The sequence below is a fragment of the Gigantopelta aegis genome, chromosome 6 (assembly GCF_016097555.1).
Source record: "Gigantopelta aegis isolate Gae_Host chromosome 6, Gae_host_genome, whole genome shotgun sequence".
Classification (NCBI taxonomy): Eukaryota; Metazoa; Mollusca; class Gastropoda; order Neomphalida; family Peltospiridae; genus Gigantopelta; species Gigantopelta aegis.
The window spans coordinates 50,166,832-50,311,010 of record NC_054704.1 but is presented as its reverse complement, the minus strand read 5'-3'; the positions used below and the strand labels follow the sequence as shown (position 1 = coordinate 50,311,010).

Below are 144,179 nucleotides of genomic sequence, written 5' to 3'. Positions count from 1 at the left end.
GCGACAGCGGGTTTCTCTCTCATTATCTGTGTGGTCCTTAACTATATGTATAACCGTAAATAAAATGTGTTGAGTACGTCGTTAAATAATTATTTCCTTCTTTCCAATCCTTATAGGCTGTACATTTTGAGTTACTGCATCCAATTCTTATAGGCTGTACATTTTGAGTTACTGTAACCAATTCTTATAGGGTGTACAGTTTCAGTTACTGCATCCAATTCTTATAGGCTGTACATTTTGAGTTACTGCATCCAATTCTTATAGGCTGTACATTTTGAGTTACTGTAACCAATTCTTATAGACTGTACAGTTTCAGTTACTGCATCCAATTCTTATAGACTGTACATTTTCAGTTACTGCATCCAATTCTTATAGGCTGTACATTTTGAGTTACTGTAACCAATTCTTATAGGGTGTACAGTTTCAGTTACTGCATCCAATTCTTATAGGCTGTACATTTTCAGTTACTGCATCCAATTCTTATAGGCTGTACATTTTGAGTTACTGTAACCAATTCTTATAGGGTGTACAGTTTCAGTTACTGCAACCAATTCTTATAGGGTGTACAGTTTCAGTTACTGCATCCAATTCTTATAGGCTGTACATTTTCAGTTACTGTAACCTAGTCCTGTAGGCCGTACATTTTCAGTTACTGCAACCAATTCTTATAGGGTGTACATTTTCAGTTACTGCATCCAGTTCTTATAGGCTGTACATTTTCAGTTACTATAACCCTGTCTTATACATGTAGGTTATAACTTTTATCTTCCTGAAAACATCTTATAGATGGTATATATTGAGATAGTGTAACAAAGTTTAATAAGTGCTGTGTTTTGACATTTTAGGCAACTATGACTTATGTTTAGCCTAAATAAGTTATTAAAGCAAAGCTATAAATTTATAATTTGAGATTATTTTACTGTTAAAAGGTGTTTGTTTTATTTTTAGGTAAACTTATTCTCTACTCTGTATATGCTGTCAATCCATACAGATATTTTTAACATTTATAAATCTTTCTATATTTTTCAGATTCTTGATTATGCAGCAAAACAGTGGTCTGGATTAATTAATGAGTACGTATTACACGCAGTCCTTCATTTCATTTATGTGAGATTGACTCGAAGATGTTTTAGTTTTTAGTTGTTTTTTATTATTTATTTATTTTTAAATAAATATTTATTGTCCCAGATCATATAGCAGTGTCGGGATTGGAAGCCCCAAATGATGCTTAACATACATGTCCATGTTCTAAACAACAACAAAACTTTTAAAAAATAACAAAACTAACAGAAACTGATTCACACTCAAGTTCAACATACGCATTTGCATACATAGGGCCAGGATATACAGGCAGAACACACCGACTTACACAAATGCACAGATTGAAACAAATTATATTGAGATGTCCATAAAAAGGACAAACATAAGATGTTTTATTTTGTTATTGTTGTTGTTCATGATCAATTGTACATTATTAACTGACATCTTTTGTAATAATGTGTGATGTTACATGGTAGAGGATTCTCGACTCTCAAATGTTTTATTTTGTTGGTTACTGTTCTTGATCAATTGTACATTATTAACTGACATCTCTCATTAATTAACATCTTGTAATAATGTGTGGTTTCACTTCGATGGGAGTTTGTCATTAATTGACATCTTGTAATAATGTGTGGTTTCACTTGGTAGGGAGTTTGTCATTAACTGACATCTTGTAATAATGTGTGGTTTCACTTGGTAGGGAGTTTGTCATTAATTGACATCTTGTAATAATGTGTGGTTTCACTTGGTAGGGAGTTTATCATTAACTGACATCTTTTGTAATAATGTGTGGTTTCACTTGGATGGGAGTTTGTCATTAATTGACATCTTGTAATAATGTGTGGTTTCACTTGGTAGGGAGTTTGTCATTAACTGACATCTTGTAATAATGTGTGATTAACTGACATCTTGTAATAATGTGTGGTTTCACTTGGTAGGGAGTTTGTCATTAACTGACATCTTGTAATAATGTGTGGTTTCACTTGGATGGGAGTTTGTCATTAACTGACATCTTGTAATAATGTGTGGTTTCACTTGGTAGGGAGTTTATCATTAACTGACATCTTTTGTAATAATGTGTGGTTTCACTTGGATGGGAGTTTGTCATTAATTGACATCTTGTAATAATGTGTGGTTTCACTTGGTAGGGAGTTTGTCATTAACTGACATCTTGTAATAATGTGTGGTTTCACTTGGTAGGGAGTTTGTCATTAACTGACATCTTGTAATAATGTGTGGTTTCACTTGGATGGGAGTTTGTCATTAACTGACATCTTGTAATAATGTGTGGTTTCACTTGGATGGGAGTTTGTCATTAACTGACATCTTGTAATAATGTGTGGTTTCACTTGGTAGGGAGTTTGTCATTAACTGACATCTTGTAATAATGTGTGGTTTCACTTGGTAGGGAGTTTGTCATTAACTGACATCTTGTAATAATGTGTGGTTTCACTTGTTAGGGAGTTTGTCATTAATTGACATCTTGTAATAATGTGTGGTTTCACTTGGATGGGAATTTGTCATTAACTGACATCTTGTAATAATGTGTGGTTTCACTTGGTAGGGAGTTTGTCATTAATTGACATCTTGTAATAATGTGTGGTTTCACTTGGATGGGAGTTTGTCATTAATTGACATCTTGTAATAATGTGTGGTTTCACTTGGTAGGGAGTTTGTCATTAATTGACATCTTGTAATAATGTGTGGTTTCACTTGGTAGGGAGTTTGTCATTAATTGACATCTTGTAATAATATGTGGTTTCACTTGGTAGGGAGTTTGTCATTAACTGACATCTTGTAATAATGTGTGGTTTCACTTGGATGGGAGTTTACCATTAATTGACATCTTGTAATAATGTGTGGTTTCACTTGGTAGGGAGTTTGTCATTAATTGACATCTTGTAATAATGTGTGGTTTCACTTCGATGGGAGTTTGTCATTAATTGACATCTTGTAATAATGTGTGGTTTCACTTGGATGGGAGTTTGTCATTAATTGACATCTTGTAATAATGTGTGGTTTCACTTGGTAGGGAGTTTGTCATTAATTGACATCTTGTAATAATGTGTGGTTTCACTTCGATGGGAGTTTGTCATTAATTGACATCTTGTAATAATGTGTGGTTTCACTTCGATGGGAGTTTACCATTAATTGACATCTTGTAATAATGTGTGGTTTCACTTGGTAGGGAGTTTGTCATTAATTGACATCTTGTAATAATGTGTGGTTTCACTTCGATGGGAGTTTGTCATTAATTGACATCTTGTAATAATGTGTGGTTTCACTTGGTAGGGAGTTTGTCATTAATTGACATCTTGTAATAATGTGTGGTTTCACTTGGATGGGAGTTTGTCATTAATTGACATCTTGTAATAATGTGTGGTTTCACTTGGTAGGGAGTTTGTCATTAATTGACATCTTGTAATAATGTGTGGTTTCACTTGGTAGGGAGTTTGTCATTAATTGACATCTTGTAATAATATGTGGTTTCACTTGGTAGGGAGTTTGTCATTAACTGACATCTTGTAATAATGTGTGGTTTCACTTGGATGGGAGTTTACCATTAATTGACATCTTGTAATAATGTGTGGTTTCACTTGGTAGGGAGTTTGTCATTAATTGACATCTTGTAATAATGTGTGGTTTCACTTCGATGGGAGTTTGTCATTAATTGACATCTTGTAATAATGTGTGGTTTCACTTGGATGGGAGTTTGTCATTAATTGACATCTTGTAATAATGTGTGGTTTCACTTGGTAGGGAGTTTGTCATTAATTGACATCTTGTAATAATGTGTGGTTTCACTTCGATGGGAGTTTGTCATTAATTGACATCTTGTAATAATGTGTGGTTTCACTTCGATGGGAGTTTACCATTAATTGACATCTTGTAATAATGTGTGGTTTCACTTCGATGGGAGTTTACCATTAATTGACATCTTGTAATAATGTGTGGTTTCACTTGGTAGGGAGTTTGTCATTAATTGACATCTTGTAATAATGTGTGGTTTCACTTCGATGGGAGTTTGTCATTAATTGACATCTTGTAATAATGTGTGGTTTCACTTCGATGGGAGTTTGTCATTAATTGACATCTTGTAATAATGTGTGGTTTCACTTGGATGGGAGTTTGTCATTAATTGACATCTTGTAATAATGTGTGGTTTCACTTGGATGGGAGTTTGTCATTAATTGACATCTTGTAATAATGTGTGGTTTCACTTGGTAGGGAGTTTGTCATTAATTGACATCTTGTAATAATGTGTGGTTTCACTTCGATGGGAGTTTGTCATTAATTGACATCTTGTAATAATGTGTGGTTTCACTTCGATGGGAGTTTGTCATTAATTGACATCTTGTAATAATGTGTGGTTTCACTTGGATGGGAGTTTGTCATTAACTGACATTTTGTAATAATGTGTGGTTTCACTTGGTAGGGAGTTTGTCATTAACTGACATCTTGTAATAATGTGTGGTTTCACTTGGTAGGGAGTTTGTCATTAACTGACATCTTGTAATAATGTGTGGTTTCACTTGGTAGGGAGTTTACCATTAATTGACATCTTGTAATAATGTGTGGTTTCACTTGGTAGGGAGTTTGTCATTAACTGACATTTTGTAATAATGTGTGGTTTCACTTGGTAGGGAGTTTGTCATTAACTGACATCATGTAATAATGTGTGGTTTCACTTGGTAGGGAGTTTGTCATTAACTGACATCTTGTAATAATGTGTGGTTTCACTTGGTAGGGAGTTTGTCATTAACTGACATCTTGTAATAATGTGTGGTTTCACTTGGTAGGGAGTTTACCATTAATTGACATCTTGTAATAATGTGTGGTTTCACTTGGTAGGGAGTTTGTCATTAACTGACATCTTGTAATAATGTGTGGTTTCACTTGGTAGGGAGTTTGTCATTAATTGACATCTTGTAATAATGTGTGGTTTCACTTGGATGGGAGTTTGTCATTAACTGACATCTTGTAATAATGTGTGGTTTCACTTGGTAGGGAGTTTGTCATTAACCGACATCTTGTAATAATGTGTGGTTTCACTTGGATGGGAGTTTATCATTAATTGACATCTTGTAATAATGTGTGGTTTTACTTGGTAGGGAGTTTACCATTAATTGACATCTTGTAATAATGTGTGGTTTCACTTGGTAGGGAGTTTGTCATTAACTGACATCTTTTATCTAATAATGTGTGGTTTCACTTGGTAGGGAGTTTACCATTAATTGACATCTTTTATCTAATAATGTGTGGTTTCACTTGGTAGGGAGTTTACCATTAATTGACATCTTTTATCTAATAATGTGTGGTTTCACTTGGTAGGGAGTTTGTCATTAAATGACATCTTGTAATAATGTGTGGTTTCACTTGGATGGGAGTTTACCATTAATTGACATCTTGTAATAATGTGTGGTTTCACTTGGTAGGGAGTTTGTCATTAATTGACATCTTGTAATAATGTGTGGTTTCACTTGGTAGGGAGTTTGTCATTAACTGACATCTTGTAATAATGTGTGGTTTCACTTGGATGGGAGTTTATCATTAATTGACATCTTGTAATAATGTGTGGTTTTACTTGGTAGGGAGTTTACCATTAATTGACATCTTGTAATAATGTGTGGTTTCACTTGGTAGGGAGTTTGTCATTAACTGACATCTTTTATCTAATAATGTGTGGTTTCACTTGGTAGGGAGTTTACCATTAATTGACATCTTTTATCTAATAATGTGTGGTTTCACTTGGTAGGGAGTTTACCATTAATTGACATCTTTTATCTAATAATGTGTGGTTTCACTTGGTAGGGAGTTTGTCATTAAATGACATCTTTTATCTAATAATGTGTGGTTTCACTTGGTAGGGAGTTTACCATTAATTGACATCTTTTATCTAATAATGTGTGGTTTCACTTGGTAGGGAGTTTGTCATTAAATGACATCTTGTAATAATGTGTGGTTTCACTTGGATGGGAGTTTACCATTAATTGACATCTTGTAATAATGTGTGTTTTCACTTGGATGGGAGTTTGTCATTAATTGACATCTTGTAATAATGTGTGGTTTCACTTGGTAGGAAGTTTGTCATCAATTGTCATCTTTATTGCAGTTACTACAAAGGACGGTGGCAGTTGTTTATTACAACACTGGTGGATTGCCTTAAAGGTGTAAGTATATAAAAGCATACTGCGCCACAGTGATGTATTGTTCCAGATAAGCATTCTTGTTAGGAAAGCAGTAATATGTTCATTATCATTTGTTTTCCGTTTTGGTTCGCCATATTGTTGTCGTCTAGTGTTAGTCAATAAATTGACTATTGGAATTATTTGTGTTACGTGACGATTTGGTTCTGTGCCTTAATATTGATGCTGATTATTAGGAAAAAAACCTAAACTATTTCACAAATAAGGATTCAGTGAACAAATATGTTTAAGTTAATATGTATTTGATTTCCAGTACCTATGTTTTTAATCACAGAACTGATGGATGGATGAATGAATAAATGAATGAATGAGTACGACACCTCAGCATGAAACCCCCCCAGCATAGTGGTATTGTTAAACAAAGCAAACCTTAACTTTAAAAAAAACCCACCCTGTTGAATCACTGTCTGTAGCAGTTGTTCGTGTGCTTGTAAGAATTGCTTTTTATTTCCTTCCAGGGAAAGAAGTTTAATCAGGCTATGTATGATAAAGATGTCTTCACGAAAGTGGAACAGCCGTTCGCAGTATCATCTATAGATTACCCAACCACAACGAAAGGTGAGATCATTTGCTTGTGGCTGTATATTCTTCAGATGTAGGTGTTGTGTTCAATTTTTGTATTTAGCATAGGTTTACTTTGTAGGGTATATATAAAGATTATTGAACAAGCTTTTGTAAATTCTGACACAAGTTCGTAAAATCAGTACGACACACGCACGAGTGTAATAATATCTTTATATTATCCATATTATTAGAATTCTTTTTTTTTTATGAATAAATGTTTGAATCACAACTTGAAGGAGGCTATGAATGACGTCATATTTCACATGAAAAGTCTGAGCTAGGACGGGGAAGCAGCATCATGTTATGACATCACTTCCCTAAATTACGTCATGACACCAAGTCTTGTTATTACACATGTGCTTTGTATGATTTTTATTAACTCTGGTGTGTTGAACCATGTGGATAATAAACCAGGAAATGAAATTTTACAGACCACAATTCTAGTAACATAAGGGTAAAGCTGCTACATGTAACCACATGGTCATAGCAGACCGTGCCATGTATGGGGAGCTGTCACTATGGCTTCCAATCACTCCCCGGAAAGTAGTTCAGGGAGAGTAATTTTTAGCTCTCCATAGCGTGTGAATTTTAAACGAAATAGTACTACAAAAGAATTAGATATCAGTGTTCACAATGGCACTATCTTAAATGGCTTCCCATGATCTAAGTTAGAGGAGAAATTAATGACTCCCTCATTTTGTTTTCACAGTGATGACAATCATAGATATATACATTCTAAAGTACGACACTAATCAAAATCAATTCAACTGCTTGCTTTGGATAATTCAACACAAACATTGTCATATTTTCAGTTTCAAATCACATTACTGGTACATGAATTTACTGCCAGATGAAACAGTATATTATAACAAGTCCTATAGCATTTTTCATCAGTGGCTTGATATTTATTCAGTACTCTGTTTTATTTTAAGGGCTCTTCAAAATTCGACCCATAGATAAGCTATCTGGCATTGTGTGGTGTTTTTAGAAAATGTGACAAAACATTGACTTGGTTTGTTTTGTTGTTTTACATCATAAATATTTTGGTATCACTGAATACAGTGCCATGATCCTATTATTTCTATCAAAATATTAAACATCTTTTAAAAACCTAATATTTATAGCTAATAATACTTTATTTTCAATTTTTTTTTTAATATATATTTTTTGTTAATGACACTAGTTTACATTGATTGATTAATCATCGGCTTTTATAGTTTCTTCATACTGAAGTCAAGATACTTCCTCCGCCTGAAACAAAACAACCAGTTAACTAATTTACCAACACATTTGACTTAGACTTAGAGTATTTTTACATGCCCCTGTACCACTAAAGTTTCGGGCATGTCCATACCGGGTCCAGTCTCTGGATAGCTAGTGATCCGACCCAGGACTAACACGTTTGAACACAACAACCAGTTAACTAACATTTGAACAGAGGCTCGCATAATACAATCTGTATTCCTAATAAACTGACGATCAAAAGAAAGTATACCAATTATTTTTTCAAAGTATTAAAAACAACACAAAACACAAGTTGATGCAAATGTTATATTTTGAAAGTATAATAATTTGGCTATAAATAAACACGAGTATACTCAATAAAACCCATAAAATAATAATATCACAGTTCACAACAGCACTAGGGGTGAAATGTGCGATTTCATAAAGGACCACTCATAACGAAGGTGAATAAATTTGACCACAAAGAACATGTTTCAATAGCGTGTATGTCCACCATGTGCAAGTATGCAAGCATGGACCCGACGTCGGACAGATTTCCGTCAATGACAATAAGGTCTGTCCACTGTTGGCCACAGATATCACCCCAAACCATCACAGATCCACCACCAAACGGTTCAGTCTACTGAACACAGTTCTGCCATCAGCTCTCAATAACTGGAACCTGCTCTCATAGAAAAAAGTACACGTTGCCAGTTCCGATGTTGCCAACGTTGAAACTGACGTGCCCAACGTAAACGTCGAAGTCGATGTTGCCTCGTCAATGTCATCTCTCTGAATGGTCGATAGGCCCTGATACCATGCTGTCATTGTCGATGACGTACAGTGTGACGACTGATGACATGTCCAAGGCCAGTCGCTGCAGATGACGTCAGTGAGGAATCTGTTACGTTTAAGTGTAAGATGCGGAGATGGCGGTCCTCGTTGGCTGTTGTGACGCGGGGTCTTCCACTTCATGGTCTGTCTCGCACCCACCTGCACCATACCAATAGCACTCTCTCTTTCTTCAGCAGTTAGCCTTGCCATGTTCTCTGGTGTTTTACTGTTGACTGAGTCATGTTCTAAGCACGAGTATCATGTTTCTCATGCAGTATAAATTTGATGAACAAACTCATTTTGCATGTGTGGCATCGCCCAAATGCAGCAATGTGCGAGTATTCGTCATTGATTGCATTATAACGAACAATACTGGAACCTGTCTAACCTTCCATGAACGTGTATTGTGTTTATTTATAATAAAAATAATTGGTATACTTTCTTTTGATCGTCAGTTTATATAATATTGACAATACTCAAACACACTCTGGCAGTAACCTCTGTTTACAAAATAACACATTTAAAATGATGTCTATGCATGAAAAATTTATATTTATATATATAAAAGGATCCTGCTTGTTCAGGTGCACTATAAACTTGTTAATGGTTATACAAATGTGCATGCATTAACCGATTAGTTAATTAATGTGAAACATTTAATAATTCTTACAAAGTACTGCCATTTTGTTTTAACCATCATTTTGTTTTAACCATTTTATTTGTAGTTTGCATTCTTTCTTTTTTCAGGGGATTCTGTAGAAATTGCCACATCCCTTCATAACAAATGGCGTCCCAAAACTCTGTCACCTTTTTTCAAGGATTTTGAGAGATGGTCGGCAAATCAGAAAATTCAGCGTGATTACCAGTGGAAATCCCCAATGTCTAGATACAGAAATATCTAGATATATAATTAGAAATCACCAAATTATGTCATCAGAATATATGAAGAGGCATTCCACCTGTATCTGTGATAATCAGTTAATTAGACGTCGCTGTTACCTGTAGAAATATACTGGAGTATATAAATTGGGTTCACTTAAACCATTTGTTACATATAGCAATGATCATGACATTAATTTTGCAACATTTTATTTTAGAAGTGCATTTTAATAGTTTCTGTGATTTGTGTGCACTGAACTTTGAACATATATTTTAATGTCATTGGACAAAAAAGAAGAAGTTTATCATTATAATTTTATTATTGATGTAGTATGTAAAACATAACATTTTATACTACCAAATTATGCTTTAATTTGTTCTTGAAAGTGCCTTTTCATATTTTATGTAATTAAGCAATACTGCACTACCTAACAATGTACCGTATGTGGATTTACAATCAGGGCAATGGCCCCAGTATTTGATCACTTAAGAAAGAAAGGATTATAACATGTTCGTTTCTTTTCAATATTACCTGTCCTCAAAACAAGTGCATCTCCCCCCCCATGCAAGTGGACTGATCCGAGCATCCCAACAGATAATGGGATGGCCTAAATCTTCTACAATATGCTCCCTTGTAGTTCCGGTCATGTGACTATAGCTTCCTTTTTCTCTTCGCTATACTGGTCGGATGTGTTTTCTTTTGGCTCTGTTCTTGGAGTCCGATTTGGGGTTTTTGTGTGATAATGCTTGTTGATAATTGACAGATTCGTTTCTGTCTTTGTTGTATTTGTTTCTAGTTGTACTATTTTGGCGTAAACACTTGTTTCAAGTGTGTTTTTTTACTTTCAAAATTGTTGTTACGGGTGAACGTTGCGTGGTCGCCATTTGCAAAGATGGCGGCCATGTTACCGTTTATGTGTTAATGGTTTATTATTATTTCTTTTTGTAGAAATTCTATCATGTCAGATGTTAGTACGTGCTGACAACATTCCTGTGTTTGTTCCAAATTGTCCGACTCGGAGTTTGGAAGTCACTTGACCTTGCTGTCCACTAGGGCCAAGAAGGCGGAGTCTACGGCGCCGTCCATAGCTGACTCGGTGGCTGATGTTTTGAAGTTGATGTTATCGGCCATGTTACAGGAGACCGTGGCAGCGATGTCAGCGGCAGCCAGGGTGGATCCACAACCTGCGGCGGAGGGGTCCAACCCCCCTCTTCTTTGAGGCGGTTCCTACTACTAAACCGGGATCTACGGCTCCAAGGAAGTCTCTAGTGGTAGCCAAGCATTCATCACGGTTGCCCGAGGGATCCAGTGTACAGGCCGAGAAGGGTACTTCGTCGTCGAAGTGGATATCGTCTTCTGATTGCCGGTCTGATCCATCTTTGAAGGTGTGGGCGCACGGGTCCACGGATCACCGTGTTAGACGTAGTAGAAGTCATTCACCACGGACTTCAGCAGCTCCATCGGTTCACTCACGGAGGCCGTCGGCTGATGCGGGATCTACGGTTTCCAGACGGGACCGCCCACGGTCTGGCTCTCCAGTATCCATGAGGGACCGTCCACGGTCCGGTGCTACAATGGCCCATGATCTACCAGATAGACATGCCTGTTCCCGAGATCTCCGAGATTTTCAAGATGAAGGGACTGACCATTTGTCCTTGAGGGATTGCCTAGCGGTTGTCTATGACTTCCGTCACTACCCCATCCACCGGCACCATCCAAGAAAGGACCAGTGCCTATGATTTCTACAGACGTGCTTCCAGAGGATGTCGTCATTCGTTCGTTGGCAGCGGGAACCTTGGTGACGGATGTGGCCTCGGTCTTGGACAAGACGTTTCTTGACACAGCGTATTTCGTTGCTTTTCCACACTGGTCAACTCGAGCTTATCCAGTGTTTAACATGCCGTTTCGGGATACGGCTTCAGTGCTTGATGATGATGTCCACCGTTTGGGCAAGTCTTCCTCGTTAGAGTTGTCAGATCGACAAGCCGTGACTATGGATACGGCCCAACGGCCCTGTTTGTACGTTTTATCGTACTTGGACGTCTTTTTAGCGGCGATGGCTACCCAAGTGAAGGACTCCAGGTGTTCCAACAGTCAGCACAGATGTTGGCATACTTGACGTCGTCCATTACGTCAGGGCGGCACACACTCAGACAGTCTTCTGCAGATGACTTACCGTTTGTACGATCTGGTGGACGATGTACCTCTGCAGATGCGAGCAAGACATATTCCAGGGGTGTCCAATGTCCTAGCAGACAGTCTATCCCAGCCGTCATTGCCGCAGTCAACTGATTGGATGCTGCATCCGGACACCTTTCGTTGGGTGTGCGAGCATCTCTGGACTCACGAAGTTCAACCATCAGCTTCGGGTTTATGTCTCGCCAGTTCAGGATCCAGATGCTTTGGATTTCGATGCTCTCGCCATCAGCTGGGATCAGATGGACGCATACGTTTTTCCACCGCCGATCCTGCTGCCTCGGGTGTTACAGCTGTTTCAACAATACCGATGTTGCCTGTTGCTGATCGCACCCATATGGCCATCAAGGGTGTGGTTCCCAGATCTAATCAGTCTCGCCTATCCACATCCGTTGCCTCTGCCCGAGTGGGACCATCTACTGCGGCACCCCACATCTCGGCTCTACCATCCAAATGCACGTTTATTCCGGCTACACGCGTGTACCTTATTGCCAAAGGTCTGAAGAAGGGTTTTTCTTCACAGTCCACTGCGGCAATTTTGAAGGCTCATAGATCATCTACTACGGCGGCCTATAATGTCCGATGGCTTTGTTTCCATAGATGGTGTCTACGACAACACATTAAGCCTCAGAAGATTCCAGTCCATCGTCTGGCAGACTTCCTAATGTACCTTTGGACGTCATTGAAGTTGAAAGGCTCGACGATTGCGGGTTATGTCTTGGTCATTGCTACTGTTCGTGATCCGGCTACTGGAACGAAGCTCTCCATCATCCCTGAAATTCATAAGATGGTTAAGAGCTTTAAATTGGAGGATCGAGTTCATCGCTTTCATCCTCTGAAGTGGGACTTGACTTTGGTTTTGAGGTCCTTGACGGTTGCACCATATGAGCCGATTGAAGAGTCCTCATTAGAAGTTTTAACTCGGAAAACAGTTTTTCTGTTGGGGTTTGCAACGGCTGCTCGAGTCTCGGAGATTCATGCCTTGGACGTCGACCTTGTTCGATTTCATCGTGATCGTCAGTCGGTTTCCTTGGGGCTCCTAATGAACTTTGTGGCTAAAAATCAGTTACCTGATCAACAGCCACGAACGTATGTGGTTCAAGCATTATCGTCTATCCTGGGTCCGGCCGATACTGAAGACTTGGCTTTGTGTCCGGTTCGTGCTTTGTACCACTATATTGAAAGGACTCGCTCATTTCGACAAAACCGTTCGAGATTGTTCCTTTTGTGTCACCAGTCGCATTTAAAAGACATTACTAAGAACACTGTGACTACGTGGATTCGTTTAACTATTCTGTCTGCAACACTCCTATCCAGCACATTATTACTGGCTGTTACTGGGTGACGGACTCCATATTTGTGAACTATTATCTGAGGGACGTCTCCACTTAGGATGTTGAGGGATTTCATCATCTGGGACCAGTGGTTGCTGCCCAAACACTGGTGAACACTAGCCGTCCTCGTCGCCATTGAGGGTTGCTGTTGGATTCTAGACTGCACACAGAGATGTCTACTGAATCCACAGGTGAGGATTGCTACTACTTTTTATTCTTTGCACTTTTCACATGCACTGGTGCTGAATTTTTTTGTCTGGATAACATTTGCCTTGCACTTTTCTCGGCCAATTGTTGCCTCATTGAACTAACATGTTTTTGGTGTACTGGACAGAAAACACTCAGGGGCTTGTTCAGTTCGGTGTTCTGACGGATGCACCCATACAATGTTGTTGCTTGTTATGTTTTCATAACACTCCAATACGTTGGGAGGTTACCTAATACCTGCATCCCTGGTGGCTCCGTTTTTCCACTCTGTTTGAACGATTGTGATGGATGCCGCCTGGGTTGGTTAGTTTTTCACTTAACCTGCACTGAGCTGTGATGGACATCCCTTGGAAGAGGGGTCTTTCCTTTGGCCTAATTCTTCAACTGCTAAGTCTCCCTCCGGTCTCTGGGAGTTTTTAAGAGCATCTTCGGATTTGGTACCCACCACCATCTGTTGAATGCTGCACTTGTTTTGAGGACAGGTAATATTGAAAAGAAATGGAGAAAGTATTTTCTCTTTTCATAGAGATATTAACTGTCCTCAAGGGTTTATTCCCACCCGTGCCTCCCCGCTTTCCGTCATCCGTGTGATGCGCTCTGTGAAAAAGAAGGAAGCTATAGTCACATGACCGGAACTACAAGGGGGAGCATACTGTAGAAGATTTAGGCCATCCCATTATCTGTTGGGATGCTCGGACCAGTCCACTTGCGTGGGGGGGGGGGGGGGGGGGGGGGGAATGCACTTGTTAGAGGACAGGTAATATCTCTATAAAAGAGAAAAAACTTAGTTTTCTCCATTTTATTGGCATTTGCTAATATTTGTTTTTCTTCGTACATACTTACTGGCAATGCTATTCACTGAATAGACCCAACTTTTGTTCATGCAGTATACGCCGACTAGAGTAGGTTTGAGTGCCGCAGTATTCGACCAGCTGACCCAGTATTCGACCACTTTCTAATTAACTAATAAAACTGAACTCTGAAAATAAAATAATTTATAATTGTGTAAGTCCTGACAAACAGCACCAAATGACATAAAAGTAGTACATTTGTGGATCTTGGGAGTTTATTTTGGGAATGTATCCTCAAGCTTTTCTATTGGTCGAATACTGGGGCAACCCTCTCTATCATATGTCATGATTTGATCACGTGGTCACGTGATCGAAATTATAATGACTGAGGTCACATTGCATTGCTAGCTTTGTTTGATCATAAATATTAACGTTAAAGACATTTTTAAAGATTTCAAATGGATTAAAAGTATTGCATATGTTCATGGAATGTTGGATGGTGTAATAGCATGGTATAAAAAAATAGCTGACGTTCATATTATCACTATAGCTGATGAATATATATTTACGTTCCTTCACATGGTTATCGTCTGCTATTGCGTTTCCGTTAGAAAGAATGTTCACCCTGTCACATATGTTCAAAATACTTTGGGAAAATCTATATACTATTCAGTTTAAACGAGTATGGTAATTAATTAAATACACTGGTCGAATACTGGGGTCACTGCCCTATATAGGGATTTGATATTTTTCCGCTTTTTATCCAATTTTATTTTAGTACAAAAGATTTTTACAGTTCATTTTTCATTGGAACTATAATTGTTTTAGCTTCTATATTATTTATTACTTCCTTTTTGGGACGGGACGTAGCCCAGTGGTAAAGCGCTCGCTTCGATGCGCGGTCAGTTTAGGATCGATCCCCATCGGTGGTCCCATTGGGCTATTTCTCGTTCCAGCCAGTGCTCCGCAACTGGTGTAACAAAGGCTGTGGTATGTACTATCCTGTCTGGGATCGTGCATATAAAAGATCCCTTGCTGCTAATTGAAAAGAGTAGCCCATGAAGTGGTGACAGTGGGTTTTCTCTCTTTATATCTGTGTGGTCTTTAACTGGTTGTCTGATGCCATATAACCGAAAATAAAATGTGTTGAGTGCGTCATTAAATAAAACATGTTCTTCCTTCCTTATTACATCTTGGGTACAGTATATATTGGGTTTTTTAGTTTTAACTGTCACAATGTGAATGTTACATAATCATAGTGTGTGTGGGTTTAGTTTTAATTTTTTAAACAGTGATTTGTTATGATTTTCATACGATTTTGTCAACCATGTTATAACTTTGAGATTATAACAGCAAGTTCATTTGAAGTAATGACGGAGAAGTGCAATATGCATATATATTTTTTTACAAGCCAGTTTATTTCATTATACCAAATTGAGCAATAAACATTTGAGTTAAAATCAGTGTTTTGTTTTTTATCAACTTTAATTTGTAGATGTTATTAGTTCCCAACCAGAGGGGACTATAGGTTTCATCTCGGTCATTCAGTCTGTCTGTCCGTACTTCTATCCCACATATAGCTTTTCGGATGAGGGTTTTCCCAATACCTCGAGATATTGAGCTGAAATTTGTTATATAACTTTATAATGTACTGAATGGCTTACCTAGGGTATGGCAGGCATGGCACGTGCCCTGGGCGCCAATTGAAGGGGTGGGGGGGGGGGGGGGCGCCACTGAGCAGTTTCTATTAAAGTCGGACTATCTAAAAGATGGGTGTCGGATGTTTGGCTTCTACTGGATAAATAACGATCTAAGAATAGTTTCAGTTTGGCTTCCACAGTAGAAACAGCGATCTAAGAAACGTTGGGGACTTTCTGACAACAAAAAACAACAAAACAACATTGACTTCATATTCTGTACGACATCACGCCTCAAGCGAGGGCTATACCCACTAAACTGAATATTGACATTATATTACAAGAAAGAAATGTTTTATTTAACGATGCACTCAACACATTTTATTTACGGTTATATGGCGTCAGACATATGGTTAAGGACCACACAGATTTTGAGAGGAAACCCGCTGTCGCCACTATATGGGCTACTCTTCCGATTGGCAGCAAGGGATCTTTTATTTGCGCTTCCCACAGGCAGGATAGCACACACCATGGCCTTTGTTGAATCAGTTATAAATCACTGGTCGGTGCAAGTGGTTTACACCTGCCCATTGAGCCTTGCGGAGTACTCACTCAGGGTTTGGAGTCGGTATTTGGATTAAAAATCCCATGCCTCGACTGGGATCCGAACCCAGTACCTACCAGCCTGTAGACCGATGGCCTGCCACGACGCCACCGAGGCCGGTTTATATTACAATGACCGATGTCGTCACAATTGTCAGACTCTTGGAATCGACGGTTCGCTCCCACACAATCTAATTAAAATTAGCTCCACTATTACATGTGGATCTAACACCAGCCAGTTGGAGCTCATGTCCACCAATCAAAACCTTACTTGCAGAATCCTGCCAGTGATTTAAAACTAACAACACTGCGTAGTCCCCAATGTCCAGGTAACATTTCGTCTGTAAATAATAATTTAAATATTGACCAATCATACTTCGCCTTTTATAACGTTATTTGGGAGAATACAAATTCTAAAAATATCGGGCGAGTCTATTTTAGTGGCCGCAGTACAGCGAACCATACCAATACGTACGGGGTGGGTTATCAGTCTTCAATTTTACATTAAAAATTATTTATTTATTTATGAAAAAAAGCCCAACTAAATCAGTCTTCAGTTTTATATTACAAATTGTTTATTTTATAAAATAAAACATGTTTTAAGGCATTCGTAATTCACACAAAACATGTATACCCTCAGGATAATTCGGAATGTTTTCAAATTATTTTTAAATCACTGGCAGGATTCTGCAAGTAAGGTTTTGATTGGTGGACATGAGCTCCAACTGGCTGGTGTTAGATCCACATGTAATAGTGGAGCTAATTTTAATTAGATTGGCTCCCACAGATAAACAACAATGTAGGGATTCGTTGGAAACTGGTTGGGACTTGAAAAAAGACCCTGGAGTTAATGTCGTGCACCACACCGCGCCCTACTCACTAAGCTCATTATTACTATTATGTTACACCGACAAATAACGTCACACAATTGTTAGATGCTTTAAAGCGAAGTTTGGCTTCCACAGGATAAAACAACGATCTAAGAATAGTTGGGTACTAAGCTCATTAGGTCTATTGTCATTATGTTAAACTGACAAATGACGTCACGCAACTGTTAGGCGCTTGGAAGCGAAATTTGTCCCGCAGCATAAACAACAATCTAACAATCATTGGTCACTGGTTGATACGAGAGAAAAACCTCTCAACTTCATATTCTACAGGACAGCCCGCCCTACCCACTTAGCTGAATATTGCTATTATGTCACAATGACAAATGACGTATCACCATTGTTAGTCGCTTAGAACCAAAATTTGGATCCCACAGAATAGACAATAATCTAAAAATACACGGGCACTGGTTGTCACGAGGACAAAAGCCCTCGACTTCATATACTACACGACATCGCACTCTACCCTCTAAGGTCTCACTACACAGATCACTTCCGGGTGAGAGTTCATTGATGACGGTCCACTATAGTTCCTAATCGTGGCACATGTTATGGTTCACATATTCACTTCTAGGAAATGGTGAAGAATTAAAACAATATGTATGTTTAATGGTAAGCCTTCTGGCTGTATTTTGCCCATGTTATTTTGTAATATTGTGCATCGACCTTTTGGGACATGGGTATATAGCGCAAGTGACAGCCGGAGTGAATCGGTTAATGAACCACCTGTTCGGACCGGTACTACAGCCAGATGCGGTCATATAGCAAAAAACTGAGACGGAAATGTTCACAGTTTTGGAGTGAATATAAATGCTTATATAATGCATGTTCGCAATGGTGTATGTTGTTAGTGCCAACGAGAACCCGTTCTATGGGCAATCTTCGCTTGAAGTTGGGCAGTTTAACATGGGTTTCAATGGCAGATGACATCTGTGTAGTGAGACCTAAGGTGAATATTGCCATTACGTTGCAATGAAAAATGACGTCACGCAATTGTTAGACGTTTGTAAGAGAATGTTGGCTCCCACAGCCTAATCAACGATGTAGGACTCGTTGGAAACTGATTGGGACGATTAAAATATTGAATCGGGCGTTGGACAGTCGGTTCGGTGTGCGCTGAGAAAAAGACTCGATTGGCGATCGTCGGCGTTATGCTCATCAATCACTGCACATCATCTGATCATGTGATATCAGTCATGATGGCGGTCTGGTTCAATTCCGAAACAGAGAGCGAACTAATGGAACTGTGCATTTTAGTCCGACGCGATCGTCGGCGCTATGCTTACCAATCACTGCTCATCATCTGATCATGTGATATCAGTCATGATGGCGGTCTGGTTCAATTCCGAAACAGAGAGCGAACTAATGGAACTGTGGAGGCAGAAGCCTCAGCTGTATGATACAACACACCCCGATTACCTGTTTAATGTCAGGGGGCATTCTAAAAAAGTTAGTATACGCTGGGATCTCATGGTGTTTTAACCCAGTTATTAGAGTCTTATATGCTCCTTCTTATTCCCTCATTAAAATGTGGTCGCACCCACACTTTCCCACACTTTTCACACGCCGCCTCCGTACCACCAGCATAGTAAGAAGTGAAATATGAAGCAGAAGCAGCTTTCTCGCAAATCACGCCATTTTGAACAACACAAAAGTATTTCCACCTCAATTTTATTGAGTTTCGACAATTGCGTCGGCTTGGTGTGCGCTGAACAAAAGTTCCGCCAAATAACGCCGATTTTTTCGAGTTGGCGTTATCGCCGACAAGACCGTTTTGTCGGGCCAGTGTGCGCTAAAGACGAATGACGTCACGCAATAGTTAGACGCTTGTACGCGAATGCTGGCTCCCACAGCATAATCAACGATTCAGGATTCGTTGGAAACTGTTTGGGACTTGAAAAAAGACACTCGACTTCATATCATACACCACACCGCGCCCTACCGTCTAAAGTCATTATTGCCATTATGGCACACTGACGCAAAACAAAAAAAAGACCATGAACTTCATATCCTAAACGACAAAGCGTCTTACCCACTAAGATGAATATTACCATTATGTTACAAAGACTAATGATGTCACGCAATTGTTAGACGCTTGAAAGCGAAGTTTGCCCCACCCGCCTCCAGCATAATTCAGTTCAATTCATTTATTTCCCGTATGTCTTACGGCACATAACAACAAAATAATACACATTTAAATAAGAAACAGAAACAAGATTTTGGCAAGACAACTATCTAATAATCTTTGGGCACTGGTTTGTACGAGGAAAACATCGACTTCATATCCTACACGACAACGCCCCTACCCTCTAAATTTCGCTTCTAAGCGCCTAACAGTTGCCTAATGAGCTTAGTGGGTAGGGCGCGCTGTGGTGTACGATATTAACTCGGGGGGGGGGGGGGGGGTCTTTTTTCAAGTCCCAACCAGTTTCCAACGAATCCTATATCGTTGTTTATCTGTGGGAGCCAACCGTCGATTCCATGCGTCTGACAGTTGTGACGTCATTTTTCATTGTAATATAATGTCAATATTCAGTTTAGTGGCTATAGCCCTGGCTTGAGGTGCGATGTCCTGCAGGATATGAAGTCCATGTTGTTTTGTTGTTCGTTTTGTTTTGTTTTTTTCGGGCGCAGGGGGGGGGGGGGGGGGGGGGGGTTCTTTCTTTCTTTCTTCCTTTTTGTTACAAACAGTCCCCAACGAGTCTTAAATCGTTGTTTTTACTGTGGAAGCCAAACTGCACTTCCAAGTGTCTAACAATTGCTTCACATCATGTGTCTATGTAACATAATAGCAATATTGAGTTAGCGGGTAGAGTGCGATGTCGTGTAGGATATGAAGTCGGGAGTATTTTTTCTCGTTCCAACCAGTTCCCAACGATTCTTAGATCGTTATTTATGCTTGGGGACCCAAACTTCGCATCCAAGCGTCTAACAATTGCGTGACGTCATTTGTTAATGTCACATAATGGCAATATTTATCTCAGAGGTTAGCGCGTTGTCGTGCAGGTTATGAAGTCGATGTTATGTTGTTACCTTTTTCGTACACAACAGTGCCCAAAGATTATTAGATTTTTCTTTATACTGGGGGCAATCTAATTAAAATTAGCTCCACTATTACATGTGGATCTAACAGCAGCCCGTTGGAGCTCATGTCCAGTTGACCTTTCATTCGACCAATCAAAACCTTACTTGCAAAATCATGCCAGTGATTTGAAAAGAATTTGAAAACATTCGGGATTATGCCGAGGATTTACGAAATGATTCGGGTGAATTACGAAGTATGCTGGAAACTAATTGCAATATAAAACTTTATATAAAATTCGTTTCAAGACGAAAAAAAAAAAAAACGTGATGGTATAGTCATAAAATCTGTCTATATAAGTATACAATCCAGAGTTTATTACAGCACTTTCCCCCCTGTTTTTCCAGTGTTGAAATAGACCAACAAGTTCGCCTATTGCATAAATAGTCTCGCCCGATAATTTTAGAATTTGTATGCTCCCGAATAACGCTATAAAAGGCGAAGTGTAATTGATATTTAAATTGTTATTTATAGATGAAATGTCACCTGGACATGGGAGTCCACACAATGCTGTTAGATCTACTGGCAGACCCAGCAGAGCTAATTTTAATCAGATTGTACTGGGGGCAATCTTCGATTTCAAGCGTCTAACAATTGTGTGACGTCATTAATCTTTATAACATAATGGCAATATTCGTCTTTGTGGTGTAGGATATGAAGTCGATGGTCTTTTTTCTTGTCCCAAGCAATACCCCGCTATTCTTAGATCGTTGTTTATCCTGTTAATTAGATTATTATCCATTTTGTGGGAGCCAAATTTTGGTTCCACATGACTAAAAATGGCGAGACGTCATTTGTCATTGTGACATAATGACAATATTCATCTAAGTGGGTAGGGCGCGCTGTGGCGTATGATATGAAGTTGAGAGGCTTTTTTCTCGTCCCAACTAGTGACCAACGATTGTTAGATTGTTGTTTATGCTGCGCCAGACAAATTTCGCTTCCAAGCTCCTAACAGTTGCGTGACGTCATTTGTCAGTTTAACATAATGACAATAGGCCTAATGAGCTTAGTGGGTAGAGCGCGCTGTGGTGTACGATATTAACTTCAGGGTATTTTTTCAAGTTCTAACCAGTTTCAAACAAATCCTACATCGTTGTTTATCTGTGGGTGCCAACAGTCGATTCCAAGCGTCTGACAATTGTGATGCCATTTGTCATTGTCAATAATGTCAATATTCAGTTTAGTGGCTATAGCCCTGACTCAAGTCGTGATGTCCTACAGGATATGAAGTCGATGTTGTTTTGTCGTTGTTGTTGTTATTGTTGTTTTATCTCAAACAGTGTCCAACGATTCTTAGATCGTTGTTTCTACTGCGGAAGCCAAACTGCACTTCCACTAACAATTGCGTCAAGTCATTGGTCTATTTAACATCATAGTAATTTTGAGTTTGCAGATATAGTGCGATGTCGTGTAGGATATAAAGTCCATGGTATTTTTTCTCGTTCCAACCAGTGCTTATTTATGCTTGGGGACCCAAACTTCGCTTCCAAGCGTCTAGCAATTCCGTGACGTCATTTGTTAATGTCACATAATGGCAATATTCATCTTCGAGGGCAAGTCGAACTGTCATGTAGGATATGAAGTCGATGTTTTGTTTTGTGCCCAAATATTATTAGATTGTTGTTTATGCTGAAGGGGGGGGGGGGGGGGGGGGGGGAGGGGTGCAAACTTCTCTTCCAAGCGTCTAACAATTGCGTGGCGTCATTTGTCTTTGTAACATAATGGAAATATTCATCTTAGTGGGTAGGATGCGTTGTCATGTAGGATATGAAGTCAATGGTTTTTGGTTTTTTTTTGCTTGTTCCAAACAGTACCCAACTATTCTTAGATCACTGTTTATCCTGTGGAAGCCAAACTTCGCTTTATAGCGTCTAACAATTGTGTGACGTCATTTGTCAGTCTAACATAATGGCTTAGGTCTCACTACACAGATGTTATCTGCCATTGAAACTCGTGTTAAATTGCCCAACTTCAATTGATGATTGCCAATAGAACGGGTTCTCATTGGCACTAACAACATACACCATTGCGAACACACATTTATATAAGCATTTATTTTCACCCCAAAATTGATAACATTTCCGTCTCAATGTTTTGCTATATAACCGCATCTGGCTGTAGTAGGCCTACCGGTCCGAACAGGTGGTTCATTAACCGATTCAATCCGGCTGTCTCTTGCGTTACGGCTATACACCCATGTCCCAAAAGGTCAATACACAATACTACAAAATAACATGGGCAAAATACAGCCAGAAAGTTTACCATTAAACATACATATTGTTTTAATTCTTCACCATTTCCTAGAAATGAATATGTGAACCATAACTTGTGTCACAATTAGGAACGATAGTGTACCGTCATCAAAGAACTCTCACCCGGAAGTGATCTGTGTAGTGAGACCTAAGTGTCTACAGTCAAAGGGGGACAGACCTAATGCAAGCGAATACCCTGCTATGAACTGTCAGAGACGGCACCAGAGCGATGGGAAGTGAAAGCGCTAATGACGAAAACTGGACAACTGCTACTTCCTTACTTATCGCTGATAAAGAAATCGCTCAGTCAGTTCGCCATCAACGTCGTCGGGCACATTTTGTATTATTATCATTTAAGAACGCTCGACACGACGTCTGTGAGGATGCTTGCCCAAAGGAACCCTCGGCTGCAATTGTTCTAGCAAATAAAGCTACTGTGAAGTCTATAACGATGTTTTCATCGTCGTTATTGCTTGTATATCACTTGAGAGTGTCCGCTCCTCGTTAAAAATCAAATGTCCCCCTAAATAACACCAGCTGGCTACGACCCTGCCTATAACGCCTACATTTCAGTGATATTAATGTTAGGGTCTCCACGAGTACTCGAGTACTCGGGCACGGGTCGAGTCTAGCAAGACTCGAGTCCGTTCACAGGACTCGAGTAACCGTACAAGGTGGAATCAACTATAATACACTGGACAATGTAGGACAATAATTTCAGGATTAGATAATGAACGATATAAGTGACACAATAATTATAAGATCATGCGCTAGTTTCTTTTTTTAAACTGGCCGTCCATCCATCATAACACTAAATATATCAACCGGTTTCTAAACGCAATACAATGACATGATTTGGCATCCATGTTCAGCCCTGGAATTAAAATGCATAATTCTATTTAACTTTATTCTTTAATCTCATCATCATCTAGTGTAAGTTTCGGGTACTCGGGTCCGGGTCGAGTTTGACCCTCGAGTACTCGAGTCCCATATTTTGGACTCGTGGAGGCCCTAATTAATGTGATGTTTTAGTATTATCCATAGATCATCAAAAGTTAATTAGAAGGCGACGTCTAAAGGTATTCAGAAGAATACATAAAAACATGTGTATCACCTAATTCGAATGACCTGATGACATAACATTATACGTTACCTGGTGAGGGGTTGGGTCAAAAGAACAGTCAACTACAGCATCCACTTGCAAATTTTATTTGCAATTTTTTTTTATATAAAAACAAATAGCCAATGGCGCGAGATCTGATTATTATAAAGTTTGTTTTGTTTAACAACACAACTAGAACACATTCATAAATTAATCATCGGCTTTTGCATGTCAAACATTTCGTAATTCTGACATTTAGTCATCAGAGGAAACCCGCTACATTTTCCTAATGCAGTAAGGGATCTTTTATATGCACTTTCTCACAAACAGAAAAGCACATGCCACGGCCTTTGACTAGTTGTGGTGCACTGGTTGGAACGAGAATAATTATTATAAAACAAATATGGTATTGGGAACTGGTCGATATGATGTTTTATATAGAAAAAAAAGAAAAGAAATATTAACATGTGTCTATATCGACGTCATAGATGGGAACTATAGGTTTCATCTTGGTCTCGTCTGTCCGTCCGTTCGTCTGTGTATATAGTTTTCCGGATGGTTTATTTTTTCACAATGCCTTAGAATATTGAGTTGACATTTTGTGTATAGCTTAAATATATACTGTTACAGATCAAGTTTAATTGTCATGGCGATTTACCTATTTATGACAGAGTTATGTCCCTTGAAATTAGGAGATACAAAAATGTGATGGGCCCGGTAGGGGACATGTAATGCTTTAGTAGTACTCTCAGAATGCCTGTTGATATACGAGTCAAATATGATGAACACAGATACTTCAATAGATTGATATAATGCGTCTATGGTAATATAAACTGACTTTAATTGAATGTAAATCATATATACAACAGGGAAATGGAAACTCAGTACAATTTCTTTCTTTTTTTCTTTCTTTTTTTTTTTGGGGGGGGGGGGGGGGGGGGGGGGTGAGATGTATACAGTGGAGATGATAGTTAAACGGCTACATCGCTCATTCCTACAAGCACTAATCACAAATTGTATATTACAAATCATTCTTAGAAATCAAATCGTAAGAACGCACCTTTAGTTACATATGTGTGTTTACAATAGAGGGTGATCTACTAAATAGTTTTTCTAAATCGGGTTAAGTGACCTTCTCTTTTGTGAAATTGGTAAATGTTCATGTAATTATCCAGCTCCCACGGAAGTCACAATGTTAGAAGATTTGAAAGTATTTCTTGGTGACTATCCAAGTGTTCAAGTTGAATCCACAAATGTATTCCTTTCCCGAGACAGATTTTTGGCTATCCAGAGATCGGCCCCGGGACAGACATGCTCGAAGCCTTAGTGATATTTGCGCATGATTAAACATTACCTGACCTGACAACAAATGCATATATATTATACTTCACAAATCAGTATCGATGACGCCACTTAGCACACCAGCCAAGACACTGAGCAAGAGTTCAAAAAGTAATAGTCCATTACTTACGTCGAGGTTGTCCAGAACCATATAGGTGGAACTACCGAGCCGATCTGTTTGTTTCGGAGGAACATCATCGTGTTTGTGAAGACCAGTCAAAACAAGTGCTGTCAAAGGGAAGGAGGGAGGGAAGGTAATGTTTTATTTAACGACGCACTCAACACATTTCATTTACGATTATATGGCGTCAGATCAATGGTTAAGGACCACACAGATATTGAGAGGAAACCCGCTGTCGCCATTTCATGAGCTATTCTTTTCGATTAGCAGCAAGGGATCTTTTATATGCACCTTCCCACAGACAGGATAGTACATACCACGGACTTTGTTACACCAGTTGGGGAGCACTGGCTGGAACGAGAAATAGCCCAAAAAGGTCCACCGACGGAAACCGATTCTAGACCGATCGCGTTCGCGTATCAAGCGAACGCTTTACCACTGGGTTACGTCCCGCCCCTTCAAGTGGAGATTCTTACTTGAAGCTGAAACTTGATACTTCGAAACGATAAGGCTTCAGTCGTGGATATATGACGTTGTGGTAAATGTGGCCTGATAGAAACAAAACAACAACAACAACAACAGCACACAAAAACAGTGGTAAAGGCTGTGGTTCCAAAAAAAAAGAAAAAAAGAAGGAATATTTGATTAACGACATCTCTGCACAATTTAAAACTAAACTACGCATGTTTGGTGTCCTACTACTTGCTCCCCTTCGTGCTAAGAAGCACATAAGGCTGTAACCAAAGATCGCCACAGCTGCCTGTCTTTTGCCAGCTTCTTCAGCAGCCCCCAGCTCAAACAGCCCTTTCGGATTTCCTTCTCTACTGTCCTCCTCCATGTTTCTTTCGGTCTTCCTCGTTTCCTTTTTCTAGGAAGGGTCCATCGGAGTGCTAGCCTTGCGGAGCACTCACTCAGGGTTTGGAGTCGGTATCTGGATTAAAAATCTCATGCCTCGACTGGGATCCGAACCCAGTACCTACCAGCCTGTAGACCGATGGCCTAACCACTACGCCACCGAGGCCGGTCACTAAGGCATATTGTTTTACTATTAGAACCGTTTTTGATAACTGAATCATACTTTACTTAGATTTTATTGTTTAGATTATCCATTTCCGCACATTCGAAATGTTTTTGGTCATCCTGGTGTTTTTAATATCACAAAATGCATTTCTCATATTTTTAAAAACGCACGTGCGTCTGAGAAGTAACAATTATGGAGTCGACATTTAGTATATGTTTAGAGGATATTTCACCATTTCAAAGTCACAGAGTCTCAATTATAACTTTATCCAAATGTGTTACAGGTTTGTAGATTAACTAAACTTAGTGTTAATTCTCACGGGTTGAAACTAGGGTCTGTCTCTTTAAACTGTATCCTAACCGGACGCGTGCGACGCGACATATGTGTCTGTCGCGCCGTACGCGTGCGGTTAGGATACAGCTTTACTCTAGTCGGACAGAACACTGGTGGCTTGTCACTGTTGTTGGCTATCAGCAGTCGTTATGAACACTGGTGTAGTGGTTAAGCCATCGGACTTCAGGCTGGTTTGTACTTGGTTCGCATCCCGGTATCGGTGCCCACCCAGAGCGAGTTTGCCGACTAGGAGTATGGCCTCTACACCGACGTCTCTCTGACGAACCACTAGCAACTAACCACAAATCCTCTGAGGAATGTTTCCAGGACAGCGTGCTTGAACCTTAAAAGTATATAAGTACAAAAATAAGTATGAATGACAATTAATTTCAACATAATGATATGGTCTACATTGTTAGTCGGGCATTGTCCAAATACGTGGCGGGGCGTAGCCTAGTGGTACAGCGTTCGCTCGATGCGCGGTCGGTGTGGGATTGATCCTCGTCGGTGGGCCCATTGGGCTACTTCTTGTTCCAGCCAGTGCACCACGACTGGTATATCAAAGGCCGTGGTATGTACTACCCTGTCTGTGGGATGGTGCATATAAAAAATTCCTTGCTGTTAATCGGAAAGAGTATCCCATGAAGTGGCGACAGCGGTTTTCCTCTCAATATCTGTGTGGTCCTTAACCATATGTCTGACGCCATATAACCGTAAATAAAATGTGTTGAGTGCGTCGTTAAATAAAACATATCTTTTTCTTTGTCCAAATACGAACCGAGTAACGTTATATTAGTTATTAATGAGATGCTTGGTTGTGAACGAGAACACGTATACGGATGTGGTGGTAATTACGAGCTATGTTTTCAATATAAAATCCCATTACTGCATACTGCATTACCCTGCTATGTTATTGTAAACACTCATTTTCAACTTTAACCTTTCGATCGTCGTTTCACGTTTACATTTTCGTGATGTCAAGCTCTGTTCAGCGAGAACTCGTTTATTTTAACGTCTACTAATAAATATGTAATAAATATGTATCCTTTTTTTTCTTCTTCTGTTTTTGATATTGTGTTAAAATATTAGTGTGTTTGATTAATGGTATTATTGTATTAATAAAGAATTAGTCAAAACTCTCAAAAGAAGAAGTAGGGGAGGGGAACTCATTTAAATAAAAAAAAACAAAAAAACTTGTAATTGTATCGTGTTTCAAATTGTAAATATTTACCAGAATAATAGTTACTTATATTTTTAATATTTAATATATGTCAGCATAAGCTTTAACTTTTTTAAACAAAAACCATTTGTACATAATATTATAAGTTACGGTCCGAAGTATAGCTGTTATTATTTGTCAAAAAAGGTGTTTGTGACAATGCCCAAAAATATGCTGTTTTAAAACTAATCGCCATCTCAGATTGAAATGCTGGATATTTATAATATGGCTAACAAAATAGGGAATGATTTGCGTCAGTGAAGTTTTTTTTTTTAAGTTTTTTTTTTATGAAAGAGCATATTTTGTCTCCCCGATTAAAAAAACAGAATATTACACGGCTGAAGACATGAATATGCTAATTAACCCAACATATCTGTTGTTAAACTGGATTTAGATTAACAGCAGATATATCGAACTATATCTTAATGAGAATTTAACAATTGAAAAACAATAATAAAAAGGAAAAAACCCCAGAAGATAAACAAAATTAGAGACAACAGTAGATGAACCGCATAGTAAATACAAACCAGAAATGTTATATAGATGCTATGTTCTTCATCCCTTCGTTTCTTCTTGTTCTTCTTCTTCTCTGCAACAATTCCATCTTTGAAGTCTTCAATAAATCATAATATATGTACTGAAAATAGACGACAGGCAAAAACGAAAACAGAACTACATAAAGCACCACGTCAGCAATAAAATTTGTTTTTGTTTAACGATACCACTAGAGCACATTGATTTATTATTCATCGGCTATTGGATGTCAAATATATAGTCATTTTGACACAGTCATAGAGAGGAAACCTCTGGGTTTCTGCCAGAGGGTAAAATGGGTATGTCGTCATACCCAAATTATTGGCAGATTTTATTTTTTAAGTTAACCTTTCAACAAACTTAATTATCCATATCATTACCGTTTATTTTTCTTAACCCTGACCCTAAACTTAACCCATTTTCTTGTCCCCCCCCCCCCCCCCCCCCCCCCCCCCCCCCCATACCGCCTGTAGACTGTGGTTGCATTCAATTATATAGCGCCATACCCAAAAGTTTCTTTATGGCAGAAACACTGACCCGCTACATATTCCCATTAGTAGCAAGGGATCTTTTATATGCATCATCTCATAGACAGGATAGCACATACCACGACCTTTTATATACCAGTCGTGGTGCACTGGCTGGAACGAGAAATAGCTCAACGGGCCCATCGACATCAGCATTAAAGCAATAAAAAAAAAAGAAGACATAACAAAACAAATTGTTACACAATGCGAAATGAACAAACTGTGAGAGAGAGAGAGAGAGAGAGAGAGAGAGAGAGAGAGAGAGAGAGAGAGAGAGAGAGAGAGAGAGAGAGAGAGAGAGAGAGAAATCGTGTAAATTGAGAATAAAACAAACTGTAACAAAAATCAATAATGAGAACTGAACAAACTAACTGAAACCAATGAGGTAAATTGAGAACTGAACAAACTGAAGAAAATCAATGAGAACTGAACAATGCAAACAGAGCATATTGTAACCAAAAATAATTATTACTGACTTAACTTACAAAAACCAGTGAAGCGAACTAAAAAGAAAATAATCACGAACACTTAAAATAATAATAATAATAATAATAATAATAATAATAATAATAATAATAATAATAATAAATAAATAAATAAATAAATAAATGAACAAAAATGACAACTAAATAAATTATAAGACCAATCAATAATGAAAACAGAAATGATAATTGAACTGTAACAGAAAGAAAAAATGAGAACTTAACTGTAAAAACAATTATTAATAATAAAAACTGAAAAACTAGTAGAAACCAGCAATATTAACTGAACTACTAACACTCAATAATGAGAACTGGACAAATTATAACAGAAACAAATAATAAAAATTGAACATGTAACAGAAGTCAACAATACGAAGTGAGCAATAAAGAGAATTGAACAAACTGCAATATAAACCAGTAATACGAACATAGCTTGTTATAACAACCTAGGTATTTAAAATGAACAAACTGTAACAGAAATCAATCACGAACTTAAAATAATGATGATGACAATAATAATAAATAAAAAATTTAAAAAATTAAAATTAAACTGAACAAAGTGTAAGATCAATCACTATTAAAAACTGAACACGTTCTTAACAGAAAGAAATTATAATTGAACTATAGCAGAAAGAAATAATAAGAATGTAATTGTAACACAAATTAATAATTAAAACTGATAAAAAAAAAAACCTAGCATAAACCAACAATAAGAAATGAACTACGTAGCTTAACAAAAATCAATAATGAGAACTGGATAAATTATATCAGAACCAAATAATAAGAACTCAACAAAATGTAACAGAAACCGATAATGAGAACTGAACAAAATGGAGGCCTAACAGAAGTCAACAATGCGACCTGAACAATAAATAATTAGAATAAACTGCAATTTAAACCAGCGATGCGAACATAACATATTGTAACAAACAAATTCTTCTTTTTTATTATTATTATTATTCATTTTTTTATTCGGAGTTTCAAACACATATTATTACAGTATATAATGAAATGTAGACAAACTCAGTTTGCCCGAATGTCACTATCTTTTTTGGCCCGAATTTAAAGTTTTGCTCCAGCCCTGGAGGAACAGTTGCCCCTCTGCCCACTGCCTCGTACACTTATGCGTCCCATCCCTGCTTTCGAAGCTTATGAGAAGCTCATAGATCTGGAACAGCCCTAACTGAGAAACAAATAAAAGTTATAGAATTATTTTCACAATCAATATTTTAAGTGATCATAAAAAACCCCCAAAAAAACAACAACAAAAAAACAACAACATAAAACCCCTGCACTTAATGAGCGACAAATCGAAGGAAATGCCAACATCCATACAAAACCGCTTAAAGGAAATGATATTCTGTCAGCTTTTGTCATAAAAATCCACTGCAAATCGATTAATGAGGTATGGCGAAGAAAAGGACCGCCCTTCATCGGGCGCTAACAAGCGTTTTCTTTAGAAAAACAATTCGTTTGACTTGACGTCTGAAGAGGTTGGGAGACACTGTAAATCACGGATCGTAAGGGATCACGGGATATGTGGGTTAATTCCTTGGTTACCCTACAAACGGGTGACAATAATAGTACCAGTATATTTGTCGGGTTTGAGAATAGAATATCGAACACTTGACTGATACGCGTCAACGGATCAGTGCACATAGGTTTCACTTAGCCACCAAGTCTATGCGAAGACTGTTTCTCATCATGGTGCGGTAGAGACGGCATTCTCATGGTTTTTCTTGAGAATGGCGAACATAGCACAGTCTTCTGGCCTCAGATTACAGTTATCTTCCCATTTGGTTGTCCAAAATCCGGAAGTTTCACCGCGCAAGTAGTCTGCTGTTTGACTGTGATTATTTCATGGCAGACAGCTATGAAGTGGCAACTGTTTGACTGAAGTGACAGGGGATAGCATGTAGTTTGTAAACATGTGTAACTTGTTGACATTGAAGACTTGTTTGTGGTAATTCCGGCCCATGCAAAAGTAGTGCTTTTTGTGTAAAATGGGTGTACTCCGGCCTGGTTTAGAGGGTGTGTCTGTTTAAACCAATATGCTGGGAGAAAGAGCTGGACAACAGGGGTTGTCCTTTTCAGGGTGTGTGTCCCCCATGCAGGCAAAGGTACATACAAAACTTCACGGGCCTGCTGATATTAATAAAAATGTTATAGCCACTAAGGCTATATAGAAACATATAGCGAAATTAATTGTGGTCTGAGGCCTTCTGCATTTCGTACGAAAAACCCAACAACAAAACATTTCAATGGTTCTGTAAGCATCTGTGAAATGTTTGTTGCTTTGCATTGATTGAATGATCAGTGCAACGATTAAATTTATTTTATCAGCTCCATATACTACTAGTATTTCCATGGTTTGACCATACGCTTAAATTGTTTTTGTAATTTCGAAGATTTTATTTTTGGTAAGATATACATTATTGTGTTTTTCATTAACGAGACTCGTTCGTAGGGTGTTTGTAATACAGTGTTTTACTGATAATTTGATAATTTGTGTGTTTATTATTTACCTTGATTTAACACAGCTGATTTATGGTGTTCTTTTAATGCTGGAGTGTTGTAAAACATTAAAAATTAAATGAATTAATTTCATTTAAACAAGCAGGTTAAACTGAAATTTTAGAATAGGAATATTTAATAAGACAGCTAAGATCGCGACAAGCGTTCCACCTGCCCATCCCCATACGAATACATTTTATTTCGTCTTTACATTTTAAAAATATCAGTGTGTATAGAGGAACGGGTGGGACTGTTGAAGCGTGAGTGGGTCAATATGCGTATACTCGTATATTAACGGAACTACCCTGAGTTTGCTGTTGTAACATGTTTTCGACTACCACTTAGAGCTTTTTTGAAGGCTAAAATTACATATACAATACTAATACATTATCTTGCTTCCTCTCTATGACTGTGTCAAAATGACCATTTGTTTGACATCCAGTAGCCGATGATTAATAAATCAATATGCTCTAGTGGTGTTGTTAAACAAAAACTTTCAATATGTAATTTTGGGTCAAGAACACTATAATAGATGGAAACATACAATGGCAGCAGCCTCAGAACAGATCCTTTAAAAATTATATTATATACTATATACTAAATGTATCCTGCTATCACAGAACATGTATACGACAATAGTATCAGGGTTTAATAGGCCCTACTAACGACATATAAATTATAAATCCACAGAAAAAAATTGTTTCTAAATAAACAAAAAAGGAACAATACCTTTAAAGAAAATGCATAAAAAAAAAAAAAAAAAAAAAAAAAAAAAAAAAAATAAAAGTCAGTTGAAATAAATAAGTGTAGGTAATCAATAAATTAATTTAAAGAAAACAAATTTGAAAAGATAAACACATATAGATAGATAGATAGATAGATAGGTAGAGAGACCGACAGACAGGCAGACAGGCAGGCAGGTAGGTAGGTAGGTAGGTAGGTAGGTAGGTAGGTAGGTAGGTAGGTAGGTAGGTAGATATAATAAATGATAGATATAATGATTGATAGATAGATAGATAGATAGATAGATAGATAGATAGATAGACAGACAGTCGGACAGACAGACAATATTAGATAGATAGATAGATAGATAGATATGTTCAACAAGTGCTATTATTACTAGTGGGATCGAAACAACCAGTTCGTTACCATGCTTGTGAAAGTTACTTTTTCAATGGGATCTCATAGGACTTGACCCAAGGAACAAATATCTAAAGGTGCCACAAAAATTTGACCCCGAATAAGGTCAGTTTTGGTGACCTTGAAAGGTCATAAGAGGTCAAATAGGGTTAAAAAACAAAAACTATATCAGTAATGGATTGTCATACAAAGGTCATATTGGTGTCAAATGAAAGCTCTTGTCAAAACCAAAGAACTTTATTCAGTGATGTAAATTGATAGGGTTAACAACGTGGCTTCTAGGGGTCAATAAAGGTCAATAAGGGTTGTTTTTGGTAAAAACAACAATACCCCAAAAGATGATACTATAATGATCGTGTATGGTGTCAAATGAAAGCTCTCATCAAAACAAAACACTTACACTTCAGAGTATAAGTAGTGCTATCAACCGTTTGACCCTTATAGGTCATGAAAGGTCATGCAAGGTCAAAAGTTCGAGAACATCAAGCAGCGGCTTTAGGATGGTCGCTTATGGTGTTAAATGAAAGCACTCCTCAAAACAACTTGCTGCTGGTTAAATGTCTTGTGGTTAACTATGTGGCCTCTAGATCACTTTAAGCAGGGACATTTGTACAGTGGTGTACAGTCAAGATGTTCTTTTTTGCAAGAGCAGGGGGCGGTACAGGGTTTACGGCAACCACATTTTACTGTCATTTTGAACACTTCAGTGGCCGTGCCATGCGAGGTCCACCTGGGCGTTAGGTTGTTGTTGGATTCTTGCCAGCCGAAAGAACATGGGTCCTCTTCTGGGAGCACTGGCTGATGACTTCTGTACCAGATTGATGCCTGGTGCACAGCTCGTCTAAGGTGAAGCATTAATGCGTCCTGTGTTAGTGGAATTCTCAGAACATTGACCTCAGACGTAGTCGATGTGTTGTCGTAGAGTCGACACACGATCTCCTCCACGGAAGCGAAGTCATGACCTGACAAAACCTGGAAGGGGTGCTGTGAGATCTTCACAAAATTTTCAGTCCACTCGTAGTATCACAACCTGACATGGCATGGAACATCGGCAATGCAGGGCAGCGTTCTTGGCCAATGCTCTGATGGAGTCGATTGATGTAAAGCATTTGCTGATGCTTTCCACCACCGAATGGAATCCACAAGTTTAGGTTTGGATTTATGGAATGGAAACGACAGAACTGACCCAAGAGGATGATGAATACGTCGGTGTCGCCAGTCCTGATGAGAAGTGCGTCGATTATGTGTACCACTATGCTGGTGTCTGCTTCCTCGTGGTTCGAAGGTTCTATCATTTCATCACCAGGCCCGATATGTACAACCTTGGCACCAGATGTCAAGTATACATCATTGCTGTCGGAATATTGGTTTTTAATTGCCTCACTGGACAGAAACTCAAACAGTTCTTCCTTGTTTGACGAATCTGCCAGAAACTTTCCCCAGGTTTTCTTGCCTTAGGGAATCTTTGCATCTCCATCTGCTCTCTTGTTACGTGTGCTACCTTTGATTCTTTTGGGAAAATATCTGCCCCATATGACATCAAGGTGATCACAGGCTTTGAGTTCAACGTGGAGGCGAGGACAGAAGACAGTAGCCACATAGTCGTCAAATGTCGAGCATGATGGTTTTGGTGGCATCGTGTGAATGAGGGCCCACCATCGATGATTATTGCATTGTAGCCTGTTGGAGGGAGCTCGGCCGTTTGCTCTAAGGTGCCTGGTCCTTTTGCAGAATCTGCTTCGATGATGCAGTGGTACAGTGCAGCCTTGTCATTTGTTGTCTTCATGACAGAAGGAGGGATTACAGACGCATGTTGAAAGAAGAGGCTTAGGTTTCCTTGACGTGTGTGCAATGATACAAACAAATGACCATACAACGACGTATGATCTTTGAAATGAGATAGTTTTTGTCTGGGTTGCTGTTTTGCGTTGTTTAACCTGTTTGAAAAAAATCAGTTTGTTCTTTTTGATTGGCGTCTGAAGGTTATGTGTTCGGTTTTCCAATACGGTCTCGTTATAATCTTCATACTGAGATCGTCCAAGTTTGTCAATTTGTTGGACAGCTTCAGATGATGATACTGACAAGGACACACACCCATGTAGTGACACCAATTCCTTTTCTTCCTCCTAGAAGGGATTTCACACTTGAAGAATGAAGTCAGACATATTCTGGACATGCCTCAAGAAACGCAAGTGGGAGGATTTGCCCTCTTCATGATGTGGACGAAGTTCATCTGTGTCATGGTCATTTTCCTGGAAATCATCCACCAGATGGGCTAGAGCTGGGCCGATCAGGACCCATTTTGCCAGTGATGTAGGATCTTCTGTTATTCCGATAATGCCACTTACCCCTTTCACCAGTTTGTTGTTCTGTTCATGGGTGTGATCTATGGCGATGGCAGAGAACCTGTTCATAGTGCGGCTGATGGTCCAGTTTCCATTACCCTCAAACTCTACTAGACCAGAGGATGGCAGTGACTCAAGATCAGCGATGAAGACGGGAAGCCATCAAGCATAGTTGTGGTGGTCCATGGCAAAGAAAGTCCCAACCAGAGCCTTCAGGGTCTCCACGAATAGCCGAAAATTACGCTGCCTGTGAGCTCGTACGAACACCAGCACTAACTACTGATACTTCATGATGAGCATCCAGAATGTGAAAGTTGGGTTCACTTCAGCATGTTCCTATCAAGATACATCCTGGAATAAAAGTGTTTTGCATTGAGTGCTATGGTTTGATGAGAGCTTTCATTTGACATTATACACGGTCAACATCATAGTTTGGAGTCTGTATTTTTACCAAAAAAACCCTATTGATCTCTTTATTGACCTCTGGAGGTCACATTGTTGACCCTGTCAATTTACTATTTGGAATAGAAGTGTTTTGGTTTGATGAAAGCTTTCATTTGACACCAACATTGCCTTTTTATGACTATCCGTTACCGATTTAGGTTTTTGCCCTACTTGACCTCTCATGACCTTTCAAGGTCATTGAAACTGGCCTTATTTGGGGAAAATATTTTGTGGTATCTTCGGATTCGTGTTCCTTGGGTCAAAATCTATAGGAATGTGTTAAATAAGTAACTTTCACAAGCATGGTAACGAACTCTCAGTTTTTTGTATTGCTTTCGTCCCTACTATACGTCATATAGGAAGCTAAAAACACGAACAGAAAATGAACAACTACACAAATGTACATATCTAATATAGATATATACATTCAACCTGCACATGGTTTTACATCTATACGCATTCAAGTGATATTTAATTGAAATGTTTTGATGATGAACCAAATGGGATTATAATAAAAATAAAAATATAGATTTAGCTATTTCCATTCTACCCAGTTAAGAATAATTTAATTCAGTTTGATTCATAATCCCCTGACCTTTTGTCTGAACATACATTACGAAGGTGCAAAACTTGCGCTATGCTATATCCATACAACACTCCACAAAAGAACATAGATCTACAGAGCTGAAAAGAATTTCCTCGTTTTGAATAGTGTTTTGTTCGTAAGACTTGAGACCTGCATGTTTCGCCATAAAATACCCGTCTTAGAGTTCAGTCACGGATGATCACGCATGAACAAGTTTTGAGCAGCGTTACTCATTTCAACAGATAGATAAATCACAATTTTCTTTCAACAAAGAGAAAAATAAATCCACGTTTTTTTTCTCATACCATACTCTGTTGGATTTCGTCGATATTGAAGATACACTTAATTCGATATTTAAAAAAAAAACCAACAAGTTATAATTTGAGTTCAGGAATTTGTGTTTCAAGACGGAAGAATTTTAAATTAAATTTCAAAACTAGAAATCGTCAGATATATTAATGAAATCTTCCCTGCCGTAGATAGACGAAAATTGACAGTACAATGGCGATGTAATGTAATTCATAACGCTATTAATAAAATGCAAAACAAGTTTACTATAAATATGACCACCAATCCATTCTTCTTCCCCCCCTCCCCTCTCCTCTCTCTCTCTCTCTCTCTCTCTCTCTCTCTCTCTCTCTCTCTCTCTCTCTCTCTCTCTCTCTCTCTCTCTCTCTCTCTACCATAGTTTGACACCCAATAGCCGATGTATTTTTCGTGCTGGGGTGTCGTTAAACATTCATTCATTCATTCATTCATTCTCTCTCTCTCTCTCTCTCTCTCTCTCTCTCTCTCTCTCTCTCTCTCTCTCTCTCTCTCTCTCAAAGACGTTATTTCGCAATAATTCGCTCGCTCTTTCTATCTGTCATTGTCTTTCTGTCTGTTTGTCTCTGTCTATCTTTTTCTCTATTTCTGATTCAAATAAAATAAAATAAAAATACATGTACCCCCCCCCCCCCCCCGATAAAAATGGAGAAAGAAAATGAATGTAAGTGAAAAAAAAGAAGAATTAATATGAATATAATTAAAATAGCTACGCGTATACAACCACATAAGTTCTGCATTCAAATCATAGTTATTTAACTCGTTGAATAGAAAACGTGTTACATGAAACCTATTAATTTGTTTACTTCTCTGTTATGCAGCCTGTACAACCCGATATTTAGTATGCAGAGGGAAACAGGAAATTAGCTTTCTGTTTTGAGAAAACATCAAATAAATAATGAAGGGTATGCTTTGAATGTGTCAGATAAATTAGCCATTTAAATTAATGGTTGTTACGCATATAGCTTACAAGTACCATGCTGACACATACATTAGTTTCAAGGACGTAGTGCTTAAGTGAATATGAACCTAGCGGACCCTTTGCTGTACATCTTCAATGCTAACCTATATGAATAGCCTAATATTGCACTATATAAAAAAATATGGTTCGTCCGAACACACACGACCTCCCCCTCCCCCTCCCCATCCCCCTCTCAGCCTATGCTCATGAGTTTTAAATTTGACTTATCCGAATTCAGAAAATACAGATACATACGCATACTGGAGCGAGCGTCCTGTGCATGTGCGTGTTTGGTGCGTGCGTGTGCTCAATGTGAACATGCGTGCGTGTGTATGTATACATGTTGAGAAGACTAAATTTTATTTAGAATGTTAACTCCTGGCACATACATGCATGTTGTTCATCTCTTTACATTTTAATAAAAAAAAAAAAAAAAAATATTTAAAAAAACCCAGTTGTCCCCCTGAGAATCTTTTTTTTTCTTCTCTTTTTTTACTCTAGAAAATAGCATACACATCTCAGGGTTTAATTTGTGTAGTGTTTCATTTGTTTATAAAAAGTAGTGCCCTCACCCCCTAGGATTTTGATCAGGGTACGGCCCTGATATATATATATATATATATATATATATACCAACACAAAAATAAAGTATTGTATAGGAAAAATATTCCGACTTAAAGTCTGCGGTATATAAAATATGTGTTCGAAACCTTAAGTCGTGCAACTGTCATTTCTCAAAGGACGGTATATAAGATTTAATAGTTCTTTTATGTATACTTTTAATTCAGATTCGCTGAATGGAGTACGCCGTCTAATTATACACAGACTATAGAAGATGTAACATATATAGACAAGCCTGATAAACAGATACGCATGCCTATACAGATCTCCCGCACTTACAATAAGGGTGTCCGGTGTACGTTTCTATTTCTCTTTTATAGATATTTCTTTGTCCTATTATTCAACTATATTGTAAAGACGTATGTAAGCCATAAACCAGATCTATTGTTAGAATTCATGGACAACATTCAAAAACATGTCACGTGGTTTATTTTCTTTCTGGCAACGGGACGACGATACAGGTTGTTTTATTCGTTAGTTCGATTGGATGGTCTTTTCCCCTTCGATATCAGACATGGAAAGGTTGATCTGTCTTGCACTGTAGCGGTCATAAATCCAATGTACATGTACCGCACCAGTCTGACTTACACATTTATATTCACAGCCGTCATTTGAAATCAATACATCAGTATCACGAGTAGTGGACACAAGATCAGGATGAGTCGAAAAGAATCTAATTTAGGACTGACACCACCTGCGGAGAACAGGCGAAAGTCCATAGCCAAAGGGTTGCTTTCACCGACCGACGGTTCCAGGCGACCTAGTAACCTTACGGATGGTGCTAGAAGACCTAGTAACCTCATGGACGGTGCCAGAAGACCCAGTACCTTTATGACCGCGGGAGGATTGCGGACCAGTCTTCCAGGACCATCACTCATAGGACTTCTTGCCTCCAAGCGCTTGGCGAGGCGACTAACCACTCGACTATTTGGCCGAAAGGGCTCCTCCAGATTTTCGGGAGTTACGATCCCAGTGAAAAAGGAACCCACCTATCGTATGGAACCGCACCGGAAGTTCCAATCGGAAAGAGTCCAGGATGCGATACAAAATGTTCTAGACAACAGGCTGGAGAAGTTCACCTACAGGTCCAAGTTGTGCGCTAATCTAAGTAAAGTTCTGTCAGACGAGATTAAGGACAAGGTGAAGTTGATGAATTTCGACCGCTACAGAATCATCTGCGAGGTGCACATTGGACAGAACATGCAACAAGGGATGATGGTCACCAGCCGCTGTACCTGGGACCCTAGGGTAGACGATTTTGCCACGTACACGTTCAAAAACGGTCACATCTTCTGCACAGCTACCGTCTTCGGGGTGTATCTGGAATAGGTCTGTTCAAGAGGAATCGCAAAAGATGATCGTAAGACGCGTACGACCCCGTATTGGTGTCAAAGCTGATGATGGCTAAATCATTGCAAGAAAAATATATCTGTGTGCCGTAGAGGATTAAAGCATCGTCAGTGATAATTTTGTGTAAACTAATACTTTGCTTGAGAATAACTATTCATCAAGCGTGTGTCATGTTTCGAAAAAAAAAGGAACAATTTTTCAATACCAGATGAACGTAAAACTTTAAGCTGTGGAAGACCTAATAATCGGTGAATTTGTTGATCGATGATAATTTGTTTGCTTCTTAGAACGACTAGCTTCCAGCGTGAACTACGCATTGAAGAATATAATTGTGTATGTATTTTCATTAACATTATCAGGATCAATTAACAATCTTGCTTTTTCCTGGAAGATGTGAAGTTCTTGAGTTAATTGGAGAATAAGAAACTACGATTTATTTATCATTATAGAAAACTATTCAAACTGTTTATTTATTATTCTTAGAGTGTTTCTATCAAATCTCTGGTATTTTGTATTTAAAAAAAAAAACACATTACAAACCAAAGAGTAAACAATCTGTATATTTTTTTAAACAAATAATATAAATATATATTTTATACATAGTAGTTTATCTAAAATTTTGCATATCTATAAAAATATAACTTCAAATATATTAGTAATCAAATTACAGTTTTTATGTTTCTTGGATAAACGTGAAAAACAATGGTTTGTAGACTTAAAACTGATAATGTTTCTAAACTTACGAATTCTCAACGGTATTTGAAAAAAGATTTCACATGGGCCATAATTGCGTACTTGGACGTTAACTGTATATAAGCACTACGTCATTATTTTTGTTAGTACATGTACTCAATATTATAATTTCATTAATATAGTAATAATGTATACCACTGTAATGTAGACAAATTTCGATAAGCGTGAACAATAATAGCTTGTAAGGGCTCATTTACAATTATCGACATTTTTACAAGCGAACAAATGGTATATGCTGAGGGTCTGGGGTGGGATTAATGTTTTGAAATTAAAACAAATGTTTAAAAAATATCCTTTGCAAATTCAATATTTTTACGTTTGGTAACGAGGGCGGGGTGCAGGATCCAAAATAAATAAAATAAAAAGAAATAATTTTGGTACAGTTGTGATAATGATGTTAATTGTGAATGCATGGTCCATTAAACATAATATAATAGTGATTATATAATTGGAAATTCATATCGGCATTTGTAAAAAAAAAAAAAAAGGTTTTACGTAGGCCTACGCCTTGATGTTATGACACTTCTTTTTATTACAATAATAAATTGTTTTGTTTCAACTGCATAGTTTTGTTATTTAACATATAAACAATAAAGATCTCTCCTTAGCAACACTAGTATATGTTCTTTAAATTCCCGAATTCTATCTACCCCCACCCCCACCCCCACCAAAAAACAATGTTGGCTGTACCCATATTTTATAATAATAACAATTGAAACATTTACCATAATGTCATTATTTTATTTTTAGCTGCTCTATAAAGTTCTGTTGAATGAATTTCATAGACGATATGTTGTCCATTTTGGACATGAATACAAAATACCTTTTGCTGCTGAAGATTAATAAAAGTAGCTGGTTTAGATTGCCCAGGTAACTGAGTTTCGTTCCCATGTCCGCGTATTTGAACTTTAAAGGGACATTCCTGAGTTTACTGCAATGTTTTCGACTAATAAAATATTTCTACGATTAAACTTACATATTAAATATATTTTCTTGTTTACAATATAAGTGTCTGTTTATTCAGTGTGTTTCTGGTCGTCTTAATATTTGTAAAAAACCCAAACTGGATTTTGTCTTCAAATAATTTCGTACGTACGAAAAAATTATATTTTAGGAAGTAAAATGAAATTTAAACTGGTACAAATATTAGAACGATCAGAAACACGTTTAATATACAGCCACTAATATTTTATGCAGAAAAACGTATTTGATATGTAATTACAATCGTTAAAAAGTCTCTGTTAGTCGATAACATCTTAAAAATTGCAGCAAACTCAGGAATGTCCCTTTAACTGTATATAAGATCGTCTATAAACTGCATCGTCATTCTCAAAGTTAAAGTTTGTTTTTTATTTAACGACGCCGCTAGAGCACATTGATTTTATATCTTATCATCGGCTATTGGACGTCAAACATATGGTCATTCTGACACTGTTTTTAGAGGAAACCCGCTGTCGCCACATAGGCTACTCTTTTTACGACAGGCAGCAAGGGATCTTTTATTTGCGCTTCCCACAGGCAGGATAGCATAAACCATGGCCTTTGTTGAACCAGTTATGGATCACTGGTCAGTGCAAGTGGTTTACACCTACCCATTGAGCCTTGCGGAGCACTCACTCAGGGTTTGGAGTCGGTATCTGGATTAAAAATCCCATGCCTCGACTGGGATCCGAACCCAGTACCTACCAGCCTGTAGACCGATGGCCTGCCACGACGCCACCGAAGCCGGTCCATCATTCTCAAATACCTGCGACAGTTGCATTAGTATATTTTATATCGCAGCGTTACAGACGTAGTTACAAAGTTAGATTAAAAAATAACATGATGCACCTTGGCGTTCTCTTTCGTTTTGTAACAAGAATTGTAGATCCTCTCAGAGCTTTAGACCTCTTTGGCTATACTTTAGCGAAATGATGACACGTAAAAATTAAATAAGACCATCGTTGATGAAGCGGTTAAAATATCTGAGTGTGTCTAAATCTTCAGACTTCTTCGAGCTTGAGTTTCAGTCCCCAGAAGGCCAATAGCGCTCCTGCTACCCACACCCCGCTCCGAGTGGCATTTTGTTACTCACAGATATCCATTGGTCTCTGTTTCGAACAAGAACGGGGGCGGGACGTAGCCCAGTGGTAAAGCGCTCGCTTTATGCGCGGTCGGTTTAGGATCGATCCCCGTCGGTAGCCCCATTGGACTATTTCTCGTTTCAGTCAGTGCCCCACAACTGGTGTAACAAAAGCCGTGTTATGTACTACCCTGTCTTTGGGATGGTGCATATAAAAGATCCCTTGCTGCTAATCGAAAAGAGTAGCCCATGAAATGGCGACAGCGGGTTTCCTCTCTCAGTATATGTGTGGTCCTTAACCATATGTCTGACGCCATATAACCGTAAATAAAATGTGTTGAGTGCGTTGTTAAATAAAACATTTCCTTCCTTCCTTCCTTCGAACAAGAACACGATTTCAAATGCAGCAACGGTTTTGTAGTTCGAATGTTTGAATCTGTTAGCAGGTTTAGCTCAGTCGGTAGAGTGCTCGCCTGAGGTACTTGGAACCATTCTCTGATTGGGTTTTATCCCGTTCCAACCAGTGCACCATGACTGGTGTATCAAATGACGTGATATGTGTTGTCCTGTCTGTAGGAAAGTGCATATAAAAGATCATTTGCTGCAAATGAAAAGATGATGGGTCATAGCACCGATCAATAACCGTTTTGGAGCCGTTGTTTTTCCCGTTCCAACCACAGGTTATCGGTTACTTTACTAAGTGCATGTAGTAACTATATGCGCTAGTATTTTGCTTAGTTGTGGTTTTTATTTATTTTATTGACAATTTCAGAATTTTGGCAAAAAGAAAAGTGTATTTTAATTTTTATCATCCGTTAATCGAGCACCTGTGATACAGACACCTTAACTATCATAGCAGTCGTAGTTTAAAATGTTAATAAAAGCCCGATTAAACAAAAAATACTTTTAAGATAAATGAACGGAAATTCTTCATTCGTAGTGCATTATCATCTCTGTCATATCGATATCAATAATTAAAAAAATAATAATTAAAATAAATCAACCCTTGCAATTAAGAAAATGTTTATGGCAAAAACCATTCTGTGAGAAAACAAATCGAATACAATCGGAATATAGTCCGCAGCATTGTCGATTGTCGTAGGCAATTGCAGGGCTTGCAAATAATCATAAATATACTGTACTATGTAAAAATCGTTTTTTATACCACATGGAGGTCAAGTAGCAGCTCTTTAACGTTGTGAAAACAGCTTTATCGTTTTGGCATGAGTTATTAAGCCTTTAAATAATGCGTGTAATTAACCTAGCTGAGAGAGGTGTATTGAAAATAGAAACGCAAACCCCCTTCCTTTTGAAAATTATCCACAGAGCAATCTTCCCACGTGGGTATTGGTTTCATTTTGTTGTCGTATTGTGTAACGCAGGTAATAAACTGTCGGTGGTGTGACTTTACCGAGTCAAGAATGTTGATTGTGTATTGTTGTCTGCACAACAAAAAACAGAGGACTAATAATTATGCACTTTATGAACGGGTTCAGTGGCGTCGTGGTCATCAGTGAATGTCGTTTAAAGCTGATAGGTTCTGGGTTCGTTTCCCAGTACCGTCTACAACCCCTGCAATTGGCCGCGACACTTTGTTTTTGCTGTGGACTATACTTGTATTCGATTTTATTTTTTTCCACAGCAAGTTTTTGTTGGGCGTTTTCCGTAGACCTTATCTTAAGTGACCGGCCTCGGTGGCGTCGTGGTTAGGCCATCGGTCTACAGGCTGGTAGGTTCGGATCCCAGTCGAGGCATGGGATTTTTAATCCAGAAACCGACTCCAAACCCTGAGTGAGTGCTCCGCAAGGCTCAGTGGGTAGGTGTAAACCACTTACACCGACCAGTGATCCATAACTGATTCAACAAAGGCCATGGTTTGTGTTATCCTGCCTGTGGTAAGCGCAAATAAAAGATCCCTTGCTGCTAATCGGAAAGAGTAGCCCATGTAGTGGCGACAGCGGGTTTCCTCTCAAACTCTGTGTGGTCCTTAACCATATATCTGACGCCATATAACCGTAAATAACATGTGTTGAGTGCGTCGTTAAATAAAACATTTCATCTTTATCTTAAGTGTAGAGTGAGTTTCAACGGTAATTCAGCCACTTCACCGCTCTCTCTCTCTCTCTCTCTCTCTCTCTCTCTCTCTCTCTCTCTCTCTCTCTCTCTCTCTCTCTCTCTCTCTCTCTCTCTCTCTCTCTCCACATCATGCCCCCCGCACTGGATGTTGCAGACTAACAGTTTGTTTTGTTTAACGACACCACTAGAGCACATTGATTTATTAATCATCGGCTATTGGATGTCAAACGTATCGTCATTTTGACACAGTCATAGAGATCAAAAAGAGTAGCCCATGAAGTGGCGACAGTGGATTTCCTTTGTCCTATGTCCGATGTCATATAACCGTAAATAAAATGTGTTGAGTGTGTCGTTAAATAAAACATTTCCTTCCAGTCATATAGAGGAAACCCGCTACATTTTTCCATTAGCAGCAAGGGATTTTTTTATATGCACCATCCCACAGACAGGATAGAACATACCACGGCCTTTGATATACCAGAAAATGTGTTGAGTGCGTCGTTAAATAAAACATTTCTTTCTTTCTTTCTTTGATATACCAGTCGTAGTGCACTGGTTGGAATGAGAAATAGGCCAATGTGGCCACCGACGAGGATCGATACTAGACCAACTGCGCATCAGGCGTACTCTTTACCACTGGGCTACGTTCCGCCCTCCGACAAACACAGACTTTTTAGCCATTATATATAATTAGATGTTAAATATATATATATATATATATATATATATATTTCTATATAACGTATCAGTAGCTGTTTATTAAATGTATTTCTGGTTGTCCTAATGTTTGTTCATTTCCCAGTAGATGTGTTTGGGGGGGGGGGGGGGGGGGGTACGTACATGATTGGGAACTTCGAAATCCAGTCTGGGCTGCTTACAAACAGTACGACGATCGTCATGAACTCATTGAATATACAGAGACTGATATTCCAAACAAGAATCTGTATTTAGTATGTAATTTAAGTTGTTACAAAATGTTATTAGTAAAAACATCATACAATGGCAGCAAACTCGAGATAATCCCTTTAACTCCGAATCCTGTCGTGGATACTCGTCACAGATAGCTACGTCTTGTTGTGTGCTAAAGGGACCGACCCTAGTTTCAATGCTTGAAAATGAACACCAAGTTTAGTTAATCTACAAACCTGTAACACATTTGGATAAAGTTACAATTGAGTGAAACATTAGTCTGAGACTTTAAAAGTGAAATACCCTCTAAAAATAGACTAAAACTCGACTCCATAGCTGTTACTTCTCAGACGCTCGTGCATTTTTAAAAGTATGAGAATTGCATTTTGTGATATTAAAAACACCAGGATGACCAAAAACACTTCGAATGTACGGAAATGAATAATCTAAACAATAAAATGTAAGTAAAGTGTGATTTCTGTTATCAAAAATGGCTGTAATAGTCAAAATACGCCTTTGTATTTAAAAACTAGGGTATGTCCCTTTAAGGCCAGATAAGAGTATAAACACGAAAATCAGTTGAAAATTTTAAAACATATATTAATTCACTACAGCTTTCGCCCATACGATCAACCGCCCTCAGACAACTAGTGCCGCACGATTGGTATATCAAAAACCGTGGTATGTGCAATCCTGTCTATAGGTTTCCTCGGGAAACTACGAGCCACAATTACCAAATGTCTGGCATCCACTAGCCGAGGGGGCGGGACGTAGCCCAGTGGCAAAGCGCTCGCCTGATGCGCGGCCGGTTTAGGATCGAACCCCCTCGGTGGGTCCCTTGGGCTATTTCGCGTTCCAGCCAGTACACCACGATTAGTATATCAAAGGTCGTGCTATGTGCTATCCTGTCTATGGGATGGTGCGTGAATATAAAAGATCACTTGCTAATAATGGAAAAATGTAGCGGGTTTCGTCTCTAAGAGCAAATTACCAAATATTTGACATCCAATAGCCGATGATTAATAAATCAATGTGTTCTGGGGGCGAGATGTAGCCCAGTGGTAAAGCGCTCGCTTGATGCGCGGTCGGTTTGGGATCGATCCCCGTCAGTGGGCCCATTGGGCTATTTCTCGCTCCAGCCAGTGCACCACGACTGGTACATCAAAGGCCGTGGTATGTGCTATCCTGTCTATGGGATGGTGCATATAAAAGATCCCTTGCTGCTAATCGAAAAGAGTAGCCCATGAAGTGGCGACAGCGGGTTTCCTCCCTCAATATCTGTGTGGTCCTTAACCATATGTCCGACGCCATATAACCGTAAATGATATGTCTTGAGTGCGTCGTTAAATAAAACATTTCCTTCAATGTGTTCTAGTGGTGTCGTTAAACAAAACAAACATACCAATAGCCGATGGTGTCGCTAAACTTTAACCATCGGACTAGTGCATTAAAGGCCATGGTGTGTGCTATTTTCTCTGTGGGAAAATGCAAATAAAAAAATGGAAATAAGAGTTGTCTGTAACTAGTATGACGACAATAGATTTTACTTAAAATATTCCAGTCCAAGTATATTTGACACTTAATAGCCGTAAGTAAAAACAATGTACTCGGTATAGAGGTGTGAGGTCTATACACAATTTTTACCCACTTATAGAAACACATTTTCGATGATCCTTCATTTCTCTGAATTCACCAAAGTGTTATTCCGCTCTGACTTTTTAAGAGAACATTTCAAAGAGAACATTATGAAATTATAAATGCTTGAATACATACATTAGGTGGTCGTTTTGGCCTTTTCTATTTTAAGATCAGAATAGCTTTAATGTTCTTATAGGTGGCGGAAGGTCACGCACACGCACGCACACGCATGCACAGACTCACATACACCGTCCATTGATAGGTTTGTGATTAACACATAATTGCACCTCCACACTCTCAAACTGCTGGTGTTTTCCGATTGTTGTGTTCCCAAATCATTGCAAATGGTTAAGAAATATTTAATATATATCATGTCCCTAGTACCTACCTTTGAAGACTAGATTATATTTCAGTGGTATGTTGTACGCAAGTTAATTACATACATTATAATTAGGACAAAAACTAATTAAAATCACAATATAAACTGAACACATAAGAGATGGAATCAATGAACAATATTATATTTTAATAAAAGAAGTTGTCACTGCATATAACATCAATCATTCGTCGACGAGATAGCAATGTGTCGGGTTATCAATATACTAAAGCCAGTGGATATCATATTACGAAACAATATCAGCACATTCAATTTTAGACAAATCTTAACAGTTACTGTTTTACGCTCCAAGTTGGTAATAACAAAAAAAAAACCAGTATCTATTGTTGTGTCTGTGTGTGGGTTTTTGTTTTGTTTTGTTTATTCTTTATCTGAATTATAACAACTAAACATATAATACCGTCGGTTTTTAATTTTTAAACAAACGCGAAGAACAATATCTTTTAGTTGCAATGATAGTTTAAAATCGTTAGACGAGAAGAGAAGAACAAATTCCTATTATATGGCTAAAAGTCGTTAGAATGGAGGAAACAACAAAATTCCTTCGTTGCATGGTTTAAAGTCGTTAGAAGAGAGCAAACGACAAAAGTCCTATGTTGTATCATTTAAAGTCTTTACAAGAGAGTAAACAACAAAATTCCTTCGTTGCATGGTTTAAAGTCGTTAAAAAAGAGCACAGAACACAATTCCTTTGCTGCATGATTTAAAGTCGTCTGAAAAGAGCAAACGACAAAAGTCCCATGTTGCATGATTTAAAGTTTTTACAAGAGAGCAAACGACAAAAGTCCTGTGTTGCATGATTTAAAGTTTTTACAAGAGAGTAAACAACAAAATTCATTTGAAGCTTGGTATAAAGTCCTTACAAGAGAGCAAACAGCAAACTTCCTTTGTTGCATGGTTTAAAGTCGTTAGAATGGAGTAAAAAAACAAGATTCCTTTGCTGCTAGGTTTAAAGTCGTTAGAATGGAGTAAAAAACAAGATTCCTTTGTTGCATGGTTTAAAGTCGTTAGAATGGAGTAAAGAACAAGATTCCTTTGCTGCTAGGTTTAAAGTCGTTAGAATGGAGTAAAAAACAAGATTCCTTTGCTGCTAGGTTTAAGGTCGTTAGAATGGAGTAAAAAACAGGATTCCTTTGCTGCTAGGTTTAAGGTAATTAGAATGGAGTAAAGAACAGGATTCCTTTGCTGCTAGGTTTAAGGTCGTCAGAATGGAGTAAAGAACAGGATTCCTTTGCTGCTAGGTTTAAGGTCGTTAAAATGGAGTAAAGAACGAGATTCCTTTGCTGCTAGGTTTAAGGTCGTTAGAATGGAGTAAAGAACGGGATTCCTTTGCTGCTAGATTTAAGGTCGTTAGAATGGAGTAAAGAACGGGATTCCTTTGCTGCTAGATTTAAGGTCGTTAGAATGGAGTAAAGAACACGATTCCTTTGCTGCTAGGTTTAAGGTCATTAGAATGGAGTAAAGAACAAGATTTCTTTGCTGCTAGGTTTAAGATAATTAGAATTGAGTAAAGAACGGGATTCCTTTGCTGCTAGGTTTTCAGTCAGTGTAGACGCCATACACGGATGCGAAGCACATGATGCCCTTGTTGCTGTATGAGTAACTGGCGAAGGTGTCGTACTTGGGCTCCCACGCACACCTGCTTGTGGCCAAGATGCACTGGCCAGTGTTCTGGCTGATAGTCACGTTCACCACGATCTTGTACCGATCGTAGTGCAAGTCCTTCACGCGATCCTTGATCTCCTCACACAGATAGCGTATGAGTGACGGCGTCGCCTTGGCGTTGTATATCAGCCCTTCCAGTCGCTCGTCCACGACGTCCTTGAGGATCCTCTCCGCCTTCGCGGCGCTGAATGTCACCTTGGGCTCCAGCCTGTACGTCGGCTCGTAGTGTACCTGGATCCCCGTGCTCTCTTTTCTCAAGTCCTGTATCCTCGGCATCATCCTTTTCATCATCGAGAGTCGTCTCGTGGCCAAAACGCCCAAAAACGACGCCGCGATACTCGGCCGTTTATGTGCTGTTGGAAACACACTCATTTTCCTTTTTTCGGGAAGTTCGCCCTTTTCTGGTACTTCTGTGAGCAAAACGCGGCCGACAGCCTCACTCACTAATGGTTCCTTTCCCGCCATTGTTCTCACAAGGGAATTTGTCTCCAAGCAGTTGATTGTTATTTTTTCTACTTTTACTAATATATCAAGATTGATTAACTACGCTGGTCACGGCGCTAATACCATTTACCAATACTGCCATAGGATAGGACTACCGTGGAGCGGTGCCAAATTTTACACCACATTCTCTGGCCAGTTTCGACGCAGGTGTCTGGTTTAAGTGCGGGCCCATGGTCTGCTTGAAATGCCATGACCTTGTAATGATAATAATCATACAAAGGCGATTAGTTTAAAAGCCGTAAAACAGCAATGATCAGATCGACTCAGTGAAATGTTCCGTAAAAACCGCTTATCTCAATCGCCGCTGATCGATCCCCGCCACGACCAAGTTCATTAAGGTTAGTGATATCAAAAAACCCAATATGCAACTGTTTTAATTTACTCTTCATAACTAATATTTTATTTATATCTTAATCATCTAGAATCCATCATAGCTCAGCTTTCTTTGAAGGAAATACTAACAAGTAAACGAACGAATCGGTGGGACTTGTTATCTTGTGTATGGGTTGGAATTGGAATAAAGATGCAGTCTGCGTGCACTGTCGTCCATCTCTGCTGGCTAATAGATTTTGGATTTTCTCTCATGACACTGCTGTTCCATAGCGGAACCAGGATTTTATTGGGGACACCCTCACTGGGAAATAGCACCCATAATTTCTTTTGCGACAAGCAAATATAAAAGGTGGTGAGAAAAAAAGAGAGATGTGACTGGGGTGGGGGATCTGTCCCGAGTCAGGTCACTGGCTATCCAGAAATCGGACTCGGGACAGACATGCTCGCAACTCTTGTGGTATATGAGCATGTAAATAAATATTGGAATGGAATGGAATGGGGTGGGGGTTACAAAGTATTATGGATGATAACATTGTCATTTAAACAAACTTATGCAAATATTTGTATTTTAAAGACTTGTTTTGCATTTTGCTGACTTTAATACTAAGGTGTTGTGAACACATGTATAATATATTAGCGTCTTTGAAAACATTGAATCAAATAACAGTACAGAACGCACGATTTTGAAAGAGCAACTAATATTATATGTATATAGTTAATGAAACTACAACTCAATATAGTAACAGTTTAAGCGACATCATGTCCTCTGGATCGCTGCATTGAGTTTTGCGCCATTTGAAACATTTAGTTCACCAGGCACGGCTGAGCAGAGAAGGGCCGGGAGGGGTGGGACTCTAGCACACACACCTCACATCCACCCCTCAATAATTCTGAATCAAAAATAAAATTGGTAGAAAATCTTAAGTCAGAGAGGAATTATACTTCTAGAATGCAGAAAATTGCATTTCAGGACATTTAGTTTTCAAACTTTTACGGGGTAGCATACCCCCCGAACCCCTTAGACACTTTGCTTTGCGCCCTCGATCTATGTCACTCCCCCCCCCCCCCCCCCCCCCCCCCAATCATGTCTACTTGCTTCTGCCGTGCTTGTTCGCGATAGTAGGAGTTTGCTGTAGGCCTATATTACTTTTGAAGTGCAAACATGGATTTTCGAGAGGTTCGATTTGAATGGAAAATAATATACATGTGATATGAAACGGCTAAAAGAAACTATTTCTGGAATGTTTAGCTTACTGCGGCCTCTTGTTGTATTTGTGAGAAAATATAATTTAAATATAATATTGTGCGTGCGTGCGTACGTGCGTGCGTGTGTGTGTGTGTGTGTGAAATAAATGCATTGGGGTATCCAGGCTTTTACCCACATTGCGGGGGGTGGGGTGGGGGGGGGGTGCACCAACACCATTCATGAGTCATGTTATGAAACGACAGGTAGATATAGAGAGTGGTAGGAGAAAGAGGTGTATTTGGGAGACAATGGCCTCCATGCTCCCTCTGACTTTGGTCAGAGAATAAATGACAATACATCTAATAGCAAATGCAGATTTAAAGTTATAAATCATTATCACTGAAGACACGGCCCATTCTCTGATTGAGGTTTTTCCTGTCCCAACCAGTACCACACGACTGGTATATCAAATGCGGTGGTATGTCCTGTCATGTCTGTGGGGAAAACAATATGTCTAACACACCAAATGTTTGACATACAATGATTAATAAATCAGTGTGTTCTAGTGGTGTTGTTAAACAAACCAAACTTTAACTTTTCACTGGAGACACCTAATCATGTTTGTTTCACCTCTTCTCAGTAATACCGATTAGTTTCAGGTGTGCGATTTTCCCCTTCTCGAAATTTTGAGAACCGTAACATAGGGTAATAAGGGTACGATTTCGACACTTTTCTTATAATATATCAATACATCTAACTGATGTGGGAGGAAGTCCTATGCCATTTTGTGACTACTTGGTCAGATTTCCCAATAGTTCATACCATGTTCCAAAATCTAAACTCCAAGTATTTATTTTTTCTAATGACTGTCCCTTATTACCCCATGGATGGGGTTATAAGGGACTGCTATTGGTTTTAGTTGGTGTTCCTATTATAACTGCAATAGGGGTTACAAGGAACAAAGAGCATATTTTAAAAAATAAATTTAATAATGTTTCACAACAAAACAATAGAAAACAAATAAATCAGAGCCCTAAATAAACCTGAGTAAGCCCGGCGAGGTCTACCTTTTGGCACAAAATGAACTAATCACAGAAAAATAAAAATAATCTGTTCTCCAGATCTTGGATGGTTTAAAATACAACATAAAATGTTTTAACAATAGTTTTTGTCATCTAAACAATTGTAACACATGTCAACAGTTTCTTTCTTATAGGCAAAATCAAGCTTCAGTTCCTTCACTTCCATAACACCCCTTTACAATTCCTTCGGTTTTTCGATCTTTTGTTTCAAGTCCTCCATTGGATAGAATAAAATGTCAGTTGTTTTGGGCCACTTCCAATTCTCACCACTCTTCTCCATTGCTTTTATTGAGCATCTGCTATCCTTCATCAATGTTATTACACCTGGATATATCTCATTATCGTAAGTGAACAAGACATAGTCGCCGCCTTGTACATTCAAACTCAAAGTCCACTATTAACAGCACCCACAGCCTCTAATATGTCTACTTTTGAATGTTTTTTACGAAGTTTTGCACCCAGCTACTGTCTCTTATTACCCCAGGTTGAAGCACTTTTTACCTGAAATTAAAAATGATAATTTTGTTTTATCATAATAAATACTCATATCCTTGTGATATTTTATATAAATGTATCTGGTATGTTTCACTACTTCTAGCAATGGTGATTTCTTGTATGCTTCTTTTGGCTAATCCTGGACAGATAAAGTTTTGACCAACATAATGTTTTCGTGAAATTCGCACATTTTTTCAATCTGCTCTCTCCCATCATACAAGCAATAATGAATAAACAATTTACCTTGTATTCTTCAACAACACATTAGTCTTTACTAAAAAAAACCCGTTGCTTTGCTTCTGTTTCAAAACAAAATGAAAATATGCAATGAAAGGTTTTTTTCAGAAAAATGTCCCTTATTACCAGGCAGTCCCTTATTACCCCATTTTACGGTAATACGATTTTCCCCTTCTCGAAATTTTAAGCAGTGCGATATTCCCCTCCTCGACATTTTGAGGAGTACGATTTTCCCCTTCTTGATATATTGAGTACGATTTTCCCCTTCTCGATATATTGAGGAGTGCGATTTTCCCCTTCTCGACATTTTGAGGAGTACGATTTTCCCTTTCTCGATATATTGAGGAGTACATTGCTAAACCTTCACTTTCTGGGTCAAAGATCATGCTCTTCAAGTCGCGAAGATCAAGAGTTCACGCAAATTCGGGTGAGAGAACAAACTAACGTTGAACGATTCAACTGGGTTGGAATCTAATACCATATTTTGGTGAAGGTTTATGAACTCATAATCGCCTCAACTATAATGACCATTCTTTTTGTGACGGCGAGCAACGTGGACCGCATTAAATACTGGGGTAAGACGGGTCACCGCACTTATGTCATTCGCAACTGCATGGAATACTGTGTTCATTATAATGCAATACATTTAACTCAACAAATCTCCGCAAGAGACAGGTTAACTGCCGAATTTGAAAATGTTTTCCGTTTGATTCCTGCACCCTTTTGAGTGTTTAAGCCATCTGTTGGAGTGTCCAGTTATAACCATCTTTGTTGGAGTGTCCAGTCATTCTTGTATCTGCTGAAGTGCCAAGCCATCAATTTTTGCATATTTTCTATAAAAATATATAACTGTTTCACCAAGTGGTTGTTTGTCGTAGAACATGTTTTGAAGATGACATTTACTTTTCCAGCTTGTGGACACTGTAATTAGTAAGCTGTTTTAAAACATATCACGTGTGTTAGTTTTCGAACATCATTCTGTCGTGACAAGACCACAATGGCGACCAAAAAGGTTCTGATGCTGTCTGTGGATGCGCCATCTCCTGTCGGTCTGAATCCAATGTCGCTAGCACCAGACGACAGAAGAAAGAGTCTGTTCCCTGTGGCGGACTCCAGAAGAAGCAGCGTCTTCCAAATGGGCAATATACTTTCCACTAAGAAAGCGTCCAAGAAATTAGGAAAGTCCGACAAGCGCGAAACATCGCCCTTCCAGCCGGCCATCAATTACGAGCCTACCTATCGTATGGAACCGAGCGCCAAGTTTCAATCTCACACGGTTCGCAATATTCTCAAGTGCACCCTGGACGAACGACTCGAAGAGTTCCAGTACAATGCCAAGATGGCGCCCACGATGAGCCAGGTCCTGACGGATGAAATCAAGGAACGGACGAAGCAGCTCTGTATGGACAGGTACAAGATCATAGTGACAGTCATCCTCGGGGAGAAGAGGGACCAGGGAGTCATGGTAACGAGTCGGTGTGCATGGGAGCCCAAGTTCGACAGCTATGCAACGTACTCCTACCAGAACAAAACCATCTTCTGTACCGCTACGGCGTATGGAATTTATATGGATTGACGTAAAAGGTGTTTTTGATTAATGTTTTTTGGCAGTTGTTTTGGGACGAGCTACTAGAACACATTCTCTTTTTTTCCCCTAGAGTAAACGCTCGACAGTTTGACACAAAGGTAGCTACTGGAGGATGAAGACTATATCTACATTTCGTCTTCACTAAGATTAATACCGTATGTGGCATCGCGATTATGGTGCAAAAGAGAGCAGTGTTTTCTGATAACAATGACCAGTTTATTTATTGTGTTTGATGTGTTACATACTGTCTCGAAAGGATGGACAAAAAGATTCGAGTGAGTTTGTAAAGAAGTTACAATATTGCCATATCTGTTGCCATACCTGTAACAAGAATGCCATATATGTTGCCATAGAATATACTGTTAAGTCTAAATAGTAAAGAGGACATGCAGGTACCATCGACCTAAACAGTTTGCGTCACTACGAGATTTAAATTCAACATATGTTTTAACGACAAGTTTATTGTTTATGATTTGAGAAAACAAATGAAGCAAAACAAGAAAGGAAGCAACACCTAAATCATGAATATCACATAAGTGTAAAACAACGTTTTTAACACTTTAACGAAATGAAATCATTGTTTGCATTATAATTGTGTATCTTTCATAGACTCACGTTGTCTTGCTAACGGGTATATTCACTGAAAATAGACATGGCCATACGTCACGTCTTTTGTTTCTATTCAAAACAAAACAAACTGTTAGTCTGCAACATCCAGTGCGGGGGGCATGATGTAGAGAGAGAGCGAGAGAGCGAGAGAGAGAAAGAGAGAGAGAGAGCGGAGAACAGAGAGAAAGAGAAAGGCAGACAAATATAGAGAGACCAAACGACCGACAGACAAATAGGTCCTGGGCTTTCTAAAATATCTGCCCAGGTCAGGATTGTTCGTAGTCAATGAGCGAAGAGAAATCGATATAGAGTCCTTACCCTGACCCCCCCCCCCCCCCCCCCCCCCCGAGTTGAAGCCGCCATGATGTCGATAGTTACCCTTCACGTCTGATCTGTCGACATTCGATATAAAACAAGGGCAAACTTGACCCATTTTTACTTTTAGTTATATAAATGATTGACTTTAATGTTCCAGGAGTCAATTTTCCTTTGATGACCAGCAATATTCTTATTGCTCTCGCAGATCGCAGTTTTGAATACTGTGTATATAAAATTTGAACGCTTTTTAAAAAAACATTCCAGAAAGTTGAATTTTCTTCTTAATATAAATCCTGACTGAAATTTAGTTGAGATTAACTGCAGTGTGTACAAACGACGCTGGTTTAGCGGTAAATATGATATATTGCAGGCACAGCGGAGCAGGGGTGTGTGTTTGGGGGGTGGGGGGTGGGGGTGGGGGGGGGGCATCCCCCCAATGTCTACTTGCTTCCTCTGTACCTGTATTGTATAGTACCCCACCATCACAACCCCCCCCCCCCCGATCCCGACCCTCCCCATCCCAATGCATAATTGTAACATATTTTCAATGTTGTGACCAATTTTAAAAAGACTACCTAAAGTTGTATAAAAGCGATTTCCGGCTTCAAGTATTTATTAATTTTAGTTTTAAAATGTAAAGATTAAATCTTGAACAACATGCCAAAGTGTAATCTAGTTCAATATAGGCTTACTGTCGGCACTCGGTTACCCTCGACCATAGACTACTTGGATTACTTCCAGGATTATAACATTCAACACCAGGTAATTAAAAATTTAAAATTTGGTTAATTGTCAAACATAATGGTACACATATATGCAGAATAACTAATAGAAAAAAAGTAATTATGACGCACAAAAAAAAAAAAAAAATTAATTTAAAAAATCACACTTCTTTTCTGATTGATTTTAACAGCATTGACAAAACGTGTTAGCTGTACGTACGTTTCAAATACTTGTGTCTTGAATAAAATGAGTATTATTACTGTTGAGTTGAATGGCTCTTTGGGCATTTTAAACTAATAAAATTAGATATATAACTACAAGTTGCGAAACGGTCTTTTTAGTAAGAGGATAAACCCATTGCCGCAATTTAATTAAAATTAGCTCCACTGGTTAATTACTATTACCAGTAGAGCTAATTTTAATCAGATTGCCATTACCGCCACATGAACTATATCTGTCCCAAGTCGGGCCTCTGGCATCCAGAGACGGGACTTGGGATAGACATGCTCGAAGCCTTAGTGGTATATGAGCATGTTAAAATATTAACAACAACAACAACAACATGAACTATCCTGATCGGTTATTTATATGCACTTTCCTAGAAACAAGACGGCACATGCCACGGCCTTTCATATTTCACCAGGTGTGGGGCACTGTAACGAGAACAATCAAATAGGTCCACCGATGAGAATCGATCCTACGACTAATGCCAGGTGGCGGGGACATAATTAGGGTATCCACGAGTACTCGGGCACGTGCCGAGTCTAGCAAGACTCGAGTCCATTCACAGGACTCTAGTAGCCTACAAGGTAGAATATAATAATCAACTATAATACAGTGGATAATGTAGGAAAATAATTTCAGCAGTAAATAAACAATGATATAATTTACACAATAATTATATGACCATGCTCTAGTTTCTTTTTAAACTGGCCGTCCGTCCGTCACAACACTGAACATATCAACCTGTTTTTAAATGCAATCTACAATGGCATGATTTGGCATCCATGCTCAGCGTTGACATCCATTAGCCGACGATTAATGAATCAATGTGCTCTAGTGGTGTCGTTAAGCAAAACAAACTTTAACCATGTTCAGCGCTGGAATTAAGATGCATACTGCTATTTTACTGTATTCCTAATATGCCCACTGACGGGGATCGATCCCTGACTGATCGTGCATCAAGCGAACGTTTTACCACTGGGCTTAATCTCATCATCATCTTGTTTAAGTGTTGGGTACTCGGGCGCGGGAGTCCAATATTTTGGACTCGTGGAGGCCCTAGACATAATATATATTAGGAGCATCCCGTGATTTCTTGTTTTTCCACTTGTTTAAAAACGTGGAATGAAATACAAAGGCGCTAGGGAGTAAGGGGTGAGCATAGGCGTACGGGCTTCCATTTTTGTAGGAGTGGGGCTTTTACCTGAATTAAACAAAAATGCCCGAATCTAAATAACAACATTTATTCATATTAGCATTACTACCAAATAGCTATATAGGGATGCAAATGAATCACTATGCAATTTTACATGGATTACAACAAATTTTGAGGGTAGAATGATGGAAATACATGGTAACAAGGTCTCAGATTAGCACGTTTTCCCGAATATCTTGTATATTTTGTTGCCCGAATTTGAGGTTTCGCTCCAGCACTAGGGTGAGACTTGCCAACCCAGCTATTCCCCCCACCCCCCCCCCCCCCCCCCCCCCCCCGCCCGTCTCGTACGCTTATAGGGGTGAGTGCAATAGGAATGTCAGGCCACTGCGACTCTGACGTCCAGGTCATAATCATAATTTATAGGCACAATGGAAGCTGTTATAAAGCACAGATAAATAAGGAGAATATAAGAAAATATATTTAGAATTCTGTAATCATTTAAAAACACAAAGTGTCAAAACTATATAACTATAGATTTTCTTTTTAAAATTTGTATAAATATTTTCCAAACTGGGAGACTACATTTATCGCAAATTTTGCGATCCGCGGAAATGTCCACTTTGCCGAAATGTTCACTGTACAAAAATAAAAAGTTAAAGTTTGTTTTATTTAACGACATCACTAGAGCACATTGATTTATAAATTTGGTCATTTGACATATAGTCTTAGAGAGGAAACCCGCTACATTTTTCTATTAGTAGTGTCACGGGGATCCTATAATACCCGTAACTGAGTAAAACACGATTATCCAAATATCTCTCCTAACTGTATATCTATTAGATCTCTCTGTATCGGGCAGTCCAATACCCGAGTGGCTCGTCTCTAGGTAATCAGAGATAAGATCTTATATAATATATATATATAATATAGCACGTTAGTTCACTAGAAAACACAACAAAACACAATACACTTTGGAATCTGTATTAACCTTACGCTAACAAATATATTTGCCGCAGTTAATTACTTACAACAACAATAATAATAACAACCCGGAACTAATCACTTAATTAGTTAATCACTAGGTGTCTAGTTTACACAATATTCTAATCACTTCACCGTGATACAACACACACACACGTGTGATGATTGAGAAACGCTGCCAGGGGAACTTAATTAATAAAGGAATTACAACTCTATTCCTAACTGGTTAATTTTTAATTAACCCTTAACTACTCATTCAGTAACCTTGTAATACAGAATGAATACTGGTACCTATCACAATAAAGACAATAACATACAGTTTACCTAGGTCCTCTAGGATGACTGGTTAAGCTTTAATAATTTTAGAACAGTGAAGGTAGTACAATACCAAATAACTTCCGGCTGGGTCAAAGTTCGAGGTGCACCGAACTTTTGATAGAGAAGTGAACACCACAAGTCCTGTGATTGGTTATAAATGTGAGTGTGTTGGTTGTAAAAAATAATAGTTTCATCTGGGTAAAATAAATGTGCAATTTTATTTCATCTAGTACCAATGTGTCAAGTAGCCTTGTGCTTGAAACATGTATGGGGTACCTGTAAAAAAAAGTACTCAAATTTTGTGCGAAACTAGGGTAGTCATAGACGCTACCCGTTATCTCAGAAACGAGCAGCTTGACCCCCATTTTTTTCTGATTCACTTTAAGTGTAAGGGGTGGTAGTATTTATATCCGTGGCGTTTATGTCGGTTGATACGTTGCAGGTAGGAGTTTTAGCCGTATATGTTACTATTGTCGTCTATGGGATTTGATTTGGTAGTGTACACCCTGAAGCCTACAATTTACTTCGTCAGATTATCGGAAACACTGTCTAAATAATATTGGTATAATACAGTATTAAAATATTTAAAGTCACATCAATCACATCAAGGTTATACAACAGAGCAGAAAATATATTTACCAGTCCAAACGGACACGTTCCCCGGAAGCCTTCCAATGTTTCTCCTCGATATCTCTGAAATCCTATCTATTTATTACAAAACCGAATATCGCCTGGGGGCACATCGCGGTACTCCCCCTATCATGTGATATTTTCACAGCGACCAAGACGGCATTTTTTCTTAGATGGTAGACTAGCTGTCGCCATTCCGCTAGGAATACAAGGTCGTAAAACAGAACTCGCGGAGATATTACGTAACTACTGGCCACATGGCCTCCACACCTGGTCTGGGTGTGTATTAGGGGGTACGGTCGCGCGGAAGTATTACGTAACAAAGTGCCCACCTGGTCTAAGTGCATATTGGGAACAGCTCGACCACCATCGCGCGGGGGTATTACGTAACCAAGCCGCACACGGCCCTCTAAAAACAATTAACAGGCAAAACAAATAAGAGCATGTTCCGTCACAAGTAGCAAGGGATCTTTTATATCTACCATCTACAGACAGGATAGCACATACCACGGCCACGAGTCCAAAATATTGGACTCCCACGCCCGAATCGTGGTGCACCGGCTAGAACGAGAAATAGCCCACCGACGGGGATCAGTCTTAACCCAACCGCGCATTAAGCGAGCGCTTTACCACTGTACAAAAATAAAGGTAGGTTAATTGTAGCAGCTACACAAAACATCAAAGTGTTTTAGCAGACGCTATACTGTCTAACATAATATGGTAATAAATTCCAAATGGCCTACTTCTTCCGATTCATTTCATTTCAATTAATTTTCGCTCTTGCATCCAATTAAGGTTCAGACACGCTATTCTGGGTACAAATCTCAAGACAGGAGTCGTTGGTTTCTTGTTAGTGAGTGACCGTGTCGGTGTAGTGATCTTGCATCTACCCGTTTAAACTTATCTGGGTGAAAGCCGGTACTGGGACGCGAACCCAGCACCTATACCAGTCTCAAGTATAATGACTTAAGCACTATGCCACCAAGGCTGGGTTTTTTTTTTGTTGTCGACATTAGGACTGTCATACATACTTTTTTTGTCATACGTACGTCCATGTACATACGGAAGGAAGGAAGGAAATGTTTTATTTAATGACGCACTCAACACATTTTATTTACGGTTATATGGCGTCGGACATATGGTTAAGGACCACACAGATATTCAGGGAGGAAACCTGCTGCCGCCACGCAGTGGGTTACTCTTTCCGATCAGCAGCAAGGGATCTTGTATATGCATCATTCCATAGACAGGATAGCACATACCACGGCCTTTGATGTACCAGTCGTGGTGCACTGGCTGGAGCGAAAGATGTGTACATACGGTACCCACAGTACATGTATACCACCAATGTCAACATACTAAAAATATAGAAACTTAAAGAAAATTCTCTTCTTAACCGTCTAAGGAGTTTTAGGTGTAAGACCACTACAACCTATTCTCTCTCACTATAAGCACTATTAAGTAATACACTTTCCTGGATAGACAGCCCAGATAGCTGAGGTGTGTGCCCAGGACAGCGTGTTTGAACCTTAATTGGAAATAAGATCGAAAAAGTTGAAAAACAACAACATATAGGAATGATTTCTTTACATGTTTACTTAATTGTTTTGAAATGTAACATTTGTTTTATACTCTATGGCCGATTATAATTATACTGCATTAAACGAGTATTGTTTAAGTGATGTAACATATTAGGCATATGATATCGCGGTAGAAGTTAAATTAAATTAAATTAGTTGCCCAAGCACGTACAAACATACGTGTTTTAACTTCTTCATTGTCTCGGAAATCGCTGTACATTGCATCGCGAAATCAGAAAAGTGTTTTATCACAGGTGTACGGGCTCCCGTTTTTTGTAAGGCGGGGTGGGGGGTGGGGTTAGGCTGATGTTTGCCCCCCCCCCCTCCCCAAAAAACCACACAAAAAAACGGAAATGCCCGAATCTGGATTACATTTATTCAGTTTTACATTTCATTTCAACTTATTTTCGTGCTTATATCCAATTAAGGTTCAAGCACGCTGTCCTGGGCACACTCCTCAGCTATTTGGGATGTCTGTCCAGGACAGTGGGTTAGTTGTTAGTTGGTGGTTAGTGAGAAAGAAGAGGGTGTACTGGCCTTACACCTACCAATTGAGCCCTTAAGAACTCGCACTGGATTGAAGCTGGTACCGGGATCCGAACCCTGTACCTACCAGCCTATAGTCCGATGGCTTACACACTGTGCCACCGAGGCCGGTACAGTATTTACAGAAGTAGGCTGCACATGTGCTATTAATAAACCATAACGTTAATTGTTTATCTTCGGTAGCAACGACAACTGGTAGCAATTAAAATCTCTAGAAATGTTACGAGTATATCAAATCAAAGACAGTTTATGCATATATATGACTTAAGTTTAAATATTTCGATATCAAATGCCGTAATATGTGCTGTTATGACTCGGAAAGTACATCTAAAAGATTTAAAGTTGTATGTTCTTCGAAAACTATACTAGGCCTAAGTGTCACAATGTTTGACATCCAATAGCTGATGACTGATTAATCATTAAAGGAGGGATGAGAAGTAAATGAATGGAAATGATATTGTTTGTTTGTTGTTTTTATGGATTTTTTTGGTATTTGTTTTGTTTTTTTTATGGGGTTTTTTGTTTTTTTGGGCGGGGTAAAAAATATTTGATTCCATGTTTTTTGTTTGTTTGGTTGGGGTGGGTTTTTTTTTATTTTTTTTTTTTTTTTTTTTTTTTTGGGGGGGGGGGGTCTTTCTTTTTTAAAACTCGTCTGCAATCATACAATTATATCCTTGTTTTTCGTCACTTATTATTTATAAATCCAGCTGCCCAGTACTTGCAGGACTTTTGTGACAGCCGAATAGGTTCATTGGTAACATTGCTATACATCGGTGTTTAGCTAGACCCGCGCGGTTTTTCTAGCTTCCGGTTTGTTTGTTGGACGATAAAAAGTTAAAAAAAGATACATTTCTTTTATTTAATACCTAAAGAAATACATACTACATGATCAAGGTTTGTTTGATTAAAATATGCGGAACACATATTTTTAAGTTTTCCATAAACAAGTTGTTTTAAGCTAATTTCCTTGTTACGTAAAGGGCGAGTCTTAAAACCGGAACAGTATCGACATGGACGTTTCATTTTTATCGTAACACATTACACGCACAAACGTTCTGTATTTAACAAAAAGATGTTGAACCACCCACATATTTAGAGTATCACAACATACATCAGACACTGAATCGCAAAATTTACGTTTAACGGGTACTAATTAACATGAAGTACCGAAATTAACAAGATCAAAATGCAAACTATGCAATTTTTTCATTGGTCAGTGATGTAAATGTGTGAAAGCTAAAATATGAACACAGTTTATTATTATACCACTAATTTTAATTAAAAAAAACCATGGTGTTCTTAGTAAAGTAGATGAATCTTGCCTAGCAAAATTTCCCATCCACCCTGAAATTACACCTCATCCATTTAAATGGGGAATTGACTACTACAAGTTATTAATTTTTGAGCTGATTGTTTTCTAAATTGCACACAAAAATAGGCGTAAATGTTTGGTCAGTTCCTGTACATATCAGTTAAGACTTGTTTTCGGTACCGTGATCAATGCTTCGTTCACAACAAAGTTTTAGTTGTCAATGCATGTTTTTCACCATTTTCTCAAGCTAGAGCGTTTCCTGTAAAAATCCAAATGAAATAACAGAGGTTACGGTTTTTTTAATTCTTATATGATCATAAAAACTTACTCACTTTAAGTCTTATTAATGTCTCACAGGATTTCGATTCCCAGTCTGGAGCTCTACGCGGTAAGATGTGTTTGTTTTGCTGGTGCACATTGCACATGCTTTCGTGTGCTCGACTTGGGAATCCTTCATTTCGTTGTTTTTGTCAGCGAAATGAAGTTTTCTACTGGGATGTATGCGGCCATTGGAACTGATTGAATGCTGGAACGCTTCTCGTTTCGACAGTCTGCACCACCAGGTTGGATTCTTTTTTAGCGAGATTCCTCACCTCCATGTCATTTCTCCATCTGACTATGTTGACTTGTTTTTTCGTGACTCGTATGACGGCCATTCTGCAGAACGCCACGGTTGTTCGCGTTTAGTCTCTACATGTCCGAGCCTGTCCTAGACGGGTTGGAAGATTGACCGCCCCACTCTAAGAAGAAATAGGAAGCGGGGTCGGCCCCTACTACTCTTTTCTAGACTTTACTTTGCTTTATAGTGATACCATCTCGTATCCTCCGGAGTCGAGCCCGTCTGCACCACTATACCAACCCATGACGACTGGACTATACCCTAGTCTGATACTCTCTCTCGTTCAGACGGATCCGGCTTCTCAAGATCTGTATTTCAGCACAGCACTACACCTTCAATGTCTATCGGCTGTCAATCTAGGTGTTTTCTTGACGGGATGCAACCCATCTCGTCCCTATAAGCTGTGCACCCAATCGGCCATATCGTGGACATATCGATCGGACTTTAAACTTTTAGATCTGTGTTCAAAAGTTTATGTCGAAATTACTCTCTTTTTTTATTATTAAATAGTCCGATCCTCTCTTCTTTCTCTTATTTAATTTTGGACTGTCCTTCTAAAATGCTCCAAATTATATAAATATTCAGCCGAGCAGTCAATTCTTTTTATTTTTGGCTTGTAACTTTTTTTTCTTTTTTTTTTAAATTTATTCTATTAACTTTTTTACTAATTGCTATTTTCGAAATTCTGCCCATTTTCAACTCTACCCCTCCATCCCGAGTCAGGTCACCGATCTTATCGGGGGTCGGACTCGGGATGGGCGTGTTCGAAACTCTAGTGGTATATGGGCACGTTAAACAAGTTATCATCATCATCACAGGATTTCTTCTTGTGAGAATTGAATGGACTTGAAAACTCGGCTTATACACATCAATATATATATATAATATATGGAATGGAAGGGAACTCTTCTTCTGGTTTTTTTACGTGCCCATATCCCGAAGGTTCAGTCATGCTCACCCTGGACTCGGTCTCAAGACTTCGCCAGTGGCCAATTCTGGGGCATATATATATGGTATATATCGAAACTCAATGCCAGCATTTAAAACTGTTTCTCTTCTTCCGTATACAATACAGTGAACCTCCACTAGTGTCATTCCCTGATGCTTGAATTTAAACAGACCATTGATATTCATGAGTGGGTTATCGAGACTAAATTTTCACTCTTGGAAAGAAAAAATAGACATATTATGGCATCATGAAATCATGGAAATTATTCCTATTCAAGACTGGTTTCCCAAGCCAGAAAGTCCAACAATTATTTTTTAGCCACAGGATCCCAGACTCCTCTCAAAATCCCATATTTACATTGTTTCTTACTCAATCAGTTCATACTTGGATACATACAAACCACTTCGTACTAGGGTTCTGTCACTTCTACCCATAACTGTTTATGGATTAAAAATTAAAATGTCACACACACACACACGCACAAACTTTCATTCATGACAATAGCAATTAAATGTAAACCCCCAAACATACAAAGAGTCAAATAAATGGCATTACTGTCACTCTTAGTTATAACTTTGATTATTTATGTAAAAATCTAGATTTTCGTTCATGATAAAAATTGACTCCTAACTTGATGGTTTACAACTGAGCAATATCATGTACGGTAACCTTCTAGTAGGTTATGCAGACTGCTGCTTATTTCAATGGTTATTACATGTATATAGGTAATACTTCCCTAAAATATCAAGACAACAAATATATCGCATTCATGAACATGTCAGAAAATTAAAGTGATTGGTAATGGCAAATTTAAATGAATACAGATTGGATGTTAGCAAAACTTGTAAGTTAAAAAAGGGTGTGTAGCAGGAAGATAAAAACAGGAAGATCTGTAATGCTAAATGCTCAGATAGTAAAAATATTCTTTAAGATTGTACTTGTATTTACTGGGGTTTTTTTTCACCCAGAGTTTTAAATTTTAAGATCCCAGTCGGTGGCCCATTAGGCTATTTCATGTTCTAGCCTGTGCACCACGACTGGTATATCAAAGGCCATGGTATGTGCTATCCTGTCTGTGGGATGGTGCATGTAAAAGACCCCTTTCTCCAAATGGAAAAATGTTAGCGGGTTTCCTCTCTAAGACTATATGTCAAAATTACCAAATGTTTGACATCCAATAGCTGAATCCCTTGCTGCTAATCAAAAAGTGGCTCATGGAGTGGCGACAGCAGGTTTCCTCCCTCAATATCTGTGATCCTTAACCATATGTCCGACGCCATATAACCATAAATAAAATGTGTTGAGTGCATTGTTAAATAAACCATTTCCTTCCTTCCTTCCAATAGCTGATGATTAATAAATCAATGTACTCTAGTGGTGTCGTTAAACAAAACAACCTTTTTTCTTTCTTTTTTAAAATTTTCCCCCTCCACTTATTAAAGTGTTGTAAAGGAAAAAAAATGGTTTATTTAACAACGCACTCAACACATTTTATTTTCGGTTACATGGTGTCAGACATATGGTTAAGGACCACACAGATATTGAGAAGAAACCTGTTGTCACCACTTCATGGGCTACTCTTTTCGATTAGCAGCAAGGGATCTTTTATATGTACCATCCCACAGACAGGATAGTACATACCACAGCCGACCATGCATCAAGCGAACGCTTTACCACTGGACTACATCCCGCCCCTAAAGTGTTATTTTCTTGTTGCAGTTTGTTGCTGTGTTAATGATTGATCAAAGATGAAGATGACCACCAGGGGTTCATCGGCTTCTGGGAAGGGAGCTGATGGTAAATCTGTGAATCACGGCTGCAAGGAGGTCTCCACTCAGACCATGCTGAACATGAGCGAGCTGGACAGAATTATGCTTCTGTTTCTGTGTCCACGAACAGAAGCCAGCACACAGACGGAGGGCACCTGTCTGGAAGCATTGCCAGTGTTTGATGTAAGACTTGACCTACGGGAAGATCACACCAACATGTTGCATGACGACAGTTGCGAAACAAGTAGATATTTGAGTTCTGGGATAAGTGATGACTCGCAGGACTGTGATACCGACAGTGGTGGTGTTGCTGGAAATGAGACTTCTGTTGAAGATAAACACGTTTATGTTCCCAAAGTTAACACTGACGATAGCACGTCCAAAGAGGTTCAAAACAACTTGGAAAAAGAATCGGCTGTCAGTGGAAAGGGACCGCTATTGACACCTCGAACAAGTAAACGATTGGCACTTAAGAAAAAATTGTCGTTTTCTTCCAGTGCTAAAAGCAAGAGTGGCAGGAAGTCTAAAGATGTGAGTAAACACAAATCTCCAACTCGTCGGACAAAAGAAGTAGATGCAATTGATGATGAGGCACACAGTATTACAGATCAGTCAACAGTTGACCGATGCAGTGGTAAAAAAGGTGTCGTCTCATCTAATGCGATTTTAGAACCAAGTGAACGTACTTCAGATGAAGAAATGTCCCCGTCAGAACAGAGTAAAACCCTTGATCTCCACGATTCTGAAGACCGGTGCTGTAATGTTTGTAATGAGACTGACTGTAAATGTACTGACCGACTTAGCCCCTTGCCTGTCGATTCCCCCAAAAGAGTTCGCACTTGTAAATTTTGCTCAAAAAAGTTCCGTGATGTCGGTGACTTTATGCGACACAATCGGATGCACACGAAGGAAAAGCCACATCAGTGTGAGGAATGTGGCAGTCGTTTCCGATGGAAGGCCAGCTATGTGACACATCTTCGACAGGTCCATAAGATGTCTCTTCAAGAACCGTCCCCCGCAAAGAAAGACGATGGGAATAACGAAGTGGGGACACACAAGAAAGGTGCCACGGATAAGTTGTCAAAAGGCTTATCTAGAAGAAAGAGACAAAAAAGAACATTTAAATGTGAATCTTGTGGGAAAGTGCTGCGCTGCTTGGCTAATTTAAACCGCCACCTGCTGACCCATACAGGAACACGACCTTTCCAGTGCAACCAGTGTCCCAGAGCCTTTACTGAACGATCAGGTCTTAAGGTATTTCCACGCTGATATCAAGGGCTTATGCTTATAATAAAATATCTCGTCAGAACTCTGGTTCATGCTAATCTCTAGAATTTATTACTATAGATCTTTTTATTCAATTTGTGTGGTATTATAGTCTTCTTTCCAGACTGTAGTCCAGACTAAAAGAAAATATTATATATTCATAAATTTGAGATATTACTTTTCTGTTACAGAATTGATGTGTATTTTAAATGATGGGTTTAATTTTTGTTAAAAGAGACACAAGATTGATCATTCGCTAACAACAGAGGGAAGAATTAGCCAGGGCTTCTAGATTATGATAGCCCCACTCCAATGGCTAGTGATATTCAATGTTGGGCTAGTAAATAACTACTATTGCCATGCTCGATGGCTAGTGAAAAAAACAAAAGGAAAAAAGTCAAAGGTCTGTTTTGTAAATATGAATATCCTGCCCCCACCCAACCCCCAATGTTAGTGTTTTTAAGCTCTATCTCCTTCTTTAGGTGACATATCTGATTATTACTATTATTTAGTAAAATTGTATAAACTTAAAGTAAAGTAGGGCTAAATTTAATCACTGATGTCATGGCTAGTGGTTTTTATAAAAAATCTAGAAGCCCTAAAACGGTATCCTTTGCTATTATTCTGTAGTAGACCATGAGCAACTTGCTCACTGTCTAGACTCATGTTGAAATGTTGCAGTCGCCTTATACTTGACCAATAATTAAATAGCTTGTTAAAAATGTGCTGAGGTCTTTTAAAACCAGCATTCCTTTCATTTATACCCAAAATTAATTGAATGATTTGTGGGTTGAATTTAGAGGTGGTAGTTTTTGTTTTGTTTTTTTGTTTTTTTAAAAAGAGTTTAATATTTCTTGATTAGTACTAACCAGTTGGTACTAAGAAAGGTAATGCTATAATGCAGCTGGTAGTGGGAATGATTCTTTTAACTACATCTGAGTAAGAGTTGATCCCACTCCATGTTGTATTAGCAGTTTTAGAGACCCAGTGGTAGATACATACACGTGCTCTTTGTTGTGGAAATTACAAGCATAGTGGTTACGGCATAGACCTTAACTTGTACTGGTTTCCACCTCGGTACCCACCCAGTGCAAGTTTTAATGGCTTACTCCTCTGACTGCTCTTTTTAATAACCGTTAAAAATTGTTTTGGATAGTAGCTCGAGTACTCTTGATGGTAAGAGAGCTGGACCTGCATTTGGACGGTTATCGTGAGCTCTAACCGTCCGAGACCAATCTATGTCGGTATTGTACAAGTTCTGCCTACCAAATGGTAGTAAAAGATTTCCGCTGTAATTCAACAACAATCCTATGTCTGACGTTAAATACCTTTATATCGATCTATTTTTAGCTCCCTGATAACAAAAGTTCACATATTAATGACTACATGAAGAAACCTGTCAGCAAATACATATTTAACCAGAAGATTATTGAAGGGGGTGGGGGCAAATTTTTTGTTAACATGTACCTGCAATTTATTTATGTGACGCCACTTTATGATAATTGATATTACTGAAATCCACCTAAATTGAATGCTATTACCATTCTAAAGATTAAAAATGTATTCATTTTATCAACATTTACATAATTTGCACTTTCTGATTTCTTTCATGTTAACTAATTATGACCTTTGTGTTTCAGAATCATGTACTTCGGAGACATTCAGAAAAGCAGCATGTTTGTGACCTCTGCGGTAAACATTTTGGGAGTATAGTGTTTCTGAAACAGCACCGGAAGGTACACACAAAACAACGCGAGGAGTTTGTATGTAAACTCTGCGAGAAGGTCTACACCACAGCCATTGCACTGGACATTCACATGTTGGCTCATGCTGGCCTGAAACCTTTCGTTTGTGATATGTGCGGCAGGAGACTCTACTCGAAATACCAGCTGAACCGACACATGAAGCGGCACTACAGCGACCAAGGTTCGTCGACGAATAAGAAGCGCATCAAACCGAAATCTCACGTGTGTAGTGTCTGCAGCAAAGCCTTTGCTTCATCGTCGCGGTTACAACGCCACCTGTCCACGGTTCACTGCACCGTGAGAGAACAGCAGTGTCCTACCTGTCACAAGGTGTACCCGACCGCGAGCGCGATGCGCAAGCACGTGAAGGACCACAACGAGGGTCCCTACCAGTGCGAAGTCTGCGAACGCTGGTGGCTCACTAAAGATACGTACAGCTCACACATGCGGCTCCACTTTGGCCGGACCAGCTCTAAAGTGTTCGTCTGTGTCCACTGTAACATGGGCTTCTTTCACATGATCGAGCTGGACGACCATTACAAGAGCCACGCGGAAGACACCACGTTCAGATGCATGCACTGCGAGAAGATATTCAAGTCGCAAGAGGAGCTGGTGACCCATCGCAGCATCCATCCGAACCAGAAGGTTCCGTTGAACTGTGGCAGGTGTGACAAGCTGTTCGCAACCTTGCAGGAGTTGCGTGCGCATGAGCGTTGTCACGACAAGCCGTTGGAGTGTGTCGTCTGCGACTTGACCTTCCCCAGTGAAGAGAGTGCGAAGGAACACATGCAGTGCCACGTCGACGACGGATCCGTCCTGTCGACCACTGTCCTCATGTACAAGTGTCCCAAGTGTGGAAAGCTCTTCACAAACAGAGGTGACTATGACAGCCATGCTCTAGTCCACGAAGGTACAGAATACGTGTGCTCGTTTTGCGACATTGGTTTCGAGAGTGCGATCGATTTGGAAAATCACACCAGCAGCCACGCTGTAGTGAAGCTCGAAGAGCCCGAAGGTCTTAACAGTACGGGGGAACTAGCAGAACACTTCAAAACCCCTCCGGTGTCTGGCAGCGATGTTCCACAGATTCATGTCTTGGGACAAGTACAGCTGCAGAACCCAGTCAATCTGGAAGCTTTGGTAGCGGCCGACACCATGCAGGCGGTCATCCAGTACGAAACGGGCCACAACAGTGAAAACGATGTCTCCGTTTGCCAGACGTTACAGCTGAACGATGAGCAGGAAGGCATATCGTGCACGGTGTGTGGCAAGAAGTTCTTACTCATAGAAAACTTTCTCAGTCACTGCCAAGATCATCCAGAGATCGAAGTTACGGTGAAGACACTCTAAGTCACAGGGTCAAAGCGCTGGCTAACATTTGTTAGTGTAATTTAATAGAAAAACCATGTATGACGTCATAAAAATAACTCACGGTGCTGATAATTGTAGGCCTTTAGATTGCATTAAACTCAAGGCGTTAAACGTGCCTAAAATAAGAAGCCAACTATAGGTGTGCCCAAATAAAGTTTTTTACTTTTAGTTTAATAGAAAAACTATCAGTCTATGACGTCATAAAAAATAACTAAAGGTGCTGGTGATTGTCAGCCTTTAGATTGAATTAAGTCGAGGCGATAAATATGCCCAAAATAAGTATGCCAACTAATAGGTATGCCAAACTAAAGTTCAAACAAGTTGACCTTTGGCCCATGTAAATGTTAAGCTTTAATTTGATTAACAAGATCTCGCTGTGCTCAGAACACAAAAAAACCCTGTTGTGCCAAAAATAGTGCAATCCAAAGCCCTGGGCTGTTAAACTTTGTAATCTAAAGGACAACAACTGAAATTTTCAGTGTTACTGGCAGAAGGTTTTCAGTCAGTTTAAAAAATATTCTGAAAATAAAATTACTGTGATGCCGGTCTAATCCACATGCATATAAAGTCATATTATTCTAACTTTATTCCTTACCACTAGTGTTGGAAATTATTTTGAATTTCATGATCTATCATTGGTTATAATCAATTTGTACCAACCAATCAACTTCTGATTAGTACAATTGGTTAGAATTGTATGACTGTCAAAAAGGATTTTAATTACTAGGACTGCACCTATTGTCATGTTCACCAGAATGGCCCCAACAAATTGTTAAATTATCTTTAATATTTTCAGTACATGTTTTTTTCATACACACATGAAAGCAAACCCAAAGTTGCATCATATAAACTGTAGGAACAGTCATAGTTAATATTTTTCACAACAGTCGATTATGGATATTATAATCACTCATCACACTAGTCAATGTTTCAATTGTAATTGGCCATTGGAACATCACTAGCTGCTACTGCAGTTGGTGAAAATCCTTATGAATTACGTCACTATTCTAGGGTCGTTTTAAGAATTGACCGCAATTATTTTTTGGTTCATGCAAGTATGAACCGAAAAAACGATGTGCACACTTTTGTATGATCCCACGGTTAAATTTATATGCATACTTTAACAATACATAACTGAATTTATTTTTTAAATACGCCTGTAGTATTGTTTGTGTAAACTTCATTGATACTTATGTCGCGTAAGAATGCAAACGTTCATTCACTATTATTTGAATCAGGTGATTTTTTGTAAATGACGTCATTTCTTCTAGCTGCAGTGCATTTTTACGGATCATTTAGTTATATTGGAAGGAATTGTCCTATTCGTGTTTAGTTTATATTTTATGAAAGTGAATGAAGGGAACGTGTCTAACATTTATGCTGTCGGTGGAACCGTTTAATTTTCGCCAACAGCTGTTGAACATCGCTTACAAGTAAGTTACCAGGCGTGGTGTTTCCTACATGATTTCTTTGGTCAACGACCCAGACTCGTGTCCTGATTAGCAAAGAGGTTGTTGTTTTTTTGGTGTTTTTTTTAAATCAATGCGTATAGATCCATGTCTACTTTGCTATAGCATTTTCCATTAATTTATCGTATACATTTTTCGTAGCTTTCACGTGTGTTTTCTTCAAAATATCTAAATATGATTGCCAGAATAATCCGATTTTCAATATTTTAAATAAATTGAATAAATGAAGTGCCCTTCATTAGAAATGAAAATTTACATAATGTCATCTCCTAATATTTGACTACAAGTTGGCAAAACATTTTTTGTCTGGTTTTAACTTTGCTTTATTTATAAAGTTAACCTTTATATGCACAGACAGGACAGCACATACTTTTGACTGGTTGAGACGGGGTGGGGGGGGGACCAATCAGAGAATGGCTTTTCAGGGGGTGGAGGGATTCGATCCTGGTATCTGACAATCCTATCGACTAAAGTGGTTGCATAACTAATGTATTTTTGGTACTGGGGTGTTGTTAAACATCATTCATCCATTCTCAGGTAGTCTCTGTACTGACTGAGCTTAGAACCAACCCCATTCAAAACTATACATTGCAATACTCAAATCAGTTGAGAGGGCTAAGCTTGCCAACTTTTAATTCATGTCTGTGATGTCACACTATTGTTATAACTGTAGATTATTGTTTTAAGAATCTACATATATGTGAACAATGCAATTTGAAAGTTTTGAGACTTCATATTGGGGATTTTAACCCACAACTGACTGAATTTGTGCATTGTAAATTAGTATGACGTATGCCATATTAGCCCATGAGGCAACACATCCGCATCATTGAATGGACATACGATTTAAGTTTTATAAACCTAATACTAATGATAGTAATGCATTCAGATAGAATACAACACAATCATGATAAACGCCAACCATCCACTGCTTTGAACTTGCTGACCAAATAGTTCAAGAAAAGGCAGAAAGGACTATTATTTTGTGTTAATCTGTAAATAGTTTCATTAAAAAGTATAAAATAGTTAATTTTGACGATCATGTTAACATTTTTAATGAAAAATTTGTTGGAGAATGTACTTGAAAATGTGGATGCTTGAAAGGTAATTGACTCACCATGGATTATTTCTTCTGTATCCATACTTCGTTTTACAGTCTCCAATATGTTTTGATGTCTGCAGAACCAAGTTAGTAATTAAACATTCCTTTGCTTTTATAACTGATAAAAATGCTCACTTGTTGGAAATTGGGGTATCTTATTGTAGCAGAGTGAATTTCCTGTGTTTTAGTTGTTTCCTTTCACAGTGATTTAATTACATGAGTTACTGTGATACACCCCTTATGCTTTTTGCCATAAACACACACACACACACACACACACACCAAGATTTTGATTGCTATGGAAAAATGTAATACATATCTCGAGTATGATTTTTTATATGCCGGTCTATGACTGGTCGTATTATGGTATGACGTCCATCCTTCCGTCTGTTAGTTTATCTTGTCTGGACCATATCTTGCATACAGGACCATCAAACCTCACATGTAGGAACAACTTGTATGGCGGTGTGTCGCATACTATTACTAGGTCACTGTGACCTACTTTTTATGGTCTACTGCACATAACACTAAATCCTTGTCCGGATCATATCTTGCATACAGGACCATCAAACGTCACATGTAGGAACAACTTGGGATGGTGGTGTGTCACATACAATTACTAGGTCACCGTGATACAAATAAATCAAATAATTTGTCTATATTTACATAATTAGAATTGAACCATACCCATAACATATTCATTAATATCTATAGTTTTTCCCACAAACTCCTAACGGGTGTATCATGTACCTCACCAGTACTCTTGTTTAATAAGTGTTGCTGTAATTATAACACAAGTATACTCTTCAAAAAAAAAGAAACATTGAATTTCAAGATTAAAAAAAAACACCTGGTAGACATGATACAAGCAACCAAAGATCAAGACGCCATGGGAAGGGGATTACTCTGTACATGTCCAAAATAGTATATCTGGGAATCCACCTGAAACATGTACACAGGCATGTGTGTGACATAGAGGTGGGCAAAATGTCAGTATCGGTTATGACCAGCACGAGTCCTTTACAACGGCGACGCATGGAAGCAATCGAAACACGTTGTGGAATGTTCTGCCACTCATGCTGCAGTGCTGTAAGAAGTTGCGGAAGAGTCTGGGGTGGTGGATTCCTCCAGCACACACACTGATCCAGTGCATCCCATAGAACGGGCAGGCCAAAGTAATGTCTGGATGTTGTGGCGCTGCAGAAACTCCTAACTAACACATGCAACATGTGGTCTGGCATTGTCATGCTGAAACATTCCACCATTGATGTTCATTTGCGGAATGACGTGATGCTGCAGGATCTTGACATCTAATGCCCTTCAGTGCACCTGCCATATGCACAAGAGCTGTCATACCACCATGATGGATTCCTTTCCACACCATGACACTACCACCACCAAAACTGTCAACTTGTTGCATGCAGTTTGGAATATAATGTTCCCCTCGACGTCTATAGACACGTGTGCATTCATCAGCATGTGACAGGAGAAAACGAAACTCATCCGAGAACAAAACAGTCCTCCACCTGGCACATGTCCATCTCACCCTCTGCTGGCACCACTCTGCTAAGTAATGTGGGGTCAAAACGTTATGTCGCACTGGTCTTCTAGGGAAAATTCCTGCCTCCCTCAGCCGATTATGAACTGTCTGGTCAGAAATTCTGCGTAGTCCAAGGATTTGTGTCGCTGTGGTTATTGCTGTTTTGGTTCGATTTCGAAGATGACACACCCGGATGTACTCACCTTGGCCTGTCATTTGAGAGATGTACCATGCACATAAAGCAGAGATGGTCTATCTGGAGACACCAAAGAGCCTGGCCACAGCTTGTTGAGTTGCCCCTGCTTGCAACCTCCCAATGGTATTATTGCGTTGAGCAGACGTCAATCTTGGCATTATTGCATTACCTACAGTGTCGTTATGTGGTCTGTTTGAATCACTGCTGATGTGGCCTTTTATGCCCCACTGAGGGTTTGGCATGCAAAGTTACAAAACTTCATGATGCACATGCTTCTCTGAGGATTGCGCTTTTGCATTTCAGTACAAACATTGACTATGACAATTGTGTTTTATAGCATTTTTTGCATCACCATTCAAGTTTCTTTTTTTTTGAAGTGTATATTTGAAGAGATCCTACCTCAGCATATAGGTCAACCAATTTTAATATTTATCAAGCTATTAAAGTATTTCATCATATTGCAAACATTATTCAGTGTATGTTACACACCATATTTTAAAAAATTAGGTTTTTTTTTTTACCACGACTATTTACGTTGCCTTCTGCATGTGTAGATCTGTGTAAGTACAGGATTGGATGCAGGATACTTTTAGGCAGGGGTGCACAATTTAACAAGGAGACATCTAGTATTCAGGAAGAGGATGTGATGTTTGAAAAGGGCACATACAGTATTCGAAAGTACTTGAACAGCTATTATTTATATAGTAATCTTCCACAGAAATATTAAGATCATTGGCGGATCCAGAAAATCCATTTAGGGGGGCCCCAGTGACATGAGGTGGAATGCCAAGCAAACTTTGGGGGAGGTTTGGAGGGGGATCGTAAATTAAAATTAATATATAATAAAATTATAACTATTGCAAAATTTAGGGGGGCCCGGGCTCCTGGGGGTCCCCCTAGATCCGCCTCTGAAGATGACCAAAATACATCCTCCCCACTAAAAACCAGTAAATGCATGGACTTTGTATTCATCTGCTAAACACTGGATATTTTTTTTTTTGAGGGGGCACACTTCAAATTTCTTTGGGGTGGTGGGGAGGGGGTGCACCACATCACCCTTCCCATGGATTCACACCTGAAGTAGATGTTCACTGCATCCATAGTTCTTACTGGATGTATTTCATCCATGAATTTTGTACTTGGCAGATTCTGTTAATTTCTGTTTACATGCAATTGTGTTTGTTGTCGTTTCAAATAAATTATTCACGTTTCTATTTCAGTGCTATTAAAAAAATAATGATGTTGGGTATGGGCAATACCCTATAATTAATGTTCGAATGGTTGGTTGGTTTGAAAAGCAGTGTTTCCGTGACTGTTCATTTCTTTATTTGATGTTCTGTTTAATCTGTTATATCATTCAATTTACATCATTTATTAAAAGTTGTTTTGAAATGTTTTTTGTTACTTTATTATGTTTTAAAAAATTACACCTATGTGCATAATATGTCTATAAAGGCTGGTTTGTACAGTATGTGCTGTGTGTAGTTTGTATGTAGTTTGGGAGAGATGGTCAACACATTAACAAATTAGGAAAATGTACTTGTAAACACATTTCATTTTACCACTGAAGCAAATAATTGTCCTAATCGGTTTTAAAACGTTTCTTGGATAATAAATTGAAATACTTTTGTGTTAGAATCTATTTAATTTAACATATTTTTAATATCTTCTTCCCACTCACTAACCTTCAGTCCAGTGAAAGTGATGTGATGGTAAGGTCATTTAGAACTTCATTCAGTTTAGGTTTTCCAGCCGCCTTAAATTTTGAATTTTGCAATGGACGACTCATTATATCTAATATTATTTGGGACATCGTTGTCCACCACGTAGAAGAAACCAATGTGAGAAGTCTGATAAAGCACATTCCACAACCTTTGACCAGTTGTGGTGCACAGGTCGGAACGAGAGAGAAAACCAATCAGTTTAATGGATCCACCGAGGTGGTTCGATCGGGCGAGCACTTAACCGACTGAACTAAATCCCGCCCCACGAGTATGAATACAAAGAAATGCATTGGATTACATGTTTTATCTGCACATTTTTATTGTGTGGGTGGGATGTAGTCCAGTGGCGAAGCGGTCGGTTTGGAATCAATCCCAGTTGGTGTGATCCATTGGGCTATTTCTTGTTCCAGCCAGTGCACCACAAGATGTATATCAGTCGATCGATGTTTAACAACACCCCAGTATAAAAAATACATCGACTGTTGGGTGTCAAACTATGGTAAACACGTATCTCAAAGGCCATGGTATGTGCTATCTGTGAGATGGTGCATGTAAAAGATCACCTGCTACTAATCGAAAAACCTAGCGTGTTCCTCTCTAAGACTATATATCAGAATTACCAAATTTTTGACATCCAATAGCTTATGATTAATAAATCAATGTGCTCTATTGGTGTCCGCAAACAAACCAATAGCCAATAGTATCGTAAACTTTAACCAAAACAAATATACATTTTCATTATGGCAACAGGCCATGCCAAGCTGACATTAAGGTTCACTTGCCTAATAAGACTTAAAACTTTGTCCCCCCCCACCCCCGCAAAAAAAGAGAAATATGTATGGTGCTGACTGGCAATTATCACTAGCCATCGGCAGTGATTCCTCAAATTATTTTTGTGACCCATTTGCCTTCTAAATTTCCACTTTTGGTTACTTTCATTTTTTAAATTATCACTTGCTATGAACTTTCAGAATAAATATACAGAACTTCACATATGTTGTTTTCGCTTCCTATTTATTGCACGAGTTTTCGCAAAATAAACGAGTGCAATAAATAGGAAGAAAAACAGTATGTGAAGTTCTGTATTTATTACATATCTTCTTTCATGTTTTACAGAAATGGTTTTTAATTTAGAGTCATAACAATACTTTGTTAAATCTATGATCAAAACTCCTTTAATGGATTTACTTAACGTTAAGAATCTTACTCTGTGGCATCCTTGTTTAATGTTTCAAATACGATGTGATGTCATTTGTAAATCATATATGACGTCAGTAAATTAAAGGTGCTAACTGCAGTAAAAAGAAAAAGGGAATTCCCTATTTAAAAGTTCTGGTCCATATCGCACATATGTGCGATACAAAATACATTTATTATACGGTTTCAAAATGTCTATCACTATAGTAAGATTGAACAGGTATGTAATAAAAACTGTGGTTGAAACATGTAAGGATTGGTCCAGAGTTTAATCTATATAGGTGACAGTAGGCAGCGTACATCTAATTTAATGACCAATGGATCTTTGACACGTTTTTTTCTCTAAAACTAACTGAATTAAATAATTTTTTATTTTGAATGTTGTGGGTGTACAAAAAGTTTTCTTCCTACCCCTTCCTTCACATGTGATTAATTCAGGAACAGCCTAAATAAAAGTGTCAACAACCATCGTTATGGAATACAAATACATGGTTTTAATATTTTAATTCGTCAACAATTTTATCTTATTAAAACAAATAAATAAAACACATCAGTTTTGTAATTTTGTTTCTTGCTTATCAAATGAATGACCGACAAATCAGACAATTTGGAATCTCTTCTGATATCCAACATTAATAATTCTCTTATCTTCTGTTAATACCAAAACAGTAAATATAACAATTTAGCCATCATCTTGTTTACAGATACTGACAGTGAAACATCCGATAACATTCCTGTGGCTCCTCAAAACAAATTGTTCAGAAATCTCTCTCTTCTGCTTCCATTGTTGGAGGAGAATACCTGATTGTAAGTTTCCTTTTGCCCAACTATTTTAGGGTTCTTCAAATCCAGACTTATTATTAGTTTCTCTTTTTCTAAATTTGTCTTTCTGCATAATTTACTCGTTTCAGTTGGGAGTTCACAAATATCTTTTTTTATCAAACCTGATGTTATTCAGGGCTAGCTCTGGTTCAGTAGAACATTTCGCCAAATTATTAATCATACTTCAAAAACTGAAGAAACACATTTTTGTTACACACCCGATGGTGAGAACACCATGCATTACTTTTGGTAACACATGGTTGTTAACACGTGTGTTAACAATTTCAAGACATACGACTGGCTGCTCCTAGGTGAGGACCAGGTCACTAATGCTATACATCCAATAAAAAACTACACAATGGAAATCGATTAGACTGTGACATATAGTTAACCTGACATTCATGTGTCTGTGACGCATAAGTCAGCTACAAGTGCAACGGCTATAAATAACATTTAGTCGAAAAAGATGTTAAAATTTGCTTAAAACCTGGCTTTTGAGGATATGTAAGAAATAGAATAATACATTCGTGTCCGTTAGATACCATTTATCTCACAACTCGTTTAACAATGTATCAAACTCGCTTTCGCTTGTTGGATACATTTTAAAACAATTCCTTGTGTGATAAATGGTATCAACCGGCCACACATGTATTACTCTCTATACCTTCTCTCAAAATATCAATTATTATTATATTATCAAAATAATTTTGCCAAAGAAAAATAAAATTTGCCAGTTGTTTTTGATATTTGAATTTGGCAAGTGCCAGAGCCTAGCCCTGTTATAAGGCTATTCAGTGTGTGAACTGAGTGGAGTCATAAATGGAGTAATGATAGTTTCACAGATGTTTTCTTTTTGAAGATAGACTTGGGTATATTCTTAACCATATAATCTGAATTAAAAAACTATCAACAAATTCCAAATTATATTTCTGCCCAAAGCAGGGTCTAAAGGATGTTTGTTAGGTGCTTCATCTATAGAAGGACTTCCACTCTATACTTCCACTCCATAGGATAATAATCATACTTCGTCATTAGAAAGACGGGTTTGACACGTCTAAACCAATACTAGACAAAGCTCTGTGGATATTTAGACAGTTGTGATGGCATGCACTCATGAACCGGTCTTTTAGACTTTCAACTGGGTGCAGAGGTGCCAAGAACTTCCTCAGCTTCTATGGTTCCTGCATCATTTTGTCAGTCTTTGTTCAAGCTTCTTTGTATGAGAACATTCCTTTGAGGAGACGACAGGCATGCAGATGCTGTGGGTCAGTTGGCATTGTGTACACGCCATTGTCACCCAGATACACATGACTCGACTGTTAAGGAAAATGTGCTGCATTGATTATAGAGCATTCTTTCAGATACGTAACACTATCTTTGCTTAAAATCTATTTCTGATAATAATTTTCATAAGATGTAAATGTGTGCTTATATGTATGTCTCACTACACAATTCTCTTCCAGGTCAGACTCTGAATTCACCGATGGTTCTTAACTGTGGTCCACATATTCATTTGTAGTAATTGGGAAAGAATTTAAATGATTTGTATTTTCCAATGGTGTTATCGGACTAGATTTTGCAATATTTTGAATTTACCTTTTTGGGACATGTGTGTCCAGTGAAAAGGCTGGACAGGATGAATCCGAATCTAACATCACCTGTAAGGACCGATTCTACAAGATGGGATCGTGTGGCAAAAAATTCTCAACTTTGGAGTGAAAATAAATTAAGATAAAATATATTGGAAATGGTTGTTAGTGCCAATGGCAACTTGTTCTAGTAGCAATCTTTATTTGAAGTTTGATTATAGATTCCAATAACAGTGGCATCTATGTAGTGAGACCGTTACTTTTTAATATGATAGGGGTACAAAAAAAGGGTTTTCTCCAGACAGGACATTACATAAGTTTTTGACCAATTATGAAATATGAAAAAACCCACTAACCAAGCTTAGCTTAGTAACTGGTTTAAAATGTGTCCATACACAACTATGGTTTCGAACACGCCTATCCAGAGTCCGACCTCTGATAGGATCGGGGGTCTGCCTCGGGATAGGGATAACCTAACAAATACGGTCAATTTTGAATTTTTGAATATTAACACCAAAAGTATAAAAAAGGGGAAAATTGGGGTTTATAAATTTTGGCTGCGCCCTTAAAGAAAAATATTAACGTTCCTAACCTATATAAATTATTAGTATAATACAATTTTGGTGCAAATTTAGATGGGCTGGTCTAAAATTAATAATAATTATTGAACAGTATTCATTAAGCCCATGGGAGGTTAAGAGGAAAGGCTATAAATCTGGCACAAGTATACAAAAAAAAAAAAAAAAAAAAAAAAAAAAAAAAAAAAAAAAAAAACCAAGGTAAAGGATTTGTATTTCCCCAAGAAAAGTTTGGAACCCTGAGGACGTATATCCTCGGTAATGTTTTGAAAGGATACGGCAACCTGAGCACCCACACACTTCCCTGTGAGAGTTCAAGGGGACCATCGTTCCCTGGTTCAAACAGAGGACTCGACGATATGGATGGCTGGACGACGGGCTTCAGCATAATCTTCACCGAACTCTCTGGAGTTACTATGTAAACACGCATCAACTGTGCAATGTAGCCTTTTGTGCTTCTTGAAAAAAATATTAAAATGAATTAAATATCACTTAAAACAGTTTTATATTTCATTAAATTGTTTTTAAAAGTAGATTAATTCTTTTTTAATTTCTTAATTACTCCAGTGATAAAACACAACAAGAGTTAGGTAAATAGCTAACACAAGCGTAGAGTACAGACCTGTCAAGTAGTCCCATACCAAAATGGAAATACTGCGGCTTCACCATTCATCTCATCATCATCCATGTTTGTAATGTCCAAAATACAATTAAAAAAAAGCACATAGCTAACTTGAATATTACTGAGAGATGGTGTCTCCATGTAGAAGAGTCATAGCTGCGTATCATTTCTCAAGTTACGTTAGAAACAAAGCATACAATACAGTTGAAGGTAGTGTAAAATACTTCCAGTTATTACAGCTTTTGTACCATTAAATTTACACATTAGTTAAAATGTCTTGCTTAAATTATTAACTTTGGCAAAATTCAAAAAAATTCTGGTTCACTGTATGCTATTAGTAGCTCAAAATGCATAATATGCAAAACAGAAAAAGTATACGCTAGAAGAACTGAAATTAGTGATTTTAGACAACTTTGTGCCTTTTATTATTATGCGTGTATTCAAGTGGCCATATAAATATGCACAAAGACATCTTACCTGCAATGACACGGACAGTATAGTGGCATATCCAACGATAAGAGCTTCGTGGCATTGTCCTGAAGAATATGTACTCAAGTTACAACATTGATAAATAAATATGTAATAGTGTGAATTTCTTAACATTTTGTGAATACATGTATATGTAAGAAACTTAAGTGACCTATACCAGTTACTTCAAACTACAACGACCAGCCAAATAGTTATTAACTGAATTATGTCAAGTTGAATTTTTTGTGAACCCATGTCAAGTTGAATTTTTTGTGACCTCCTTCACACCCCATATCAGTGTATGGGCTCCCATTATTGTAGAGGGACAGGGTAGAATGATGGAATTACGTGATAAAAAGGACTCGGGGATTAGCACATTTTGCCCGAATATCTGTATACTTTTTGCCCGAATTTGAGGTTTTGCTCCAGCACTCTCCCCTGTCTGGTATGCTTAATGCCCTCCCCCATGTCAGAAGCTATCAAATGACAAAATAACCAGCATTCAAACACTAACAGCTTCAGATTTTCAGCACAGAAAATAACAAGGGATATAACATCATGAATCATTGATACAACAGGTAAATCAAGACAGGGGCAGGGTAAAACTAGTAATTGGCAGGCAGACTAGAAAGTTAAACTTTCTGCACCCCATACAAACCAAAACAAAATCTATACAAGTTGGTGTATGAATATGAACAAAAATATTCTAAGCCAAGGGAAACTACTCCAAAACTACTGACGCTAAGGATTTTATCGTAAATGTTTTTTTTATTATTAAAGTACCTAATACAAAAGGATTGGGCACAAGTTATCCAACTTACGAGGCCCTCTCCTAATTACAAACATTAAATTGTACAATGTGGACTTGTGGTACTAGTTAAACACAGTATTACAGAATATATGTAATATATGTAATATATTGTACTTTAAATAATTGTACCTTGACGGTGCTGGCACTGGACACCTTGATGATCTTTTCGGGACCACTACAGAAGAACCTGTGACCTCGAGGACATTCGTACTCCATTCCTAGAAATGCTCGAACTGTCACTTCACCAATTTCTGAAACACATCAACGCTCGACATTAGTCACTTCTTTAAGCAAAATTGTGAATTTTTATCTCAAAATAAGAAATCATGTAAACTTATTCTAAACAAAATTATGATTCTTTTATATCAAAATAGGAAATCATGTCAATTCATTCTAAGCAGGGGTGGGACGTTACTGTTATATGCAGTAGACCATGAAAAGTAGGTCACAGTAATAGTATGTGACAAACCGCCATCCCAAGTTGTTCCTACAAGTGAGGTTTGATGGTCCTGTATGCATCTGTATACAAGATATGGTCCGGACAAGAAAAAGTTAACAGACGGATGGACAGCGCCATACCATAATACGACCCATCTTTAGTACAATCCTAACAGCTGATGGCTATACAGTTTATTGAGGAGCTTACTCAAATTAGCATAGCAATGATCCATGTGAAGCTAATATAGTCCAGTGAAATCTGTCTAAATCGGATCACGTTGGGACTCTAATATTTTAATAATTTATCTTCATGTGTACAACACTAACTCATGGACCACTGTTGTTCACAAAGCACTTCTTTTACACATATCTTTACTTATATGTTAACATTATTACTATCTATTAAAACAATATAAAACAGTGCTTGCATTTTAAAACATCTATTTTGTTGGGTGTCCTTTTTTCATATTTTATTGATAACAGAAAACTGAATGCATCAAGTAATTATTGTGTCGATACATTGGTTGCATTTGTCACATCACCAATTTGATTGCATTTAATATCATGATTTTCTGTATGTAACTGAAACGGATATGTAACAAAATTTTAAAAGCAGTCTCATACATTGTTGAACCATACCTTTTTGGGGAACTCTTCGTTGTCGTCCCTTTTTACCGGCTGTCTCCCCAACTGTCGGCCATTTTTCTTTCACAGCTTGCAGTGTAATATCCCATGGTAACAAGAAATTACTGCCAGCCAAAAATCCTGGTAAATCAAAACCTATAAAAGAAAATATGGGCAAAATGATAACAAACCTATGAGAAACCCAGTAGAGAGAAAACAAACCTAAACAGACTCCAGCTAGTCTTAAACACAGAATAACATTCTCAAAATTACTGTAACTGTTGGTTTTTTGTGGGGGGGTTTCAAATTGTTTATTATCCTCAGAAAATAGGTCATGTCAGGGTTGGGGAGCCTCGAATCATCACCTTACAGTATTCTTCTTTGTGACCATGTTAATATACATGAATGATAAAGACTACTTTATAAAATGTGTCTTTTTAGTAATTAATTCATAACTGAAACTGATTAAAAACTGATATAATATAATACCCAAATACAATAAACTTTGCCAATGACCAGTTGCACTTGTAGAAAAGCATTAATGAAGGAGACATATTTTGTTAAATAATAGGTATATGTGTGATAACTTCAAAGATTATTACTGTTACACTATGTTTCTGTTTTTCCAGTATTTTCAGTTATATAATTTCAGAGCTTCTAGATTATGGTAGCCCCACTCCCATGGACAGCGCTATTCAGTGTTGGGCTAGTAAATAATTACTATAACTAGCCCGACAGCTAGTGGAAACAAAACCTCGTCAAATGCTGCATTTACATATTTCGTAAATGTGAATATCCTGACCCTTCTTTCCACCCAATCTGATTTGTAAGCTCAACCTCCCTCTTTAAGTGACATATCTGATTATTACTATTAGTAAAATTGTATTTATTTAAAGTAGGGCTATTGAATTTTTAATCATGGCTAGTACATTTTTAAAATCACCAATCCCGTGGCTAGTGAATTTTTACAAAATTCTAGAAGCCCTGTTAATTTAATCTTAAAACTGATTTTTATACCATACCATGTATGTGTGAATACAGAGTTGACTTCCCTATGCAGCATAAAGACCACGATGGAAACAGTGGTAGAAGACCTCCAGGTGATTCTGAGTGAATCATACCGGGCAGGTACTCCGTTGTAGAGTGCTGACGGAATGCTGAATGGTGGATCTCTGAAAATATTTGAATATTTATGATTTTAAATGTCTAGACTTACTTCATACAAAACGAATATGACTAATAATGACAAATGCAGGCAAGTGGGTGTATGACACAGCTCATTTAAGAGTTCTCTAATACGTGGAATTTGTTTAGTCAGTACTAGTAATGAATGTTTGATAAAAAAAAAAAAAAAAAACATTTTTTATAATAATTTGTAAATATAGGCATATGAAATGGCACTTTATTGGTGGTGGAGGGGAGGATAAATCAGAAGAATTTCTACTGTAATAAAAATTTTAAAGGTAAAATTTTGTCTTTGCCCTGAACATTCTAATTCCTTATTGTCCGAACCAAATTGTTAACAACTACGAAAAATTACTCTCCTACCTTTAATTGCTGTTAGATTTCCTCCAAAGTTTGTCCAGACACAAATCTTGAAAAAACCATTACAATGACACAGATTCCACATACCAGATGATAACCATGTCACCTATATCGACTTCGCTGAGAGCGCATAGGGAAAAAAGCATGTGATTTTGTATTAGCTGCCATTTTGACTTTTTATGGAATATTCTTCAAGAGGGGTGAAAGGATAGGACTTAATCTAACAACATCATAACATGTTATTGTTATGATATAAAAGCAAACGTGATGACGTCATATTATTAATTTTTATTATTATTATTATTATTATTATTTTAAAGATACCACTAGAGATCATCGATTTCACAGTAATTGTGTCACATACTTTGGAGGCTTTCACCCCTCTTGAAGAGTATTCCATAAACAAGCAACATGGCAGACGGCAGAAAACTGCATGTATTTTTCCCTATGCAATCTCAGCAAAGACAATATTGGCAAAATCGTTGCAGTCTCGTGTGTGGAATCTGTATATTTGTAGTGGGTTTTTTATGATTGGTGTTTGGATAAACTTTGGAGGAAATCTAACGGCAATTAAAGGTAGGAGAGTAAATTTTTGTAGTTGTTAACAATTTGGTTCGGACAATAGTGGTTGGGGGTCTTCAAATTTCATACACCTTTATCTGGTAAAGCATGACTTGCTAGTAACTTGACTTATCCACTCAATATTTATTTTTCAAGCGATAATTCTATTATTCAATATTCAAAATAATAATAATAAAAAATTAAAAACTGCTAACTTAAAGTGATATGGTATGTGGAGTTACTGTGATCCACATATTTTTTAAGGATGGCTTCAGATTTAATTTGGCATCATAGAATAACTAAGAAGTTTTTTTTAAAAACCCATGTTGCTACTGGACATATTTTTTTATAATCTAGTTCACCTGTGTCCGATATAACTGATTCGGTAACTGTGGCTGTTTGGCTGGTTTCTAGCATCTCACTCTGTTCTGGATTCGGACTACTCGGACTTCTATGTCCATAGAGGTCACTGCCGCCAGACTGACCTAGAGACAAAGAAATTTAATTTTACTACATACTTTGAATTTACTGCATAGAAATGCATACATCTTAACCACATGCATGAAGAGATTATTTTAATCTTTTTTTCTTATGAGATTCAAACCAAATTTCTCACTATTGACCTTCATTCAAACTCCATTCTCAGCAATGTACAGTTGTGACAGCATCAGACAGACATATGGAATTCCGTGCAGCAGGGCAGGGCAGGGAAGGGCAGGGCAGGGCAGGGCAGGGCAGGGCAGGGCAGGGCAGGGCAGGGCAGGGCAGGGCAGGGCAGGGCAGGGCAGACACAGACAGACAGACAGAGAGAGAGACAGACACAGACAGACAGACAGACAGACAGACAGACACACAGACAGACAGTCAGACAGACAGACATTCACTCATACCTAGACTGAGTGCCAAACTGAGGCTGGACGTGATGGGGGCGGTCATATCCAACTTGCCGCTGTCCCTTGCTGATAGTTTTGTGTGTGGTGTCGAGGACACTTGTCCAGCTCTCACGTCGCTGGTGCTCGGGTTAAAAACGGGAAACTCAACATGCTTCAGCTTCCCACAGCATGACTCCTCTAGTGTCTGGTAGAAACCAAAATTAGCATACTGCAAAAGAAAAACAACATACGTTTTATTCTGTTTGCTTGCTGATTGCAGTTCAATATTCTACAAAATAGCACATATCAGTCTCACTTCTCAGATCAGAATAAGATCAACCTCCAATTAACAGTTGTGGAACAAAGGATTGGGTGCTGAGGTTGCTTATTTTCCATCCACTCGTATTCCGAAGAGTCGCAGTAATTCAGTGTTGACAAATGTACATATTATGTGTCTATAACTCTTATTAGTAGACGCACATACAGGGTTCTGACACTTCAAAAACTATAACATTCAAGGACATTTCCAGTACATTTTTTTATTTTGTTTTACAGGACATGAAATGTTCAATCAATAAATGTTTTTTTTATAACAAATTGTTATGAGAACAACAAAAGTAAAGATGCAAAAAAAAATTACTACTGAATTTTTGGTCTAAATTTGCAGGACACAATAAAATTTAATGCTTTTTCTAGGACATTCCAGGCCTGGATTTTAAAATAAAAAATTGAAGGACATTCCAGGATTTCCAGGAGGTGTAAGAATCCTGACATAGCTTGATTAGCTGTGTATTTGTTAAGAGGACTAATCTCACTAAACCTAGGGGTGAGACATAGCCCAGTTGTAAAGCACTAGCCCGATGTGTGGTCTGTTTAGGATCAATCCCAGTTGGCGGACCCATTGGTCTATTTTTGGTTCCAGCCAGAGCACCACCGAGTTTGTTCGACCCTGTAACGCAAGCACCTCAAGTGAGCACTCAACCGACTGAGTTAAATCCCGCCCCCTCAGTTTATTGAATGACAGTGTGGTATACCTTGTGATCAAACGTCGTGGTATGTGCTATCCTGTCTGTGGGATGGTGCATATTATAAAAGATCCATTGCTACTAATGGAAAAAGACATAGCAGGTTTCCTCTCTAAAACTATGTATCAAAATTACCAAATGTCTGACATCCAGTAAATAAATCAGTGCTTTAGTGGTGTCATTAGACATAACAAACTTTAGCTTACTAAACCACCAAAGATATTACGTGAAAAGTCGATGCTATATGACACCTGATACATAACACAGTGCAGTATAGAGACAAGACATTTATTCAGTTTATTGAAGTTTGCTTTGTTTAACACCACTGAAACCCATGGATCAATTAATCATTGGCTATTAAATGTCAAACATATAATTATTCTGACTTGTAGTCATCAGGGGAAATCCACTACATTTTTCCTAATACGGAAGGGGATCTTTTATATACACTTTCCCACAGACAGGAAAGCACATACCACGGACTTTGTTCAGTTCTGGTGCACTGGCTGGAATGAGAAAAACCCAATCAACTGAATGAATCCACCGAGTTTGTTCGACCCTGTGACGCAAGCACCTCAAGCGAGCACTCAACTAACTGAGTTAAATCCCTCCCCCTCAGTTTATTGAATGACAGTGTAGTATACCTTGTGATCAAATGGGTCATCTTTATCGGCTTGCTTCTGTCCACAGTTACAGGCTGCTTTAGTTTTGATCTGACTAGAGTGAGTCATCACCGGAAGGTGGTTGTTTTCATCATTTTCACCATCTTCAGGTAAGCGATGCAACTAAAAAAACACACAAAAGTATACAATCAAAGCACAGGGCACAGTATTTCACGAGAACTGTTGTTCTGTTCGCATGTCAGTTACGCAACTTTAAAATCACAAGAACCGCCAATCGGTTATGTGGTGAACAATTACTTTCTAAAATTAAAAATTAAATATATATCAGAAATGAAAGTAAAAATCAGTTTATGTTTTTAAATACATTTAAACTACCAATGTAGCACAGAACCGTAGTTCAAGTGTTTTAGGATTAGGTAGGCCTAACTTATCGGTTACGAGAACTATATTCACATAACTGAACAATCGGTTATCTAAGTAAAACTCACGTGAACTGACTTCCGGTTACCTAAGATTTTGAAATATTGTCCCCTGAGGGCACAATATTTCACGTGAACCTTTTTAAAATTAACATCACTAAATATTTCAAAACATTTTCAAGACTGATTTTGGACACTTTAAATATAGTATATCATTTGCAAAATTAATTTGTATAAAATGCATATGGAATGTCACTATAGTTCTGGGGCCTAACTCACAAAGGTCTCTTAGGCTCTGCTAGACAACAAAGCATCCTCTTTGCCAGTCTTCTAGCATTGCATTGTGAGATCGCAAAGTTGCGAGAGTTTAGTGAATTAGGCCACTGGGTCCTGTGTTATGAAACAATCTTAGTACTAAGATCACCTTAAGTACATAATTAACTATGTTATGAACTTAAGGTGACCTTAGCACTAAGATCAGTTTGTAAAATGGAGCCCAGAACAGTAGACTAAGTATACATGTCTTACAATTAGGTTACTCACTGGTTAAGCAAACATAATTCATGTGATCAAATAATCAGTTGCCTAGGTAAAAATCATAAGAAATCACTGACTTGCAATACGGAAGAATTCCTACTAAGACAGCCAAACAAAACACAGTGATACAATGTTCGTACAAATTTCTTCAACAGTTGGTACCTGTAACATGGAACTAAAAGTAGTGAAAAACAATATGTGTTTGTCCGACCTAAGCTCCATTGCCAACTGAAATAACTGCAGAATTTCTGTATGTGTACATGTAGATCTGTGTGCAAAGTGTGACATCACGATGGTGCTGTCTATCCAACACACTCACTAAAACATCTTTGTATAGGTATTTACGTTCGGCAGCTAAATGCCATTTTTGAACTGAATCTGGAAATTTTGTATATAGTTTCTTTTATTGTTGATTTGTGTAACCCAGGGTGTCCCATTTCAGAATCCGGTTGATGAACCTCAGTCATCATTGAGCGTTTTGAGAAATTCAAGATGGCCACCATTTCATGTTATAGGCTATATTTGGCAGTATCTGTGTGATGAGTACAAGCAGGGTTTAAGATGTCACTCATCTAATTACCAAATGTGAATTAAAGTTGAATTTGGCAAATATATTTCATTACTAATTTACCAAAACACTAATTAAAAAATCGTCTGTTTATTAAGATACTGCCATTTGTGCTTTTTAGCTAAATGAAACTTGAATGTGGCAACAGATTTTCTTTAAAAATTCACCAAATGTTAATATTTGTACTCCATGGATGAAAAATGTTCTATATTTCATGATTTTAGGGCAACAATGGATGCAAAAATTAAAATACTGAATTCAACAGGTATTGGAATTGTGAAATGTGTTGATCCAGTAACAACCTCGGAGGAAGAAGCATTGTGAGATATGGGTACTTTTGGTACTGACAGTGCACTGTCACTTATTAATGCTGTGTATTTCTACAACTGTAAAATATTTCAGGGCAGTAAGCAAGCAATCGCATCTTCAAGTTAGTCAGTTTGCATTCCAATTCTGTGTCCAGGGAGAATTCATAGAATTTCATAGTGGGACTTGTAACAATAACCAAGGTGGAGTTAAGCCGGATGGAACATTCACATGTGTTATTTTATTAAACTAAAATGCATTTAGGTTGTTTCTCTTATGTCTTGATACATGTTAATTCCATTATTACCTACGAGGTAGAAAGAATAGAATTGGCTGTACACTCAACCGTTACTTATAAGATGTGTAACAAATGGGACGTGTAACAAATGGGAAGATAACCATTAAAAGATAATAAGGTTGACTAACCAGATTATGACAGTGTCAACCTATAAATAATGAGGTTGACTAACTGGATTATGACAGTGTCAAGACTAAAAGATAATGAGGTTGACTAATGTGATTATGACAGTGTCAAGACTAAAAGATAATGAGGTTGACTAATGTGATTATGACAGTGTCAAGACTAAAAGATAATAAGGTTGACTAACGTGATTATGACACAGTGTCAAGACTAAAAGATAATGAGGTTGACTAATGTGATTATGACACAGTGTCAAGACTAAAAGATAATGAGGTTGACTAATGTGATTATGACACAGTGTCGAGACTAAAAGATAATGAGGTTGACTAATGTGATTATGACAGTGTCGAGACTAAAAGATAATGAGGTTGACTAATGTGATTATGATAGTGTCGAGACTAAAAGATAATGAAGTTTACTAATGTGATTATGACACAGTATCGAGACTAAAAGACAATGAGGTTGACTAATGTGATTATGACAGTGCCAAGACTAAAAGATAATGAGGTTGACTAATGTGATTATGACAGTGTCGAGACTAAAAGATAATGAGGTTGACTAATGTGATTATGACAGTGTCAAGACTAAAAGATAATGAGGTTGACTAACATGATTATGACAGTGTTAAGACTAAAAGACAATGAGGTTGACTAACTGGATCATGACAATGTCAAGGCTAAAAGATAGTGAGGTTGACTAACAGAATTATTATTGTGTGTCAAAACTAAAATATATTGAGGTTGACTAACTGGATTATGACAGTGTTTGAAGATAAATGATAATGAGGATGTTCAACTAGATTAATACAGGGTTAAGACAGAGTAAAGACTAACAGGGTTAAGACAGAGTAAAGACTAACATGGTTAAGACAGAGTAAAGACTAAAATTGTTAAGACAGAGGATGCCCGTGAGACTGGCTCCTCACACTGTGGGTGACCGAGTTTAAAGATGATGTAGTTAACTAACAGGGTTAAGACAGAGTAAAGACTAACAGGGTTAAGACAGAGTAAAGACTAACATGGTTAAGACAGAGTAAAGACTAACAGGGTTAAGACAAGAGTAAAGACTAACATGGTTAAGACAGAGTAAAGACTAACATGGTTAAGACAGAGTAAAGACTAACATGGTTAAGACAGAGTAAAGACTAACATGGTTAAGACAGAGTAAAGACTAACAGGGTTAAGACAGAGTAAAGACTAACAGGGTTAAGACAGAGTAAAGACTAACATGGTTAAGACAGATTAAAGACTAACATGGTTAAGACAGAGTAAAGACTAACAGGGTTAAGACAAGAGTAAAGACTAACAGGGTTAAGACAGAGTAAAGACAAACAGGGTTAAGACAGAGTAAAGACTAACAGGGTTAAGACAGAGTAAAGACTAACATGGTTAAGACAGAGGTTGCCCGTGAGACTGGTCTCCTCACACTGCTGGTGACCAGGTGTAAAGATAATGTAGTTAACTAACAGGGTTAAGACAGTGTTAAGACTAACATGGTTAAGACAGAGTAAAGACTAACATGGTTAAGACAGAGTAAAGACTAACATGGTTAAGACAGAGGTTGCCCGTGAGACTGGTCTCCTCACACTGCCGGTGACCTGACTTCCACCATTCCTCACACGACTCTTCCAGCTGCTTCAGGTACTTCTCATATGCCGGACCTCGCGCAAACTGAGCAAACACACGCTTAGCCTGGGCTAGCTGAAATGAAAAAAATGAAGAGAATTTTTGTTTAATGACATAAGTATACAAGATGGGGGGGGGGGGGGGTTAATTGACGTCAATTACCCTCCCAGTCTTGGCAAAAATCTTCACAAAAAATTTGGGGCGATGTTCAGATAAAATGAGCTGGACTGAAACCTATTCATTACGTATTTCCATCATTCTACTAACAATATTAGTTGTAATCTATGACAAAATGCGTAGTTATTCATTCGAAGCCCTATATACCTGTTTAGTAGTAATGCGAATATGAATAAAACATTGTTATCTGGATTGTCAATTTAGTTTAATTTGAGTGACATATCTCAGTCATTACTCAAGCGAAGGAAATGTTTTATTTAACGACGCACTCAACACATTTTATTTATGGTTATGTCAGACATATGGTTAAAGACCACATAGATATTGAGAGAGGAAACCCACTGTCACCACTTCATATGCTATTCTTTTCGATTAGCAGCAAGGGATCTTTTATATGCACATCCCAGACAGGGTAATACATACCACAGCCATTGATATACCAGTTATGGTGCACTGGCTGGAATGAGAAATAGCCCAATGGGCCCACCGACAGGGATCGATGGGTAGGTGTAAGGCCACTACACCCTCTTCTCTCTCACTAACCACTAACAATTAACAATTAACCCACTGTCCTGGACAGACAACCCAAATAGCTGAGGTGTGTTCCCAGGACAGCGTGCTTGAACCTTAATTGGATATAAGCACGAAAATAAGTTGAAATGAAATGCACAATTCATATTAAAGAGACTCCATACATAGTCATAATACTAATTCAGTTTACTACAGTAGTGGGTGAAGGAAAATTTACCTTTGAGTAATGATATTCGGTGATATAATGCTGTGGCAAATCCTGCTGATAGGCATTTTCAGCCAGAGGTAGAATCTTGTTGCAGCGACTGTGATAAACAGAAAAGAAATCAATGAATGAATGTTTAATGAAAATGCCACAGGGATAACAGGACTCGACCGTAATATTTTTTAATGGTAGTATCTGGGCTACCAGGTCATGAAATCTGAAAGCCCTCAGTAAAAATTGGTAGCCCCATAATTTTAATAAGTTTTAAAAAAGAGAGATAAAAGCAAAATCATTTATTTTTATTTAAACATGTTGTTTTAGGTGGGGTTTTTTTAGATGTTCAAATGTCTTATTGCGGAGTAACTGGATGTACAAAAAAGCTAGTAGCCCAGCAGACTACCAGGTTTAGATATCTGGTAGTCCGAGGAGGAAATTGGTAGCCAAAACACGCCGGGCTACTGCTACGGTCGAGCCCTGGGATAAAAATGACATCATCTAGCATCTGTTCTGATCAAAATCAGCAGTATGTTAAAATGAATATGCTTTAATAGAGAAAAACTTTTTTTTTAATATAAAACTACATTTCACATTGAATTTTCTCATATTCTGATATTTTAACTCTCTCTTTCTCATATCACATTAAAAATATTAATACACAGTCAGTAAGAAGACAGAAATAGACATTTAAAAAATTAACAATACTTAAAAAAGAAAGAAAGAGAGAAGCATAATAAACTTTTAAATTTGAAATATTTCTACCAGCACATTAACTAAACAGATCTAGCAACAATATCTAGATTGCTAATACAGAACAATACTGCTAATACAGAACAATACTGCTAATACTGAACAATGCTGCTAATACAGTATAAAGATAAGAAAAAAATCAAAGGCTAAACTCACTTTTCTGAAAAACGGACATCTGTACTGATCAGAGATCCAAGTAAATTAAAATGGGTTTGAACTTTGACCTCTGGAGTGTCTGTGAAGAAGAACTTGTGTAGAGTCGTGGCCACTGAGAACCACACCTCACATGACACCATCTGAAAAATGTTACAAATGTGTGTGAAATAATGTTATCAAATGTAATATGTAAAATTAAACATGCCATTAAGAACCGGTTACACGTCATGATTTAAAATAACTGAACTCCATATTTATTAATTTAAGAGGAATAGCTATTTCATGTCAAAATCATAAACATATAATACATGTATAAACAAAGTGCTCTCTCCTTCCCTTCCTACCCACTCTGCTGCCTCTCTTTCTCTCTTCCTTTCTCATACACAATCTTTAATTTAGACTTTGCAAATTGTTAAATAACAGTTTAAACCGTATATAAAAACTATAACATGAATTTACCTAGATACTCTCACACGTGCATGCACACATACACACACACTCGCACACACATTCAAACATTCAAATATTTATACAATAAAATTAATATCTACCTCCTTACAACAATCTATATTATTCTATTAGTAAATGTTCAAAGAAACCCAAACTTACCTCAAAGACTGAACGAAGAGGATTTCTTCCCACATTGTCATCGAACCCCTTAACGAAGGCCAGCTCAATGTGCTGAAGCAGAAACTCTTTGAAACTCTGCTCAGATGACCTTGAAGAAATGGGCGACCTTGGCCCATCTCCAGATCCTACCCCATGATTGAATCTCCGGTTTGTCAGATAACTTCTGCTTTTGGGAGATTCTGAAATTTAAAGTAGATTTTGCACACTGTCAGCTACTTGCTTTGATGACATACTAATTGAAAATAAGAATGGCATTGGTCATGTGGTGATGGCAGGTGTCATCTATCTTTAACTGTATCAAATGTGATAATAACCATATATTAAAGAAACAATCATTAGATTATCTTCACTGAAAATGTCTTCTTCTTTTGTTCCCCCACTATCCTACTAAAATACAAAAATAGTTAACAGCAATGCTAGTTGTGAATCAGTCTATCTTCAATTGTATTTATGGATCAAAAAGCAAACATAAATCACATTTTTAAAATGATTATAACTGATTGATGTAAAAGAAATATTTTCATAAAAACTGTAAAAAAAAAAAAAAAACCACCAACAAAACAAGGTGATGCTGGGAGGAGAATTTGACACATGCAGTGATGAAGATCTAGTATATTGTTTTCTTTAGTCTCAGGCACATAATAATCACTTATATTTAAACAATGTATTGAGCTGTCATTAAACAAACATTCCTTTGTTTTTGGAGGAGGGAATGGGGGATGGGGGGATGGGGTTAGAAACAATAAAATAACAAAAATGTTTTATTTTTATATGCAATTTATAAAAACATTGGTCAAGATATAAATAAAATAGCATAAGTGAAGAAAAGTTAAAAAATTAGTTTGTTTTGTTTAACGACACCACTAGAGCACATTGATCCACTAGTCATTGGCTATTGGATGTCAAAACACTTGGTAATTCGGACATATAGTCTTAGAGATGAAACCCGCTACATGTTTCCATTAGTAGCAAGGCATCTTTTATATGCACCATCCCACAGACAGGATAGCCCATACCACAGCCTTTGATATACCAGTCATGGTGCACTGGCTGGAACAAGAAATAGCCCAATGAGCCCACCAACAGGGATCAATCCTAGACTGACCGTGTATCAATCGAGCACTTTACCACTGGGCTACATCCCACCCCTCATAAGTGAAGAATGACGTCTGCTCAACAAATGGGTTTTTTTTTTTTTTTATTAATCCTTAATATTTGGCATCTTTGAGATTATTTAACATCCTTAAGCTTCTCCAAAATGTACCTGAGTCTTTGCCACTGACACTGTAACTCTTCAGCTGCTGAAGATACATTCCCACAGGATCAGCAACCTCTGAACTCCGGCAGTTTACGAAAACAAACTCTTGATTGGCCGGGACGGCAAACAGGGAATTATTGCTGAAACAAACAAAAAACAAAACAGCTTGAAGACAGACAGACACAGAAACACAAACACAAACAGACACAAACAGACAGCTAATTTATTAACATCTCACATTACATGCATAAAATATGTAAAATGTTTATTAAAACAACATAAAAGTACATAAGCCATTCGGGAATTATGAGAGAATATACAATTAAAATTTATGCAGGTATGTACAATAAAACATAACATTATTCTGGATATAAAAAGTCTTTATGACATAAAATACAAAAACAGGTTTGAGCAATTAAAAATGCAAGGTGGTTTTTTCTGACATTAAAGCACATGACTGTTCTAAATCAAGTAACAACATAAAAAATTTGAAACATAATAATTGTGCATGTTGATATAAATTAAAATGATGAGCCTCATATAACAGACAGTTCATAAAAAACATGAATTTCATCCTCTGACAACAGACTGGGTATACCCATACAGGACAGAACTGCTGATCCACCAGCACATGTTTATATCAGCAACTTGTAGGTGATGTGTTTACATCATAACAGTGGTTCCAAGTTCCAACCTCCCATGGTGACGTCACAGATCAAAAAGTTTGGTTTGCTTAATGTCACCACTAGAGCACACTGATTCATTAATCATCGGCTATTGGATGTTAAACATTTGGTAATTTTGACATATATTCATCAGAGGAAACCTGCTACATTTTTTCTTATGAAGCATGGGATCTTTTATATGCACTTTCCCCACCGACAGGATAGCACATACCACCATCTTTGATATACCAGTCGTGGTGCACTGGCTGGAATGAGAAATAGACACGGATCGATCCCAAACCGACTGTGCATCAAGTGAGCGCTTTACCACTGGTTAGTGAGAGTCACTGATGTCACAGATCAGTGCATAATTGCATTCTTATAAACAAAAATTTCACCCCAGAATGTAACAAACCATTGCAAAATAAACCTTCTGACCTAAACTACAAGTATTTGTCCAAACTGTGAAATACATAAAACAAAAGTAATCTCTTTTAACCTCTTGCACTTTCTTAATTACCTTAATGGCCACTAATTACTTAAACAACACCTTACACCGTGAACACTTAAGAAGCTGTTAATTGCTTTATCAACACCGACAGCTGATTTGTATAGGTTTCCTTCATAATACTTAATGTTCTCTGCTAAATAGCAACATCCAACATTGGAACTGGGACTTGGTGTACCTACTCTAGAACTAACATCAAATAGTGGTTTGGCCTATCATTATCTTCACTGCATAATCTCTTTACCATAAGACATTATCTCAATTGTGGTCAACACTTGATGCAATACAACAAGCACTTATGCCTCAATTTTCATTACTTAGTCTTGTGATCAGACTTTTACAAGTTTTACATCCAACATTCACTGGATACTTGAGCAGTTCAAAGTAGGTTAGAAAAAAGAATATTTTTTTTATCCAGTAATTCAAGCCAAACTTCAAATTATTTAACCTATATGTAATTGTTCTAAATGCTGATACCCAAGTTTCAATCCCTTTATTTTTGTTAACAGAATGGGAAAGGAGTCTGCCAACAGTCTCAACTATTGTTAAAGATTGAGGTTATTTTTTTGCATGCAGATGATATCGAGTTGGGTAACAGGACAGCCTATGTGATTGTTGTTTAATAATGACTTTCTTTGTTATTTGTGTAAAAAGTTTATATCTGTGATGGCTTACTGACAATGCAATAACAGTGCACCCGGTGACTAGAAGGAAAACGTTCTGTGGCTGTGAAGTAAAAAAATCAATTCATGTATGATCTGGAACTGATAGATATCTTCATGATGAATTTTGAGTCCAGCGAGTCTTCTGCCCAGCTTCACAAGCTTCTCCGACTGTACAATCTGACAACAGTCACCATCGACATGCTCGGTATGTACCCAGGTTTTATTTTGTCAGACGAGTGCTTGCATAGAAGTTGCCTACTAAAACTGTGAAATGCATGTTCAATTTGAAAATTAATACAGATGGTTGTTATTACATAAAAAGGAATTTTTTTTTTATGTTTTGGGGTTATGACTAATTGTATCTAGTCATTTCATACCATGGTCATTTTGTTTCATTTTATACCATAGTAATTTTTGTACTTTGGTCATTTCATACAATAGTACTTAGGTCATTTTGAACCAAAGTCATTTTGTACCATAGTAATTTTTTTGTACCTGTTATTAGTATTTATATACCACAGTACTTGATCATGTGTAACATTTCAAAAACAGGTGCATATATTTAATTATTTAAAATCAATACAGGTGTTTATCATGTCCACCCATCATATTTTGTTATGTTTAAGATTTTAAGAAAAGGCTTATTGGCCTATGCTGCTCCATTGTTTAATTTTCAATTTTGTTACATGTAGATGATCTTTCATAGAGATTTTAAATTTTCAATGTTAAAGTTCTAATTAATTTTTTTTAATTTAATACAAATTCTAAAATTTGAAACTTCCAAAATATCTCACTATTAGTTTGTGGAGACTGCGTAAGAACATCATGGTACCTAGGTTCAGAAATATTCCATCAAATCTCTAAAAAAAATCTATTTACTTTTTCTTTTTAATTTCATAAAAGTTTAAAAATGAAAAATTTCAAAATATCTTTCTATTACAGGTAAAAACATATACACTAAGAATTCAGTGATCATCTTTTATAAATTTCATCCATACTCTATTTATATTTTCAGATGTCTACATCAATCACACGACAGAGAAGATGATGGTTCAGTCCCTGACCGGGTACACAGGCCGAGCCAGTGTCTTGTTCCACGCGCAGTGTGCAGCTCTCGGACTACAGAATGTGTACTTCCAATATCAAAACAAGATCAGGGAGAACATACAGGCTACAGTCAACAACTCGAGGGATTTCAACATCAGCAGTCCAAACCCTTACCCCGTACCAAACAATTCACAGGAAATAGCCTACATCAACAACGTTTTGTGCCTGGAGTTTAATAGTGAATATAGGAGCTGTTAACAAAACGTACTGTTACCAAATATGTGGAACTGTGTGTGAATTCTAATGTGTGGAATCTTCAACATACGCAGTATTACAGAATTAAGAGTACCCAACTTATAATTCAAAACAATTTTTCTTTTGGATATAGCTGGATAAAATTGAAATGCTTGTGAAAATGAAAAACATGATGTATACTATAACGAGAACAAAGTGGAATATAAAATATTTTATATGCAACAAAGCTGTTGGTTTTTTTGTGTGTTAATTTGTGAATTTTTGCTATAAAAAAATTACCTGATGTTGGTTATGATTCGAGACTTTCGAAATATGCGGTAGATTTGATCTTCAATGTTGTGTTGCAGTTTTTTGATAGGTGGTGTCCTCTGGAAAAAAAATAATTTAAACAATGATTTCTATAATTTACAAAAAGTCATGAACTATTCGCAACTAAATCTTAAGATTTCAAAATAACTGCTGTTCATCCTTCGTAAGGAAAACATTCATTTCCAAAGAGAAAGGTGGAATTCTGCAAATGGTTTTTGTAATTATTAGTTTGGTTCATGGATTAAAAATGATAATATATAACATGTTGTTTTATTAGTAGAAAAGTGTATTTAAAAGAATCCTTGTTTCAGAGACTGGCTTAGTCAAAGTGTGTGCAAGTGTGAACAAATATTGGATTATAAACATGTTAAACATCTATCATGATCCTCATTGTGGGAAGGAAGGAAGGAAATGTTTTATTTAATGGCGCACTCAACACTATTTTTTATTTACGGTTATATGGCATCAGACATATGATTAAGGACCACACAGATATTGAGAGAAGAAACCCGCTGCCGCCACTTCATGAGCTACTCTTTTTGATTAGCAGATTAGCAGCAAGGGATCTTTTATAGGCACCATCCCACAGACAGGGTAGTACATACCACGGCCTTTGATATACCAGTCATGGTGCACTGGATGGAACGAAAAATAGCCCAATGGGCCCACTGACCGACCACGCATTAAGCGAGAGCTTTACCACTGGGCTACGTCCTGCCCCCCTCATTGTGGGATTCTTAAAAGTATATTTTGATGCCAGTAGATTATAAGCATGTTAACATATAACCAGATTATGATTTACGAAAAGAAATCTGTAACTTATTGTAATCTCATGCAAGAAATTTTATAGATTACTTCCAATGCCAAAATACTGTAAACCAGGTTAATATTGCGGTTTTTCCGCAAATAGACCTTATTTATGTTTGTGGCATGTAAATTTCGCAAACAACCACTGGTACCTATGAGAATAATGCATGCCACTAGATACTAAATGATAGCTGTACAAGTGGAAAAAGTTTGTTTGTGTTTAACACCACCACTAGAGCACATTGATTTATTAATCATTGGCTGTTGGATGTCAAACATTTGGTATTTTTGACATATAGTCTTAGAAAAAAAATCCACTATATTAGCAGCAAGGATAGCACATACCACAGCCTTTGATATACCAGTCGTGGTGCTGGAACGAGAAATAGCTCAATGGGCCTACTGTGCAAGTGGAATGCTGATACTTATAAATACTTATATAACAGCAAAATGAGGCAGTGCTCTGACTTAAGGATGGGATAACTAAATTGATTTTTTATTTTTTTGCATGGTAGTTACCTAGTGACTGTACTTCCTAAAAACAGCAGTCACATCTTCCTTTATCGACATGGTACCATTTTTCACAGAATGTATTGACATAAAATTGTATTGAAATGCATACAAAGTGAATGGTAATGTGTAACTTTAAGACCAATGACGTAATCACTAAACCACCAAGGCCGGTCTTTCACTAGTATAAAAATATCTATGTGCTCTAGTGGTGTCGTTAAACAAAACAAACTTCTTTCTTCCACTAGTATACAAACTGGCTTGCGGTCATTTGCCCCCCCGGACATTTGCCCCTTGGCCATTTGCCCCTAGGACAGATTAGTGAGTTTTTTTAATATTTGACTGGGACTCCCAAGTTCTATAGGGAATTTTGTAATCATAGATTAATCAGATGTGAGATTATTAAATGCATCCTATTCTGCCTATATACACAATGCCACATTTAGTCTTTTGATCAAAGCCGTAGTTTTGGAGGTCATGACTATCAAGTAGATTAGATGATTTTCAGATATTTGATGTTATTGTAAACAAAGCTCACTGGCAATGATAGGTGCGTGTGTGTGATTCTAGAAATATTTTTCGTAATTCGTTAATTCATTTCCATAATAAATGGAAGGAAGCCACATACATATTCATGCCTTCATGTATCTCAGTTGCAATATTTAAGAAAAATATTGAATAATTTACACAATAAAAAAAAAATTGAAGATGGGGGGGGGGGGGGGGGGCAAATGACAGGATTTTTTAAGCAAAAGGGCAAATGTCCGGGGTGGCAAATGTCCGGGGGTGGGGGGGCAAAAGACCTGAACCCATACAAACTATCAGCTTAATAATAATATCAATCTACTGTATGTATTTAAATGAATACCTGTGACCGTGACCGACTGAGTCCAAGAGATTCACCATCATCATAGCCAACATCCACTGTAGGTGTGCCGAAGATAAACAGAACTCGGGGGGAGCAGGGGCGGGCTCCTTCCAGCCAGTCTTTGGGGATTGGAAGACCATGCAGGGCATCGGTCATGAAGGGTTGTAACTTGGACCTGCCAACAACAAGCCTAACATTATTATTCTTTTCTCATTTAAAACAAAAATATTGTCAGAGGCAGATCTAGGGGGTGGCGCCAGGGGCCCGGGCCCCCTCTAAATTTTGCGATAGTTATAATTTTATTATATATTAATATTCATATTTTTTACGATCCCCCTCCAAACCTCCCCCAAAGTTCCATTGGCATTCCGTCTCATGTCATTGGGGCCCCCCTAAATGGATTTTCTGGAACCGCCACTGACTGTTTTCTATTTACTGACTGATCACAGTATTTTTTGTTGCAATTTTTTTAAATATTGAAAACAATTATTAATCTGACAACATTTTGTGTGAGCAGGTTACTTAATATGATACTAGATCAGTGTTATTAAGTCCATCAAATAACAGCTGCATGAAGAAAAAAAAATCATTTCGTATTTGCAATATACATTATTCATTATGCTACTACTGATACATGTATCACAGTTTAATTTGTGGGGCAGGGTTACTTATTAACATATAATTAAATCAATTTTAGGTTATTGCTAACACTAAATGTGGAGCGGGGGATGTGCAAAGTTATGTTCAAGATTATCTACAAGAGCAAAGAATAAAGTACATGTAAATTATAAATGTACATGTATAAAATATGTGTAAGGAGTAAATAGTTAAAAGTTCATACCTAACAGTATCCAGTGTCCTAAACAGCTTTACGTAAGAAATATCAAAAGTACTACCAGGATGTGACAGCTGAAAAGAAATTTAAAATGTTTGTAAAGTGAATACAAGTCAGGACTTTACATTGCATATACATGTGTAATTGTGTATTAATTTGGTCAGAACCTTGTGACCATAACCAATGGCTATTGGCCTTACTTAACTGGCTTCTTTTTCAACAGCATGCTAAGTAACTCATACAAACACGGAACCAAGTTAGGTTCATATACTGATTGGATTTTTTGTTTTTATCATATCTACAAACTAGTCGGAATGCTTCACTGATCTCTGTTGACTAATCTACCACAAGGTTCAAGTTAATCTAAGAAAGAAATTGCTTAACTAGTATGGAACTTAAAGGGACATCCTGGTGTTTTTAATATCACAAAATTCATTTCTCATATTTTTAAAAATGCACATGCGTCTGAGAAGTAACAGTTATGGAGCTGAGTTTTAGTCTATTTTTAGAGATTATTTCACCATTTCAGTCAGACTCATGTTTCACTCAATTGTAATTTTATCCAAATGTCTTACAAATGTCTTGTAGATTAACTAAACTTAGTGTGCCTTTTCATGGGCTGAAACTAGGGTCTGTTCCTTTGTGCAGCCTACACATTTGCATTTTTCATTCTTGTTTTTAAATGGAGTTTTTTCTTCTTAATTTTTTGAATAATTTGTACCCTAATTTGGACATGGGTATATTTGGCACAATGTTTACCAACATGAAAGATGTTTGTTTAGGTACTACATGTATACATATACATATAAATATATACATTTGTACTTGTTTCACTTTATTTTTAAAAACAAATTTAAACTTACCAAAACAATATGAGATACACAGAACAGAAATAACAAGCTTTTAGCATACATGAAGTCTTCATCTTGCCACAAGGAAATCAAGTCCTATATGAAAACAAAATAATAGAAATAATAAAATTAAAAAGTTAACAAATAATATATTATCAAGACATTCAAACCAAAGTGTATGGCATGTTGCTACATTGATTGTTTACCACAGTTACATGTATTTTAATTTTCATTTGTGTGGACCTATTTAATATGAAAAAAGTAAAGTTTGTTTTATTTAACAACGTCACTAGAGCACACTGATTTTTTATCTTATCGTCGGTTATTGGACATCAAACATATGATCATTCTGACACTGTTTTTTTTTTTTAGAGGAAACCCGCCACATAGACTATTCTTTTACGACAGGCAGCAAGGAATCTTTTATTTGCACTTCCCACAGGCAGGATAGTACAAATCATGGCCTTTGTTGAACCAGTTATGGATCACTGGTCGGTGCAAGTGGTTTACACCTACCCATCAAGCCTTGCGGAGCACTCACTCAGGGTTTGGAGTCGGTATCTGGATTAAAAATCCCATGCCTCGACTGGGATCCGAACCCAGTACCTACCAGCCACTAAGGCTGGTATATTTAATATGAAGTCACAAGAACAGAAAAGCTAGGAATGTAGGGGTTCTATGAATTATAAAAATAAATGGTTGCAATGTGATAATAGAAAAAATTAGATTTCAATAATTTTATTTTATTTACCATGGAAAAGTAATTTGTAAGGCTAGATAATCTAATAATAAAAGTAATAATAAATCTCCAAATTTTGGAACTAGCAGAAATCTAGGAGTTTCTTAGCTACCAAAATTTGGTTTTCAAGATGTGAAGAATCATCATACCATTGATTTATCAACAAGTTGTTTACACTTGCTGGCAAGCTTGCTGGCATCTGAGAGTGACTGGTAATGTAAGTAGATCACCTGGGCATCTGTGTCATAGTAACATTCTATTTCACCCTGAAATAAATGCATATTATGTCAATTTATACAGTGAAACCTTTCAAAAAGGGACACGTTTTGTGGTCCTTTTTCAAATAAATGTATCATTACAGAACAGAGTCTTTTAAACTGGATACCTCTTAAAACCATATGTTTTACTTAGTCCAATGGGTGTTTGGTTTAGATGGGTTTTACTGTATACACATAGACATAGACATACATATTATGTCATATACATATAGCTGTACATATACAATTAAGTAAACAGTACATTTCTACTGCACCAAATCACTGTGAATAAAAATACTTTTGTATATTATGGAGATTTTGTGGTAATGAATTACTTATAGTATGATGGGTCATAGGATCAATGTTATTAGCCGACCCAGCATGATCCCCCCCACCCCCCACCCCATCCTAACCAGTTCCCCATGATTGGTGAATCAAAAACTGCAGTATGTGTTGCCCTTTTTGTTAGAGTGCATATAAAATTATAAAAATCCTTTGCTGCTATTCAGTAAGAATGTCATATGAGGCAGCACCAGGTTTCCTCTCACTTCAGATCAGAAGTCACAATAACCATGTAGAAAACACAAAACAGTCATGGTTTAAAATGTGTTGAGGTGTTACTAAACTTTGGAGATGAAAACTGTCTTATTCTTCAAAACAATTGCACCCCCAACCCATATACATGTACATGTACATGTACCCACACTTCCGAAATCAATAGTCAGGATATATAGAATTATCATATAATATCTTACATTTTCAGTGCAATCAAAGTATGTGATATTTTTCAGATCACATACTTTAAGAGTTTGATAACTTTGCAAATTAGATGTAAATTAGTCGAGGTCTCGGCACTAGGTTTATTGACATTTAAGCAAACGTACTTGAGTGACACTCCATGATTGACGTATGCATTCATAGTCATCAAATAAAAACATTTCAATGGCAATTTGACACTGAAAGCTGTCCAGCGTTCAGAAAACAAAAAATGTTAGGCATAACTTTTTTTTGATGTAAGGACATCCAAAATGACGTCATTCGAGTTTGACATCATTTCCATTCAAAAATACACTGCCACACATATTCTTACGTCATTTGAATATCTAGTAATGGCGGTCTGGAATTAAAGTTGCGTGTACAGTTTACAAAAACATGTATTAAGCTTGAGATTATATGATAAAGAGATTATTACCCTTGTGTATTTCGGTATCATCAATATCATATATTAGGAATAAAAATAATGTATTATGCTCGCAAAATACAATTTTTATTCCTAATATATGATATTGACGATACCGAAAAACACTCTGGTAATAACCTCTATATATATATATAACAAACAATGTATGGTCGAACCTGCATCACGGCCACTTTGAGGTCCCCCCCCACACAACCCGTCAATGCATTTTGCGTACATGGTTAGCTTTGGTAAGTCAGAAATCTTTTAATCTTCTGACTACTGAAGGCTACAAAAGTGTTTGAATAAAGGTAACTGGCGGCAACCAGTAGATTAGTGTAGTGAGTAGCGCATGCTCATATTTGATAATTAACAGGTGTTTTACAGGTTCGAATGTATGTAGATTTATTTTATACTGATGGAAAGAAATAAGGAAACACATCAAATTGTAGACCAAATTTAAATCACTACTAGCATAGTAACGTCTATATTTCATACACAGTTGTAATATGGGATTCAATGTATGTAGTGTTGAATGTGCTGCCTGTATGTTCCCAGTCAACTTCTGACAATATGAATTGATTTTTGATGCAGTCATTATTTCTTGTTGTTATCTGTGTGATCCTTTATTTCTTTCCATCAGTATATATATACACTAATTTCCCCCGCCTGTTACCGACCCCAGTCGGACTGCTGGTGCTCTCTTGCACCTGCCAGTGCAGGCGGTGCCTTCTCCCACCTACCCCAACCCTTTCCTGTCCTGGATGGAGGAGCCGGCCGGGGCGGGCAGTTGTGCCCATGACAGGCGTGTGCTAAAACAGCTTGCTCTGAATGTGCATGTCAATCGCTATAACATAACACTAATTACACATAATTATTTTAAGTGAAATAGCATACCCTGTCTATCTGCTTTCCAACACAACTTTCAGAACCCTGAAAAGAAACATAATTAAATGTAATTAAATGACTGTGAGGGGGAGAGAATGAATACAAATAATAACAGACATGTACACAGGTTATGAATTTAGCAGGATATTGTGTTTCCGCAAATCTTAAGATTTTTTCGTCAGAAGCATAAGATTATCAGATGAAATCTCCAAATATCTGTATAAGTACTATTACCCGACATGGATCCACAGATTTGTGAAAATGGGTGGGGGGGACATAATAAGAGGTGTTTGAACAGGTGTTATTTATTAAATTTTTCTTGATGTTGGCAAAAAAAATGGGAGTTGCCCTCACCACCATCACCACCCCAATCTTCCTTTGGCATATGATTACATTATGTTTACAATTCTGGCAGAATCCTTAAAACCCCCAAAAAACCAAACAATTCAATACCGGATACATTTTGTTAATTATTTTGAAAATACTGAAAGCATTTGCCAATTTGCCACCCTAAAAAGAAATTTATATATAATTAGATGTAAATAAATGACCATTGGGGAAAGACGGAACAATAAATAATCAGAATTATTTTGAAAAATATACTGAAAAAAATTACCATCTTTTAATAGCTCAAATTTGAAACAAATATGGTAATCAACCTTCAGTGTTTACTTTGTTATTATTTGTACAAAACTGTCATTGCCAGATGATCTGAATTTCAAGGGATGCACAAGTGTGGTTAATCAAGTTGATATTATAAACGAGTATATTCCAAAAGAACTTACAAGAAAAACATCTCTGTCAAGAACTGGATTCAAAATGGATGCTTTTGTAGTAAATCCACTTAGACGGTTCTTGCCTATGATAGTTACAACACATACTTTCTTCTCCAAGGATGGAAGGCTTCTGAAAACAATTAATAAGTTGTGACATGTTATATACATTTTAGTTAAAGTCCTTGATTAAGGATTATGTTATTTCTTTTCGGTTTGACACACCGGTGTGAAAATTGAAAAAAAAAGAACACTAACTGCGTGAATCTGAATATATATAAATATATATTGTACAGAAATGGGGAAAATTTGAAAGCGTTGTCATTGCATGAATACCTTATTTTCCCCCTAACAACTTTAGTACTACTGAGTACCACATCATTTGAAGTGCTTAATGCAACACTGAGTTAATTATTTTAATTCAATACCACTAAGGGGTCATCCAAAGTTTTCAACATTTTCACAGTAGTACAAAGAGTACTACTTTTCCAGACCCCCCCCCCCCCCCCCCCCCCCCCCAAAGTAGTACATATCAACATTTTATCATGGGACATGAGATTGATCTAGATTATAGGACTAACCACAGACATAAAAACAAGAATATGGAATATGTAGAAATTTATTAAAAATTTGTTCAAAATTAAATTAAAATGTCATCATTCATAAATCACTGAAGTCATGCCATGTGTGGGCATAGTGTGTGTGTCAGAAGGTGAAAACACTATGGTCATATGTCATCACAGGCATTCAGTCAGGGATCGAGGCAATTTTACAGTAAATATTCACATCTTAGAATTAGAAGGCCTTCCTTTTTTCAGCTTGTGCCGAGTGATTTGCTGGTGTTTCTGAAGTTGGTATCTCGTGGGAAACAACATACTGCATACAGGGCACTGGTGTGTTTTTTCTCCATTGTTTTTATTGTCATTATTTCCTCGTTTTCCTCCATGGACAAGCAAGGTGTGGCGGGTTCGGTCTGCACTGGATGTGAACATGTATCTGCATTTAAGGCAGGATCCATTTTGAGATGCTGTGAAGTGCTGTTCAGGGCTGTCATATTGGTTAGTTGCACACAGTTGCTTGAATGTTTTGAAGTGGCCTGGGTGATCTGAATCCAGTGTGATGGGTGGAATGTGCCAGGATTCATCCAACGAGAGCCCACACACCTTCACTGCAATGAGAGGTTTCAAAAGACATATGCAAGACGAATTCGCACAACTCACTCGCTTGAAAGATACGTACCCTATCCTCCTATCTATGTGATGGACAAGGAACTTCCATTCATCCAGTTTCTCAGACAAGACCGGATCCTGTTTCATTTGCCGGAGACTGGAATCAAACATCCGTTTTACATCCAAGTGGTCATTATAGTACCTGATGTAGTTTTCTGGCATGTCACCATGCTTGCAGGCTACAGATGTGACTTGATGACCACCATGATTCTTGCCATCCCAGTGACCATTAAGTATGTCCAATGCATTGTTGAATACAAGTCTTTCTTCTTCCATTATATTTTCCGGGGGTTGAACATCATCAGGGAGCGTAGTGGGAAGAGACACACCAGCAAGCCATTTGGAGCAGGCTGACCATTTGTGTTCAATTGGGTTAAATCAAGACAGGCCAGCAGGCTCACACACAGAAACCAGCATGTCCAGTTTTTCATCGCGCCACAGTCTACCCATGTAGAAAGGATTAAGACAGCTTTTCGGTGTCCAGTCTGGCCCACTATCTGTCACATTGACAAGTATAGGTCGTTTCTTTTCTATATTCCAATTCAGAATATTTCTCTGGTCATTGATGTGGTCTTCAATGGTTATCGAAATATTTTTAACGCATCTATTGAAAACCCACATCGGGCCGTCATGTGGTGTGGCAACATCCTCTCTTCCCAGCTTGTCTATGGACATTGATATCGAGTCACTGCTTAACATTAAGTACCCATCTGGCTGAATAAGATATCCTGGAGTGGGGAAATCATGATCATTATAATGAGGCATGTCATTCGTGGGGAAAAATGTCCTAATTTGATGGTACCTGGAAACTGCTTGCCCTCCAATATGGACCTTGGCCTTGCCGTCACAGGAAAAGATAATACAATCATCTGGGTAAGTGGCACACATTTGGCGAACATTAGCTACTGTTGCAAAGTGACTGTGTGCATCAGGGTTTTCTTTGCTGACATCGCAGTTCTTTGTCCCCAGTCGGGTGTCAAGACAATCTTTATGATTTGCTGCTTATCGGGTGCTTTGTCGTGCAGGCTTTAATAAATTGTAAATCTTGCTTTTTGAAATGGTTTCCAATTCTGGCAGTCTCTGTTGAACATGTTTCCGAATGTCTTCCAACCGTATGCCACAACTTGTACTTGTACCTTCTCGTCTCCGTGCATGGGCTGCATAGCCATGTACCTTCACAAACTCCATTATAACATTCAGCAGTTCAGGACATTTCTGTTGCATTGGAATGGGGCCAGTCTTCTTGTACATAAAAATTCCTTCAAATGGATTACTGACGGTTTCTTGACATTCATCTTTGGTTACGCAAGTGTCTGACAAGTCAAGAGTTAAGATTTCAGCCATAATGTTAGGTTTCAGTATCATCTCAGTGAAATCAATCAGTACATGTTTTTATGTTGTCTGACACAGAGAAGAGGGAATGTCTGTAAAAGTTGATTGATCACACTTTCTATTTTGTCTTCAGCCAATTCATAATGTTCTAAAATAGGCTTCATAGGCATTGCCACTGAACCAAGTGCTGCACAAGCATTTTTATAATTCATAAAACTCTGAAGTTGTTGCGATGACAGAGGGGTAAACACTGAATATCCATTTTCCATTGCTTCCAGAATATTTGTGATGGCCTAGTCCCATTAAGGGAATATTCATGTACATGGCTATTAGCTGCAAAGGACACCCACTACCCACTCCCCTAATTCATCAAGATAAATGTTTCGGACCATTTTTTATCATGTTGACATTTAATGTTGGCAAGTCCAATAGATTTTAAAATTTAAAAAAACAAACAGACCTAATAAATTAATGATAAGTATATGAATGGTTATTTATATTAAAATCAATTACTTTATGTTAAAAAAAAAAAAAACTTTAAGTGTATCATCAACGTCCCTAACTGCATTATATTTGTTTTCTTGTGCACGGTTGGCACAATTCACATCCACTTTGTTGTCGTCTACATGTCGGCCATTTGCATGCACAAAAGGGTTATTTTTTTCAAACATATGTGCCTAAACATAGTTAAATGGGCCTTAGTTCTTTAAATATGGATTATAAATGGAAATTACATTAATTTGTATCACCTAAAACATTTTAACTGAACCATAATTGAGGGAATCCCATGACAACCAGTTGGAACTCTTTTATGATGAGTCTAAAATGTACGACAAAACTGATTATTCATGAGGCTATATATACGACAGCTAAGTATCACTACTGTACCCTTAAATTTTATATACACAACTGCTGTGTATAGAGACTTAAATATAATTTTAAATATATTATTTCATGACAAAATAATGGCGAATACGATGAAATAAAATAATAGTTACAACATAAACTTACAATTTTTTTTATTATTTTTTTTTTTATATGTTTTCGTTGGATCTTTTCATTTATTTTTACTCTCTCTTTTTTTTTATTATTGTGGGGGGTGTTACGGAGCTACCGTACACAGGACCACTGCAGGCATATGTGAAGCAATTTTAGCAAGGGGGTTCTAGACTGGTGAGCAAAGTTTCCAGGAGAGGGGGTCAAGACATGCTCCCCCGGATAATTATAAAGAAAAAAAAGAAAAGAAAATTTGCTTAAGCAACGGCTTGTTTGTTGTTTTTCATTTTTAGTTTGTGTACTGTCCGTAGTTAGTGTGTATTTATTTTCTCTTTTAGATAATCTCTCAGCAGCTGATAATTTGTAATTTTAATTATTCATTTATTATTATTATTTGAGTACTGCAGGGGCAATATTAAGCTATTCATATATATGGTAGATGTCTATGGAAACATACACAAAAGGGTCCTATAGATTCATATTCAACCCCCATTCCCCTGTACAGACCACACAATGTTCATACTTAGTGTGTATTCATCCTGTTCCAGGTAGTTCGGAAATAGGGATCAATCAAATACTTATTTACCAGTTATATACATTTTTGCTGTGTATATAGTCAGCCCTCGTAAGCAGAGGCCATATACATGGCTGTCATATATATAGCCACTTCGTATATAAAGACCATTTTAATCATCGGTCAAACATCCAGTAATTTTGACATAGTCTAGATGAGGAAACCTGCTACATTTTTCTATTAGTAGCAAGGGATCTTATAATAATATGTATGCATCATCCAACAGACATGACAGCACATACAACAACCTTAATTTTTGATATACCAGTTGTGGTGCACTGGCTGGAATGAGAAATGGCCCTAAGGGCCCAACAATGGGGATTGATCCTAGATCGAATAAGCATCAGGCGAACTGGCGTGACTGGGCTATGTCCCGTCCCCTTCATGTAACCTAACTGAAAAATGTATAATATTCTTTATGTAAGTATCGTATTCATGTCTGATATTAGAAGGACGCAGTTTGATGGAAAAGCTGTCAGGAAAAATAAATTAAAATATCATAATCATGGTTATAAAATGAACTCAGTACGACAGTATGAATGGCTACAAGATTATTGCATTGACAAGACTTCCTTATCCCGCTCTCCACCCCTCCTTATACCCCCTAAATATGTTTTATAAACATTGAGCGTTCGGCTACAGTACGGAATGGTTTGGAGTTCGAATCCTGAACTTAGCATTACTAGTGCCACTACTAGTACTACTACGTCGTTTGTTTTGTTTAATGCAATATTCAGTTGAGAGCGTTAATTCAACACCCCAAATGGGGTAGGGAATACGGAAGTCTTTTTAAAAAAAAGAATTTTTGTTCACGTATTATAAAACACAATATGAATTCAAATGCACAAACTTTATGTCAAAGCTTGGAGGAAAAGAAAATGTATCCATGGGAGCTGTCATTTTTGTTTTTCCTTTTATTATTTTCCTCCAAATGTCTCATACGCACCACTGTGAGCGGAAAGAGCACTGTCGCTATCAAGAACCGTTATTTGAACACACTGGTCTGTAAACTTGTGTGAAGCATAGGCAAGAAGTTTCCTGAATATAGGATGATATTCCAGATGTGCCCAATATTTTATTATATTGATGTAAATGTCAACAATTAAAGGCTTATCCAAGCAATATAATTTACTGATTTTTGGCCAACTTGAAATGCGCGTTTACGAAACTTCAACTTGTGTAGCTTTTCGAAGGGTTCACCTTCCATGGTATTAAGAAATTAATATAATCAAGTTTCATTAAATTATCAATAAACTCCATTCCCAATGTTTCATATTAGAAAAATGGTTTGATTATGGTATAAATTATGTTATATTTATACCTTAAAACTAATTTTCTTTATTATTAAACATAGTGAGCTGACTTCACTGAGAATTTAATTAAATATTGTTTGGAGGTGGTGAACTATTAAGAAACGAGCTATCAATGTTTTATTATGTAGGTTTATTTGAGTATTACTAGCATCAAGAAAATTGGATTAATGCTAATTCCCGATAATTCCAAGTGCTGAGTAGTTTCTATAGGCTAACTTGATATGCGAAACATTCACATGCAGTGTCATTCGTGATTATGTGAAGTAATTATAGTTTAACAATCCATGTATATGATACTATTAAACAACACGAAAGAAGAGAACTTATTAGTACACTGTATATATACATATCAGAACTAATGCCTAATCGGTTTTTAAAGATCTATAAACCATATAGGCCTGCTATACAGTCAAAATCAAGTCATATAATTTGATCATGCCTATATTCGTTTACGGTTCATGCACGTACACTCCAGGGCCCTGTTCCACGAAGCGATCTTAGCCCTAAGTTTACCTTAAGAGCATAGCTATCCTATGCACTTAAGTTGATCTTAGGTCTAAGATCGCTTCGTGGAACGGGGCCCAGGAACTGATAGATATTTACTAAATTTGTGGGACAATTTTTATAGTTTTATTTAATGGGGTTGGAAAATAATGTGTATGCGTCTGTCTAACAAAATGGGATAATAATAATGTTAGTGGGACACAGAATATTGCAGGCGCGTGCGCGGGGGGGGGGGGGGGGGGGGGGTTTGGGGATCGAAAAAAAAAATCATATCCCCCCAGACCCCCTGCCACGGGCTTCGCGCCTGCGGTGCTCGCGGTGTCGGGCTTCGCCACATACCTCGACGACCCCCCCCCCCCTGCAAAATTTCCTGCGCACGCCCCTGTATTGGGTTAGATTTTTCCAAAAAAACCCACAAGATTTCTGCCAGAGGGTACGGAGGGAAAAATTATACGTACTCTAAAATCTTGAAAATTAATTTTGTTTAACGACACCACTAAAGCACATTGATTTATTAATCATTGACTATTGGATGTCAAACGTTTGGTAATTCTGATATATATAGTCTTAGAAAACCCGCAACATTTTGACATTAATAGCAAGGGATCTTTTACATGCACTATACCGGCCAAAGACAGGATAGTATATACAACGGCCTTTGATATAGGCCTACTAGTCGTGGTGCACTGGCTGGAACGAGAAATAGCCCAAATGGCCAACCGACGGTGATCGATTCTAGACCGATCGGGTATCAAGCGAACCGGCGAACAGATATATATATATATATATATATATATATATATATATATATATATATATATATATATATATATATACACACACACACCATCCCGCAGACAGAATAGCACATATCATGGTATATTAAAGGCCCTGGTATGTGCTATTCTCTCTGTGGGATGGTGTATATCAAAGATCCCGTTAATAATGGAAACAAATATAGCCAGACTGTATGTCAGACTCCAATAGCCGATGATTCATAAATCAACGTGCTCTAGTGGTGTCGTTAAACAACACAAACTTCTTCTTTTTTGTCATTGGTTGAACTTCCATTCTTGGTGACTAGCTTTCTTGTTTTTTTCTGTAATCTGATATCCAGTGTTTTTGTATGTCATACCTAGAAATGGATATAATATTCTTCCTTGTATTTGCGGGCAATCCGATCCAAACCGGTGTCGTTCAAGTGTTTTATGTCTGTACAGTTTTCCGAGTGATTATATAAAGCTTAAGCATACTTATGTAGACGTTATGTAGCTTGCTCATCATTTACAGTTGTTGGTCTAAAAACTTCCGGTTACCGGATAAGACATCCTGGTGGAAGATAACACTTGAATGATCCGAGTCATAGGCGTATGATACTGGGTGGGGTCGGAAGGGGGGCGGGGTGTCAAATGTCCCCTAGTGCTAGAGCAAATCCTCAAATTCAGGCAAAAACAATAGAGATATTGAGGCCTTTTTACTGGAAAATGGTGTTTTGGGGTTGCTTTTTCACATTACGAATGACATTTGTTATACCAGTTATAGATTTGTTGAACATTAAATTGCATAATAAGATCTGTAGTAGGGCTTTCCTCTCTCAATATCTGTGTGGTCCTTAACCATATTCCCGACGCCATATAACCGTAAATTAAATGTGTTGAGTGCGTCGTTAAATAAAACATTTCCTTCTTCTTCTTCTGTAGTAGGGCCTCCACGCGTCCAAAATATTAGACTCGAGTACTCGAGAGTCAAACTCGAGTACCCGACACTTACACTAGATGATAATGAAACTAAGGAAAAAAAGAAAGAAGTGTTTTATTTAACGACGCACTCAACACATTTTATTTACGGTTATATGGCGTCAGACATATGGTTAAGGACCACACAGTTTTTGAGAGGAAACCCGCTGTCGCCACTACATGAGTTACTCTTTCCGATTAGCAGCAAGGTATCTTTAATTTGCGCTTCCCACAGGCAGGATAGCACAAACCATGGCCTTTGTTGCACCAGTTATGGATCACTGGTCGGTGCAAGTGGTTTACACCTACCTATTGAGCCTTGCGGAGCACTCACTCAGGGTTTGGAGTCGGTATCTTGATTAAAAATCCCATTACTCGACTGGGATCCGAACCCCGTACCTACCAGCCTGTAGACCGATGGCCTAACCACGACGCCACCGAGGCCGGTCTGTCAAACATGGATGTCAAATCATGCTATTGTATTGCATTCAACATATTCGACGTTTGTTTTCCCTCCGTGTCTCGTAGCCCTATAATGTAACCGGTGGCTAGCATATGGCAAAATGACGTAAAAAGGTATAATTAAATGAGAGTGCTCTTCCTTGCACGGAAACTCGAGTCTTGATGACTCGGCTCGTGCCCGAGTACTCGAATACTCGTGGAGACCCTAATCTGTAATCTAGGCATATTGTTCTAGATAAAGCTTCTTGGGGTTTACTAAACGAAGATTGATATCTCCATTTAAACGAGTACCCTACATTCATGTTTGTTGTTTATAACCTTTTCGGCAATTTGATGAGAAAATGTTTGTATTGTCAAAGTCCCAAGCGTCATATTTCCATGATTTCGCTGTTATTACTTATTTCTAAACCCCCCCCCCCCCCCCTCCCCCAGTAATGAAATTAAATCTTTGCCGATGTCCTAAATTAAAACCAATTATAAAACAGTTTAAAATAAACTTGCAGCCATGTATTAAATTAAGTGTTTTTAGTATTAATTGTATTTATAAGTAATTTCGTCACAGTTAAGGATTTTAGGCATAAGCCATTTTTGTAATGCGACAGACTGATTTTTGTCCATATTAAACTAAAATTACCGAATCTGGATAACAACATTTAAATTCATAATAGCGTTACTGCCAAACAGCTATATATTGTTGCAAACGAATCACTGTGCATTTTAGCCCGAGTACTCTGACTGTAAGAGAGCTAGACGGACATTTGGACATAAACATGCTCTCATTACAGCGTGTTTATGTCCAAATGTCCGTCTAGCTCTCTTACAGTCAGAGTACTCGGGCTATGTGCATTTGTACATCACGGATTACCAGAGGCGGATCTAGGGAGGGGAGGGGGCGGGGGGTGCAGGGGTCCGCCAACCTAAATTTTGCGATAATTATAATCTTATTATATATTAATTTTAATTTTGCTACGATCCCCCTCCAAACCTCCCCCAAAGTTGCCTTGGCATTCCACCTCATGTCACTGCCCCCTCCCCCTAAATTGATTTTCTGGATCCGCCACTGATTACAACTAATATTGTGGGTAGAATGATAGATATACATGGTGAAAAAGTTTCAGGTAAGCTAATTTTGCCCGAAGAATATATCTTTTTTCCCGAATTTGTGGATTTGCTACGGCCAGCACCCCCCCCCCCCCTCCACCCCTCCACTCGTCTCGTCCGCTTATGATTTTAGGGTTATATTGGGAAAATGATACGAAATGCAAGTATCGTTGGCTACTGTCCAACAGTGTTTTATCAGATAAAAAAGCTCAGACAGCTCGACATTTTGTGCGGGCAGAAGGAAATTCATAATCATTGCTCAGTAACCTAATTTCAGCGCGCCTGGGCTATTATCGGTGAGGAAAATAGTTCAAAATACATGGAATTGTCTCATTTTCTACTTCAAGGCGTCTGAACTGCTTTGATGTGGCTCGGTTGTTCGTGGCTCTATCAGTATATCCCCAGCAAGTTATTGTATTATTTTTATTACAAGTCATTTGCAAGCGGCAGAGTCCACACCCACACAGCGGTAGACAATGGCCAATCAATAACAGTCGTTAAAATGACTGGCAGGGTTTTGTGTATGAGTGTGTGTGTGTGTGTGTGGTGGGGGTAGTTGAGATACAATTCATTAATATTAGTGTCACGCACCCCACATTGTAAGGGGTAAGGGCGTAGCTCAGTGGTACAGCGTTCGCCTGATGCGCGATCGATCTACGATCGATTTCCGTCGGTGGGCCCTGTTGGGCCATTTATCGTTCCAGCCAGTGCTTCACAACTTGTTTAACAAAGGCCGTGGTATGTACTATAATGTCTGTGGGATGGTGCATATAAAATATTCCTTGCTGCTAATTGAAAAGAGTAGGCCACGAAGTGGCGACAGAGGGTTTCCTCTCTCATATCTGTGTGGTCCTTAACGATATGTCCGATGCCATATAACCGTACATAAAATGTATTGGGTGCGTCGTTAAATAAAACATTTCCTTTTTCCTTTCCACATTGTAAAACACCTAATCTTTAGCTGGTCTTTATTTTATTATATTGTTGTTAAATAGTAGTAGGAGAAGGAGAAGTAGTAGGAGTAGAACTAGGAGAAGTAGAACTAGTAGGAGTAGAACTAGGAGTAGAACTAGTTGGAGTAGTAGAACTAGGAGTAGAAATAGTAGGAGTAGTACTTGAAGGAGTAGGAGTAGAACTAGGAGGAGTAGGAGTAGAACTAGTAGGTGGAGAACTAGGAGTAGAACTAGTTGGAGTAGTAGAACTAGGAGTAGAAATAGTAGGAGTAGTACTTGAAGGAGTAGGAGTAGAACTAGGAGTAGGAGTATAACTAGGAGTAATAGTTGTATGAGTGGTACTACGAGTACTAGAAGTAGAACTAGGAGTAGGAGTAGAACTAGACGGAGTAGGAGTAGAACTAGGAGTAGTATGAATAGGATTAGTAGTAAAACTAGGAGGAGTAGAACTAGGGGGAGTAGGAGTAGAACTAGGATTAGGAGTAGAACTAAGAGTAGGAGGAGTACTAGGAGTATTACTAGTAGTAGTAGGAGTAAAAGGGATAGGAGTAGTACAAGTAGAACTAGGAGTAGTAGCAGGAGTAAAAGGAGTAGGAGTAGTACTAGAAGTAGGAGTAGTGCTATCGGTAGGAGTAGTAGTAGTAAGAGTAGTAGTAGTAGGTACTAGTGGTAGTGAAATGTAAAGTGGTCATGAGTCGGACAACCTTGGTATTTTATATCACAGTTATTGTCCGTTTATTAATTCGATTCATTAAACGATTATTATATACAATGGCATCATTTTGAAAATTTTGTTTTACAAAAAGCATTTTATTAACAAAACTAGTGCAAAACATGACATTTTAAAAATATGATCGTCACTCGGAAACATACGCCTTTAAGTTGGAGAGTGTGCAGGTGCGGATCCAAGATTGTTTTAATAAAGGGGGCCCAAAACACTTTGTGTTGTTTTTTTAAACTAGAATTTAAAGGTCATGGACAGGTGGACAGGATAAGTTTGCATTTTTGTGTATTCTGTAATATATACATATATATATATATATATATATATATATATATATATATATATATATATATATATATATATATATATATATATATTGTTTGACCAAAAATAGATGGGGGTGGGGTGGGGGGGGGGGAGGTTTGGGCCGCGTCAGAATCCCGCGCCTGGCGTGTCTCAAGTCATGATTTTCACAGATCTTTAGAGTGAAAAAAAATCCGGTAACTATTTTAGTCTAGGTATCATATTATGGCCATAGGCAGTGGCGGATCTAAGGGGGGCAGCCCCCCCCCCCCCCAAAAAAAAAAAAATAATAATTAAAAAACAATTGCCACAGTTATACATATATATATATACTTTTCAAAAAAAGTAGGGGAACCTGAAATATTAATGTTAACATCAACTATAGGACCGAACATACGTTTTGACCACAGATATCCTTGTAAAGAACGTTCAGGTCTGTTTATCAACACACCGAAACACATTCCATAGTTTGCACGTGCATCAAGCAGTTGCCCCGTATACGTGCTTGGGGTGTCATTCCATGAAGGTCCATTAATCACTGTGGAACATTATTTCTGTCAATCTTTTTGATTCTGTTGATCATACAGTTGTTATTGTTTTGTTTTTAGTCATTTTTATTGTTTGAATTTTCGATTTACTTACAAAAAAAACCCCGTCAACTTTCAAATTTTACTTCTGACCCCAATCGTCCTTTAAGATCTTTGATGGTCATAAAACCTACTGTAATACTGAACTACCGGTTGTAATGTTTGTCCAATTAATTCACTATTATCATATAACCATTCCCCACAGCTAATATACCTTATAATTTTGGCAATTGTAAATTCTTATTAGAGTTCCCATATGTTTTTGTTTTTTTAAGAGTATAATATGTATATATAAATATATGTATATAAAATGAAAAAAAAAAATACGTTGGAGAATCCGTGGAATCCTTTCGAGGACATTTGTGGCCACATGTCATTGAGGGCCCCCTAAATGGATTTTCTGGATCCACCACTGACAGAAGCCTACACGAAATGGACACAATGGCGTGGGGTTTTAGCCAATGAGAGATCGGTAACTCCATAGCAGTGACTTGGTTTTCGCTCCATAAAATATCACCAAGCATATACATGTCACGTGTCATTATTTCGGACGACAGTAACTGCCAATCTGGAACTGGCTGATAACCAATCGACAATGTCATCAGCGAACCCGATTCCACAGATGACGTCAGCCCTATTTGATTCACTCAAGCATGTGAATCCCGCGCTGATGAAAGCTACGAATTTTCGATATCAGAGAAATAGGAACGCCTCTGTAACCATTAGATTGAATTCAGAGCGGCTACAGGGTTCATTAGGCACGAAACACCACAGCTCGCCATATTCGAAAGGTCATTAATGCCATACATGTCTTAGCGGGGACGTCGAAACGTAATCGTAGATTTACCAATTGGGTATGCAGTATCTAATCGGTATTCGTCTTCTGAAAACAAAAACGAAATGTTTCCGATGACTGGGTTTCGTATTAAGCTAGTAATAGTATTTCTCCGTGCAATCTGAGGTTATTCTTACAACCGTGACCTTTTAGCACTCGTGGAAACAAAGAACTATAAAAGAACTTTTTTATTTAAAGGGACAGACCCTAGTTTTTAAACACTAAGGAAAGAAAGAAAGAAGTGTTTTATTTAACGACACACTCAACACATTTTATTTACGGTTATATGGCGTCAGACATGGTTATTTGCGCTTCCCACAGGCAGGATAGCACAAACCATGGCCTTTGTTGAACCAGTTATGGATCACTGGTCGGTGCAAGTGGTTTACACCTACCTATTGAGCCTTGCGGAGCACTCACTCAGGGTTTGGAGTCGGTATCTGGATTAAAAATACCATGCCTCGACTGGGATCCGAACCCAGTACCTACCAGCGTGTAGACCGATGGCCTGCCACGACGCCACCCAGGCCGGTAAAACACTAAAGCATATGTTCACCTAGACCCTAGTTTCAACTTGTACAAATGGGCAATAAGTTTGGTTAATTTATAAACCCGTAACAAATTTGGATACAACAGAGTGAAACATGAGTGTGACGTTGAAATACCCTTGAAAATAGTCTGAAATGCGATTCCATAACCGTTACTTCTCAGACGCACGTGCGTTTTTAAAAATATGAAAAATGCATGTTGTAGTATTAGAAACACCAGGACGACCAGAAACACTTCGGATGTATGGAAATGGATAATCTAAACAATAAAAATAAGTAATGTTTGATTTCAGTCATCATAAACGACTCTAATAGTGAACACTATGCCTTAGTGTTTAAGAACTAGGGTCTGTCCCTTTAAACGCAGACCTGTGTTTAACAGTTTAAGTATATGAAATAACACGGGTAAGACAAACAGGCTTTGTAAATTTGGCCCAACATTACTAGGGAAGATTAATTTATTTCAAATATTAATATGATCAGGATTTTTATGTTGTATTTAAAGCATGTCACCGCAAAGAAAATAGGTCTACGATATGTTAAAGGGACTATCTTGAGTTTGTAGCCATTTTAAAAGGTATTCGGCAAATACAATATTTTCAATTACAATTACAATTTGCTCAGATTTCTTGCTTAGAATATGAATATCTATACCTAGGCTTTTAGGCTATAAACAATGCATTTCTGGACATCGTAATGTTTTATAGTATGTGAATATCGATTTTTGTCCAAAATAATTTCCTACGTACGAATTTATTATTTCTTTCAAAGGAAAAAAGATATTTAAAATAATTCGGTCAAAGGTAATTTCAAATGTATTTATTTTAAAATCAATATATTCTTTTGAAAAACAGGGAAGTATAAATGGAAGTATTGCTAGGGGTGAAAACTCGGAATGGTTCCTTTAAAGCGACTTGGCCATCAAAGTGAATGTCGCTTCCCCCCCCCCCCCCCCCCGAGAAGATTGGAGATATGTATCTACTCTACACCTACACAATATAATATAAAAACGTAAACTGTATATAATAAAAGCTGTAATATGTATGATGATTACGAATCTGACATTAACATATTCAATATCCTATATCTATGATAGTTTGTTTGTTTTGTTTAACGACACCAGTAGAGCACATTGATTAATTGATCGACGACTGGCATATCAAAGGCGGTGGTATGCACTATCCTGTCTGTGGTTAAGTCCATATAAAAGATCCCTTGCTGCATTGGAACAAATGTAGCGTGTTTCTTCTGATGACTATATGTCAAAATTACCAATATCTGACATCCAATAGGCGACGATTAATGCATTAATGTGCTCTACTGGTGTAATTAAACAAACCAAAATGTTTTGATTAATTGATCATCGGCTATTGGGTGTCAAACATTTGGTAATCCTAGAGTTTAATAACAGCGTCGCAAAACGGATCACTATATAAACACTTAATAAAGGAATATCAATTACAAACATATCTGACAAAGCCAGTTGATTCACGTAATATAAAAGAAATAACGAAAATGAGAATGTGTGCATACAGGCTAAATATTGAAGCTTGTAGGTACAAAAATATCGAGAGAACACAGAGTATGTACATTATGTAATATTAATGAGATTGAGGATGAGTTTCATTTTATTCTTCAGTGTCCACAAAACGAAACTTTAAGAAATAGATTTATTAAAAAATACTACTCCAAGAACCCCAGTGCTTTTAAACTAATACAGCTATTGTCAACTACAAACAATAAGGAGATAAATAATCTTGGCAAATACTTACTACAGGCGAACAAAATGAGGGATATGCTATTACTACAAACAACTTAATATATCTATATTTGTGTAACCCATATTGCCGATTGCTTATATATAGATATAGATGGATTGTTTTATCGGTATATGTGTATGTATTTATGTAAGTCATTCTCCACCACTGTTCCGCACTATTGTACATAATATTGTATTTCATTATTATAATGCTGATAAGTTGGAAAACTTAACGCAATAAAGAACATGAACTTGGTAATTATGAGTCATAGTCATCACAGAAAACCCGCTACATTTTTTCATTAGCAATAAGGGATCTTTTATATGCACTTTCCGACAGACAGAAAAGCACATACCATGGCCTTTGACCAATTGTGGTGCACTGGTTGGAACGTTAAAAAAACCCAATCAGTTGAAATGATCCACTGAAATGATCCACTGAGGTGATTTGATCCTGCGACTGAGCTAAATCCCGCCCCATATTTGTGACAGAGTCATGGGGATACGCTGTTGGGTTCTTCTTTCTTTCTTTTTTTGTTAGAATTGCTGATCTTGATCACGGTATGGGGTTCCCATATTCCGTCTGTATGATAACTGCCAAATTTATATCGCGTGCACCAGTACTACAGGCTTTGGAACGTAAATAATGACACGTCTGACTGTGCACAGAATCGTATTCCAAGCAATGAACTGTGAGTATTTGACAGTTGCATTGTACAAAGTATTCAGAGGAAAAAGCCCCTTTAACATTGTACTATTGCGATGAACAATGATTGTGATTTGACGGTTGCTGATACCATGATACGCAAGTGTACATCTATTGTGTATTACTAAAATCAGTTGCAAAGCCCCCGAGTACATCCATAGCGTGTGTGGTATTCTACCAGCGCTCTTGCTGCTAAGAAAGAATATACATGTATAGCCAAATCATGTATCGTGTGGCGATAAAGTTGCTTCTAGGTAAACAGACTGATATGACAAAGAGACGCATGAATGCCCGCACGCATGCACGCATGGACACAAACAAACAAACATACATACATACATACATAGCTCAGAGCGTATCGTGGTTAGTCTTGCAATTTGCGGGCGATTCGGTGCCACAGGTTCGAGTCCCAGCAACGGCATGGGACAATTTGTGAGGCCAGAAAGGATTTAATTATCCCCTGCGCCAGTGCGTTAATATGTATGTATATCACAGTCAACCTCGACATACATACAATATATAGATATTCATACATCAATACATACATACATACAAACATACATACATATATACATACAATATATATTCATACATCAATACATATAGTAAAGTTTGTTTTATTTAACGACGCCGCTAGAGCACATTGATTTTTTATCTTATCATCGGCTATTGGACGTCAAACATAATATGGTCATTCTGACACTGTTTTTTTTTAGAGGAAACCCGCTGTCGCCACATAGGCTACTCTTTTTACGACAGGCAGCAAGGGATCTTTTATTTGCGCTTCCCACAGGCAGGATAGCACAAACCATGGCCTTTGTTGAACCAGTTATGGATCACTGGTCGGTGCAAGTGGTTTACACCTACCCATTGAGCCTTGCGGAGCACTCACTCAGGGTTTGGAGTCGGTATCTCGATTAAAAATCCCATGCCTCGACTGGGATCCGAACCCAGTACCTACCAGCCTGTAGACCGATGGCCTGCCACGACGCCACCGAGGCCGGTCAATACATATAGATGTACTTTTATACTTTTATCTATTTATTTTTATTTTTTGTTCCTTACATTGTTATATCTGTCTAGTAAAACCTCCATAAACTCCAGGATCATAGTGGAGAAAACTTTAATCTCGAACATTTTGTTTGATTAGCAATTTTAATTGTCAAATAAATTGGATTTTTGTTTTGCTTGGATAAAATTAGCAAAAAGCAGTATTAAAAGATTTAACGTTTTTAGTATTTAGTGTTCTCATGAAAGCATGCCCCAGAGCATCTCTTCCCCTTAATCTGGTGTCTTAACAGATGGTAATTGAAATACGGTTTTAATGATTCGTTGGCTTAATTAGTTATTGATTTTTCGGCCGGTGAAGATCCATTAAATTTATACTTTCATGTTCCTGCAGAAATTATTTGTACCAACGCATGAAATATATCTGCCGTTTCACTTTCTTTTTCTTTTTTTTTTTTTTTTTTTTTTTTTTCTTTTCTTTTTTTAAATTCAGGATCAGTTAATAATGGATTATACATGTATGTGCATTGCACTTTGGAGAAACTGAACCTGTTGCTGATTAATATAAATCAGGATATCTGCCAGACGGTAAAACGGGTATGGCGCCATCACCACATTGTTTGGCAGATTTTTTTTTTTTTTAACCTTTTGACAAAATTAATTACTTTTATCATTAATGTATGATTTTCTTAACCCTAACATTGAACTTAACCCATTTCTTTCTGGGGGAGACCCCCCCCCCCCCCCCCACCCCCCCCCCCCCCCCCCCCCCCCCCCCCCCCCCCCCCCCCTCTCATAACCCCTGATGACTGTGGTTGCATTCAAGTCCATAGCGCCATACCCAAAAATTTCTTTCTGGCAGAAACATTGTAAACAAAAGTTGTTGTTTTTAATTTAACACCACTAGAACACGTTGATTTATTCATTATCGTCTATTGGATGTCAAACATTTGTTAATTTTGACACAGTCTTAGAGAGGAAACCTGCTACATTTTTCCATTAGTAGCAAGGAATCTTTTATATGCACCTCTCACAGACAGGATAGCACACATCACGGCCTTTGATAAACCACAAGCTTAAACGAGAAATAGCCCAATGGGCCCACCGACGGGAATTGATCCTAAACCGACTGCACATCAGGCCAACACTTTACCACTGGGCTACGTCCCGACTTTGATTTGTATAAAAAAAATGTCAAGGGATAATCCACTCACCGCCGTAAAAATTAGCATATAATATATTTTAAAAAGAATCTGTCGTGGTTTGAAAAATAAGTACTGGCATATAGAATACAGTAGAATCTTATTGGCTCGAACACTGTCGGTGCATCAAAGTCTGTTGGACCCATCGGGTAGTTCGAACCATGCATTCGGCCGTTGTCGGGTGCTTCTGTAACACAAAAACCAATTGGAACATCTCGCATATTTCCGTAAAACTGGCTTGGGTGAGATGGTCCGATTGACTCGTGAGTAACGAAGTCATCGTCAAATGTCGGATGAGATACATATTTGTAACTATTATTTATCACCGTTAAATAAACAAATAACAAACACACTGGTAGTCTGTATTTATAAATATTTATTTCTTTAAAAAAAATCGTTCTTTACTATGCTTTTGTAGAATCGTTTGCGACATATTGACAACGTTGAGAAAAAAAATGAATGCATGAAGCACAGGCGGAGGGGCCTTTACCTATTATTGTTGCAATCACTACATTACAATGTTATCTCCTGTATTTCAAGTTAAAAACAGTATATGCCGACGCTCAGTCATAGAGTAGCGATTAAAATGATAAAAGTAAACCAGCGAGGCCTGGCTAGGCTCACAAATTGATTGGTGTTACAGGCAAGGTTCAATCAGCTAACGATTGTCGTACTACAACTGTTTGTACTAGAAAGATAATTACCGATAGGTGCTAAATAAACAACATGATAAGCCGGCATATAATCTAGGATGAATTCGTTCCACTTCCGAATTTATAATAACTTACTTTGAGACTGACGTAAAAGGGTCGATAAAAAAATCGTACATAAATATTTTTTTTTATTTCTTTGGATAGACTTAGTCGTTCGAGCTAAATATGTTTAATTTTACAGTTTGGACCAATAAACTGGTTCGAGAGAAAGCTTCTGTTCGACCCTAGGGGTATTCGACCAATCAGCACCAAAATAAAAGGGTTTAATAGAGAGAAAAAATCGGGACATTGTTCTTGGTTCGAGAATACCGGTAGGTTCGACCGTTGGGCGTTCGAGCCAATGAGATTCTATATATATATATATATATATATATATATATATATATATATATATATATATATATTTTAAATCAATGTGTTATAGAGGTTTTACCAAACGCGGAGAAAAGATGGGACTATTCCAGACATAATGTCATGGGATGGGGGTGGGATACTGTTAACTTTCTCATTTCAACATGTATGGTCTCCTAAATTAGTTTTAATACTTGGATGGTTTTACATTTTGAATTTGTACTTGGTTGTGTTTCTGCTTGTGTTTTGAGTTTGTTTGTTTCCTTTGTTTTGTTGTTTCTGGGGATGTTTTTTTGTTTGTTTGTTGTTTATTTGTTTTGTTTTTTGTTATTGGGTTTTTTGTTGTCTGGTGGGGTTGTTTTGTTGTTTGTTTTTTTTGTGGGTTTTTTTTTTTGTTTTTTGGGGGGGTTGTTGTTTTTCTAGGGTTTTTATGGGTTGGGGTAGTATAATTTCATGTACAGAGTATTGTTTTTGGAAGTCATTAGGTCATTATAGGCTAGTGTGTATTTTTAAAAACTGTTATATTGTAATATGCATGCTGGGTTCGATAAACCTACTAGCCCTCGATCCCGACTAGCGAATTTATTTTAAAAATTTGTCTGGGCTGGTAAAAATTATCAATCGCATTACTATAATACATAGGGCACTAGTCAAGGCTTCTGTGAAGGCTAGTAACCTTCTCAATCATTTGTCAAACACTGGCATGGTGGATATCATATTATAGTGGACAGCGTGGAGTCAAATGATTTAATTTCATTATTTTGGTGTTAAGTAATGAAACTTATCCCTCCCACCCACCGGCAATGTGGTCTATTATGGATTTGCTCTAACTATATTGCATTTGTAAATCGTGTCTGGGAGAAACTCCCACGCTATTCTAAACTCCTTTATTCGCCTTAGTACGAGAATAAAAATAGCTGCCTGTCCAAGGATGGGATTAAGAAAATCTCGGAAAACAATATTAGCTTAATTTAAATGTGTAGTACAACACACCAGAGAAGAAATATGATCTTGTACTCTTCTGACCACTTTGTCTGTAAAGAGTGTATACTAGTAGATTTTACTCTTGAAGTCTTCTGCATACACACACGTACATATTCAACCTTTATAATACATGTACATATTAAAAGGCTAATTTGGTATGTATACATTCATATCTGCGTGCGTGCGTGCGTTTGACAATCTTCGAGAAAAAACAGCCAGCCGACCAAGTCACTGCATACTACAACTAAAAATAAAATAAATAACTCATTAATGATATGAATGTACAATGAATTTTGGGATCATTTCAGAGTGGATTGGCATATATATATTTTTTTATTTTGAATATTTTACTAACACCGATGCCAAGAACTAACAATTCGAACACAGCAGGCCAGTAATTGTAAGATTCCTTGCTTCCAAATCATTAATCAGCTGCTAACAAGATCACACGTCTTTGAGAATTGCAAATGTCATCATCGCCAACTCACGCTGGTAAGCTCTACGCTACCGTGCTTGATCCAATGAAACCCAGCGGCCAATACCAATCTTAGTACATGATTCTATATTTTTCACGCTTATAACTGTAAGGATGCGCTGTATAGTGTTTAATTGCATATCTTGTAGTTCATTAGCTTAAGGGTTGTTATTAAGTTATTTTTCTATTTCACAAAAGCAGAATGCAAATATGTAAACTTATATAACGAAACGGTGACCTTCTGAAAGGACTTTGTTGCAATAAATAAATAGGTGCAGGTATTTTCATTACACAAATCCATCTGGCTGGATAGTGCTTTGCAAGATGCTTATTAATTTTCATAAACTAAAATTTCACCAAAGACTTGTGTATCTGTGTTCACCATAGACTTGTATCTGTGACCAGGTCATGAATGTGTTGCCTCGAACTTGTTTGCAACAATTATATTTGGATAAACGTCGGTACCTGCGGACAACTGCAATTTATTATGGTTTCCAAAAATATTTATAGAGTTCTTGTCACAAATATCACAAAGAAAAACAAAAAAATATGCCCCAGGAAGATGGACGGGTTTGGATCAGAATTACGCAGTTGTCGAAGGAGTGCACAGTCATTCGTTGGTAATCGTTTCGTCTAGGTTACTACTTATGGTTTTTTTTCTCAACTGAGTATATCATTGTTTTATATAACAGTAACTATGACATTGGAAAATGTTTTGCCAATCTGTTCTTGACACAATATTCCAGCATTTTCAATAAATCATAATAATAATTTTTAAAAATGAGTGATTAATTGCTTAAAATGGGGAGTCATTTAAGGTATTACCATATTGATATCATACACATCCATATGCTGGGGGGGGGGGGGGGGGGGGGGGGGGGAAAGGGGGCTAAAAATAAATAAATTAGTCTTCTTAAACTAATCTCAGGGAGTGATGGCGATGGAGAATGATAGCTCACCTAGGTCTGCAAAAGGTTAATTTAGAATAGCGGACTAAAGCTGCCTCATCGTAAATGTGTCTTATGTACAGCACCTGCCTCGGTGATGTAGTGGTGATCTGCGAGATATTAGGTTCACCTCCCATTATCGGACCCTAATCAGACTGGGTTTTAGGGTGGTGGTGTGGGTGTTTGTTTTTTGTTTTTTAAAGCTCTGTGAGAATGTGTAAGGCCATTCCACCTACTTCCGTCTCACTAACCACTCAGTAGAGTGCTGGCCTACGGTGCTTTGATCGCAGGATCGAACACCTTTGGTGGATTCATTCCAACCAGTGCACCTTGTCTGGTATATTATGGCTTTGGTAGGTGCTATTCTGTCTGTGGGAAAATACATATAACAGATCCTTGGCTAGTAATGGGAAAATGTTGCGGGTTTCCACTGAAAACGTTTGAATTACCAAATGTCTGACATCCGATAGGCTATTGGATGCCAAACATTTGGTAATTGTGACATATGGTCTTAGAGAGGAAACACGCTACATTTTTCCATTAGTAGCAAGGGATCTTTTATATGCACCATCCCACAGACAGGACAGCACATACCACGACCTTTGATATACCAGTTGTGGTGCACTGGCTAGAACGAGAAATAGCCAAATGGGCCCATCGATGGGGATTGATCCTAAACCAACCAGAGCTTTACTACTGGGCTACATCCCGCCTTATGTTTACAATAAAGCACATGAATTAAATTCCACTGATGGAAAAAAAAAAGAGGAATGTCTGGTGACATCCTAGTACATGGCTATTACAGTTGTAATGATACGAATAGGACACGATGTGATACAGGAAAGTCACAACATGATATGTTTTCTGGTAGGGGGGTTGCGATACGATACACATCGCGATACTTACAATGTAATAGTAATGACTTTAGTTATTTAGACAGTGTAAACTATTTCTGGTATGGTAATTAGTGTGTGTGTGTGTGGGGGGGGGGGGGGGGTGTTAATCGTTAAATTGTGTATTACTTTCAACATCTTTCTTAAATTATCAATTTAAGCAAATTCAATGTTTTTAGTCATTCTGCTTTTTGTAGTAGCTCGAAATTCATTTTATGCCACACAAAAAAAATTAAAAATATTATGGTAAGTGACTTTACAACATGTGTATATCATATGTATTGGGAGTGTGGGACATAGCCCAATAGTAAAGCACCCGCTTGATTCGCGGTCGTTATGGGATCGATTCCAGTCAGTGGGCCTATTGGGCTATTTCTTGTTCCAGCCAATGCACCACCACTGGTATATAAAAGGCTGTGGTATGTGCTATCCTGTCTGTGGGATGATGCATATAAAAGATCCCTTGCTACTAACGAAAAAATTGTAGTGGGTTTCCTCTCTGAGACTGTCAGAATTACCAAATGTTTGAAATCCAATAGCCAACGATAGGATAGCACATACCACAGCCTTTGATATACTAGTCATGGTGGACTGGCTGGAATGAGAAATGACCCAAAGGACTCACCAACAGGGATCAAGGTCTTTTATAAGCACTTTCCTACATACCATAGCTTTTGATATATACAAGTTGCAGAGCAGACATTGCAGTGTGTTCTGTGGATCAGTGGTTCAATCCCTCTTGGTGACCAATGTTCTGTGACAAGTATTTAAAAGGCCATGGTAATTGATAAAAAGAAAGAAATGTTTTATTTAATGATGCACTCAACACATTTTATTTATGGTTATATGGCGTCAGACATATGGTTAAGGACCAGACAGAGTTTGAGAGGAAACCCGCTGTCACCACTACATGGGCTACTCTTCCGATTAGCAGCAAGGGATCTTTTATTTGCGCTTCCCACAGGCAGGATAGCACAAACCATGGCCTTTGTTGAACCAGTTATGGATCACTGGTCGGTGCAAGTGGTTTACACCTACCCATTGAGCCTTGCGGAGCACTCACTCAGGGTTTGGAGTCGGTATCTGGATTAAAAATCCCATGCCTCGACTGGGATCCGAACCCAGTACCTACCAGCCTGTAGACCGATGGCCTAACCATGACGCCACCGAGGCCGGTTGGTAATTGATATGCTAGATTTCGGCCTCAGTGGTGTAGTGGTTAAGCCATCACACATATGACTGGTAGGTGCTCGGTTTGCACCTCTATACCCACTCTCATGCAGATAAATTGTAATGACTCAATACGTAAGTGTAAAGGAAGGAACTATTTTATTTAACAATGCACTCAACACATTTTATTTATGGATATATGGCGTCGGACATATGGTTAAGGACCACACATATATTGAGAGAGGAAACCCGCTGTCGCCACTTCATGGGCTACACTTTTCGATTAGCAGCAAGGGATCTTTTATATGCACCATCCCACAGACAGGATGGAACATACCACGGCCTTTGATATACCAGTCATGGTACATTGACTGGAACAAGAAATAGCCCAATGGGCCCAATGATGGGGGTCGATCCCAAACCGACCGTGCATCAAGCGAGTGCTTCACCACTGGGCTATGTCTTGCCTCTGGGTAGGTGTAAAGCTATTACACTGACTGCTCTCTCAGTAACCACCAGCAATTGTTTGTTTGTTAAAAATTTTAACATGCTCCTATACCACGAAGGTTTCAAGCATGACCCCCCCGGGCTCGATCACTGGATGCCAGTAACCCAGTCCGGGGTGATAAAATTAATTAGGACAATTTTGATCTTACAGCCAATCGGGAATTGGGGCTTTAATTGTTTTAAATTTGTTTATGTCTTTCCCAATAAATTTTTACCTATAAAATCTATAATAAACTTTTTTGACGCCATTTTTAGACCGGGTTTTCCAAAAAGAAATAATTAATTTTAAAACATTTAACCCTTGATATTTAGGTTTTTTGGAGGTTGGGCCTAGGCCCCAGGGAAGTCTATCATAAGATAAACATATACCGTCACACCGATCCTATCGGGAACTTCAGCGTGGCCTAAGCCGGGGGAAAGACGCCCGGGGGCCGCGGACAGGCCCCCAGACTCACCTATCTCCCCCTACGGCCAAAACCGCCTACGCCTAGCGCCTAACCTATTTCTGGTGGCATGTCCCCCGCCCCCCGGCACCCCGCCCCCTGCCGACCCAGCCGTCGTGCCCTCCATTCTCGGTGTTGGTTGATTGGGTAGTTGGGCTCACTAGGAGAGTGACCTTCAGGGGTTATGAAGAAGTTGCGTCCGGTCAGCCTGGCAGAGCGAAACGTACTTGGTTGATCCAGAAGTCCAGGGGCACCTCTCTGTAATCATGAGAAACACAACGTTACATCATTCAACAGACGCTGTCACCCTTTAATTTAGAACACTGGCTGGAGGAATATTGGTATATTACCAGGTACCGTCCGCCAGCATAGGAGCAGCTTCCCGCCCTATCAAGTTCCTATTTCTTTTTATTTCCAAAGAATTTAAAAACAAGAATAAAATAAATTAAAACATATTAAAAAGAGCACGCTAGTAACCAGCAATGAACCATTAACTCACTGTTAATAGCACAAGCAACTGAGGTGTGTCCAGGACAGGTGTTTGAACTGCAATTAGATTTAAGTATATCAATAAGTTGCAATGTATGGTACGATAGCCTGTTTATGAGAAAAAAAACCTATTCTGATCTCTTCTAACCCCATGTCATAAATTTTCTCTCCTCCTATGCAAGTATATGACTGTATACTAGAGGCATAAACCAAAGTAAATAAAATACAAGTAAAATTAATACATAAAAAGATGGTAACTTATTTTTATTGTTAAAAAAATTGAAATACATACATGTAAGGTTTGATCAAGATAATCAACAACACAGCACAGGATTTATTTCAGAATGGTGTAATATATGTAATAAGCCATTGGTAACACATGAATAAATAAACAAAACCAATCATACAAAAAGGGTTATAGGTTTTGAATGCTTTGTGGTCCACAACCAATAAAAAAAAATGAAACAAAAGCCAAATATAAACACAACAAAATTCAGCACTGTTGTGACCATTTACATTTTAAAATGGCATACACAGAAAAATAAAGTAAGTAAAACTAAAAAAGAAGCAAAAATACATGGATGTGTATTAAAAAACAACATAATTTTACATATTATTTATGAATACTGTTATTATTAAACATTTCAAAGATGAAAAATCACGGCTTCATTAACAAAACACCATGTTAAAAAAAAGAAGAGAAAAACCCCAAAGTTATTTGATTGTTACTTTTGGTTGGGCAACTCCTAAGAAATTAAAATTATGTTAAATTCAGTATACTGGTAGCACTATGAATCATTCACTAAACAGACATTTCAGGTGTAGCATGTGGCACCAGATCTATAGCACAACTCAATATTATGGGGTCTGGTTTTGATTCTGTTTGTATCCCATGATTCCAGGCATACATGTATGTACAGTGCTTTTATCTATATTAAAATATTCTTGTTTTATTACAAGATGTAATAATGTAAAGTACTGGTGCCGCAGTCAAACGCTATTTGTAACTCTAAAGAGGAAAGCCATGCCAAAATACATATTCCTATTGAAAAAAATTAAGACTAAACCTTCCGAATGGTCTTTTCAATAATACATGAACAACTATGTTTATCTGTACCCTTTCGAACAGAGCTCCAATGTACAAAAATTATGATAATGCAGAATAATGACTGTAGTGTTGAATGAAGTTAAGTACAGTTCTGAGTCAGAAAAAGATACGTGTGAATACATATAGGAACAAGGATTCTTTACCATATTTAATAAATTCAAGGAAACTGTGCATAGAAAAACTGAACTCAATACTGGACAGAATGATTCATACAGAACAGGCCAACAGATCATAAAGCGTTTGTTAAGATCTGGTTAATTTTACACCCATAATCTGCTACATGTGATAGTATGAAAGAAGAACAGGGGGAAAAAAAATGAAAAAAAGAAACACCATATATATATACTAATTTAACATTAATAAAGCATGTTAAATGGCTCAAACAATATATTTATTTTAATCATCCTAAACAAATAACTGCAATTAATGGAATTACCAAAGCATGGTGTACATGTATGTTGAAGGTATAATTTAAAAAACAATTTTGTATAGAATGTGCCACTCATAGCCTCCAGAAGAGACTCAAAACCTGTTGCCTGGACTGAGCTAATGCCTCCAAGTTGTGATTTCTAAAAGACTGTGAATTATTAACATTTGCTTGTGATCTATATGTAATAAAAGTTTAATATGAGAAATATAAATGATTTGTTAAAAGATTGCATGTTTAGAAATAGGTGTAGGGAATGAAAATGTGTCAACAGATATCTCATGATGAATCTTTAATATGATAAATGAGTGAATTATGTGGGGGTTTTGTGAATTATCTGACAACTGATAAAGTGTAAATATTTGTTTCTTTAAGTTTCTCTTTTTTCCCTGGCTTTTTTTTTCTGCCTGATTTTGTTTGTACATATTATTGGCCTTAGAAGTGGGGAGTCCCCAACACTGAAGATAATGCATTGGATGCTCTAGTTGCAAATCAAATTAACATATACATGTAAATGAAACCCACCCTTAATTGCTGTCACCTTCTGACACCTATATTTAATTAACTATTTTGTATCTAGCAAATAGATTTCTTGAGATTTCTTATTAGGGAACAGGTTTTTTTTCAAAATCTTGTTTAGTGATATTTCTAGTCAATTGAAAATAGATTAGCAACTACTGTTTAAAGTTTTAAAATTGTGTAGTAAATTGTGACAGTTTCTGAACAACATGTTCCCTGAATATTAAAATAATAATAATAAAAAATAAAAATATACTGTCTCCATGCCTTAGAGGTCTAGTCACGTGAATAAGGATTAAGCAGCAACAAATATTTAATTTATAATGCAATGTAATGGTACCTACTACAAATGGAAATGCAAAGCATAATTCATACACAAAGCAGTTTTAGCAGTAAATAACTTATGACATACATATACATGAAAAGGCACAAAGACATGCACTTGTATGTATATTTAAAAGCACTGAATAACAGTTGTTACGCTGAAAGAATGTAATGTTATTTTATAGTATATAAATGTTTTGGCTATAGAACAGGAACATGTAAGGTACATGTATCAGTTATACTCCCTTTTTTCCGCTACATGCACTTAATAAACAAAAATACAAGACCCAGTAGCAGTACACTTTTACTGCTGTTTTTACCAGTAATGTTGAGAAGGCAGGATAGCTGGGATAACTGCTCTATAGACAGGGGCTAGACTTCGATTTTAAGTCTAGTACTAGCAGGGTTTCTGCCAGAGGGTAAAACGGGTATGATGCCATACTTTGTATATTTTGTACTATATTCCTTTCAAGCTCATCAGTACGTTACTACCCAATATGTCCCTCAATTGCCTTAGTAACTTGGATTGAAAGGTACTTGTACTTGTGTTTCATTTACTAGTTTTCACAGTAAATGGTTTTATGTGACCCATTTCAGCAGCACATGAAATAAGAAAATTGCCTTAGTAAAAACAAACACTGAAGCAAAACAGTTTGTAAACTTTGCTTCCACATTTATATTTTTAAAACTTACACAAGTGCCTCTTCAATGAAGTTTCAATAATTGATTTTACGTAAGATTTTATACTGGCATTGCTGACTTTTCATACAAATAACATGGGCTGTTTACTAGTACATGTATTATCAAACACAACATTATGTACTGTTCTGACTTTGGAAAAAGGTTTAGTTATAAAACTGGTGCTATGTACATAACTAAAGAGAACAACCTATAAAGAAAGCACTTTCTTTTTCACTTATATGCACTCTACTATGTATATGTAAGAGTGGTGTTCCACTTAAGCAAGAACATCAAACATTGCACTTGAATCGTTTGACCAATTAATCATTATCAAGTATAGGCCAACAGTCAGCCAACCAATTTTTCGCTAAACATTTGCAAACTATTCTGACTGGTTCCCCAAGTGGTCATTCAGTGTAATGCATAGCACATTGACAAAAACTAATGTAGCAACAAACGAGTAAAACCTGTCTCCTTTGTCAATAATTCCAGTTTGGCTTGATGCAAAAAGAAAAGGAAAACTGTTTTGGAAATAAGAAAAATGTTCTATTTATATATGAAATTTGTAACAACATTGGTCAAGATATAAATAAAACAGTATTAACACAGGTTGCGAATTTAGAACGATTCCATGCTTCCACAAATCCCAAATTTTGGACGAAGCACAAAATATCTATATGACATCATTTTTACGATTCTGGCCAAGACTGAAGGAGTTAAAAATATCCATGTGTACATACCGACAAGTTATCTTAGGGTAAAGAACTGTAACCTCAAAACTGCAATCTACCTTTCCTTTTTCGTGTATATATATATATATATATATTTAAACTTTTTAAAGTATTTATAAAATGAATCCTAATGATTTAGATGTCATGTTTCCCCTGTTATCAAACTTTACAAAATACCAGTAATGTTTTGCATGTCATGAGATGACTAATTCTTGTTAAAACTACTACTTTTAAACAAAATATTAATGATATATCACAATATCAAACATAATATATAATAAGCAGTTTTATTGAAAATTCAATAGGTACTGTTCACCAGTGATTTTAAATTGTTTGTATCATCTTAGAGTGGGCATTTAATTATATATCTTTAATGTATATTTCATTTAAACTGTACATTTTAATTATTCAACATTAAATACCCTTATTTGACAAGATTATATCAATTTAATTATAAATTTTTAATACTACCAACAATGGAAATTGATGTATATCAATATGTAAAATAGTCAAACAAAATTATTGTAAACAACAGAAGACAAAATTTTACGTATCTTACCCATGAGAACATGCTTTAAAATCGCCATTTTGTCTTTCCCATTTACTACAAAAAATATATTACAATGCTCAAAAACTTTGATTTTCCTGCAGTGTATTACAGTTTATTTTTACGTTTAAGATGCATCATAATAAGCTGTAGTATACACGTGTGTAATAAGGCATAATGTGTTCATAAAATAATCAACTGGCTAACAGTGCCTGTTTACAGCATCACCTGCCATTGTTCCCCTTGTTAATTACCGGTAGTACACAAAGAACTACATAAGTTTGTACCTGGTCATGAGACTTGTGTTCGACTAACTGGTCAAATGGTTCAAGCTAGCAATGGTCAACAAACTTAATTAATCAGAACATCACTAATACAGTCTTTGCCATGAGCAAAATCAAGGTGAGCTGAAGATAACTCTCCTGAAATGGTGCCAGGTGAGCTGAAGATCACTCTCCTTAAATGGTGCCAGGTGTGCTAAAGACTACTCTCCTGAAATGGTGCCAAGTGAGCTGAAGATCACTCTCCTTAAATAATGCCAGGTGAGCTAAAGACCATGCTCCTGAAATGGTGCCAGGTGAGCTGAAGATCACTCTCCTTAAATGATGCCAGGCGAGGTGAAGAACACTCTCCTGAAACGGTGCCAGGCGAGCAATCACATGAAGTTTTAAATAAAATTTATTTAAAAAATGTTTTTCAAGGCAATCAATTTGCAGCTCTCCTAAAACTTTGCAGGTAAGGGTGGAGGTGAGCATGAGTGATCACTCGCCTTTCCTGTTGAAGACCACTAATATATCGACTGATATGTGATCAACACGGGGTTTTAATGATGCAATAATTAAAAACATATATATATATATATATATAAAATTATGTTATAAATACTAAATTGTTACAAAATGGTTTTTAGTAGGGGACAATGCTAAGCACAAAAATATTGGTAATCATGGTATTATTAAGTACATGTACATGTATGTAACCCGATGACTCTTAAGACAACTTAAAATGGTGTTAGGGCTATTCCATAAATGATCACATCATCATCACATAAGGTTGGCAATTGGTTGGAGGGAGATAACTAAATTATTTATATGACTAGTAGTAGTAAGTACTAACAGTGGGTGTGTCTTTTTTTTAATCATGATACATGCACATGGGGGAGCACACATGCACATACAAGCACACAAATATATGGGGGTGGGTGTTATATTCTATGAGAAGATAGATCTATTTTCTGTTCATTTTCATGATAATACAGGTACATTTGAATACCGGTATATAGATGAAGGACGGTGGGTATTAAAGGTATTTTATTGCTACATGGACCAAACTACATGTGATTATTTTGAAACAGCTTTTAAACTGTATTGCACATATGTGTACAATCTACAATATGACACTGGCAATTGTTTTTTTTCCAAAAATGACAAATAAAAGTAAAGATCTCAAAACAGGTTTTAGGTTCTTTTCAGTGTTGAATTTAAATACATGCTTTCTACTTTTAATACAATTAGAACTACATGTACAATGTATAACAGTTATTATAATTAATGAGGTATATCATATGTTCCTCTGACTCATATGTCACTTAATGAGGTGACTGATCAGAAAAGACAGACAATAAGTGACAACATGGAATATACCTGTCATAGTTACAAGTCAGATCTGATTTAAAATCATATTTTGGCAACGCATATGGCTGATGTAAACTTGAACATAATGTGACAGCACATTGTTGGCTATGTATGGCACAATGAATGTAATATTGCCTATTTTATAAATGAAATAGCAGTATTAACAGCTTGTGAAAAGTACAATAATATATATGAAGTCCATTTTTTAAGATCTACAAATCTGCTAAAATCATCAAATACTTACTGGTAATTTTTCAAGAGACAGTACATTTCAACTACTATTCAGCTTGTGGTTCTGAACATTGTATTTTAATTCCACGGATACACCATACCATACGCAAGTCTGATAATGCTCTAAAATACATCTCAGAGGTTCAAATTTTTCACACATTATACAAAATCCTTCCCTCACTCCATGCCAATTTATTTCTAGCCGGTAATAAATTTTCTTAGTATAGGACACATTTTGTTTATTGTTGGGTTTTTTTTGGGTTTTCTGGGGGGGGATCTGCTATTTTACTTCTTGTTTTGAGTCAAGCAGTAAAATGTAAAGATACTTTGCTGAGAAAAAAAAAGGACAAGACACATCTACATTGTGTACTTTATGACATGATCTTGTTTGACCTTATTTTATTATAAAAGTTATATAATAATTTTCAAATTGTTTTAAGGTTATCATTGGACGATGGTGGTATTTGAGGTTTTATAAATATTTCAATGCAAATTAATATTTGCTGAATAAAAAATGTATTGTACCATGTCTTATATGTCTTTATTGTTATTTGTCCCATTTTGTGAAAATGGCACATTAACTCACACATTGTCACACTCATTCCCTCCACCCACCACACACACAAAACCAGAATTCCATTTATGTCAGATGAAGACATTAAAATTTGTGGGTTCCCTTGGTAGCATTACTTAAGAATTGCATTGATATGCATGTTGTCCTGAACATAAAACAAGACTTGGACTTCTCATGTGCCAATCATGCAGTAATTTCAGGCCTCCACAAATTGCATGAAACTGAATCAAGGATCAGTTTGACTGTGTAGTTGTATTTAAAATTCTGATTTACCATTTGTGTAAAATCTAATGACTGGTCAGTGCTTTAGTTTGGTTTTCAATTCTAGCAATATATACATAAAAAGGTTAATAAAAATTCTAATTTGCAGAGGCCTAAATTTTCTATATAATTTTTAAAATATATTTAAGCCTTGGTGACATAAGCATTCAAAGATATACAAAAATATACATAGATATGCTATTATATATACATGTATATTTATTTAGTTATATATAATTATAACGTTGTCAGTTTACTTTTCATACACGTATGTAGATTTATAGTCAGGTGAGAGCAAACAATATCTTTGTCAAAGAATAAAATCAAAGAATACTAATTAATGCAATATGTTTGTACCTGCAAATTGTGCAATATTACATACCTTATATATATGTAAAGCTTTTTTGGCATCAAAAATATATAGATAATGTTTAGTTAAGTTAATCTGAAACTTTTAAAGCTTTGTTAACACATCTGAATGGTCACGAACCCATGATAGGCTCTCGGCTCCTGCATGGGTTTTGCAATAGTCCAAGAGTTGGTTTGTGGATCGTAACACTCTACGATGGTTGACGGTTTGGAGTCGATGAGTCCTCCAGAAACGTAAATCTTACCATGAAGAACTGTAGCACCACAATGCAAGTGAGCATAATGCATATCTGGAACATGACGGAATGTTTGTTTCTCCGTATTCAAAGCAATCACCTTTTTGGTGTCTTCCCACATGATGTAGATATCGCTGTTTATCACGATCACCTGGCAGAACTGGATCATGTCTGGCAGTACAAGCTCCTCTCCGGCTGGTTTCACTACCCCATTGTCTGCACACAGGTAACTGACAATGGTTTTAACTTTGACATCATCTTCCAGTAAGCCTCCCATTTCAACGAGGGTATTGCCAAATGTTACAACCTGAGATTGCTTCCTTGGAAAGTAGGTGTGTCCCATTTTTGTCCATGAGTTGGTGACTGGGTTATAACACTCTATGTCTTCCACGTATTTTAAATTTCCATCTGCCATGCCACCAAGCACATACAGACAATCATTAAGTTCAACAGATGCATGCTTTGCCCGAGCAGTTGGCATAGAAGGCATCTTTGTCCATTTTCGCTTGACCACATCAAACTTCCAAACTTCAGAAACAATGTGACCATCACAAATGCCACCTGTCACAAATATGGAATTAGCAACTGTAGCTACGCTAAACCATGAAATTAGTTGTGGAAAATCAGGTAGCCAAGACCATTTTTCTTTTTGTGGATCATACATTTCTATAGTTTTTGTGATATAGCTATTGATGCCACAGACAACCACCATTACCTCCTTGGCAACTGTGGAGGGCCGTGGATTAAACTGAACACTCTGCATACTGCAACGTCTTTGTCCATGTTGGTTGGAAATGGATTCATGCTGGAGCTGAGCTTCCTGGATCATCTCTAAACACTGTTTACTTCCCCTTATACAAGGATCTTTTGCCATGGCATGCAAACTAGATATATCTAAAACAGGTAAGCGTATATTCTGCAACAAAACAGGAAGATGCTTGTCCCTTTCATCAGGATCAAATTTGATCCATCGCATGACAGCATCATATACTGTTTCTTCGGTGCGAACATCGATGAAGTCACTAGATATATACTGAATTATCCGTTCTAGTGGCTGATCTACAAATTCATCACATTCTACCACAATGCTGAAATTTTCTTCAGTGAATTTAATGGCTTTTTGTTGCAAAGAATCACAACTATGCATCTGAGCAAAGTTTTCAATCCCTAAGCAATTAGACGGATGCAACTGCTGTTCTAGAAATTCACAACAGGCACTGACAATGTCTGGATACTGAAATAAATTACCAGCAGCCAACATTTCTTGAGCATTTTCGGGTGTAATTTCAAGCCGACCACTGTAAGCAAAGTCAATTATTCGTTTCAAAGTCCAAGGTGATACCTCACTGAAACATATTCTAGCATTGCGACTTTCTTTGAGATCACTAGTAAACATGGCCATGAAATAAGGACTGCTCACAGCAAGAACATTTCGGTGACAAGGGAATTCTTCATGTCCAACACACAAAATTGCATCTGTAAATGATGCTTCACTGCGGAAAACATTTAGACTTTTCAGAAGATCTAAACTGTAGTTCTGCTTGTAAAGCAGATAACTTGCATGCAGCTGATCTGTACTTGTCTCACTACCTCTCTTCTCCATATCTACATTCAGTCTAAAACTGGCTGCTTTTGGTTTCATCTGCTGCTTTAGTCATTTAAACTTGCACTCAAATCGGTGAATTAACTCAAACAAATCAAATGCATATTAGATTGCTTCAAAATAGAAGAATACATTTTTTTCTTTCTCACAGTCAGGCAACGATTCCTTTAAAATAAAAATGTTGGTTGTTTTCTCTCTCAATGAAAACTGTTACCTATAAAATGTACATGTTCCGTTCTGAACAATTATGCGCCAAGTGACCAGATCTTTCATTAATATGGCAAACCACATTATCAGTGGTCACCTTATTCCACCGACACGCAATCACTGAAATCTGATGATTCACAAAATGTGGAATTCGTCTGCTCAACAGTCGACAAAAAAAGTTTATCAAACGGCGCAGCTATCGTTCGTGTGACAAAACGTGTACAAATACCACCTACTTGTTCAATAGCGTCTACTGAACGCATGCGAAGTCACCCTTTTGTGCCAAGCAACGACGGTTTATCCCATGACAATCAGCTTGCCACATTATCGCCATGCCCTTCTAACCTTCACCGCCATCTTTTTATGCACTAGAAAATCCCTTGACGTCATGTGTGACGTATAAAGGAATTCCCCTTTTTTCTTCTATATCCTTGGGAACATTAAACAAAATGAAATCCAAATATCGATATTTGGTGACACCCGACTCAAACTACGTGCTAAAGCCGACCAAGTATTACATGATCATTGTTTTGGCAACCGATTCTAAAAGCGAAACCAGTAAATATTACATCTTTCGGATCCCATCTCATGTATTTAAGACCCCAGTGGCAAAATGCTCAGCGAAATGTCTATGACTCTATAACTATGAGGGGCGGGATGTAGCCCAGTGGTAAAGCGCTCGCTTGAAGCGCTGTCGGTCTAGGATCGATCCCAGTCGGTGGGCCCACTGTGTTATTTCTCGTTCCAGCCAGTGCACCACGACTGGTATACCAAAGGCCGTGGTATATGCTATCTTGTTTGTGGGATGGTGCATATAAAAGATCCCTTGCTATTAATGAAAAAATGCAGCGGGTTTTCTCTCTATGACTGTCAAAATGACCATATGTTTGACATCCAATAGTCTATTTCAACACTTGATAAAAAAGAAAAGAAAAAAAAAGGAAGAAATATATTTCTTTAATAACAGTTAAGCACACATGGTCTATTTCGTCAATGGAAAAAAAAAAAGAAGAGAAAAGCCACTGCCACCACACAGCCTACCCATACTAAAAAGCAGTGATATTTTATATGCATGTACTTCCCCATAGGACAGTACATACCACAGCCTTTGGTGTACCAGTCAGGACATAGCTCAGCGCTCGGCTGATGAGCGGTCGATCTAGTATCGATCACTGACCCACTGGGATATTTTTTTCGTTCCAGCAAGTGCACCACGACGGGTATATCAAAAGGTTGTAGTATGTGCTATCCTGTCTGTGAGATGGTGCATATAAAATACCCCTTAAAAAATGTAGCGGGTTTCCTCTCTAAGACTATAATATTATGTCAAAACTTACCAAATGTTTGACATCCAATTGCAGATTAATAAATCAATATGCTCTAGTGGTGTTGTTAATGTCGTATTGGTTGGGATGGGGAAGAAAAGAGTCCATTGTGGCCAATCGATAGTCTACAATCCTCAGGCAAGTGCTCTACTACTGAGATATACCCCCACCCCAGGAGAGGATCCAGGAAATATTCTGCGTTGCGAGAGGGGTGGGGACTCACGGGTAAAGCGCGCATGGTCATAAGGGCATCCCTATAGGAAAAAGAATAAAATAAAGGATTAAAAGGGGTAGTATTATATTTTTAGGGGGACGAGTCCCCTCTGTCCCCCTGGATCCGCGTCTGCACCCCTGTAACTGGCATGTTTTCTAGTCCGATCTTCCTGCCATGGTCCCTTGGTATCGGCGTTAGTTCCTGCTTAGTCAACCAGAGCTGGTTTAAGGATCCATGGGGCCTATAGCACAACACGCGTCTGCACCCCTGTAACTGGCATGTTTTCTAGTCCAATCTTCCTGCCATGGTCCCTAATTGGTATCGGCGTTACTTCCTACGTAGCCAACCAGAGCCGGTTTAAAGATACGTGGGGCCTGTAGCACAAATAACTGCGGGACCCCCTTCCCACGATATATATTTTGCAATTCCCTCGGGGGGAAAAATGACCCTGGGGAGAATAAACTTATTGGGGTTTTCCTCGTTCCAACCAGTGCACCACAACTGGTCAAAGGCCGTGGTATGTGCTTTCCTGTCTGCGGGAAAGTGCATATAAAAGATCCATTGCTGTATTAAGAAAATGTAGCGAGTTTCCTGTTGACTACGAGTCAGAATTACCAAACGTTTGATGATTAATATATCAATTTGCTCTAGTGGTGTCGTTAAACAAAACAAAATTTAAATGAACGAAGTTGCTCTATGGTCTATGACTACGTATTAACAACACTTTTAGGTTTTTTTGCTAGTTTTTGAACATAGTTATTTATCAAATTATCAGTAGTAATCGTTGTAGCAGCTAATATGTGTGGGGAAATGACCACATTATATAAGTGTATAGGGCTTGTTCCCTCCCCCCCCCCCCCCCCTTATCGTCTTTGTCAGATTTTCATTATGAAAATCTTTTTTTTAATATTTGCCTGACTAAAATATTTAACCAGTTGTTGCAAAGTTATGCAAATAAAGGAAAATCAAATATTTGTTTTAAAGATAAGCTTCTTAATAAGTGACCTAGAACGCCTTCCGTGTATTGTCAAAATCGAATTTCATACATAAAGGTC

The 144,179-nt window shown here is 37.6% G+C and overlaps 7 protein-coding genes across 8 annotated transcripts; 4 read left to right on the top strand and 3 right to left on the bottom strand.

Moving 5' to 3' along the window:
• The first annotated feature begins 38,786 nt into the window (after positions 1-38,786).
• Positions 38,787-41,460, top strand: LOC121375236 (dynein light chain Tctex-type 5-B-like). The gene has a single exon (XM_041502563.1). The coding sequence runs from the start codon at positions 39,015-39,017 to the stop codon at positions 39,684-39,686; it is 672 nt and encodes a 223-aa protein (XP_041358497.1). The 5' UTR covers positions 38,787-39,014; the 3' UTR covers positions 39,687-41,460.
• A 7,621-nt stretch (positions 41,461-49,081) lies between these two features.
• On the bottom strand, positions 49,082-49,672 carry LOC121374597 (dynein light chain Tctex-type 5-A-like). Its single transcript, XM_041501703.1, has one exon. The coding sequence runs from the start codon at positions 49,670-49,672 to the stop codon at positions 49,082-49,084; it is 591 nt and encodes a 196-aa protein (XP_041357637.1).
• Positions 49,673-54,041: 4,369 nt separating this feature from the next.
• On the top strand, positions 54,042-54,620 carry LOC121374596 (dynein light chain Tctex-type 5-B-like). The gene has a single exon (XM_041501702.1). The coding sequence runs from the start codon at positions 54,042-54,044 to the stop codon at positions 54,618-54,620; it is 579 nt and encodes a 192-aa protein (XP_041357636.1).
• Positions 54,621-62,334: 7,714 nt separating this feature from the next.
• Positions 62,335-71,888, top strand: LOC121373934 (zinc finger protein 93-like). The gene is made up of 3 exons (XM_041500761.1): positions 62,335-62,612; positions 66,318-67,621; positions 69,274-71,888. Exons 2-3 carry the CDS (start codon positions 66,347-66,349, stop codon positions 70,726-70,728), a joined length of 2,730 nt encoding a protein of 909 aa, XP_041356695.1. The 5' UTR covers positions 62,335-62,612; positions 66,318-66,346; the 3' UTR covers positions 70,729-71,888.
• A 7,421-nt stretch (positions 71,889-79,309) lies between these two features.
• Positions 79,310-112,326, bottom strand: LOC121376164 (protein smg8-like). 2 transcript variants are annotated; one of them, XM_041503973.1, is made up of 22 exons: positions 112,271-112,326; positions 107,302-107,422; positions 106,526-106,561; positions 104,344-104,460; positions 103,468-103,551; positions 102,611-102,678; positions 101,770-101,944; positions 99,555-99,643; positions 96,142-96,275; positions 94,857-95,056; positions 94,248-94,387; positions 93,357-93,444; positions 92,351-92,506; positions 88,577-88,717; positions 86,926-87,136; positions 86,398-86,520; positions 84,952-85,101; positions 83,945-84,085; positions 82,997-83,118; positions 82,066-82,124; positions 81,245-81,424; positions 79,310-80,110 (listed from the first exon to the last, which is right to left on the bottom strand). In XM_041503973.1, the coding sequence occupies exons 1-22, from the start codon at positions 112,318-112,320 to the stop codon at positions 80,005-80,007; spliced, it is 2,691 nt and encodes an 896-aa protein (XP_041359907.1). In that variant the 5' UTR covers positions 112,321-112,326; the 3' UTR covers positions 79,310-80,004. The 2 variants fall into 2 exon arrangements, with proteins under 2 accessions (XP_041359907.1, XP_041359908.1); XM_041503974.1 differs by having other exon boundaries at positions 81,245-81,421.
• LOC121376166 lies at positions 97,828-99,537 on the top strand. The gene is made up of 2 exons (XM_041503975.1): positions 97,828-98,178; positions 98,989-99,537. The coding sequence occupies exons 1-2, from the start codon at positions 98,058-98,060 to the stop codon at positions 99,276-99,278; spliced, it is 411 nt and encodes a 136-aa protein (XP_041359909.1). The 5' UTR covers positions 97,828-98,057; the 3' UTR covers positions 99,279-99,537.
• Positions 112,327-132,382: 20,056 nt separating the features above from the next.
• On the bottom strand, positions 132,383-141,934 carry LOC121374868 (kelch-like protein 21). The gene has a single exon (XM_041501975.1). The coding sequence runs from the start codon at positions 141,415-141,417 to the stop codon at positions 139,636-139,638; it is 1,782 nt and encodes a 593-aa protein (XP_041357909.1). The 5' UTR covers positions 141,418-141,934; the 3' UTR covers positions 132,383-139,635.
• Positions 141,935-144,179: the final 2,245 nt, after the last annotated feature.

Bases quoted from the DNA above. Each gene is read 5' to 3' on its own strand.
- LOC121375236 (XM_041502563.1), top strand. From the start codon at position 39,015: ATGAGTCGAAAAGAATCTAATTTAGGACTGACACCACCTGCGGAGAAC.
- LOC121374597 (XM_041501703.1), bottom strand. From the start codon at position 49,672: ATGGCGGGAAAGGAACCATTAGTGAGTGAGGCTGTCGGCCGCGTTTTG.
- LOC121374596 (XM_041501702.1), top strand. From the start codon at position 54,042: ATGGCGACCAAAAAGGTTCTGATGCTGTCTGTGGATGCGCCATCTCCT.
- LOC121373934 (XM_041500761.1), top strand. From the start codon at position 66,347: ATGAAGATGACCACCAGGGGTTCATCGGCTTCTGGGAAGGGAGCTGAT. The intron at 67,622-69,273 runs GTATTTCCACGC...TTTGTGTTTCAG, and splicing joins CTGAACGATCAGGTCTTAAG to AATCATGTACTTCGGAGACA.
- LOC121376166 (XM_041503975.1), top strand. From the start codon at position 98,058: ATGTATGATCTGGAACTGATAGATATCTTCATGATGAATTTTGAGTCC. The intron at 98,179-98,988 runs GTATGTACCCAG...TTATATTTTCAG, and splicing joins AGTCACCATCGACATGCTCG to ATGTCTACATCAATCACACG.
- LOC121376164 (XM_041503973.1), bottom strand. From the start codon at position 112,320: ATGACAGCTCCCATGGATACATTTTCTTTTCCTCCAAGCTTTGACATA. The intron at 104,461-106,525 runs GTATGCTATTTC...CATTTATTTCAG, and splicing joins TTGGAAAGCAGATAGACAGG to GGTGAAATAGAATGTTACTA. The intron at 86,521-86,925 runs GTATGAGTGAAT...CTTTGTCTCTAG, and splicing joins CAGTTTGGCACTCAGTCTAG to GTCAGTCTGGCGGCAGTGAC.
- LOC121374868 (XM_041501975.1), bottom strand. From the start codon at position 141,417: ATGAAACCAAAAGCAGCCAGTTTTAGACTGAATGTAGATATGGAGAAG.